Below are 101,517 nucleotides of genomic sequence, written 5' to 3'. Positions count from 1 at the left end.
AGGATACATTTAATTCCGGAGCTATTTTTGGCAGTAAAGTTTCCTTTTGGTAATCTTAATTTATTTCAGTGGTTCTGACAGTGACAACTGGAGTGAAAAGGACATCAAAATAGTGTTACTAAATTTAAGAATAAGTAATTGAATTAAAAGTTCATTTTATATCTAACTTTTTTGAAAAAGGAAGGCAAATGAGTGACTTCTACACCCGCCTTTCCGCAGTAAGAATGCTAAAATATTGAGTGCTTTTTAAAAAACGAAGCCTTTTCCCCTTTTGAGTGTGAAACTAGAGCACATTCCTTGTTGACTTATGTTTTTAGAGACAGTGTATGTCCATGCCCCGGAGCTTCTTCCTTCCTCAGGTGGACATTCTTTCTCCTGAGTTCTTGAGTGCAGCAGCAAGGTGGCATTCCGGCTGCAAAAGGGTACAGGGGATCCCCGTAAGACATGTTTAAAATTGTACCAACCGATGCCACGGTTCCCTGCCCCATGGGATTCAGGTGGACCAGAAGGCTGGATCCTGCTCCCCGACCTGACAAATTACCTGATTCACAGATGAGATCCTGATGTTAAAAGATTGCAGTACTGCTCTGGCTGGTGTGCCTCAGTGGATTAAGCACAGGCCTGTGAACCAAAGGGTCACTGGTTCAATTTCTCAGAGCAAATGCCTGGGTTTCAGGCCAGGTCCCCAGTAGGGGGCACAAGAGGCAACCACACATTGGTGTTTCACTCCCTCTCTTTCTCCTCTCTTCCCCTCTATCTAAAAATAAATAGATAAAATCTTAAAAAAAAAAGTCTAATTGAAGTTAAGAACAATCTAACAATAGCCAGGGGGGAGTGGGGTGGGGACAGTGGGAAGAGGGGATTACAGGAACTACTATAAAGGACACATGGACAAAATCAAGGGGGAGGGTTTAGGTGGGGGAGGGAGGTGGGTTCAGCTGGGGTGGGGTGGGGTGGAGGGATGGGGAGAAAAGGCATACAACTGTAATTGAATAACAATAAAATATTTTTTAAAAAAGTCTATTTAAAAAAAAAGTTTGCAGTGCTTAGCTCAGAAAGGAAGACCCCCGACAATGTGCTTTGAACAATCTTGGAAGTAAAAATATTGCTTGACATGTAAAAAAAAAAATTCAAAACGAAAAATGTAACAAAACCCAGAAACATGAATAATCCCATTCTAAGCTACTTGTCTCTGGGTGGATTTGGGTCAAGTTCATGGAGCCTGTGTGGCTGACAATCTGGGATGTTTGAATGGGAAGCTTCAGGGCTTTGCAAACAAGTCAGCATCGAGCTATGACTCAACGCACAGTGAATTCTCTGAAGCCTTTAGAACTGGAGACTAACTGCCAGGAAACTGGCCCATGTTTGCAAGAAAGTGGCCTGGCCATGCAAACAGCTCAGAAGCACCGCGCTTACCACCATGTGGGATGTTCCATTTAAAGAGCAGAGTCACTGCCCCTGGCCTGCTTTCCTTCCCAAGGTCCTAATTCAAACTTCCGCAGGTGAAGAAAATTCTGCGTCAGTATTTTATTTCAATTGAGACTTTTGCTTGGGTGTGCAGAGAGGAAGCCAAGACAGCACAAATGCTAAAGGCTGGTTGACAGAAGTGGGAGCACTTGGGACTTTGAAATAACAAAAACCATGGTTTCCTCTTTACATAGTAGGGCTGTGTCTGCTCTTCCAAACCAGCGCCCTCCCCAGGGGCACGTAGCCCTAGATGTTGTCCCCGGGCACAGAAAGCCCTCGGAGGCCCCCAGCTCAGGTCGTTTCCAGAACGCCCACCTACACTCTCCATTTCCATGTAGTTTACAAGATGAGCCCATTATTCTCTCCACCATGCAACTTGGAAGTCTGCACAATCCTTTTAAGGGTAGAAAAATAAACGTGAGCAAGCTAGAAAGAAGATGATGGGGATAAAGTAAAGAGTTGGTAAAGCCAGAAGCAGGAAAAGATGACAGATTCAGGTCTCAGCTCTACGTCTATACTGAGGCTGAGCCACATAAAATTGCCAACATTGACAGGTTTTGACCTACAAAAATGGCAGTTTCTCATGGTTCAACCTAACACACTGGGGTATAGAGAGAGAATGGTCACAATTGTCACAAACTGATCTTAACCAGTTTGGTTACTACAATGATTAACTTATTTATGGTAAATAGCATAATGAAGGTGGGGTCTTGGACTGTGGACCTAATCTGGCATGTTTTTGGTCCACCAGCTAAGAGGGATTTTTAAATTTTTTTAAGGGTCACAGGGAAAAAGAACATGTGACCAAGACCATATGTGGCCTACAAAGCCAAAAAATTTTATGATCTGATCTTTTACAGAAAAAGTTTGTGACCAGTAGAGTCCCCAGGAGCCACCAGCCCCCTCATGGCTTTATCTCATCTTGTTTTTTTGTCTTATCTTATTTTTTGCTTTTATCTTGATAATCAAGACCAAGTATTTATCGAGAATTTAACCATATGTCAGGCACCATCTGAAAAGCTTATTTTTAAAATTATTTTTTAAAAGATTTTATTTATTTTTAGAGAGAGGGGAAGGGAAGGAGAAAGAGAGGGAGAGAAACATCAATGTGTGGTTGCATCTCATGCCGCCCTTACTTGGGGACCTGGCCCACAACCCAGGCATGTGCCCTGACTGGGAATGGAACTGGCCACCCTTCAGTTCTCAGCCTGTTCAATCCACTGAGCTACACCATCCAGGGCTCAAAAAGCTTTTATGTTCTATCTAATTCTAAGAAAACGTTGTAAGTAGGTACCATTGTTATCATCTCCATTTTACACAACTGGGAAGAGCTGGAGTGGGGATTTGAACCCAAGGGCCTGACTCTGCCAATGTAAAATGTAAAGCAATTTCCTTCTGGTGTAATTTCACACTTTCATTACCAATTGCTTTGACAAACTGTATGCTAGTAATTTGTAAACTGAAAGAATTGAATTCTCTAAGGACATAAAGTATTTTGATTCATTCCAATTTCAGTTGTTATGCCAAAGTACTGTGAATGTTTAAGTCAGTGGTTGAACAAATATTTATTAGGTGATTGTTTTGTCTTAGGTAGCTGGGAGCTTTAGGTTGTGCTAATCATTATTGCATAAAAAGATAAAAATAATTAAAGGCAAAAAATAAAAAATCAAGACCCCAGCAAAGCAATTATCTTAGGTTAAGCTCTGACTCCCAGAGTGTGGTTGGGTGTCTTCTCATTAGGAATTCTGGTGATTAATGGCCCATTTACCACATTTAGGCAGCATTTACTTACATTTAGCCTACTTCTGTGCACAATTTCCAAAAAGGATGAAAGAATAAGCACAAGACCCACCCAAAGAGCCAGCCGTTTACTTTGATCCTGACTTAGGAAGGGCTTGTCTATTGAAGTTTCACCTTTCTGGGTTTCAACAGAAAATTCAAGATGTTTGCAAAGCCCTCTCACTTGGCAGACTTTGCAAGTACAGGGTAGCTGCTGAAACCTCTGTCAGCAATCGAGTCCCCTTCTGCTGCTTTCTGCTAGATTTCTTGGAGTTTGAGTCTACGCATAGCTTTCCATATATACCAACTATTGTATTTCAGGGGTATTTGTGTACAGACTTTGAGGCCCATGCTTTGTGAATCTCCTCTCTCCAGGACTAATTCCCAGCCACTACTCAAGCCATGAACTCTGAGTTCTGTCTCCTAAATTCAGTGTGACTGCTGCTTTCTGCCTGGGCTCGAGTTCCAGAACTGGAAAGCAGGAAATCTCCCTTAGGAGAAAAGCTGGATAAATATGGAGCTTGCCTAGTGTGTGTCCCTTCTTTCAGGGGTCATCTCCTATCAGTTGTTATATTCTTTGGCTATTCTCTATTTCCCTTGATTATTTCCTCCCAAGTTTTGTCGCTGTTTTCATCAGGAGGGTTACTCGAACATAAAGCTCCTTTGCCATGATGGGAATTGGCACACGCTTATGTGGGTTTAAGTTGTTCATTGCACTCGGAAGAGTAAGGCAGGACTTTAAAATTTGACATGATACATTATTTAGTGACTCATATAAATAAGGGAAATTGCAACATTTTGTGTTGGAATAAGCTTCAGATTCCAGGCTTGATGCCATGTTGAATATGTATGAAAGGCTGGAAAGCACATGGCGTAGTGGACTTTTGGTTCCCTTGGCAAGAAAGTTCACTATGGGGCAGCGACCTGTCCCCACTGTATAGACTACGTGTATTTGTAAGACATAATGTGGATACTTAAAAGCTGCCTTCGAGTCCGCAGGCATTACACTTTTGCAATCCTCATTCTGTTGGAATGCGTTTCCAGTCAGCACTTGCCAAGAACCTTGGGTCAGATTCTCAGAAGTCTGAGACATTTGATGCCACCCAGGTGGCTGGAAGTAGAAAGCTAGTACTTCCCTATTTATGCCGGGTCACTGAAGAGTGAGCTTCCAGAAGCATTGAGAGTCCACGGATATTTTTAAAATCAGACCAAAAGATGGCACCCTTTGAGAATTAGTTTGTCAAATGAAACGATACAGAAAGGTGCTTTTTAAAATGTTAATTGCAGAAATGTAATGCAGAGCTGGGAAAGGAACAGCATTTTATTAACGACCTTAAATGACATCTTAATGATGGTTTGAGGGATATTATTGTTAAATTGTTTTCAGTTTTAAAAAATTGGCAGAGGAATCTCATGTACTTTCTGGGAAAGTTGGAGACATTTTACAATGTTCTAAAGGAAGTTGCAAACAAAGGTTTTTTTGTTGATGTTAATAACAGATGAAGTTGAAGAGGTTTTTTTAAAAATATATTTATTGATTATGCTATTACAGTTGTCCCATTTCCCCCCTTTCACTCCACTCCATCCTGCCCACCCCCTGCCTCCCACATTCCCCTCCTTATAGTTCATGTCCATGGGTCATACTTGTAAGTTCTTTGGCTTCTACATTTCCTACACTATTCTTACCCTCCCCCTGTCTATTTTCTATCTACCATTTATGCTACTTATTCTCTGTACCTTTCCCCCCTCTCTCCCCCTCCCACTCCCCTGTTGATAACCCTCCATGTGATCTCCATTTCTGTGGTTCTGTACCTGTTCTAGTTGTTTGCTTAGTTTGCTTTTGTTTTTGTTCTAGATGTGGTTGTTAATAACTGTGAGTTTGCTGTCATTTTTACTGTTCCTATTTTTGATCATCTTTTTCTTAGATAAATCCCTTTAACATTTCATATAATAAGGGCTTGGTGATAATGAACTCCTTGAACTTGACCTTATCTGAGAGGAACTTTATCTGCCCTTCCATTCTAAATGATAGCTTTGTTGGATACAGTAATCTTGGATGTACGTCCTTGCCTTTCATGACTTGGAATACTTCTTTCCAGCCCATTCTTGCCTGTAAGGTCTCTTTGGAGAAATCAGCTGACAGTCTTATGGGAACTCCTTTGTAGGTAACTGTGTCCTTTTCTCTTGCGGCCTCTAATATTCTTTCCTTCTCTTTAATCCTGGGTAATGTAATGATGATGTGCCTTGGTGTGTTCCTCCTTGGGTCCAGCTTCTTTGGGACTCTGAGCTTCCTGGACTTCCTGGAAGTCTATTTCCTTTGTCAGATTAGGGAAGTTCTCCTTCATTATTTGTTGAAATAAATTTTCAATTTTTTGTTCTTCTTCTTCTCCTCCTTCTGGCACCCCTATAATTTGGATGTTGGAATATTTCAAGATGTCCTGGAGGTTCCTAAGCCTCTCCTCATTTTTCTGAATTCTTGTTTCTTTGTTCTTTTCTGGTTGGATGTTTCTTTCTTCCTTCTGGTCCACACCATTGATTTGAGTCCCAGTTTCCTTTCCATCACTATTGGTTCCCTGTACATTTTCCTTTGTTTCTGTTAGCATGACCTTCATTTTTTTCATCTAATTTGTGATCAAATTCAACCAATTCTGTGATCTTCCTGATTACCAGTGTTTTGAACTGTGCATCTGATAGGCTGGCTATCTTTTTGTTGCTTAGTTGTATTTTTTCTGGAGCTTTAATCTGTTCTTTCATTTGGGCCATTTTTTTGTCTTGGTGCACCTGTTATGTAAAGGGGCAGAGCCTTAGGTGTTCACCGGGGTGGGGTAACGCTGGTCGCTGCCCTGTGACACTCTTCATGGGGGAGGGGCCCAGAGGGAGCAATGGCACTTGCTCCACTCTCTGCTGGTTTTCAGTCACTCCTTCTACTACCCACAATCAAATTGGGCCCCTCTGGTGCTGGTTCCCGAGTGGGTGGGCTTTTGCATGCTCTAGGCCCCTGTGGGTCTCTCCAAGGAACTCTCCGGTGAGGCTGGGAGTTTCTCCTGCTGCTGCCTCAACCCCCATGGGTATTTTCAATCAGAGGTTTGAGGCTTTATTTTCCAGTGCTGGAGCCCTGGGTTGTGCAGTGTGCTTCGCTCCCCTGCTGTTCCTCCCAGTTTATCTATGCTTGAATGTGGGGTCTCAGGGTCTGCCAGTCACCACCTTGTAGGGTCTGCCAGATGCAGCCTGGCCTGACCCTCTCCACAATCCACCATCTCGCTGGGTCCGCCAGCCGCCGCCTTGCCATGAGTCCTTTCCGCCCCGGCTGCCGGCCCCTGCCCCGCCCCCCACTGGTCTGGATGAATGTTTCTACTTTATCTCCATGGTGGTTGGGCTTCCACACAGTTCGATTTTCTGTCAGTTCTGGTTGTTTTTGTTTTTAAATTGTTGTTGTCCTTCTTTTGGTTGTGCGAGGAGGCAGTGTGTCTACCTACACCTCCATCTTGGCCAGAAGAGGGTTTTTTTTTTTTTGTCCTTTCTTTACTAGTAAGAATAGCCACTGGCTAAAAAGGCAGGAAGTAAAATAAGGCTCTAAGCTCTGTGATGTTACATGTAGGTGTAACTGACTTTCTGCTACCTAACATTAAGTTTAATTAGTTCTTCCCACCATGCACCAAAAGTGCCCAGGATAAAAAATGTACTTAAAAGCCTGCTGTGTTTAGACGTTGTAAGACGTAGGAACAGCTTTTACTCTAACTCAGTTGGTATTCATACTCTGCATCTGTATTTTGGGATATTGGGCTTGACTTAAATTAAAAATTTTAATCTGCTGTTCCAAATTTTGGGAACTCACCATCTCAGTTTATAGTCCTCAGAACTCCTTCTCTGCTCTAGGAACGCCCTTGGCTTTGCCTAGAGTATTATCAGCATATCAGGAAAGAGAATTAGTTTCTCTGTTATTCCTTCTCTGAATAATTCCTACCCCTTCACCCATATACTACATTTGTTTGTTGCCAGGGAGCAAAGAGTTATTTGTTCATGGACTTCATGACGTGTTGTTGAGAGAGATGGGAGTAAATTCTTATGAAGAAACCAAAATAGGAAGCTGGATAGGTAGTCCAACTTGGTCATTGAGCCCAAAGGACAAGGAAGAGAAGGAAATGCAGTTATGAGACAGAAAACAGAGTTCAAAGTGGAAAGTAGAAGGCAGAGCTTGGAGGAGTTCTCTGGGCTGTAGGGATATTTTTCTAGGTTTTATAAATTGCTGGGAGCCTTCCATACGGGGAGGAAGTTGTTAAGGGCTCTTGTCTGGCTCAAGGTGTGATGACAAGGTCAGTTCATGGCCATTTTTTACCTTCTCTGAGCTAATGTCTCATCTCCAGCTACCGAGTTTTGTTAGTTACTGTCCCACAGCTACTCTCTTCTCCAAGAATTGCCTTTGGCCAAATTGGGCCCACCTCACCACCAAATGGGACAGCCAGCACTCCTTGACTAGCTCACATGGGGTACAAAAGACCAGCACACTTGTCTCAAATGGCGCTAACTCTGTGGAGCAATTTGGTGTCCAGAGCTCTTCCCAGAAGAGGCTGAATCTGTTTCCCAGTCTAGAACATTCCTGGACTCCTGGTTCAAAGAGCCAGCAGTGCCCTTAGCTGGAGGAGAGGGAGTCTCCTCCTCCCTGACCTCTGTGACCCTAGGGTTCCAGGTCCTAACCAATACGACAAAGGCGCCCTCACTGGGGAAGCCATGGCTCCTCCCAAAGGCCAGTGCAGCCTCGGCCTGCACCCCCTCTGTTACTGTGGACCTTGCTGCTGTCACATCTCCTCCCTGACCCTGGAAGATATGTAGAGCTCGCCCCTGCCATGTGCTGGCCTAAGATCTAATGGCTTCATAGAAACAGCTGAGGACCAAGTGCTGGTGCCGCCTAATACACCTGAAGAAGTTAGCAAGCTCCCTACTAAACAGAAAACACCCATAGGAACGGCCTGGGCACTGCTTGGCACGCTGGTGTACCCACACACAAAGGGCTGGTTCTAGGTTCTCAGGATTAAGGGCCAGCCCTGGGATCCTGCTGCCATTTTGTTAATGGAAGAGGGACCCCGATCCTAGTGAGGTAGATTGGGACACCCTGGAGAGGGAAGCAGCTGCTTAAGACCTGGCCAATGGGGACACCCCCCACAGATCTTTCTGGTAACAACTCATAAGCTCCAATGGGAGATAATAGAGAACTAGACACTGAAACTTGAAACTTCCCGTGTCTGGAGAGTCAACATATTTTCAAAGGATTTTGTACAGCAGGAGGGACGTTCATCTTGGCTCTGAGCTATAGAGGCAGCTACCCGGTATTTCCAAAGACTGCAAAATGCATAACCTTTTAAATACTTCCACAGTCTTAGGTCCAAATTCTTCAGAGACACAGGTGACCCCCTACCACGAGGGGCAGGCCCAGGACCCATTCCACTAAGTCAAGCAAAGACTGCTGCTGTGGATGTTCCCAAGGCCGTAATGGAGGCTTCCAATGATAAGGGACAGTCCAAACCCAAAGGCCCGTGAGCACACGCGTGTGTACACACACACACACACACACACGCAGCATGGTGTATTAGTTAAGCATCCAGGGCCAGGCGACCTGGGTCTCCTACACTTGACACTCTATCTTTGAGTCAGAACTTTGGATTACATTCAAAAGGCCCCCTTTTCACCAAACCACTGGCCCTGGTCCATCCTTCAAGCTCCTCCAGTCTCCTAACTTGTGACCTTTCTGCTCCTTCTATCAATTCCTTGGACTTAGATCCCATCTATCTTTTCCTTGTGACAAACCATAATGTAGAATTATTGATGTTCCTCAACTTATGATGGGTTGATGTCCCAATAAACCCATCATTAGTTGAAAATATGGTAAATTGAAAATATTGTAAGTTGAAAATGCATTTAATACATCTAATCCGCAGAACCCATAGCTTAGCCGAGGCAACCTTCAATGCGCTCAGGACATGTACACGATCCCATAGTTGGGCAGAATCATCTCACACAACGACTGCAGTGTGGAGCATCAGCGTTTTACCCTCCTGATCACATGGCCAGCAGGGAGCTGGTCACGGCCACTGCCCAGTGTCACAAGGGAGTGAGGCATATTGCTGGCAAAAAGTCAAAAAATTGTAAGTCAAGCCATCCTAAGCCAGGGACCATCTGTGTAAGTAAATATATATGTACATATATAAACTTGAAAAATTATTATTAATCATATCACATATAATTACATACATCTGCAGGCATGTATTACATTGTACATAAGATATAAATATATGATTTATAAATTATAATTATATATAATTATACTACTATTAAATATAAAAATGGATATGCAATTATATATACATTATGTAAAACATATTATATATAACATTATATTTATATAATTCTAAATTGTGGTTTATTACTAGGAAAAGAGAGATGGGTATTAAGTCCAGAGAATAAAATATAATATATATTACATGTAAATATATACTTAATCTTAACACAATATGCACAAAACAAGGATAAACTTTATATGCTTCTTATAAATTTGATGGAATTTATCCATGAATCTATCTGGACCTGGGGTTTTTTGGGTGGAAAGGATTTAATTATTATTTCAATATCATTAATGATTATTGTCCTATTCAATTTATTATTTGTTGTGAGTGTCAACTTTGGTATTTTAGATAATTTTCCAAAGATTTATTTATTTAGTTTTAATTAAAAAAAATAAATTTATTGGGCCCTGGCTGGTGAAGTTCAGTGGATTGAGCATGGGCTGTGAACCAAAGGGTCATGGGTTCGATTTCCTGTTAGGGCACATGCCTGGGTTGCAGGCCAGGTCCTCAGTGGGGGCCATGTGAGAGGCAACCACACATTGATGTTTCTCTCCTTCTCTTTCTCCCTCCCTTCCCCTCTCTCTAAAAGTAAATAAATAAAATCTTTAAAAAAATAAATGTATTGGGGTGACATTGGTTAATAGGATCATATACCGATTTATTTATTTAGTCTATGGTCTCATTCTCAATCACATTTAAGTGATTGTTCACTGTGTTGATTAGAGTTAACACAATAGGACTCATACATATACTTATTTTCTGCCATCAATTAAGCTTATCGTTTCTGTGTTCTCTCCTAAGAAAGATCAGTATCAAGGTTTACTCCCAGTTGTTTTCCCTCCCCCTGCCCCCCCTTGTTGGCATCCTGAGTTGAGTTCCACGATGTTATGAATAAACTTGTTGGGGTATTCCTGCTTACTGACACAAACAAACAAGAAAAGCACACTAAGTTACTGGGGGCTTCTTACTCTTCAATGGTTTTGGCTTCCTCCAGCACTATTTTTCTCTTCTGGCCTAACGCTTTTTCCAAGAACATTTCAAGGAAGTGTTGGGCAGATTTTGGAAGGTCTGAGAGGCTTGAGTGTGGAGAGCAGGCCCAACCAAACGGCATTGGTCAGATCAAGACAGCATGAAGTGTATAAAGCAAAGTGGAGTCACTCCTGTCAACCAAGATGGCTGCCAGTCATCCAGAACACTTTGCTTCAACAGGGAAACTACCTAAGTCAGAGCAGACACATCTGGCAAGGAGACACACCTAAGATATCTTCACAGGTGATCAGAACAGCCATATGCAGAGCAGGACCACCCACAGACAGGCTCCTGGGGAAATTCCACACTTGCCATCAGGGGTGCCAAGCAGAACAGCCATGTACATCCACAGGCTCCTGGGCAAATTCCACTCTTGCCAGCAGGGGTGCAAAGACACTTATCAAAAGACCCAGAAGGGTGGAGTACTCCACTTTCAAGGTATAACTGAGGCAGGTTCCAGGCCACTGCTGAGACAGAGGAGCTCCACACCCCAGAGTGCTGCTCCATGCCATGCTGATCTCCCTCGGCACCAGCCGCCGGAGGCTCTGCCCTGCTGGATTGCAGACTTCGTCCACCCTGCTGCCCACCTGGCTCTGGAGATCCTTCCTTGCAAGACGCTGACAACTCCCTTGCCCACGGTGGTGTCTCCCAGACCTGCAGACTGAGACTCTGGAACTCGGGTTCGTTACCCCCCCATTGATTGCTGTGTGTGTGTGATATTTCTCTTAGATTGTTAGAGTGTGAGTAGGACATTAATGTATGTTGATGTTCTACTTTGAGTGAACCTGCATTCAGTAAAAGCTGAGTGAACAACAGTTACTGTGTGTGACTCTTGTCTGTTCCTCAGTGCTGGGCTGCTCAGCAGGCAGCTAGCCAAGCAGTTGCCCCTCTGACTTATAGGAGAGACTGTATCACGAACCTTCGCTTGTGACACTGAGAAGATTTTAATTTCAGGGTCGCATTTAAGTGATGGTTCGGCCAGTATAAAAGTCTAGCTTCAGAGTTCTTTCGTTCAATGCAACAAAAATATCACGCCAATCTCATTTCGTGTGCAATATTCCTTGAAAAGATCCTGAAAAATATGATTTTTACATTCTTGTGGTTCATCTGCTTTTTTTTCACACTGCTCTAAAATTTCCTTTTTGTATTTGATGCTCTGGAACTCTGTGACAAAGTGGTTGGACGTGACTTCATTTCTCATACCTCCCTTGTTTAGCGCTTTATGTACTTTAATTTTGAAGCTTACACCTTCTTTAATTCTAGAAAGTTACCGTTCACAGTCTTCAGATATTTTCATTTCCTCCATTTATTTTGTTCTTCTTAGGAGGATCCTATGATATTATTTCGACACTTTTCATCTTACAGATCTCTCATTGCATTTTATTTATTTATATAAGTTTATTCTTTGCTGAGGTTTTGTGGGAGAGTTTCTTGACTGGACTCACTAGTTTGCACCCGAATCCCCTCTGGAGCTCTGGAGGCAGAAATCTGAGGCCGGGGTCCCAGCATGACCGGGCTTTGGTGAGAGTTCTCTTCCTGTCTTGCAGAAAGCCTCCTGCTCTCTGTGAGCTCACGTGGCCTTTCCTTGGTGCTTACGTGTGTGTGTGTGTGTGTGTGTGTGTGTGTGTGTGTGTGTGTGTGTGTGAGAGAGAGAGAGAGAGAGAGAGAGATCTCTGCTTATATGACCACTGGTCCTATCTGATTAGGACCCCACCCTTGTGACCTCATTTAACCCTAATTACCTCCTAAAAACTCTATCTCCAAATACAATCACCTTGAAGGTAAAGCTTCCACCTGTGAGTTTGGTGGGGACACAGTTCACGGGTAGCGCTATCTTTTATAACACACGAAAAAGTAGATAATATAATCACTCCAATGCCTTTTACAAAATCACACTATATTAATTCCATTAAGTGCTCTTAAACGGTCATATAGGTCTGCCAAGTGTTATTATTTTGAAATATGACATGTTTTGTATCAAGCTGTTTTTTTCCTTAAAGATCACAACTTCAGTTGTTCTTGAGGTTACTTCAGATTTGTAACAGTAAAACGATGTCGTTGTCCCAGAGAATAATGCTTATCTTTGTATTTGCTAGGGCAGAGTTCATGCTTTACAAATTGCAACATCTGTTCAACATCTGTGGATCCCAGGAAGTGTGAGGGGATTTGAAGTTAAACAATGTACAAGTGTGGCTCTGTCACTCAGCTTCTGACCACAGGAAAAACTTCAGTAAAAACTTGTTGAGCTGCGCCTTGGTTACTCATTTTTAAAGGAGAAATATTTACTCTTGCTTCTTGGGTGATGTTGGTAATCAAATCGCATATGATGCTCTCAAGAAAATATGAAATACTTTACATATCAATTGGTGGGGGTAGGGACCATATTTCCTGCATCAAGAGAAACTAAAGAAAGTGTTCTAGTGGTGTTTAATTCCTTCACCCTCCATAAGGTTTTTGTCGCTCTCCACATTCAAACACAGAGAATACACTACCCTTTCTTAGAGTTTTAGTTTAATGAGCTAGATTCTGGGAACGCAGCCAACATCTCATTATGGCCTATTGCATCATTTTAGCTTTCTCAGTATGCTCTCAATGCTTTAGAGGTGAAGAAAGACAGTTTAAATCAAATGTTTGTATAAAACAAAATGATTTTTCACTCACGTTGTGTCTCAGGGAATCTCCTCTCTACAGTAACTTCAAGAGAGTGAGTATCAAGATATGAGACAAGAGGCGGAAGGTGACTATCACAGATTGAGCACATTCCTGTATGTTCCAGATATTTTACATACTCAGTTAAAAAATTTAATTTGTTGCAAAATACACATAACATAAAACTTGCCATCTTAACCTTGTTTTTAAGGAGATAAAATTTTATAATTTAATTTTTTCTTTGTGATTTCTTTTGTATACACATTTTAAAATTTTTTATTGAATTTTTGGGGTGATATTGATTAATAAAATTGTATAGGTTTCAGGTATACAATTCTATAATCCATCATCTGTATATTGTATTGTGTTTGCCACCCCAAGTCAAGTCTCCTTCCATCACCATTGATCCCCCCCTTCCCTCTTCTACCTCCCTCCAACCCCCCCTTCACCTCTGCAGTGTTATTTACAATAGCCAAGGTTTGGAAGTAGCCCAAGGCCCATCAGTAGATGAGTGGATGAAAATGCTGCGTTATGTACGCAGTGGAATACTCCTTGGCCATTAGACAGAAGGAAATCTTACCTTTTGAGACAGCATGGATGGCCCTGGAGAGTATCATTTTATCTATTTTTAAGCATATAGTTCAGTAACATTAAGCTCGTCCCGGCGTTGTGCTGCCATCACACCATCCAACCCCAGAACTCTTTTCATCTTGCAAAACCCAAACCCACCACCTATTAAACACTAACTCCCCATGCCCCTTCCTCCGTCTTGAAGTCGTCTTGAAGTCAAGGGCATTTGGGATCCCATGCACCTTGGGACTGGCTTCTTTCTAGCTTTGTGATTGGGAGTAAGGCCCACACCCTTGCTAAGCCTTTTTCCTTCGTACTTCCTGCTCACCCACGGGGTTGCTATGGGACTCAGATAAAGAAGCGCTGTTGAAGCTCCTATGAATCTTAGTATTCTTTACACCGTGTTTATAGAGGCAGGAATGTAACCACACAGAAACTCCATTTCTTTTTATTTTATTATTTTATTTTTAAAATTTTTATTGTTGTTCAATTACAGTTGTCGCGTTTTCTCCCCACCCCTCCACCCCACACCAGCCTAACCCACCTCCCTCCCCCGCCTCCACTCTCCCCCTTGGTTTTGTCCATGTGTCCTTTATAGCAGTTCCTGAAAACCCCTCTTCCCACTGTCCCCTCCCCACTCCCCTCTGGCTATTGTTACATTGTTCTTAACTTCAATGTCTCTGGTTATATTTTGTATGCTTTTTTCTTTTGTTGATACTTCATTTCTTTAATAAGAACTTTCCTCCTTTCTTTCCCTTTGATTCAATGCGGCCTCATCCAGCACCCTGACTCATCAACCTCCCTTCTCCCTCGAAGGTCCACTCCCTCAGGGCAGTGAGGCCCTGGTCAGCACTGAGCAATTTCAGGAACAAAGCCTCTGATGACCACAGAGAGAGTCTCAGTCAAACTAAAGATAACATCTAGGCCTCAGCTGTTTTTCAGCTTCAGAACAAGAGTACCACATTCGTGGGAAACCAGAAGAGGCACCGCCATGGCTGGCATCACAACCAGATGCAATAATCAACCCACCCCTACCCTAGTGCTGACCAATCAGTAAGCCAATGACCCTGACCGTCACCCGAACTCAGTTCCCTATGTGATTACCCTAACTCTCAGTTCTCTATGTAATCCATCATCTAGAAACCTTCGGAGAGCCAGATTTAAATGTTTTTTATTTATTAAAATTTGAAAGGGAGAGATACATTGATTTGTTGCTCCACTTATTTATGCCTTCATTGGTTGATTTTTATATGTGCCCTGACTGGAGATTGAACCTGTAACCTTGGTGTATTAGGACGATGCTCTAACCAGCTGAGCTCCCTAGTCAGGGTTGGAAGCTGAGGTTTTTACCATTAGCTCATCCATGCCTCTGGGCATGGCGCTGTCTCCTTAACCCTTACTTTGTTGGCTGCAAAATCCTGCTCGTGGCTTACGGGGCTTTGATGTGCACAGGCAAATGGACCTCTTTAGCCCAGCAACAGGAAGCCATATGTAGCTGTGTGCAGTGCTCAAAATAAATGAACCAAAGGGCTTGTCTGATAGAAACTAAACTTCACTGTCAACAGGTCGCAGCTCGCTAAGCGTCTGTTCTATTCCTGCTGGTACAGAGGTTTCAGACACTGGTTGATTAATTGACTAACTGAATTTTCCAGAATAATAAATCACTGTTCAGAGAAGAGTAGTAACACAACCAAGATCGTAAAATTAACTAGTAATTGGCCCAGCTGGGATTAAAACCCAGGTGGGCCTAGGATCAAGTCCATGGTCTCCCCACCGCCCCACGCTGCTTGGACACCTACCAAACACTGAGTGAGGGGACAGGGGACCTAGAAAACCCAGTCTTTCTCCTCGATTGCCTCACAATTTTATCAGGAAGACAAATGATAAACCCTTAGTGCAAACCGAGGAAGAAAGCAGAACACACCATCAAATGTTTCCCTACCCAGTGTTAAAAACAAAAAAACAAAAAAACAGGCCCCAAATGGAGTCATTCGCTCCCCTGACAGCAATCAAAGACTTACTTGCAGTTTCCCTCCTCCCAGGAATGTCACTGTGAAACAATCGGCCTGAGGCTTCCTGAGAAGCACTAGTGAGGTAATTTGCAAGACAAAACCCCTGCCCCTGCCTTCTTCCCCAAACGATGATCAGGCCTGAAATAATCGCTTACTGTGCTTTCTTTCGCTAATGACCTCCCTGTGCCCCACCCTCCTGCCTATAGAAACCCTCTGCTTTGTACCACCCCTTGGAGCACCTCTGTGTTTGTTAGATGGGATGCTGCCTCACTGATGAATCACGCAATAAAGCCAACAAGATCTCAAATTTACCTAGCTGAATTTCTGATTTTTAACACTAGAACCACTAGAAGAAGTGTGCTGTCAGTGAGAATTTAAAGAAGAAAAATACACTGCAATCCAGACAGAGCTGACAAAGCTTTTTGATAATGAGATATTTGAGGTTGACTTTAAAGAAAACATATAACTTAGGTGGGGAAAAGAAAAAGATAATCTAGTTAAGGAGAAGCCAAAGAATATACGAGCCAATGGTAATTCTTCAGTAATATTAAGAAATATTTTCTCTAGGTGTTCTACAAAACTAAAGCAGGAAACAATTCTGATGTTAATGAGGTTTTAATCCAGGTAAAGTAAGAAAAAAATGGTGTTCAAAAAACAATTCAGGATCCCATCGCATTACTGAGTATTTTTCTTGGAGGAATGAAGTCTACTTCCTGGTGGACTACTCTGAGAAAAGGGGAATTCTGGTCCTAGAACAATTAAAAATGTTACAGAACAGACCTGGCAAGGGTGGGGTGGGGTTGGTGAACAATATACTATTATGGAAAGGACCCCCCCTTTTCTCTCTCTGGGGGTCCCACCCCACACCTACTGGGTCCACCTTGCCTGCCGCCAGAGGAAAGATGTCTCTCAATGCCAGAGAGTGGTGGAAAGGAAAGGAATTATTTACTTAAAAGTTATACAGACTTAGAGTAATGACTTAATGTCTTCATTAAAATGCTAAAGTCCTTTAGAATACCCACAGATGCACACAGTCCTTCCTTCTCCCCTTTGCCCAGTCTGGGGCACTGTATCTCAGGAAAAGAAGTAGAAGTCCGTGATTCAGGCTCCCAGCACCACCAGCTGTGTTGCCACCACGGGGTCCCCACTCTGCCGAAGCAATGTGGTTCTCTGCCCCTAGTCCGCCAAAGCCGCGTGGTCCTCCCTCAAGTATGGCTGCCACGCCTGGGTTTAAATCTCAGCGCCAGTCTTCCTCTGCAGCCCCATTTCCAACTCCTCCTACAATCAGTTACACCTGCCAGCATTCCCTATTCTTCCAGCTTTACTGGGCTGCCATAGTAAGTCTGGGCAGGTGTGACCCCATGGCATGGAGCCAATCATCTCCACGCTCTCACGCAGGCCCTGTAACCAGGGGGAGTTGCTTCCCAGTTACATCTTGGGTGGAAGTCACTCCCATCTCCTTGGCTCAAAGCATGGCCACAGCTATTTAACATATCTATGAAACCAGTTAAAAGTTACAGATATGTTAAATGACCATGCCAGGGGTTAGCTGCACAGCTGTTGCTATGCAAAACAGCTTGGAATGGCCCTGCTCCATGTGTCCCTTCCCCCAGCTCAGGCTTGTAGGGGTGAGGACATCCTATATATATTTTTCTAATATTTCCTGGACACCTTGAGTTCTGGACCCCATTACAAATCCCTATTTGGTGCCCTCCTCTTGGCTGCACCCTGTTACAAAAAGATGGCTCATATAATAATTATGGCAACAATATGGACTCATTTCCACTTTCCTATCTCCATTCTTGCACCACAGCCCCTGGGGTATACTTTATGAGTTTTAAATAAACCAGGAACTTCATGTCTCTGATTTGCTAACTAAGAAGCCCAAGAGGCTTGTTCTGCATAAGAAAGGGCAGCCTGAGCTCGAGCTCAAGTGTGAAGGGGGAGGCGGGGCAGGGACCTGAGATATGAGAGAGAGCCAGGAAGTGCATGGCTGTGGTGACGCGGTGGTTGAATGCGAATTGATCCTGTATAAGATCATTTTCAGTGCCCCTTTCGATCAATTCCTTCTTTTACCTGCGTGTTTTCCCAGTGCCCAGCCTTTGAGAGAGTGGTGACTGCACTGTCTGCTCAGCCTGGTGTCTTCTCCAGCCGTGTTTAATCTTCGTCAACATCTGCGCGAGGCACAAAGACAAACAAGCCACACCCTGGACCTCAGTTGGATCATATTTTGGTTGTACAAGTTGAAAGGAGCCAGTGAATAAAGATTATTACTGAAGAAATTCCTGATGGCCATATTTGGAAAAACACGTATGGTGTTTTGCCGTGTATAATGAGCACCCACGTTTTTGGCCCAAACTTTCAGGAAAAAAATCTTTCATTTTAATTTTTTAATTCATTTTTTAATTATATATAAAACCAATTATCGTATCCCAGGGCATCATTTTGCATATGGATATCGTTATTGCTTTCAAGAGTTACATTTTAAATTCATTAGCATAAATAAAAGAATTAAAAACATTTATGCAGTTATGGAATTAGTACTACCCTTGTACAATGTGCATCCTTATTTTACTCTCAAACATTTGGGCCCGAAAACTGCACATTCTACACAGCAAAATATGGTAACTGTCAAGGGTAGGGAAGTTCAGAGGATGCTATACCAGGAATATTGGTTGGAGACATTTTAGAACAAAGAGTAACAGCAAACGATAAATGCTTTCCCTAAGGAATGCTCCAGGAAGCCTTGGTCACATGACCTGAGGGCACCAATGTGCTCCTGATAGTGTTACTTCCTGTAGCGCCTCTTAATTTTGTTCTCACTTTCCCTAACTGTACAACAGGACAGGCCATATTTTCTCCTTCTCCCCAAAAAACTTTCTTCAAGTTAATTTTGAAGCAAAATGGGATGATCATTGTGTTCAACTTCCCTGTTGAATCAAAATGATATAAATTTGGATCTGCAAACTTTCAACGAGCCAAACTGGCTGAAGATGGAGATTTACTTATCACTTCTACGCAGCACTGAGAAGCAAAATAGGAACAGGAGGGCAAGACCTCTGATGTTTCCAGCCAGTGTGAATTAGAGATTTTTCAACAGCTGCAGGAAGTCAACAACTTAATAAGAAACATCACAAATACTTAATCCACCCAGGGTGACCACAACACTAAATTCCCAGATCAACAGAAAGACGAACAAAATGTTTTCTGACCCAAGCAGCATAAATCTAAGCAGATGCTAGCCTCTTCCTTTCAAAACAGAAACTTAGGGCTCAGTGCCAAGAAAAGGCTACTCTTGATTGTATATCTTCTTGGTCAGGTGCCAAAGGCTAAGTAGTTCATTCATTTCTTGCAAGATGGAGACAGCATCTAACCATAAATAATTTCTGAGTTCAGCGGGACTGCCACAGAATCTTGTGCTCTCCCTATCTCCTTTCCCTTGTTCATGTTCCAGGCCACCAATGTAAATGGATTCAATTTTAACAGTGAATATTAATTGTGGATCAAGTGAGTGCTGGGTATTTCCTGTGCGACGAAGTATCAGGTGGTATTAGCTTAGAGATACAAAAGAGAAAGAGTAAGTGAATAAGAAAGACTACATGAATAACAATAAGAAAATTTTATATATTGGGATTTTTCTATCCTGTGACAACTGGTGTAACTATATTTTATGGGAGCTACTGGGTAACTCATTAAGTGAAAACTAGAGATAAAACTTAAGAAGGGTCATGTCTGATAGTATAATTATTTTTACTACTGTCCCAAATGCTTTGGTGATTTGAGAATTATAAAATTGCATTTAATAAGACAGCATGTAAGAACATCCATACTCTCCTTTGATACTATGGCCAGTTAGGGGAGAGAGATGGAGGAGAGCAAAGAGGCAAGGGCTCCCAGGAAGAACTATTAGCCACTTCTTTGCTTTCCTACATACTAGACACATTAATTATAGCATCTAGTGTATATACATCTATGCTCACCTGGGGGTATGTTTTTATTGATTTTCAAGAGAGAGGAAGGGGATTGAGAGAGAGAGAGAGACAGAGAGAGACATCAGTGTGTATCACCCTGACTGGGGATCGAACCCACATCCTCGGTATTTGCACTGACCAGGGATTGAACTGGTGACGTTTCGCTTTGTGGAATGACACGGAACCCACTGAGCCACACAGGTCTAGGCATGTCAGTGTAATTTGATGTCATGATCCAGGCCCTTTTCCTATGAATAACACCATTTTGGTTAAAGGCCATTCAGGAAAGCAGAGGGGTATGGGTCCGCTGACTCTTGCTGCTCCCTGGCTCCCACTCCTGTGCCCTTTCATATTTAACCACTCCTGTGCCCTTTCTCCCCAGTAAGTGCATTTCCATATCCTAGAGGTTACAAATTCCTCTCTGTAGGGCGAGAACCCTGTCTTGCCGTGTTCTGTGTCTCCCTATTGACTATACTTTTCATGGGGACTGCTCATGACTATCCTAGCCACAGCTCTCGATGCTTAGCTATCTATGATTTACATATACGATTCTGTCCCTCATCGCCAGGTGCCCCAAAGCTACCCGAACACCAATGTCCTGCTAGTGCAGAGGGAGCAGTGAATCACAGGACAGGGGAAAACGGATGTGTAGACTCTTGCTGGCTTCTTAGGGTGCTCCTTCCAGTCTTTGCACTTTGGAGATCAGACGACGATTTGGGCCAAGGTTATGCTCTGGATCAGGGGTGTCAAACTCATTTTCATAGGGCGCCACATCAGTCTCGCGGTTGCCTTTAAAGGGCTGAATGTAATTTTAGGACTGTATGAATGTAGCTACTCCTTAACAGTTAAGCGACAGCTCGGTGCTGCGGCCGGGTAGAAACAAGGTGCCAGGCCAGATAAGACAAGGTGGAGGGCCGGATTCGGCCCGCGGGCCTCGTGCTTGCCGCCTGTGCTCTGGACACTCTGAGCCTGTAACACCAGCCCCCCACCCCCACCCCGCCGTCTCCGCTGTGTGAGCTGTGTGCAAGCTAAGGAATGCATTCAAAGTCTTCAGTAGGCTCTCAAGCCTCCCTTAGCTTTCACGTTGTTGCCAGGCTATCACGGCATTCGTAGGGTCCTGGACACTCCTGCACACGTAGTGAGTTTATTTTCTCCATCTTTCTATGGCCTGCCGACTTCTAGGATCTCTCCACTAAACTCTAGCTGCCCTGAATTGACTTCCCTGCTTTCAGTTGTAGAGCCGTGGGTCTTCGCTGCCGCCTCTGAGCTGAGTTCACCGTTTCCTTTCCCAGGCAAGGCTGCAGGTCCTGCTGCGTCAGCCTGTACAGAAGGCGTGGTGACCCCTCCAGGCAAACTCACCGCTGTCCTCCCATATATGGCAACACCTTTTTCAAGAGGATTATGCTCACAATTTGTTATCTTCTTTTGGTCATTTTTAGTACCCTGAAATGGTTGTTTTTAACCATTCTGTTCCGTGTTATACTTGTTTTCTATGAAGGAGAGTGATCTGATCGCTCCAGTACTGCTTTTACTGGAAGTAGTAGTCTTGCAATTGCTCTGTGGTCTACGAGAGACAAATGTATTATGTCAGTTCTTCTCATATACCAGTGTTTATGTTGTTTACAGGAAAAATGAAGTTTTTTCTGAATAGCACGTCGCCATTATGGAGTTATTTTCCCACCTAACTTCATGAACTATTTTTTCCTTCCCCTTTGTTTTGTGGAATGTTCCAGACTAATACAGCTTTCTCCCAGAGGTCTTTTGCAGCTGCAGTATTTTTAAATGTTCATTTATTGTGAAATCTGGCCAGTTAGATTAAATATTCCTTTGAGATACAGCTGCAGTCATTTTTAATGATAAAAAATCACTTAGTTCTCATTTGAAGCCATTTGTAGAAGTGGAATATCATTGCACATTAGCCTAATTTTTTATCCATCCCTTTTTTCCTCTCACTGAATGTTTTCTTGGTGTTGTCATTGTTTTAGTTTTCCTGTTCTTTTACCCTTGTGTTAATAGTTTGGTGGTATTTTATTTTTATTATTTGCTAACTCAACTCCATTAATCAATATGAGATGACATGGATAATTGATAACAAGCAAGAAAATTATATTCAATAAATCTATCATTTAAAACATCCTTGTACATTTAAGATAAAGGCACATTCCTTGCTAAAATTTATTGAATAACCCACATTATCTTTTCTGCATCTGACACGTTGACTAAGGAATAGATAAACCCTTCAATCCATGTGTCTCAATTTTTTAAAAATCCAAGTTCCCTTTCAATGTGCAAAATATTCTGTGTTTTTGATGTTAGGTGAAATGTAGGACAAACACAATACAATAATCTTGTCTAACTTACGGATATCTCAGTCTATCAGTTTTATATCTTTGACCCCCAAACTGAGGAGAAAGATTTCTAATATCCTCCATTAGAGCACTCCCCAACTTCATATTAATTCACAAATGTAGTTAGATGTTCCGAGAAAAACATGTTAGCTGACTTGACTTGGTAGCATCAAAGTCCTAAATGCAACAAGAATACACTGAGATGGGCAGGGAGCTCCGCCCACTGAAGTAACCTGTGACATTACTATTAACTCTATGATTACCTGTTATTGCACCAATATTACACGAAGCCCTTATAAAATACTTGCCCAGGAGCTTCTGGAGCTTACAATTAAGAAATGTGGCTTAATAAAAATAAAAACAAAAGCACTATTATTTTTGAAGTCCTGGTAAGCAGAAGTAACTTGCATGGTGTTTTTGAATGGGTCCTGAATTGGGATATTTATGCTAATTGCTCTTTCTCACTGGTCTTAAAGGCTCCAGCAGCTCCATGCAGTTTTCCTGACGCCTTTTCTTCAAACTTCTCAAACAGTCATCCTTCTTGAGTCCCGGCAGGTTTTTATTACCTCCCCAAATGGCAGCAGGGCAGCTCCGACCCTCTCCAGCTCAGGGTTGCTTGGCATCAACCCTCTCTTCCCAGAGCTCATTTCCTCCCACTCTGCGTTCTTTGCCAACACCTTTCTGCCCTGCCGGGATTTCGTAAAGAAGTCAGGCACCTCACTTTCTGAATCACAGAACATAGTTTCTTCCTAACTTCCCATTTTTGGAGTAAATATGTAGCGTAGAGTCTCAGAAATCTGTGTTCACATGGAAGTAGAATTTCCCTATATTTGTTTTGAAGCAACTCTGCTATTCATGATCCCTCTTCCGAGAATACAAAGGAAGTGGCTGTTCGTAACAGAACCCACAGGGTTGATGACAAGCACAAACGGGCTGTGTCACTGCTTTGACAGCTGCAACTAAATGTCCAGAAGCTGTGGTGTGCCTTTTGCCACAAGTCCACTAAGATATATTGAATGGCCACAAACCATGGCCATGTCCATTACATAGAAAATGATCACAGGGCACACAGGTCTGAAAAAAGTGGCCCTGGGAATGTTTCCGGTGTCCTCTTCCCAATACCCACTCCTTCAATTTTCTAAGCAGTTAAAATAATTATCTTACAGTTTATTGGTCTTGGTAGTCTCCACATTGCAGGGGGAACTGGATAAGCTGGTTCATGACTCCCTGCCATTTCACTTGCTTTTCATTCTTCCCCTTGATGACTTGCTATATTCCAACTCATCCTTTAGGACCTAAGTTTGGGGAAACCTATCCTGGAAGTTTTCTTTGCTTCAAACGTTACATACCCTCCCAAGAAGAGCCAAGAGTTAATTATACAATTCTGCTACCATTTTGGTTTTATGTAATCATTTGCATTGTATTTGTCATATTCTGTTTTCATTCTGGATACACTGAAATGATCATGGGGCTTTGGAACCAGATACATTTGCATTCAAACTTTAGCTCTGCCAACCATGTGATTATGAAAAGGGGTGCAGAGCCCCCGCAGTCCTTGGTTGGAAGATGGGGAGAGCAGACGATACAGCAGTTAAGATAATTTTCGTAATGACGGCAAGCTGAGGGCTGGCTAAGAGCTGTGTTATCACCACAGGGCAAAGTTGTGTACATGACTAGCAGAACGGATGGTGACTTGTGACACAACCAGGGGTTTGTCCGGCACCTGCACAAGAGGCAGGGAGGTGGCTCCACCTGCAACATTGAGTCACGCTTCCCCTGACAAAGGATGGCAGCCAAGAGAATGTAAACAATACAGAAAACTGGAAATGTAGCTCAGTGTGGGAGGATTCACATAGGGGATCACATAGGAATCTCTTTAAACTAAGAGAGGGCAGAGAGAGAGAGGCTGGTATGCTGTGAGGGCTGAGAGAGGAGATAGCAGCAGTGCTGGTCTGCAGCTAAAAACACAGCCAAGCGAGAGATTCACCTATGCTGCTAGTAGTGAGATAGGAGCCATGTGGGTATACGGGAGAAGAAGCCATGATGTAGCAGCTAGGCAGGTGGTACTCAGGATTCACCCATGCAGCCTGGTGTAGGCAGGGAGACTAGCACATGGTGCAGCTCTGATTGTGCTGTTATAGCAGACTGAGAAGCCATCAAGACTTGCAAAAGGCTGACACTTGGGATTTGGGACATATGTAAATATAGGGAATTATTCCACACAAAGAAAATGTAGCCCAGCTCCCATGGGGAAAAACCAGTGGGAATGAGGTCCAGCGGGCAGGATCCACTGCCACAGACAGGTTCTCCTGTGGGGAATCAGGCCCCCACTGCACCTAGGCTGCTATGAGACTTCCTTTTGCCCAAACTCCCTCGCCCGGCATTGAGGCAGAAAATGTTTACTGAGTATCTGCAACTTGCTAAAGTCTGTGCTAAAACCACCCAAGTCACCAGTCCACCCACCTGCCCCCTTGAGCTGTAACATCCTCCCCTTTGAAGGAATCAGCAGCATTCTGCCCTTGGTTGTCTGTAAAAGGCAATCACCTGCGATGAACCTGTGCATGGCAAATGAGGACCATCCCCGATGTAACGTGCCCAGAAAGACAATAAAAGCCTGTCACGGTGTGGGTCCGGCTTTCTTGGGGGCCCTCTCTCACTTAGAGAGTGGCCATGCTGTCCCTTTCTCTCCACAGGATTAGTGTAGTCCCTCTGAATTTGTCTATTGTTTCCACAGTACAGGATATGCTGGCCGGGATCCGCATCATGGAATGGCCACTGTGTTGGGACTTGTGTCTTTCCGCAGTCATCATGATCAAGTACGACACGGCAGTTGCTTTCCTGGACTATTACATGGAGGCAGGGGATAACATACCCCATATCCCGAAGGGGAGAGGTGCTGTGTGAGGATGGCGACTTTGAGGCCCATGAGTGTATTTTCCAGAGGGACTGAGAACTGTTTGTGCAGCCAGCTTAAGATGAGGAGATTGGGAATCATTGGGCTTGGCTTTGGCTTTAAGCATTGTGGGGAGCAAGGGGATTGCTGGTTCTTGGGGAAGAACAGAGCTGTGAGCAATAGTGCTCTCCGCCCCTCCAAGGTTGGAATCCTGTAAATAAAAACCTGTTTCTCTCAACACCGATTGTTGGGTCATGCACCAAGTCACCACAAGAACGGGTCCCTGTTTTCTCAGTTACAAATATAGGTGAAGTTACTCAAACTTTGAAACTGAGTTCCCTCACCTGTAAAGTGGTAATAATCAACCTTTTTAAAAAAATTATATTTATTGATTATGCTATTACAGTTGTCCCATTTCCCCCACTTCACTCCATTCCATCCTGCCCACCCCCTGCCTCCCACATTCCCCCCCTATAGTTCATGTCCATGGGTCATACATATACGTTCTTTGGCTTCTACATTTCCTATGCTATTCTTACCCTCCCCCTGCCTATTTTCTACCTACAATTTATGCTACTTATTCTCTGTACCTTTCCCCCCTCTTTCCCCTTCCCACTCCCCTGTTTATAACCCTCCATGTGATCTCCATTTCTGTGGTTCTCTTCCTGTTCTAGTTGTTTGCTTAGTTTGCTTTTGTTTTTGTTTTAGGTGTGGTTGTTAATGACTGTGAGTTTGCTGTCATTTTTACTGTTCCTATTTTTGATCTTCTTTTTCTTAGATAAATCCCTTTAACATTTCATATAATAAGGGCTTGGTGATGATGAACTCCTTGAACTTGACCTTATCTGAGAGGCACTTTATCTGCCCTTCCATTCTAAATGATAGCTTTGCTGGATACAGTAATCTTGGATGTATGTCCTTGCCTTTCATGACTTGGAATACTTCTTGCCAGCCCCTTCTTGCCTAGTGATCATCTAATGGAGAAAAAACTTTAGAGACAGGTGGTTATTTTTCATAGTAATAAGGGCTAAAACAGAGAGAGGCAGGGGTTGTATTTAGGTAGTTGATGAATATAGTAATTATTTAGTGGTTGCCTATTATGGGACAAGTACTGTTCCAGTCCATGGGATAACAACAGTTAATGAGACAGATAAGATCTCAGCACTCACAGAGGTTGTCTTTAACTGGGGAAGTGGGGGCAGGGCAGGGGAGAGAGACAGTTGATTCACAAATAAATAAATAAACTAGATAATTTAAGAAGAATAAAACAAAGCAAATAGCGAGAGTGACTGGGAGCGACTTTAGATCTGGTGGTCAGGGTGATGTTTTTAATGAGGAGACAACTGAGCCCAGTGAGACATGAGAAGTAATCAGGAGCCAGGCATGTAGATGTCCAGGAGAAGAAGGGTTTTGGCAGAAGGAAAAGCATGTGCAAGGTCCTGTGGGAGGAGAAATCTTGATGTTTTTAAGGAACAAATAAGAAGCCCATGTGGCTGGAGTCTCAGAGAAGTGGGCAGAAGCCACATCATAGAAGGATCTGTGAACTTGAATAGGGAGTCTGAATTTCATTTTAGTGCAGTGGGGGGTTTGAAAAAGGCTGTGTTGATGTAACCACAGAACCAGCTCAAAATGGTCCTATCCTGTCTAACAAGACACTGAGCTGCTTTTTGGAGACAACAGACCAAAACCGCATGATATACAGCTGAAGCATGTGCAGAGTAGAGAACTTTGATCTCCAGCTGCACCCAGAACCAACATCCCATATTCCCTCCCCTGCAAAAATAGCCCACGGGGGCCAAAGGACCAAGGCATAACTGGACCTTGAACACTGACACCCTTTCAGAAGTGCAGGGCCCTCTGTTGTCCAGGAAGATCTAGTACTGATGCCTTTAACCATAAATGGCCAGGTTCCAAGGTGCTCCATCCAATTAAAATGTATCCTATCACCACTTTTGTGTACCTGTTGCCCCTAACCCCTCCAAACCCCTTAACCTAATCCAGTGAGCATGATGGATTTGAGGTATCAGTAGGTCTCCCATCTTCTCAGTTGGGAATCAATAAACCTTTCCTTACTCCATGCTCTGATGTTTTGACGTTTGGCCTTCGAAGCATAGAGCATACAAACTTGGGTTCAGTAACAGTGACATGACATGATTTGTGGCCGCTGCATGGAAAATAAAGTACAGAGTGCAAGATTGGATGCAGGTACCATAGTGTGGAGGCCGATGCAGAAATCCTGATGACAACACCCAAACTATGGTGGTAACAGCAGATGCAAAGAGGTAGATGGATTTAGGGTGCAGTTTAGAGGAAGGTTCAGCTGAGGGGAAGGAGGGAAGGGAGAAATCAAGGATGGTTCCTAGGGTGGCAACTGGGTGTTGCTATTTACTGAGATGGAAAAGGCTAAGGGAAATATATTAAGATTTCTATTTTAGACATGTTTTGTTTGAGATGCAAACTAGTTATTCAACTGGAGAAATTAGGCCAGTGGTTGAATATATGAGCAGAGCTCAAGGGAGAAGCCAGGGTCGGAGATATTTGAAAGTTTGGAAGCATTTGAAAGATTAAATTCCAATGTTTATTCTGCCCTCCTTCCTTGAGTTTCCAGTATTGTAGAGGCTAGAAATGTAAAATGCTGGAGTCTCCTCTCTTCCCCTTCAGGACCACCCCAACAGTCCAGGAGTCAGACTACAAATAACAAAGATAATAAGAAGCACTAGCATGGTTTATGCTTTGTTTTCATGAGTTCTGTGATGATAGCAGAGCAGTTTCAGCCTACTTAGAACCTGGCTACAGGACACCTTTCAGTCTCTAAACCAAGACTTGAATCACTCAGGCTTCTAAAGGTTAAGATCTCAACTTCAGAATCTCTATTTAGCTTAAGTCTCATGTAACTTTTTCTTTGGATGTGAGAGTAGGAAGAAAATACATATTTTAAATTACCAGAAGAAAAGTAAGGAAATTCTGGACCTTGTAAAAAGAATATTAACCCTCCCCCCTTCTAAATGTTGCTCTTTCTTCTGTATTATGTGATGATGATAATTTCATCTCTCCCCTCAATACTTTCACAGTGAAACGGGGTACAGAGCAAGAGGTCCATGAAGCAGAGTTTTCCCTCACAGCCCATGGTTGGAGGAAAGGGAGAAGGAGATGATATGGTTTAAGATGCTTTTCATAACAATGGCAAGGTGATAGCCATGTCTTTCCTGAAGGGAAGCTGTGCTGCCGCCTGGGTAAAATGTCTACGTGACTTTCAGAATGTATAGTGCTGAGTATGAGATCATGTAGGAAGCTCTGGGTCAGCATTTAAAAATTAGGGTGGCCAGCCATGAGGGGGAGCCATGAAGCAGAGAGCCATGGGGTTTGAAAGGATCCCGCCTCCCCCCAACATCTGCCATGAGGCCTGGTGTGAAAGGAGGTGCCATGTGGTTTGGAGTAAGGAGGTGCCATGCAACTTTGGATTAAGAGCTGGAGTAAAAATGAAGAGGTTCACTGGGAAACCTGCCTGGAGAACACAGTGGCATGGCAACTAGAAATTGAGGGAAACTGCCTAACCAAGCACAGATTAGTGGGAGATGCCTGGAATGCTGAACTGTGACCGGGAATGCTGAGCTTTGGACTTCTGTTTTTCTGTTTTTCTGAATACGCCTCAGACTGGCGTATTCTTAAACTGGCCTGTTTTGGCAAAGAGGGGCAGGCCTACGTGTTTTGGGGTGTTTTAAAAGGAGTGGGACTTAATGACAGAAATCTGCCATTATTCTGAATCTGTATAACCTTTAAATAAACCCCTTTCCTTTTTCACCAAACTCTTGTATTTGGAGTCACGCTTCTTGGTGGTGGGCAATAAGATCCCACAGCTGTTCCAGCAGCATAGGCTGGGGTTCTGTAACAACAGCTGTGAATGGTCTTCTTGTTTGAAGTAGACAAAGGATGTCTCTTGAGACATTCAGCTCCCACCATCGTAAAGATATTTCCTATCTTCCCTGTTCCCTTTAGCATCTCTCGTTCAACATAACATATTATGTGGCTTCTCTGGGATCTTGGAAGACTGTTCACTTCTTTTTGTAATTGTGGAAAAAATCCTCCCCCATAGTTTTAATTCAACAAAATCTTGGAAAAGATTTTGGAAGTGTCACAGACTTAGCAAGGAGAGGAAGCAAACATATGAGCAGAAAAGGAATCAAAAGCACAGAAACTGGAATAAGAGGGAGCCTGGGACAAGGAGACAGAAGCCATGTTTCCTTGACATTCTGGTTGAAAATATCTGGTATATCTGGTTGAAAAATGAAGATGTTGGTCATTCACCAGATGTTTCTACCATGCCAACCAATTTATCTTAAACATTTCCCTTGAATATTAATTTTGTTTGGTCTCTATACAACCAGAGACAAAGCAAAACAAAGAAGGTTAAAAGAATATTATGTAATATAAGTGAGATGAGGATTTAAAAAATGGATGGATAGAGTAAGATGGACCATAAGGAGCAGAAAGAATGAAGTTTTGCACAGCAATATGTTTCTAGTTTTCTGTGGCGTATAAATATAAGTGGCTGTGACCTGTTGAAGGTAAAATCTGCGGAGTTAATCTGTGCTTCTAGTTCTAGGTTTTCTCACTGACCTCAGAAATGTCGACTTCTGCCATCTGGTCACCAAGCATTTCAAAGTTTATCATCCTCTATGCAATACCAGATTTGTGATAATGAATTTCCTTTGTAAATGAAGGGCACCCAAAGTTTTGCTTTTTGAGACACTGATCTTAAGGTGTTTATTAAGAAAACAAAGTCTAAGAGAGAAACTTTGACCCTCCCCCTTTCTTGGCCAAGAGATTCAGATGGTAAAACCTGCTTCAGGAAGGAAGTCTTAGGATGTTCGCCTTAACCTAAGTTGAATTAAGTATGCTCAATGGGGAGGCTTTAGGCAGGGGTCCTGTTAGCGAGAAACCCTGGCTCTCATTTTTTCTCATTCCCTAGCAAGAATTTGCTTGTCTTGTGTGTTCTGCTCTTCCTCAACTACCTGTAAGCCCCCTGTTCTCACTTCTGAAACCTAATAATCCATTCTCCCCCTTTTCTCCTTAGTCTAATACCATACATACCCAATGATGTTGCCTTGCTGTCTTTGCAATTGTCATGCTAATGTGAATTCCCCATATGCACATATTAAAATTATATTTTCTCCAGTTAATCTCTCTCTGCTAATCTGATTATTAGCCCAGCTAGAAGAATTTAGAAGGTGGGAGGAAAAGTATTAATTTTTTTTAGCCCCTACATAGATATATTGTCTGAAGCCAACACCAGGCTTTGGTCCCACATGGAACCACATAAAGCATTGGGCAGGCTTTTCCTTGCCAAAGAGCAGATGAAAATCCAAGGTCAGGTTTGACACAGTTGTCAGTTTCATTTTTTTCCAAAGATTTGGTTGTCTTTGACATTAATGCTGGGTCAATCCACAGGCTGAATAAAAAGCCACTTGAGAGCTAAAACTCTGTCTGTCCCAGGATATCACTCCCACTCACCAGCCAAAAAGCTTAAAAAAAAGAAAAACCTGAGCTAGTTTGTATTATTTCTTTCTTTGGGTTACAATGTAAAGTCCTCCATTAAAATAAGCCTGTTCAGTGTACTATTTACAGATATCTCCGCCGACAGTGGGGGAACGAGGTGAAAATGAATACATTTTGATGCGTCCTTGAGAAGTGAGGGGGTAGGAGAAAGAAGGGGGCTGGCCAGGGTATGACGGAGCCTCTTGGAGTCCCTAGCACTGCTGAGAGCCAGGCAGCAGTTGGGGCTGTTGTTGCCTTTGTCACTTATGGTTGTCACGGTAACCCTCTGCCATGGGTACTGAGACCTCCCTTTTACAGATGAAGAAACAAGGGCTGCACAGACAGTAAATTGTAGATCCCAGATCGAATTTAGGACATGAGCTAAACCACTTTGCCACACAGCTGCACTCACTGAAGGTGGGAACGGAGTTTGCTTCTTCTTTTCTTCCCTGCACAAGATGAATAAACAGACCTCCCAAGAGCCTGGCCAGTCAGTCAGGGGAGAGGAACCCTCCAGAGCAGAATTATTTAGGATGCTAAGAATTTTCTGAAAGGGATGAAAGGATATGCAAAGAAAGCACGGGTAAGAAAGCTCAGAGAGTCATCTCACCACTCAGAAAAGCTTACATCTTAGGCACGGTGAGCTCAGCCAGCAGTGTTAGGTGCTTTTTCTAGGAAACATTTCTTTGCTTGCCACTACTTTTTACTTCCTTCATCACGGTGTGGTGTTTTCTTCCTGTAGATTTTGGTAGCAGGTTGATTAAAGCAGCAGACTCTCTGTTATATTAAAAATCATTTTCAGTTGGATTACATACAATACACTTGTGAATTGGAGGCCAACGAGTTGAAGAAAAGGACACATGAAATAATTTAAAAAACATTTCTAAACTACATATATGAGATTTATTTGATCTTTTCTACCAACATGGTCATTTGACCTGTTATGATGTTTATTAACTTTCTGAGATGAAGTAAGTGGCAGATATACCCATAAAAGATCAGTTACAATATAAGCACCTTTAGCAAAGATTTAAAAATACAATGAAAATAGGGTTTGCTGGTTTATAGAAATAAAAGAAGTGTAATTAATTCCCAATAGCCAGTTTGTAGTCTTCCAGTCTGTGTTTATATGATTGATAGTGTTACCAGCAGATATATTATCAAATATATTGATATCAGATATTATGACCAATGGTGTTTTAATAGTTTTAGCCATAAGAAAATACCTTAAAATTTATTTCAATAAGTATGATACTTTTTGACACACAGTCACTTAAATTATTACTAAAATATCAGCTTTACAAAGTAAAGCCGAAAAGTAAATATATGGATTCCTCAGTCTATGTTAGAAAAAAAAGCTTTTACATTTTCAATAAAAAAAATTAAACGAAATTTGTATATCATATTCAGAGACTGAAACTATCTTATGGAAGTAAGTTTATTTATTCAGCATTAGGCAGAAAAATGGGGTGAGGGAGACCTGCAGAGACACAGAGGCCGGGCTGGGGAGGTGGGCGCAGCCAGGCCGTCTGTCCCTGCTGTCCCTGCTGTCCCTGCTGTCCCTGCACTCGCCCAGTGCTCACTCTTTGCCACCACACCGAAACCCTGCCAGTGTCTACCAGGTAGGTCCTAAAAGTAAACACTGATGCTATGAACAGAAATGTCTTAAAAAACAGCCACAGGCTTGAACAGTGACACAAGGTAGGTGGGGCTTCAAGGCTCTTCCTGCAGGAGGAGCTTCTGCCTCACAGAAGGGTGAAGTTCCTCATCAAAATTCTCCATCTCCTGCTCCTTGGAGAGCTCCAGGAAAACCTGACAGGGAGGGAAACAGCGAAGAGAGGAGTCACTCTGCTTCCTGGAGTTCCGAGTGAGCACAAAGACTATGCAGACAGTACACATTTATATCCATGGGGGATACAAGAATTTCTACAACTGACCCACCTGCTCCAGGGTGGACTGCGAGAGGCTGTACTCCTCCAGGTCGAAGCTCTGTTTAACTGCACAAGGATGGATGTGCATTAGGGGTTTATATATTTTTATACACAGGTGGTCTTAGAAGTCAACAAAGAATGCAAATAACAATTTTTAAATACGTTAAATGGAAAGATTAAGATAGTAATCGCCGATGGTTTAAGGACAGCATTCAGCTAAAAGAACTGCAATGCACTCAGGAAGGTTTGAGGAAAAGGTGCTGGTGTTACACCTGTATGTTGCACAGGTTTTGAGATCTCTGTTTAAGGGAGGAAGAGGTGCTGAGAAGGCTTCCTTCTCTGCAGGTGAGCCAGCATTTTGCACGTTCCGCACAGGGAGAGGTGGAAGACAGATACATTTTGAAAAGGGTCACATCAGAAGATTATAGAAAAAGATGTCTGTGGTTTTCTAGGGAGCAGGTCATCCTCAGTCAGCTTCTTTCCATCAGTGCAGCTTGAACCCAATCAGGTTGAAAACCCTTCTCCTTGACCAAAACGGACTGGAAAGAGTAGTTAGAGCCCCAGTAAGAGCCCGGCAGACTGGAAATATGCCACCAACAGTACCAGATGGGAAATATACCAAAGAAGGTGCTACGCTAGTACTGGCCCCCTGGTGCCTCTCCAGGGAGCACTCGCTCGCTCACCCGCTGGGCGCTCCGCTCAGGGAATGCAAAGCAGAGGTGTCACTGTGATCACAGATGCTATCGACAGGAGTAAGAAGAGTCTTCTAGAACCAAGAGACTCGAATCTCTTCCTCAGGGAAGGTGATAAGCAAGCAAAGATGTCACTGAGCAGTGGCAATGAAAGAAAGCAGGGAGGAAGTTCCAGCCAGCATAGACGAGAATAGCGGAGGTCAGGGGCCGGAGGGCAAGGACCATGTGAGCCTGGCGACAGACGCAGTGTGGTCAGTTTCAAAGTGCAGCAGACATAAGAAGATAATCTTAATGACCAGACAAGAGGTCCATTTCTTAATATAGAGCCTAAGACAAAAAAATGCAAGTCCACATAAAATTTAATTTTAAATATGTAAGCATCAATATTCCAAAAGAAAGTATTCTTCTTAAATGCACATATAACTGAGTTTTGGCTTAGCCTGTACCAGTATATATACAAAAAGTCATGGAAAAACCCCAGAAAGCAAGAATAAAAGTCACTCCCATTACCCCAGCCCCACAAACAGACATAATTCCTCCACTTCCTTGATATCGTGCTCCTAAAATTCCATTTGAGATTTTAACTTTTGAATTTAACACATTATATCACATTTAGCTTTTGTCACGAAGATGGATTATTTTATGCTTTGAAATGATCTGCTTTCAGGCTCTATTTCAAAGCGTATCGCTCTTACCCCTCTCTAATTTGAAGAAAGCATGGGCTAAAGGTCGCACGTCTTCCACCGGCAACTTATAGACCATCAGAGATGAGTACCTGGGAGAGGAGGGGAGACAGGCTGATACCACCTGTGACAGGTGTAAAGAGACTCAGACATCTCTCTGGTCTTTATTTCTTTTAAGCGTGATCTGGTGCAGGAGAAATACATAGGGTGAGTCCGTAGTAGTGAAAAAGAGGCAGCTCACAAAGAAGAACGAGGATGGGAGCCAGACTCAGTTTAGTGCTCGTGGTCCCTTGCGTGGAGATGAGCAGGTACGGGGCAAATTGCCCAAGTCACCTCCTACCTTACTTTCTAAGCTCCACTCTTACTCCTCAGCTTCGTCCTCCCACCAGGCCCTGACCCCATGAGTTTCTTAAAGTTTCCCAACTCGGGTGGAAATCCACGTCTATTCTCCAGAGAATTCATACCTCTCCCACCTTCCCCCCCCACCTCCTACTCAAAGTGCTTTCCTAATGCAGGGTAACATCATTGAGTCTCTGATTAGGAGAACAGAAATCTCTAGGAATTCAAGCCCCAAAGAATGTCCAACAACCATTTAAAAAATAATTTGTTTCTCAGATAAATTTTTCTTCTCATCAGGAAGATTTAGACTTCATTTCATAGGATACTATTTCATATATTTAAGGAGCAGTCATTCTCACGCATTCTGCTCATTCCTGTGCCTCTGTGACATATTTCTACTCAGTCTTGGGCTGCACATTGAGTTACAGCATCGCTTTTACAGTTATACTCCACTGTAGATTTATATTTTTTGACCTTGACATTGTGACTTGTTTCTCTTCACTGTTTTCTCCCCTAACTCCTAAATTATCTGTCTTCTGCAGTACATTGTAGGTGTTAAAAGTAACCCTACAGTTAATCTTTGCTTTTTTTTTAGTGTACTATTTTTATGGGGATTGTTCCATTATCAGACTCTACGTAAAATCGGAAATATTAATATATTTGAAATAATCAGTTTTACATCCCTGTTTTGCCACTTATTAGCTGTCATGTAATCTAACCTATCTACAAATTTCCTGTTTATAAGGGTAATAATTCCATTTATTAAGGTCCTTGTAAAGGCCAGACTATCACAATGTCCCCGTTTTAAAGAGATTTTTAAGATTGTTATTCTATTATAGCTGTCCCAATTTCCCCCCTTTGCCCTCCTCCACCCATCCTGCCCCCGACTTTCCCAGTCAATTCCCACACTGTTGTCCATGTCCATGGGTCATTCATACATCCTCTTTAGATGGTCCCTTCCCCTTTTTTCCACCATTATCTCCCTCTCCCCTCCCTTCTGGTCACTGTCAGCCTGTTCCTGTGTACAGGCATGGAAACATGGAACAGACTGACAATGCCCTTTTGAAATCATCTAATTTTCCACTGGAATACCAGAGTCTACTTTAGAAAGTCTTGGTGAGGATTGGACAAGATAACCAAAGACCAGAATAGTACCTGGCACACAGTAGGACCACAATATGAAACATAAGCTTTTACATCAGCTCTTCTCTAGTTTACTTTCTGCAATATCCAACAAATTATTTCTTTTTTTCAGACTCGAAAGTGTACAAATCAATGAGCCTGGCAAGGAAAAATTAACTTCTGATACCAGATCAAAGCCAGCCGCCATCTTTACCTTTCCTGCCGAGCAGCCTGGGGGAAAAGTCGCAGAATTTCCCTGTGGAGGGGCTCCACCTGCGTGGGAGTCTTCACCTTCATCTCTAGCAGGTAATCCTTGCCAAATTTGCTCTTCAGGTGCTGGATGGAACCAATACATCTGGAAGGAAGGAGGAGGTCATAATAGAAAGAGAAAAAAAGACATAGGATGCAGTGTTGGAGATTGATGACTCGTTGCTTGCACTGTCTGAGGGCTTCACTGGTAGACCCTGGTGCTGTGGTTCCCGGTATTCACAGTGACCTCTCTGCCCACAGACAAACTCTTGCAGCCGTGCACCTGGGGGCCAAGGGTGGGCTTGGGCGGACACCCACCTCAGCCTTCCGGACACCATGATGGCCACTCGGTCACACACGGCCTCAGCCTCTGCCATGTAATGGGTGGTCAGGAGGACGCCCCTCTCCGTGTTTTTAACGGTGGCCTGGATTGCCTGCCTAAATTGCCAAGAGAATATTTGCAGTTAAGGAAGTCATCAAATTAATCAGAGAAGAGAATTTTCAAGTGGCATGAATGTGAATCATTAGCAAAAAGAGATTAAGCGAGGGCAGGTGGGAGGAGGAATGGCAAGCCAGGTGAGAGCAGTTACACTGGAGGCAGGCATTAGAAGAGGGGAGTTCACCAAACACAGTATTTATTATGAAGTTGTGTTGAGGGAGAAATGCTGAGCAAGAGACTCTTTGTGAAGAGGCTGTGCAGAGGAGGACAGAGTTGTCATAACCTGATAGAAAAAAAGTGCACAAGGAACATACATGACAACATCCAGAACCTTCCTTCTGCCCCCACCTTTGCATCCTAATGAGAATTCCCATTCTCATGAGAACTATGGGACACTGTGTGATTGTGTCATAATGTGTCACAGAGATGCTCCAGAGCTACCTGAAAGATCAATCGAGCAATTACAATACTCAGGCTGAGCATGCTGGAGGCCTGACAATGATTATGTTTCCTTTAATGAGAAATGGTTACAAGTATTATCAGGGTAAGACTTTTTCTTTTTTGGCAAAGTATTGGTTATACTAACGATATTGAGGTTTTTTAAGAAACAGTTTAAGGGAGCGGTGGCCGCCTTGCTTCCTGGTAGAAGTGTGAAGTGGTGGCTGCAGCCTCTGGGCTCGGGTGACCCGCGCTCTTGGTGGAGGCAGGGGAGCCACGGCCAGCACAGGGTGAGCAGTTGGACCGACCATTGCTGCTGCAGGGTTTGCCGGCCGCTATGTTTTGCAATCCATGAAGCACATGGCGCTTCAAGCCAAAGCAGTTTTTCCAAAGTCTCCCAAAATCTGCCTTCAGTGGTGGCTGCTATAGAGGTGGGTCTGAACCCAAAATGACCAAATGGGAAGCAGCGTTAACACTAGGTCTAAGCTCTCCTGCCAATAAAGGAAAAATAAGAGATGCTCTTAGAGAAATTATGCTTTTAAATGCCCCAGACAAGGGAGGATCACCTTATATAGAAGCCAAAATCAACGAAGCTAAAGATTTACTAGAAGATCAAGCTGAAAAGTGAAGTAAACGTATGATGAATTTTAAATTCTTATTAGTTATGTATATGAGCACCAGCTTTTTATAATAAAATGTTTTGAAGCTACAAATTTTAAAGATGATGTTGCAGAAACTAAGTTAAAGCCTTGGTATAAGCTCCTTGTTTAAATTTGAGGATTTGAAATCAGATCATAGAGTATTTGAAGATTAATGCTTAATACTACAGATAAATACATGCTATCGAATAGAAATATTGTTCATTATTCAGTTGGCAAATAATCTGGCACTTACTTCAAGGCAAAGTGAACATGAAAGTCTTTCCTCTCAAGGAACCCCAATCTAATGGGAGCCTGATGAACTAACTGGTAATTAAAATACAATGTGATAAATATTATGATGGAATCAGCACGGGTTGTGATAGCAGACTCATCTCATTGGGAGGAAATGCCGCCGAGGTGCAGAGGGCTGGCTCAGCTGCTTGGAACTGTGAATTTAAAAGTGAATGTAGCCCCAACTTTGACCTAAGAAATGGATGTAATCAGTATGTGTATCATCGACAAAATTCAGATCCCATACATTAAAAACTCAATAGAAAAGAAACAATATAAGGGACAATCTTTACAGTAGTAAAACAATCCACAGATTTCTTGCAAGGCATCCACGCTGGCCCTAACTGGGTCAGGCTCCTCACCACATCTGCTGCTGCCCCTCGGGGTCCATGCCCGTGGACGGCTCGTCCAGCAGCAACACCGACGGGCTTCCCAGCATGCTCAGCGCGAAGCACAGCTGGAACGAGAGGAACAGCGTCTGGCTCCGACCAGCGGGCTGCGCAGAGTACCACCGAGCCCCCCCCCCCTACCTTTCTCTTGATTCCCTCGGATAAGGCCCTCACGGGCTGCTTCTGCTGGTCCTGCAGCTTGAGCGCACCCACCAACCTGCAGGGGACATAGTGGAGCCTTCTGGGCATCTTGACAATGAGGAAACTTGGGGGGAGACCCGCGGTCACGCAGGACCAGGATGGGGAGCAGAGCTCAGAAATGTGGTTTTGAAAACAGACGTTGGGCCACGTTAAAAATGACTGGTTTGATCCAACCCCCCCAAATTAGTTTTTCCTTTCAAAAAAAGAGTTTAGGCATTTTCATGATATCCGAGTAGCTGTCCTATGATATCTTATACTTAAATATTAGTATTTTTGATAAATTTACCCATGAATACTTTTTCCATATTTAATATGAGGAAATAAAATAACACTTTGAAATCGGGGAAACCAGATGCTAATTGCAAATCTGCCCAGTGTGGTCTGGGTCAGCGTTTACAGTCTCGGGCAAAGTCCTGGGTTTCCCGGAAGGCTGTCACTCCTAACTGTCTCCCTGGGCCCCTCAGGGAGAGAACAGGTGCGTCTCCCGCCACCTACCGTGTGATGGCGACTTTGGCATCCGCCTTCTTGAACCCTTTCACCGCAGCGAACACCTCCAGGTGTTGCCTCACGGTCAGGTTGGGCCACAGCGCGTCCTCCTGAGGGCAGTACCCCAGGAACTTGGGGGTGTCCCCTTCGCTGCCGCCTTTTAGTATCACCTGCAGAGAAAGGTTCACTCTCAGACTCTGACCCGCATTGCTTCTCTGAGCTTCCATGACACCTTTCCCCCTACAAACGGAGAAAACCTAGAGAAATCCTTGGGTGTCGCTGCGTTTAGTCACCTGCAGCCGTTTTGCATTGGAAGAAGGCTGTCAGCATGTACATATGTGAAAACAAGTGTACATATGTGAAAACAAGTATACATATGTGAAAACAAACGTGTGCACAACCTACTCTAAGCAGCAAATCAAATACCTCACAATTGTGGCGTCTGGCCATCATGGCCAACCATTCACATCCAATTTTTAAATCATACTCAGAAAAACGTTCGTCCATTTAATTGCTCACTATTGAGTTTCACTCCCTGTGGACGTAAGAACTCCTGCGCTGCCTGCTTTGGGTGCAGTGAGCAATGGAAGGGCCAGGGTCTCAATTACCTGGTGTTTTTTTTCTACTGAGCAGACCAGGCAGCACACAAGTAAAGAAACGAGTAAACAGAATACCGACAGATTGTAACTGGTGCAGTGATGGAAATATTCGGGAGGCCAGGGAGAACAACAAGGGAAGTGACTTTAGGGAGGGTGATTAGAGAAAGCCTGTCTGCTGAGGGACTATTTCAGCAGAAGGGTGAAAGGGCTCCTGCGGTGGGAAAGGCCAGGAATTTGGGGCAGGGCAAAGCCCTGTGGAGGGATGGTGCTCAATGTGTTCTTAGACCCCAGGCAAAGGGAGGGGACCTGGGGCAGAGTGGTCCAGGGGAGAAGAGAGAAACGTAGCAATGGGGACTTGGAAATCAGCTCCTGACCAGCAAGGGAGGTTTCCTTCCAGCCACAGTGCCAAGAGAGGTCACTGAGTGCTTAAGCAGGACAGTGACATTGTTTATAAAGATCACACTGACCCTGATTAAAGCTGATTTCACGACACCCAAATAGTTGTTGGCTTTGTAATTAAGATCTCACTCAACCTTTAAAAATGTTTCATTCCAATACATCGATGAATGGTTATCTCTTTTTATTTCTCTTAAGCCCATGCTTAAGGAGAAATAAAATACTGATTTAGGGTTCATGTGGTGATTGAATTAGAAGGTGGTCTCAACTGAACTAAAGAGTCCGGTTAGGGCCAGCTGAGCCACCAGCGTTACTGAGAGGCCCCCTTCAGGAACACCTGCTCTCACCTTGGCTTCAAGTGACCGGGAATATGTTTTCTCCTTCCTCTTTATTGGGGTACCTGTCAGTCATGTTCCTGGTGGTCTTTCCCTGTGTGGGCTTGACCACCATGCCCTTTCCCATGCTCTGGTTCCACAGACTTCTGCCTTAAGACTCTGTTCTTCACTTCCCTCAGACATACTTTCCAAGGGAGTTCTTAAGGTTATCTACCTTCTGCCATAGAATTTTGGGGAAAAAAGTTTATAACTCATGTTGTCTCTCTCTGGTAAACTGAGCTCTTTTTCTGTTTGCCCAGCCTCCTCATGCAGTTGAATTGCATGTCCAATTCTGTAGACTTCCTATCCCTGCTATTCAGCTTGAAGGCATTCCTTGAAGACGCTACCCCAAGATAGTGGATTTGTAACAAAATATGTGTTCTGGTAACTAAGAATTTTTTTAAAGACAATGAATATGATTGCTTAATAAAGTTTTTTTATATAAAAAAGCATTTTTATTCATATTGGGAGGGCAGTGCTCATTGAAAATGCAAATCCATGGGTTTGATGGTACGATAAATAGAATTTGTATGAATTCTGATATTGATTTCTGATCTGATACTGGACAATCCCACTAAATGCCTTTGAAAGCATGAATAATTATCCCCTTTCAGTGATTAATTTGTGTGTATTAATGTGATAATTTGTGATGTATTACTCTGCCATATTAATCACTTCATCCATCTGATGAGTAAATGGGATTTTGCTGTGTGTACTATTTTAACATCTTACACACTTTATTTTGAGCACCACTAGGTAACCAGTCTCCACAAAATTCACCTACCTGTCCAGCAGTTGGTTTTGAGTCTCCAGTTATCATCCTAATGGATGTACTTTTACCAGCTCCATTGTGTCCTAGTAATCCTAACACCTCACCTGAAAAACAAATGGTTACACTTAATATAAATTGATTTTAATAGTAAAATTAAGAATAAGACACAGTCTGAAGTTTCACTATGTGACAAGTGTTCTATGGGCTTTATACATAGTATTGCATTTAAATGTCACCACCCCCCTGACAGGTAGTTACCATAATCCTTTCTTTCATATTTGGGGACAACAGCTCATAGGGATGAGGTTAGTTGTCCGAAGTCACATTGATGGGAAGTGACAATACCACTCTCAGGAGCTAGGTGTATCAGACTGTGTCCCCTGTGATCCCAAGAACTGTGCAATAATATCACAAAGTGAGGTCATCTAACATCTGTGGGCACATACATCTGTTAGTTGTCTTGTGAAACATAGTGGACATTAGGCAATCCATCGTTTTCATTAAATAGAAATGTCAGGTTGCAATGGCTCATTTCAACAGAGTGCTTATGGTTTCCACGTAGATGTGATTAAGCCCCAGTCCACAGGTATGAGTTAATTAATTTCTTTAGAAACGAGCCACGTAACAGGAGCTGTGAGGGCCACCTGCTGATGGTTCTGTGTATGAACCAAGAGGTGGTGTACAGAATGATTCACCTCAAGAAACATAAAGCTGTAAGAAGAGCCTCCATGCCCAACCTTTTCTAACACAGAAAGAGACATTTCTTGTGGCGATTTTCTTCTTCCTCTTAGAAAAGCAGTGTTTTCTCTTCCCTACATACTCCTTGCGTAGACAGCTGGCAATAATGACTGGTTTCTGTAAATGACAGGAAACTGTGTCAGACCTGAATACTGTCTATCGACCTGGAAAAAGCTCTATCCTCCCAGTGGACCGGCCCCTCCCTGTATAAGCCACGCATCAAAGAAGACTTTCTACTAGGTGACGCGCTCATTGGCTATCCTCCTGTCTTAGCGCTTCTTTTTGGAGAGAAGAGACTGTGATTTTTTTCTCCTCGAAAGGCATTGACTCGGGAACACACTAAGTGGAACCTCAGTTCTCAAACTTAATTCTGGAAAATTGTTTGAAAAAGCGATTTGTTCGAAAACTGAATCTCTTTTGTTGGTTGTCTGAGAGACATGTGACTGATCACACAGGTGTTGGCATGAAAGGTCAAGGGTCAAGAATTAAGACCCAAAATTTTGTTAGACCACCAAGACATTTGTTCCCTTGAACAACTTTATTGAGAACTGAATTGTTCGAGAACCAAGACGTTTGAGAACTGAGGTTCGACTGTATTTTATGCAGCCAGCTCATCTCTCAGAAAATAAGCAAAGAGATTTGGAGAAGCACCAAATCACCCTCTAAGGACAAAGCAACACGCTGTGGACTGGACTTTGCCCTGAATTTTTGTACGGTGTGGTTTCTCCAAGTAGCAGGGATTTACATTACTTCGCTCAGTTTCTAAAATTCACAAGTTCTTTCTTGGCTTCTGTAATTCCAAATTCACTCCACCTTTTGTTTTTTGTTCTAAGAAAGACAAAGCAAGTTAAGATGACTTTTTTCTTGATCCTTACCGAAGGTTATGTTTACTGATCAGAGAGAGAGAGAGAGAGAGAGAGAGAGATCAGTTGCCTCTTGTACATGCCCCCCCAGCAATCAAACTCTTAACTTTTTGGTGTGTGGGATGACACTCCAACTGAGCCACCCATACATAGATGTAGAAATAATTAACAGTTGTTAAAATAAAGTTATGATACTCATTTTTATGAATTATCATTTATGAAAAATCATTTGAGAGTTGTAGACAGGCCACTTTACCTGACAAACATATGTATTATTTAATGAAATAACTACTTCGTATGTTTTTACCTCATCGAAGTTTGTGGAATTCAAGGCATTTGTCGTTCTCACTCTTTCCATCCGCACAGCTTCATCCTCCGCTCCTGGGTCTTCTGGGTTTGCGCGTCCATTGTTGCTTCCTGGAGAAATTCTGGAAGTCAAAACTATCCATTAATAATTGACTTGGGGTTTTTGTCCTGTATCAAGAACACTGCATTCTCTAAATCTTACTATATTTAATGACCAAAGCTTCCTACATAGATTTCATTCTACTTCCCTACGGAAACATTATTTTTAGAAATATCAATAGGTAACTTAGTACCTGGTATATGACAAAAAATGTTACTATCAAAGCTTAATGAAAAATTTTTTTCTGGGCAGCCTGGTTTTGACACCAACATGTCAGTATTATTATATTTTCATAGGGAGATAAGGTCAGAATATTTGAAGTCAGGATGTGCCCCCACCAAAAAAAAATATATATAAGATGCTTTATCTCCTATTAAGCTTGGCCACTTCTTTGGAATATGTGCTAGATTCACTCTTCTCCATTCTTACTCTGTGTCTCATACTTAGAATATAATCTCATTGTATACTGATATTAGAAGATTTCTATAAAGTCTTTTTTTATCTTGGAAATCTCCCATCCAACTGTCTATGATAGTTAACAATAAAATGGATGTAGTGTGGGAGACACAGAGGGAATAAGATGCTTATGGTTGTGTCTTTGAATGGTGCAAAAAAAGTCTCATGTTTTGAGTCCCATTGATAACTGAACCAGTCTATGGCCCACCGGTTGGACTTCTTACTACCACAAGAAAAGAGCACAGTTATTGCTGTCTTTGACTTATTGATCATTCTGCTCTTCCTTTATGGACCAACAGTGTTCCTTTGACTGCTGATCTATTCAAATTAACTGCTGTTTAAACTGAACTAGCCACACGTAACCTTCCCTAGTGTTCCACTGTGCAGTGTCAGAGAGAGTCCTTGATATTCAATGTTTCAGATCTGTTTGCTCCATTATTTATCATCTTTGATTAGGTACCCAGATCTCTATTATTTGTATTGACACACGGTTCCTACCCCAGCCTATTCTAGCACTTGGCACTTCTTTGTCAATGGATTAATTTATACATGAAAAAATATTTTAAAATGTTGATCACTGAAATGAAAGAATCCAAAATAATTTTTCCCAACCGAAAGAAGGGATCCTTTCTCATTGATTTCTTTCCAAACTTCCATTCCAGACATCGAAGAATAAAAAGTAAGATGATAAAATGAAGCAAAGGCTAGGAATAAAGAGAAGCACAATTAGAAACACTAAAAGAACATCATTTCACATTAGAAGTAAACCAGGAATAATTGAACTTCTGCAAAGATGCATTTGGCAAAATCATTACCAATTTCTAATGATCTATTCATCAAATTGTGAAACTATCAAATTCACTCTGTGTTGTTTACAGGTACATAGGCAACAAATACAATTATGTGGTACTATTACTTTAAGTCATTTCCTCTAATACTTGTACAGCGTTCTTAAAAATTGGGAAGCATATTATCTGGTTAGTTGGTATTTATAGAAAATGTTCCATTTTTGCACAATTTTATTTCTATGGGCTACAGATACCCATATATACACCTTCATAAAAACTTTCCTGTGTTTACAGGAATTAAGATGGTTTAGTTTAATAAAATACAGGATAAATTTTGAAGAAGAATGTGTTCTTACAATTAGGAATACCAGAAAGGGCTCTGCACCTGCTGATTCTTCTTGAATCACAGAAACCATTAGAAGCTGCAAAAAGAAAGACAACAGTTAGACAGGAAAAGGTTTGTTTTGTGAACTTTAGCCACATAAATGTGAATTGGCCCTTTGAACGGCCCTACTGGCATGTTCCCTGATTTCACCACGAGTACTGACTAAGTGTCCATTCCAAAACATGTGGTAAGAGGCTGTCTTCCTTCCTCCCAAGGCCTATGAGCCATTGTGCTTCAATTTGAAGCAGTAGAATATAGCAATTATTCATCATCTACTAAGAGAATCTTGGGGGTCTGTGCTAGCCTCCCCAAACACTGAGAGAGAAACAGGACTTATGTTCATCACACATATCTGTAACACCTTCCTGTGCCCACTGTGCCTTTCAGAAGGCCCCTATCTTCCCTTTCGCACAGGTACCTCTTCATTCACATACTATACCTTCCTTCCATTTGCAGAAGTCTGGGTATCAGTCAGAGAGGAAACAGGATTCTATTCATATTGAGAGCTTCTCTAGAATCCTGAAAACCCTAAGATTAGGAACATTTCATATGCCTCCTTCTAGAGCTGAACATGCCCAGGAGTCTAGAAAGCCCGGAGTGTGAAGGCTGCTCTATTTCTCACCATCCACTATCCTTCATCCCCGCCCATCAATTAGGGCCAACTCTTCTATTGCAGTTCAGCTGGAGCACATTGTCTTATCTGGGAGAAAGTCAGCTGGAATCCATGAAGGAGAAATCGTCAAATGTCATGCACATTTAACATGCTGCGGGGTCCCAACCCGGAGCCAAGCTTTCCCCACTGGTTGTGAGTTCCAGGTGGTGTTACTTACATGCCAAGATATCAATATACAGAGAAGTAGTGCGCTTTGTGGTACTAAAAAGGTGGCAATATATATTGTATGACGTCCCAATAAACTTATCATCGTTATAAACACACAGAAGTTGGTGATCTAAAGAAAATACAAATATGTGTGTTAACCACTCTGAACTTCAATAGATGCTCCAAATTAAGATGGCTCATCTTGGATCTGTTCCTAATCTACACTCCATCCTCAAAAAACAAGCTGGAATCAGCATATCCCACTGACATTTTCTTTTGGTGATTTAGCTGCATTCCTTTGGTGTGGAGTATCATGAATGAGACATCACTGGATAAATCTAGAATCTAATATATAGAGCTTCTTATTAAAGAAAAAGGTGGTGTATATTGTTTTTGGAGATAAAATTCAGAATGGTGGATAAACAATAATCATAGGTAAAAAATGAAATTAATATCTAATAGGAATAAAGCAACAACGAAAGGAAATTTTGTTAACTAAAGCAATGGAGAACTTGAAGCATTTAATTACCTGGAGTGGCTTAGAAACTACCAAATACAAAATTCAGGGATAACAGAAAGTTTTAAGTACCTCTGACGCTCTCAGACTTTTTCTTCTAAACTATTGTAATGCCTTCTTAAAAGTTTCGGCACTTCAAATTTCTGTCTGTTACAAACTATCATTTTTATGGCTTCCAGAATATTCTTCCTAAAAGTGTGTCTTTGATCATTCTTCTGCACTGTACACTACCCTGGCTTCCCACAGTCTGCAGAATAAATTCTTGAGCACATCACTTAAGGCCAGTCCTGGTTCCAACCATTATGTTCGCCATAACCAGGCGCGTGCACAGGCTGCAGCTTGCTTTCTGTGGATGCTCATTGTCAGGTTATTACCAGTAGCTGGGTCTTTCTCCCAGCCTGGGCCTTCTCCCCTTTGGGTTTCTGCTTATCCATTGTTTCCTGTTTGCATCATCATTCCTCTCCAGCTGTTGGAATTTTCCTCTTCTTCAGGGTTCACTTTCCAAAGGAAATCGCTGCTCTTATTTTTATGAACGACTCTCCCCTTTTCTCGTTTAATAGACCTCTTTGTTACGCAGTTGCTTTTAAAGATGGATGGCATCTCGATCATCTTTGCCTTATCTCTCTGTCTCAGTACGAGGCTGTTTACTCATCCATTTACCCTCTGAGCGCTCCTTCAGTGTTGAAACGGTCTCTTTTTCTCTGTCTTAGTTTGTGACATATCGTTGGAAGCCACCGATAGGTTTGTTGGGTTAACAATTTAATTTTTGGCATCCCCAAATGACAGGAAATTAGAAAAGATGCTTATAAAAACATGTGTTTTTCCTCCTAATTTATATAAAGTAATTGTTGCTTTATGGAATGAATTCTTAGTAGAAGGTTAGAGAACTTGTTTCTAGTTTTAACTATGCCAGTAACTTGTGTAACTTCACGGAGATCTTTGGAGTTCTTTCTTTTTCAGTAAAAGCAAAGTACAGATGGTTTCTAGGTTTCCTTTCATTAAATATTTTATGGTTAGGAAAAGTTTCGGCCACTTTGAAAGAAAGACAGGGTAGAAATAGGAAAAGAAATAGATGCAGATTTTGCAAATGATCCATACATAATGCAAACACAAAATATTTTAGCCTGTAATACTAATTTATCCTACCAAGGGCGAATTTTTAAAGTATTACCTCAGAATCCTATGTTAAATATATAAAACAAATGTCCAAAAAACATACTTACAATAAAGAAGCAAAGGGACCAAATGCCACTGTTCTTTCTCCCCTTGCGACAAATGAATGAAATTATGTATGTAAAGAAGATAAGGGACATGGCATAAGTAATAGCGCATGGGATCTGAAATGAACAGAAGTGTTACATTTAGTGAAAGGCAGATGCCATCTAGGAAAACATTTCAGATTCAAAACATTGTCATAGCACAGGGTTTTATAGTTATTAATAATTCCTGACGATGTGAGTATCAATGAAAAGTTTGCATCTTTAAAGTTTCTAATTAAATTGTACAATGACATTTGTTCTATGAATATTGTAACTTACTTGTACAATCTGACTTATACTGGAAAACATATACTCTTGAGAGCCTAAAATGAAGTCCATTAAATACATAAAAAGGAACATCAGCCAGTACAGAGGAACATCAACCAGCGCTTGACCAAACCAGTAAGCCGAAGGGAAGAGCCCCGAAATCCGTAGCTGGGACCAAGCTCTGCTCTGATTAGAAGACAGCAAAAAAACACAAACAAACAAAAAAACAAATGGTATTTAAATTTGAGGTTTAAGAAAATGTGGATTATGTAAGAAATATTCAAACAAAACATCCACGTGTAATAATTCTGCATCATGGCTACACATGTTATCTGGACCAAGGGATATGAGTTGTTCCCAGTGTAAGTGGTCAGTTTGCTGCTCTAATGAACAACATGGATGTTCACCAGACCCCTGACAGGACACATGGGAAAGAAGATCTCAGAATAACAAAGGCGTCAACACTTGGGTAAACAAACTGGTGGTTAGTGACTTACGGGTCAGGGTGGGACAGTTTTTCTAAGCAGCTTTTTATCAGTGATGCTTCTTTGACTCAGTATGAACTGTGCTCTTGGTCTCTTTTTCCTAGTATTGCATTTAAATATGTACATATATATATATATATATGCTTTTAAATATATGTGCATTTGCTTTATTCTTTTAATGCAAGTAAATGACATATTAGGGTAGTTTTGCCATAGCACACATTCAAATATTAATTGCCCATCCAAATATTTGTGTATGTGTACATAAATACAAATTCCTTCACAAATATAAAGGTATTTTATATTCCTTGTATTCCTTTTGTATTTATTTTCTGAATAAACTACCAAGTTACATATTTTAAAAATAACTTGTGTGGTGACGTGGTTTGGAGCACAAATTATACCTTAAACCTAATAATTTTGAACATATCTTTTCCTTTAAAAATATTTAAAGGAGTGACCATCTCCTTTAAATATGAATACGCTCCTGATCAGCGACCATCAACAAATGAATATTCCTAAATGACGCTCCTGTCTGAGATGAACTTGACCTAAGGATTCATATCAAAAGCTCCCCACACAGATCCACTCAGGTAGTACAACTGAAAAGGGTTTGGTGATCTACTCAGTATGCGGGTGAAGCTCCGAGAGAGACGAAAGATGCTTTCAGATGACTGACAAGATAACTGATGTGTTGTGCTGACACTTATGGGGACAGGAAACAGGAAGGGGAACACATTTAAGAATATCAAACATTTAGTTTGGGAAGGTGAAGTCTGAGCGTCAGTGAGGCCTCCAGTAGAAAAGCTGAGAAAGGAGGCTGGGTCAGCACTGAAGGTGAAATGACAAATTGGAGGTCTGAGCTAGAGTCCAGCTCATGAGTGACCAGGCAGTAGAGGGAGTTTGAAGCCCTAGCGTTAGATGAGCTTGCTGGGGAGAGAATGATGTCTAACATGATAGCCAGGGGTCGAGACCTGAGGATTTCCAAAATTTAGAGATGAGATGGAGAAATAAGAAACTTCAAAGGAGAGAGAGAGAGAGAGAGAGAGAGAGAGAGAGTGGCCGCAATGTTAGGAGAGGCATAGTAAAGTCAGGACATCGCACAGCCTTCAGAAAGAAAGTGTTCCTATTTTCCATGGGTGATGTTTCAAGTTTGGAGTATGTTAAGGCTAAAATGACTGGCCATTCCATCAGGCCAGTATATGGCCTTTCCCTAGATTCTTGGGTATTCTACACAAGAAAGGGAACATTACATGGATAATATTCTTTCCTTGGGCAACAGAATTATTCCGGGCAGGAAGTGACACTGATGGAGATGGTAGTGAGTAAACAGATGCTTACGCAAGGTTTCATGGATTTTGCCTAATAAAGTTACACAAATGGAGCTATTAAAGGATATCCTATTGAAATTTGTAAGTAAAGCTAGTGCAGATTGGCCTGTGTGGATTAGTCTTATAAGCTCACCACCCTATGATTACTACTCAAAATTTGTCTCCACTTCAGAACTACTGAATCGGAATCTTCATCTTAACAAGATGCTCTAGTAGTGTAATTTGTAGATGCATTAAAGGGTCATTTGGATTCATGAAAGAGTGTCTGTAAATGGAAAATTATAAATAGGTTGTCAATTAAAAATTGGGATTTTCCTTTTATTTCTCTGAGTTCTCAACATTTTCAAAATATTTTTTATTTCAACGATCTCGTTTTTATTAACTTTTTAAAAATGTAATTTTTGAACAATAAAAAGGACCCATATGAAGTACACAGCTGTGTGGAGTTTGATGAATGTATATGTTACTATATCACAATCATAATCAAAGTATAGAACATTTCTACTCCTCCCTCCCACCCAATTCCCCACGCTCCTTTGTAGTCAGTAGCCTTCATTGCTTCAAGGAACCACTGGTCTGCTCTCTGCCATTAAGGATCAGTTTACCTTTCTGAGTACTTCATATAGATGAAAAAATTTAGTGTTTACTCTTTTGTGTCTCATTTATGCTGGTAAATTTATGAGTTGCCCCTTCTTTTGTATGGCTGAGTGGCGGTCCCTTGTGTGACTATACCAGAATTTAGCCTTCGCGGCTTGATGGATGTTTGGATTACACAGGTTGTTAAGAATTCTTCATGTTGTTGACATAAATTTTTTATTTACATACGTATTATGAATATTTTTCTCTGATCCCACAGCTTTTTCTTTTCTTAATGGTGTTTTATAAAGAACCAAAGGTTTTAACTTGGATGAAGTACAAGGTATCATATTCTTGTGTGGTGTATACTTCCTTTGTCCCAGCTAAGAAATATTTTCCTACCCTCAGACCTACAATTCATTTCAAAATAATTTTGTGTATGGTGGGAGGCGCATATTGAGAACATTTTTTTTTTCCTAACAGTATCGGGTTGCTTCCATACAATTTGCTGAAAAGACTAACCTTACCTCATTTGAATTCCCTGACAGTTTTTATTGGAAATCAATTGATTATGTACGGATGGGTTTATATCTGAAATGTTGATTCCATTTTACATATTTATATGACTACCCTTAATTAATACAACACATTCTTAGTTACTTCAACTAGGGTAAGCCTTGAAGTCAGAAACATACATATTCCAACTTTGTGTTTTCTTCAAAGTTCTTTTGTTTTCGGTTCTTTGCATGCTCACATAAATTTTAGAATAATTCTGTGTAGTGTATTTATCTATACATTTATGTTTCCACTTATAACACTTCCCTTTATTTTTACAACTGAGGATTTATGTCTGAACTGGACGCTCAGTTAAACATGTATAAATAGCCTCTTGAGAACTCCTGGAATTATATGACGTTCGACATGTGCTCAAAGTAAGGAAAGTTGCAGTTACTCATTGTTACCTTATAATCGTCAATGCTGGTCATGGCAATATAAGGAGCGCAGCAGGATGACAAAAGCAACCAGAGCACGGAAGGTATCGGGAACCCCAATGAATGACCCAGTTCCTTTTGCAAAGACAAAGAGTATAATGAGCTGAATGAACGAGTTCAAAATTCATTTTATGAAATGCATTTAAAAAATACTAAATAGATTATGTATAACTCTGCCTTATGCCCCTTTTGTTACCAAACTCTTTCACTATCCGACCAGTTCTGAAGCTTGACTTTTGGCTCGATACCCATATTTAGGGTTAAAGAAAGTGATTCAAAGAAGGTGAATGAATTGCTAATATTACAGAGTTGGAGAGCAATGAGAGTAAGATCTTTCATTTTCTTGCTTTATGCTTTTAAATGGAGTCTGATGCTAAGTCATAAACAATGATAATTCACAGTTGAAACATTCAGTTTTCCAACTGATCTTTATAATTGTTTTAAATGTAATAGCTTGACTTAAAAATCATATTGCATATTTTATGGGCACAAGGATAGTAAGTTATCTTTTTAGGCACACTGTGAGACAAGGTTAGTTTTGGCTGAGGATTCAAAAGCAGAGGTGAGGTATTAGAAGGGAAGTAAAATCTCCAGGGAAAACTTATGTCCTTGGTTACACATATGGCCGCTCCTGTTTACAACCATCTTCAAGGACAGAATATTCACAAACCCTCTTGGAATCAGTCCTCATTGTCTCATGATTCACAGCGTTGAGTTTGAGCAAGCACATTACTGAAAAAACGTCATAACCAGAGCCTGGTCGTCTTTAGCCTGGACACCAGAGACACACTTGCTATGCACAGAAAGGTGGGATTTAAATTTATTGTCCCCAGAACACCTGCATGCTGGGTGGGTTTAGTGCTCTGTGGCAAATCCATTGCCTTTGGGCAGGACAGAAGCAAGGTCTGAAATTACTGGTGCAATGAGTGGGCAAATTTGAACAGAGTATAAAATGAATTGCTGGAGATGCTGGGCGCAGAAATATACGGTTAACTGAGCTGGTTGGTGTCATTGCACTCACCCTGGCTAAACAGGACGTTTTTACAGATGAACACCCAAGGCAATATCTCGGTTATTATATCCTCCCTCAGAAACCAGAACACTGAAAATACTTTCGTAGTTATGTAGGAGGGGGACTAAATAAAACATGCTATATACTCTAAGATTAATTAATAGTTGATGGGTGACTGAAACTTTTTGCCTTCATGATTATGTTTCTCACCTACCCTTACTGAAAGGAATTATTTCCTGGGCACACAGGGAGCCATGTGGTGAGGAAATAAGTTAAGGTCTTTCTGGAGCACATGAACATAGTGGTGGATAGATAATAGATACATGATCCATTTTATACACACATGGGTAGATGGCTGTCCGGCACAGACATTATCATAAAACCTTATAGTTGAGTGGGAAATGGATAATTTCCTGATCTCTGGTATTGATTTATGTATTTAACAAACAAGGAATTCAGGGCTTTTCACGTTCCAGTCCCTGTCCTGTGTACAGAGTATTATATGTGTTAAAAATACATGCCAAGAGAAAGCTTTCGAAGGAAGAACTATATTTAGCAAATAATCAAAAAAGAATAATTACAAAGTCTGATAGGTTTTCTGGTTTCCAAACCTCAAGGGTGCTGTACATTCCAATCACTTGGGCTTTTTTCAGAAACAGGATTTTTTTTTTTCCTTTATGAAAAAGCTGCTTTGGTCTAGAGTAGGCCTTGGGAATTAATACCTTTGACAAGGAACTGGGCTCATTCTAACGTAATCAGCCTTCAATTCTAGCCTGAATTCGTTCTAATTTTTTTTCTTTTGTAGCATTTATAAAAGTAATAATAAGGCTTCTATTTTGTCTCTCTCTTTTTCCTTTTTTCATTATTTTTATAGCTACAGAGCTGCATGATTTCACTTTATTTTCCTCACATTCTCTTCAAAACTGTATTTTGTTGGTTCTATTTTGCGTTAAAAAAAAAGAGGAGCTCTGAAAATCACATTGATTTCCCGAAGCATGAATCTAAGTGCTAATTTATCGTGCAGTCGTTTTCTCAATGAGAATCAAATTCCAGCACTTCAAAGCATGATCTGGGAGATTCCTGAGAGAGGAGAGTCCCTCAGATTATATACTCACCTCCCCAAATGTAGTTCTGTCCGTTTGGATATGTGCTGATGGCTTAACCATTGTAAGTAGCCCGTTGCTGACAATATGCACAAGAACTGGGAAGCAATTCAGTCTTTTGACATTGCAAGCTAATGAAAATCTGTAATTCTAAAATGTAAAAAGCAAGGTTACAAATTCTCAGACATCTTCATGTTTATTCTAAAGAAGTCAAAATTCAATATTTTATTTTAAACAGTCATGTTTTTAAATGGCGTTAAATAATCAGAACAAAAGCAAACACTGTGTAAATAAACCAGAACATGTATATAGGCTATATCTGACTTTCAGGACACCAGGTGTCTGTCTTATGGCTAGAATCAAATATTATTATTGTTTAAGAATAAAGCAGATGTTTCAGAATATATGTACTTGGCAGTGGGTATTGTATAGTATTTATTTTGCTAATGTACACAGTTTGTGTTGGTAGACAGTGCTTGAATTATTTATTGTACTAATGACTACAATTAACCAAGTAATAAATGAAATCAATACTTGCTTTTCATTGTGTTTCCTAAGTTAAAGGCCTGGCATATTGATAGTTTATTAGCTTTGCACACCCCTAGGAAAAATTACTAAGTAAAGACCAGCATACCTTTTTGTGACCAGACACTATAATGGCTCCATTATAAGATGGATCGTCTAGGCCATTTCCAGTTCCAGATACATCCACTTCTAAAGCTATGTTCTGATGCTCCACGGAATGTATAAAGTCATCAATGTTTGCCCCTAAATTGTAGTTAAATATATTAGGTATCACAGAAACGAAGAAAACCAATGTCAAGTTCTGCAGTAAAGTTAAAGTTAGTGACCTAATGGAACACTTACTGGAATATGGACTGTGAGGATATTTTTCCCCATGATATCATGCCTGCTACTGTGAATTTAAAAATCTACTCACTTCTTATGGAGGTCACTCTGTAATATGTTTGTTTGGTTATGATTCCTGCCATATGGTGCGTTAGGAATAGATTTTTTTCTAGAATATTTCAATGAGTAGCCATACCAATATGCTTTGCATGACACAGATACTCTCCACTAATTAACCACCAAATTTGTTAAACCTCACTTCACTACTGTGAGATTACTCATTGATTTTCAAAGTGTTTTCTGATACAGGAAGACAACTCGTTGAATGGACATTTTAAACAGCAAAATCATCAAGAAAAAGCACAAACACACGGAAAGTGTGGCACTACATAGATTACAGAAAGGACATTTGTTTCCAGTGTGAGATATTCACTAACAGTGTTAGAGCTGGAAGAGAGGGCAGAGTAACGCCTTGTTGGACCTCAGCTGGAAGAGTGTGTATCGGGTGACACGATATTTTTACCACTCTGAGCACATCTGTGAGTGACCCCTGGCATGCCATGAGTATTGGGTTTGAGTCCGGAAATAAATTTTAGGGTGTAGACAAGTTTGTAAAATACATAATTAGTAAATAAGGAGGACCTGTTGTATCTAATAAGACACTTGTGTCTAGAATATATAGAGAACTCTTAGAACTCAATAAAAAAACACATGAACCATTTTTAAATGTGAACAAAAGACATTTCCCCCCAAAAGATATTCAGCTGGTCAGAAAACACATGAAAGATGCTCCACATCATTAGCCATTAGAGAAATGCAAATCAAACCTCAAGATACTTCTCGACACACACTAGGATGGGCCTGAAAAACAACAAGTGTTGGCAAAAAACGTGTAGATACTAGAATACTCACAAAATGCTAGTGTAAATGCAAATGGGTGCAGTCACTTTAGAAAATAGTTTGGCAGTTCCTCAAAAAATTGAGCATAGTCACCATGTAACTCAGAACTTTTGCTCTTAGGTTTATATCTCAAATAAATGAAAAAAACCCTGCATTCATTAAAAACAAGTACCTGGATGTTTGTAGCAGTATTGTTCATATAGCTAATTATTGAAAAAAAAACCCCAAAATATCTACCCTCTGATGAATGTGATATATGTATTTGATAGAATATTATTCAATAATTAAAAACATAAAGTACTGACACATGCTACAATATAGGTGAACCTTGAAAACATCACGCTGAGTGAAAGAAGCCAGGCACAAAAGATCACATATCGTATGAATTTATTCATGTTAAAAGTCCAGAGTAGCAAATCCATAGAAATAGAAAATGAAGTCGTGATTGATCAGAGCTGGGGGGCAGAGTGAATGGGAATAATGACTAATGAGTATGGGATTTATTTTTGAGATGAGAATATTCTGAAATGAATTCTAGTGATTACACAATTATATGAATACACTAACAACTATTGAAGTGTACATTTTAAATGAATAAATATGGCATTTGAATTCTATCTCAAGCTGTTAAAATGTTTTTTGGGCTACAAACTCTTTTACTTTGCAAAATACCGTCATATAATTTATTTCTCCTTGGCAAATACTTTTTAAAAATTTTATTTATTTATTTTTGTGGCAAATACTTTCTTAATTCGTGCTCCATTTTGGGCTTGTATATTTGTCATCCCCCAGCCTCAAAAACTGTTTTGAACACACGCTAAAGAAGTAAAAAGTTCATTTTTTTTCATTCATGTTTGTTTTCTACGTAATACTCTGAACAGTGAATGTTTTGGAAATGAAGCATTCACCATATTATTACCTGTTTTATTGATGATTAATAATTGAGTGAGAGGATCATGTGGTTGTTGTCCAGGAGCAAGGAAGTATAAGTGAGGAGTAAGTTCCCAAGTATAACTGCTTGCATCTAATTTATAGATGATGAACTCCCAAAGAAGAGGTATAATTCCTATTCCGAGGATCGATAGACTACACAGAAGAAAAGTACCAATGTGAATGAGTGCACAGTCATTCTCTAACCTTTTAAAACTGTCTAGGCAGATTATAATTTAAAAATTATAGCTTAAGAAATCATGGAAATTAAACATATAGCTCTCTGACTCATTTATGGAGTATTTTGTTCTTCTTTTTTAACCTCTAAATTAGACACGATAAAATATAGATTTGTCTTTTTGTTCATTTCTTGTTCCTCTCTGGCCTTTAGCACAATTTCATGGGATATGTGTCCTTTAACTCTATGTTCAGATTCTGCTTCTTCCTGGAATTCCAGTACAGTGCTAGTTCATCAACACTTTATACCCAACTTCCTTCACGTTCAATCCTCTTCACACAGTCCCTATTTCTCTTAGGGATGACTGTATGATTTCTTGAATCTCTAGGCTTGAATTTTCAATTATTTTTTACTCTCTACATTTCTGTGTTCTCCATATAAATTGAAAAATTTTATTATACTTTTATTGTATCTTATTTTGGAATCTTTCCCGATTCCTAGTTTCTAATTTTACAATATTACATCATGTCTCAATTCTTGCTAATTGACTGGCATCTCTCAAGACACTTCTACAGTGTTGCCAGATCAATTGTAAAGATTTTTCTTAAATTATGCTAACCTCCCTGTCAAAGAATCTCAGGGAATTCTCATTACTTATTTATTTAGCAAGGACTTATTGAGATTCTATGATGTACCAAGTTTCCTATTTTTTTGATGTTTAATCAACGTATTCATAGACAAGGCACTGACGGGCAGCTAAAGTTCTGTGGACACCAGGGTACTAATGAGAAGTGCTATCATTCATTCTTAGGAGCAGGGATGGTGCCCATCATGCATGCAGTAGGTATGGAGAGTGAGCTATCAGCACTTAACAGTGCTGGAGGGAAGCCATGGCATCTAGGTTAGAGGTTAGAGCAAGTAGGATATAATGGGAGAGTCAGGACTTCCCGGGAAGCATCAGTAGCATGGTTAGATGACTGGGATATGAATACTGGGGAAAAAAGATCTATATTCCAATGTGTCCCTTGCCTGCCACAGAAAATCTAAAGGAGAGCCAATATTACGTTACTTTAACTTTTCTCCTAAAGTTGGCTCTGAGAAGTTATACATTCCACCTGCTACTCTGCTAGTAGATTAAAACTAGGACCATGAACTAGACAGTATTATACTTTATCTAGTTTTATAGATGCAGAAATTTATTTTTGTTTGTTTTCTCTTGGTTTTAGACCTTAATTTCTTTTAACGCATTGACTGAACAAAAGCTATGGCACTCTGGTACTCACAGTGATAAAAGGGCTTTTTTTTCATGCTTTAGCTTCAAGAAGCGGACCCTTGCAATTGCGAGGATTTGCTGTCCCCACAGAGCCATGCCACCTACTGTTTTCCTCATCTCACTAAGTGAAGAGAGAACATGTTCCATCTCAACAAGTCTTTCTGTGTCTCCAGCTCCTTCTGCTTGTACTTCTCCCAAAGTGGCAATATCTACAAAACACAAAATAAGTAATGCACAAAACCCCATTTCAGATCGAGCTTACTATAGGCATTTGTTTTACCAAAGACATCACAGGTAATGTCTTCCACATAACTGTAGGCACCGTTTGGTATTACTGGCTGTTGCCATGAACTGGATAAACAGTGGGAAGTTTCATTTCTTGAACAAAAGGACTGGAAAGGTCTTAGATAATTTAGATACAGATAATACATTAAAGAGGTTAAGATAAGTATACAAGATCATCACAGTGCCTAGGTGTGGCTTGGAAACTTGGTAATGGAAACAATTATCTTAGGTGTTCACCTGGAGAAACAAGCAATTGAGGGTTACCAACTGGGGGTTAACTATAAATTAAACTAGAGCAATAACCACATTAAAAATAAATGCACTAAACATACCACTATGAGAAGCATTGTAAATGTAATAAAAAGCAAAATTCAATGATATGCTGAATTTAAATAAAATGCATAAAAAAGTGCATTTTAAATTGAAAGTACAAGTGGGTTGAAAAAATTTTAAAGTGGCAAACACAGATTGCATTAAAATTAAAGCAGTTGCATTAAGACTAGACAAACTGGGCTTCAGGATAAATGCCATTACCAGAGTATAAAGGGACCTTTCATCATGATAATGAAGGCAATTAATCAGGAAGACACGGTAGTCCTACATGCATATGTGCTTAATGACAGATGGAAAGTCCACGGAGTAAACACTTACCTGACGGAAGGGAGAAGAAGACAAAAATAGACACATCTAGAACTATAGTTGGAGATTTTACCACCCCTCACTTGTGAATGATAGAAAATATAGGCAATAAAACATCAGTAAGGGCATAGACTATTTGAACAACATTATCATCCAATTAAACCAAATTGATATTTACACAACTCGCCATACAACCGAAGTTCTAAAAATATGTATATTTATAGCATGATGTCACCACATCGATCAAACTGAAAGCATCCATGCTGAGCGGCCCCGCCAGAGGGTATTCATGTAGCATGTATACATGTACTGTGTATATATAGCACATGCATACATTTGTATAAACACACACGTGTGTTTATATGTATGCGTGTATAAATGTTTTTAAATAGAAAAGAAGTATTCACCAAAATAGATGAAATACTGATTCAACAAGTCTCAATAAATTTAAAAGATTTTAAATCATAGGTTATGTTTTATGACTACACTAAAAGTTTCAATATCAATTATATTTAGAAAACTCACAATTTATTTTTACATTGAACACCACACCTGGGAATCTTCAAGTATGACAACAATGTTTCACTAAACAGGGCATGCCAATAGAGATGTAAAAATTATTGAAAATAACCAAATACAAATTTTATATTTGAAAAGTATAATAACTGAAAAAAATTGTTAGAAAATAAAAGCTCAACAGATTTCATCTGGTGGAAGAGATGATTACTAGACATGACAAAAGATAAATTGAGATTATTAAGTCTAAGGAACAGAAAGAAAAAAGAATGGAGAAAAGTGAAATTTCAAAGAAATATGAGACACTATCAAGCACACTAACATATACTACTGCATACAATAATGGGAATTCCAGAAGGACAGAAGAGAGAGAAATGGACAGAAAGCATATTTGAAGAATTAGTGGCTAAAATCTTCCAAATGTGATGAAAAACTCTAATCTGTACAAATAGGGAGCTTGACAGACACCACATAAGATAAATACAAGGGTGTCTAGCACTGAGGATATCACTGTTGAAATGTCAAAGACAGAAAGAGAATTTTGAGAGCAGTGGAGAAAAACAAGTAATCATACAAAGAAATCCTCAATAAGATGTAGAGCTGACTTTTCATCAGAAACCATGGAGACTAGCAGCCAGTGTGATGGCGTATTGAAAATGCTCAGAGAGGGAGATTTAGAGTAAGTGTTTTGTCTGAAATTGCCCTTGGAAAACGGGATACAATGAAGGTTATGAGCCTTGGGTAGAAGAAAATGGGCCATCTTTAATACTAAAGCAATTGGCAGTGGATGTAACAAATGTGACAGGTTTGCATTTCACCTTAATAAATTCTTGTCTAAGAATTGCCTTAATCATGGAACCCAACATTTTGTAATCATGTCTTTGGAATGGTCTCTTCTAGAAGTATATACTGCACTCAATCTTATGAACATATTTACATGATACTTTTCATGCATTTGCATTACCTGGTTCATCAATAGTTGATTCTCCTTCTAGTTTCAGGAACACCTCATTCAAAGTTGTCATAGAAACACCGTAACTCTCAATTCCCAGGTCAGGACGGAGATCAAGATTCTCATAAAGTTCTAAAAAACACATACGCAGTAGCAAATCAAAACAACAAAAATCACAAATGAACTGAGGACAAGTTTTCAAACTCAAAAGCACAAATAATATATGAAATTATGCTTGCGATATGTCAGACATTTTAAAAACTAACATTTTATGATAACATTTTCAAATCTATATTACTCTTTGTATTGTGTTACAGCTCATACATAAACTTCTTTTGATGAAATATTAATTTATATTTATTTGTATTTCTATTAAAATTTCATTTTTGTTTTTTTATGACTTGCTTTTAAAATTTAATACTGGAACTTCAGATTTTTCAACTCCAAGCCTAATTAATTGAAGAGTCTTTTTCAGAGAACAGGTACAAAAGAGAGCCAACAAAGGGATAGAACTAATTTTGTGAGAATTAGTTGGATTGTGTAAATCTTCTTCAGCTTGGAAAATATCTATCAAAGGAAGTATACAGGATATAAATCACTTTTAAAAACTTCTGCTTTTGACTCTAGAAGAAGAATTCACAGGATCTCATAGGTAGAGAATGAAGAAGCGACTCAGAATTTTCTTGGAAAACTAAGAAATTGTCATAGCATTCTTTCTAGTAACTCTGTATCCACTCATTCTTTAGCTCATTCACCAATGATACTTTTGCATCCATCATTGTTCTTAAATCAAGTAACAATGTCTCTGTCTGGATGAACTTGAATTCTAATTTTTAATTAAATGAAGTTTAAATAAAAGCCTAATTTAAAATCCTGGTATGATCACAGAACTCCTGTGGCTTTAATCTGGAGCTTATCCCTGGGCAAAAAGATATGTTGAAAAGCTTTTTTTTAAGTTAAATTTATTGGGATGACATTAGTTTATAAAATTATACAGGTTTCAAGTGCACAGTTCTGCAATACATCATCTGTATATTGTGTTGTGTGCCCAACACCCAGCGTGAAATCTGTTTAAAACTTTGTCTTAATTAGTGTCATATACAGAAACATGGAGAAGTAAGATTTAAACTGCTAATAAGTATTATGCGTCCTTCTTCCATTTCCCTAAAATTATACAAACCTCCTCTCAATGCTAACTATTATACAAGCACATTAACTAGGGCTCGATTAACGTTTTGCCTGATGGTTCTAAGGACTAACTTGCGTCGTCACCATGAAAAGTGTATTTGAATGACTCTGTGAGGGTAATTTATGTGTCCTTGTTTCCCACGCATGTGGTGAGGTTAGTTATTTCAGCCATTCAGTGCAGGCCCTTGTCGGACCACATTACCAGGGAGCAGACTTTCTGACTGATGAACATAAATAGTAGTTTTTAAAAATATTAAGCTCTTTGAGATAATTTTAGATTCACATGCAGTCATAAAAAATAATACAGAGAGGTCTGTCTACTCTCTTCAGTTTCCCCCAATGATAATGTCTTAAAAAGCCACAGTGCAATATCCCAGCCAGAGTACTGACATTAATATAATCAAGATCTGGGGCATCGGCCATCATCACCGTGACCATGCTAGCCAGTAAGAGCCACACGCCCCTGGCTCATCAAGGAGAGAACTGACAAAACCCACAGCTGCCTTCTTCTCCCTCAGAATCAAAGGAGTTAGTTAATAGAAGCCTTTGGACTCGCTGACCACGCTGATGGGTGGGGACCTTCTCCAGCACCAAGCCAGTCCGTGAAGACTGGGGGAGGTGCCTGCTTTATCTAATGCACACACATCAACCTAGACAGTCAAGGGAAATGAAAACTCATCAGGCAAAGATGTTCTAAACAAAGGAACAAGATAAATCTCCAGAAACGGACCCTAATGAAATGAAACTATTTACCTGATGGATAATTCAAAACAGCTCTCAAAAGTAAACTGTTATATATCGGCCTGAAAAACCCAGAGTTCTCACAAAAGTCTTGTCAAGAGAAGAGCAAGCCATATCATGGGGTTGTTTAACATAATAAGCCAGAGGTTTTCAACCACTTTTGTTTATGAGTGATTATAAATGCTAGAATGTTCTGCTGTACACTACAAAGGGAATGAAGACCTAAAAAAAGCACCTTAAAATGCCCAGGCCTAACGCAACCATTGGAATATAATATTTCCCATAGTAGATAAAATAATCTAGTTATTGTACATCATGCTTTAAAAACCTGAACACATTGTAAGCCCTCAATAAATGTTAGTTATAATAATTATCATGTTATTATGAATAATATTTATATATTTCATTTCATGATGCTCATGTACATTACCTGGAAATTTATTTGTTCTTTCCAAAGGCAATGTATAGACAAGTTTTCCTTCACTTTCTGCTGATAATTTGGCATCAGGAATGTGCTGGGTAACAAGGGATGTTATTTTTTCTTGAACACACATTTCATTCAACTGCAGACTGGTGTTCAAAAAAAAGATATATGTTATTTGACATCATCTCCATTTGCACGAATAAAATCATTAGTCTCTATGAGACAAAGAAAACTCAAATAAAATCTAATGCAAGAAATAGGTCATCCAAACACGAAAAATGAAGACAAAACAATCAGATTATATACATGGGATGGGGGAAATCAAAGAATGAGCTAACCAGAAGTACGGGTCAGGTTATGCAGAGATGATGCCCAGAGAAGGTAAATATTGACTTAGGTCATTAAGGGGAGAATAGTTACCAAGATACCAGGGATGCAACACAGCCAAGTCAGGACACTACCAGATGGAAAATGTTCAGGATGTTTCGAAGGGAGTTTAAGTTGGCTAAACAGGGTTGTGGGACTGGACAAGAACAAGGGGCTTTTGATAGGCAGGCCTAGGCACAAAACAGGTTCAGTTCAATTTAATCATCCAATGAAAGTTTGTGAAGTTCTTAGCATGTGATAGAAATTATCCTAAATGCTGAGGATACAATGGTGAATTAAATAACATTGGCCTCATTGTCCTGCTCTTGTGGAGTTTAATTTCTAATGCAAGTGACAGAAAAAAAAGAAGTAAACAAGTGGATAAGTAAAATAATTACCAATAGTGGTAAGTGTTATGAAGGGAACAGGGTTATATACAGAAACAAATTATGGATAAATGTGGGTTTGGGTTGGTGGGATAACTAATTTTTCGCTTTAGTGCTAACTTTAGAACTTTGATTAAGAACAAAGTATCATTGAGAAAATCAGTGTACCCATTTAAAAACACCAGTGTAAAACCCTGGCCAGCTGGTTCAGTTGGCTGGAGCATCATCCCAGCTACAGTAAGGTTGCAGGTTTGATTCCCAGTCAGGGCATATACCTAGGTTGTGAGTTTGACCCCTAGTTGGGGTGCATGCAGGAGGCAAACAATCGATTTTTCTATCTCACATGAATGTTTCTCTCTCTGTCTCTCCTCCTTCCTCTCTCTCTAAAATATCAATAAACATATCTTCCAGTGAGGATAAAAGAAAAATACCAATGTAGGAAAACAAAAAGAAAATTATTAATCAAGGTTATAAAATATACAGTAGATGAAATAAAGGCAGTAACTTGACTTCGAAACTTGGTTCTGACATTTGAAATGTGTTACTTAACCTATTTGAACAGTTTCCTCATTAGTAAAATGGAATAATGATTGCTAACATCTAGGGTTGTTCTAAGAAGTGGATATTAGTGATGTTTGCACTTAACAAGCCCTTCAAAATTGTAGCTATTTTATTTGATCAAATGCTTGAGTCAAAATTATTCTATTTACTCATAAGGTATTATAAACACATAAGAACAATAGCCATTTTTAGAAGCAGTGAAATCCATTGATGGAATGAAACAAAAAATATTACAGTTGTTCTCCATGATGATGCTATCAACTCATGAAATATTTCCTGGCCACTTAGAAGAACTTGTGCTGGGCACTAGAGAGGCCTGCATGAACAGTACAAGTTTATGGCTCAGAAGAGCGGGTCAGCAAACTTTTTCTCTAAATAGCTAGATAGTGGGTATTCTAGATTTTGCAGGCCAGTACATCTCTGTTGCAACTATTCATCACTGCACTGCCCTTGTAACATGGAAGCAGCCCTGCCCAATATCTAAACACGTAGGCATGGCTGTGCTCTAAATTTCATTCACAAAAACAGGAAGTGGGCTGGATTTGGCTCATGGGCCATAGTTTGCTGATCCAGATTTAGAAGAAGAAATAAGGCAATTATACAAATTATTGTCCAGGAGACTCATGACTTGGCCAGAGATCCCGGCCAGCATTTTTTAGTTTGAGAACACGGTATGTTGCCAAGCAGTGTGCTGGTCGCCATCTCATTGATTTTTCTATAACCTGTATTTGCAACTAAGAATTTTTCCTCCCACTTTAAGTGAGAATACTGAGATTCAGAGAGTTTATTTAATTTCCCAGGAGAGATTAAAACAGAATGAATGCCTTAAGAAATCAAAGTATTGGGACAATACACAGAGAGGGAAGATTAATAAAGGCTACATGAGGTGGCAATCAAATAACTCTTTAGGACTTGAATAGGTTGAAATGGACCCAAGAAAACGCCAGATTCGGGAAATATTTTCCAACACTGAGAAATGTAGGCCACGCTCTGGCATGTGCAAGGAAGGACTATTTCATTTTAACGAGAGGGTATGGAATTGAGCAAGGGCGAAGGATTTGGAGTTAGGATGGTGAGCCACACCAACAACAGCATTTGGTTATGTAGTTTGGACCCTGGTCAGTAAAGCTGAACCACTGGAGATTTTTGTTTGCTTTGTCTTGTTGTTGTCATATGTTTGGTTTGTTTTAGTTCTTAAAGTGTAGATGGTATAAATCAGAGCTGTGTTTTAGACCAACTGGCCACTTCACGTATAAATTAAAAAGTAATTTAAAATATGGATTTGGATACTAAATGTGAAATTAAAACCATGCAGGTTCTATTCCTGATTCTTGCACTTATTTACCTAGGGAACCTATAGTTTCACCTGCAGAGTAAAAGTAACAACAGTTCCTACCTCACAAAGTAAAAGATTTAAGTATCTTATCTTTGAATCAATCAATCAAAAATAGCTAGAATATGCTACTATTTAAAAATAATGATCAAAATGAAATGAGGAAGATGGAAAGGAGAGAAAGAGCAAGAAAGAAGAGGAGGAGTGAGGAGAAGAAGAAACAAGGGCCTGCTTGAGAGATAATGTTGAAACCCTGATTGACAGATGATGAGGCTGTAAAATACAATGCCAGTTGAAAAAGTTCCCTCAACACATCTCTTCCTTCCCAAGTAATGTTTGGAGGATACATTTTCTATCACATTCATCTAAGCTTTTTTGTTAGGTTATCTTATATTCTTGATCTCTAAAACCTACCCATCAATAGCTCTCACATACACATAGTAACTCCATATATCTGTATCTCTCTATATATCTATATCTGGATATATATCTCCATATACATATTGGTGTAAATGTGTATATGTCTATACAAACACCTGTGTATAATAAGAAAAGGTTTCCTTGTGTGTTGTAATGTGTTGCTTCGAGCATCATGCTTTGATTTACCCATTTCTCATCCTTCACCCTTCTCAAGTGGCTGTACCTTAAGTGATATCCAATCCCCCATTTCTTCTTTAGAAACAGGGACGAGCCTGCACACTTCAGCTTCCCTTTGGAAAGAAACACTTTCCTATCTGAAAAGGAAGAGCGGAGAAGAAAGTTTGTCGAAAAGGTGCCCATTCTGTCCCAAGATAAGACAAGTCACAGTCTGTGGTGACCCAGCTGTAATTCAGGAACTTCCACATTTTCAAACGTGGGCTTCATAAAGACTCATTGAAGTAGACATATTTCAATCTTATTTATATACTTCTGGCAGTTTTTCCTTCCAGCCAGTCAGGGAGGTTATGTGTATAACCTCTAACACCGAATATAGAGCATCATCACATGATACATATTAATGGACCAAACATCAAAATCATTTTAGCATGTCAAGTTGATTTACTTCAACTGTGAGTAAAAGGATTAATGAATCCTTTGAATATAGACTCTAACTTACTTCGAAAGAAGTGGGTTTCCTGGCAGATCATGCCCCTATATATTCAAATGACTCAAAATTCTAGGAGACACACAGAAGTGGTTGAAAGTAAGAGTCTTGGGCCCAGTTTGTATCATTACCAGCTTTTCCAGTAGCCTCACATAACTAGATGACCAGCCTACAAAATACAGCTGCTCAGCAATAATCCATGTTTTTCAAATCTCATAAAGTCTTCATCATGATACTAAAGGGAAACCGGCAATTACCAGCCAGGATGTCAGCCTCATCCATGAACTGAGTACTGAAGAGGATCACATGGTCTATCTTCCGCTCCTTCAGCAAGTTCCACACTTGATGCCTTGAAAAGGGATCTAATCCAGCAGTTGGTTCATCTAAGAGCAAAACCTGCAGAAGAGAGGTGTATATAAACAGGTTTTCCAATAAGGTATATAGTGCTCCCAGAAAACATGTTGAAATCATACTGTTTATATTTTAAAGGACATTGTGTTTAGGATTTTGTTTTTATATTTAATGTCCCATCATAAATATTTTATCACAGATGTCCTCTGCAAATAAAAGGTTTGGACTACTACCCAACCCAAAAGTTTCATTTTTAAAAATTTGAATTCATTGCTAAATTTCCTCTGACTTACCTGGGGATCTCCTAAAATGGTAATCCCAATGGTGAGTTTCCTTTTCTGTCCGCCACTTAAGTTTTGAGCAAGGACATTCTGAATATTTTTCATTTCCAGTTCCATCAAAACTCTTTGTATCTAACCAAATGAAAACATTTGTATCACAAACCAAAATTTTCTTTTTTTAATTTTTAAAATTTGTAAATACAAGAGTGTAAAGTGTAACAGTTAAAAGTGTGGATTCTGAGCCAAACTGACTAGGTTTGAATGCCATTCCACATGAACTAGCTGCAGAGTCTTGGTCAAGTTACCTGTTCTCTTGGACCTCAGTTTCCACACATGTAAAATGGGAATAATAATAGCACTTACCTCATAGAGTTGTTGTGAGGATCAAATGAATTATTATATTTAAAGTTAAGAAGAATGCTTAGCATATTGTGAATTATATGTAAATGCTAGATGTTATCTAATTATATTTCTTTGTCCAAATTTCATGCAATGATTTTGCTCAAAGATAATTTAATAACAGCATAAAAATTCAGTGGAAACAGAGTTAACAATTTCATTTTGACCAATGTACTAGTTCTAACATATTTATGTACCTCTTCTTCCACTCTCTGTGGCTGAATTCCTTTTATTTTAGCAAAGAGCCTGAGATTTTCTCTCACAGTAAGGAAGTCAAATTGCACATTGAATTGGGGGCAAATTCCAGTGAGCTTGCTGATATTTTCTAGGTCAGCCGTTTCTGAAAGTTTATTGTTGTACATTGTGACTAAACCTATAACAAAGATTAAAAGTTAATATCAGATTACATTTAAGATTTTTCTAAATGAAAATTCACTATATAGTTATTAACTACATTCTAGATATATGATTTTTTTCTTCAAGGTTTAGACAATACAATTCAGGCTATATATTATAAACTTCCATTTTAGTTGTGTGGTATATAGGGGGGAGACAGGTCCTTTCTGCATCTTTTTTCCATTAAGATATAGGCTGTTTATCCACCCCTCACAGTTAGATGTAGCTCTATAGTAAATGGTTTTAGTAAATGTAATATAAGCAGAGGTGCCTCTACCCTGGGATTGCTGTCTTTTTGCTTCTGGGATCATGGATGTCAATCACAGGGTGAAGAATCCCAGCTAGCTTCCTGGAGGATGAAAGGCCATGTAGGAAGAGAGGTGCTGTGGTCCTAACTAGAGCTCCATGTACGTGAGTGAGGCTATGCTAACATGTCCAGCCCCAGCCACTTTAGGCCAGGCAGAAAAACTGCCAGGCAACCCACAGAATCCTGAGAAATAAGCAAATATTTTTATTTTAAGCCATTCGTTTCAGGGATGCTTGTCTTGCCACAAAAGCTAACAGATACAATGGTAATGAATGGTAAAAATTGCATGCCTTTATAGCAAAGTACTATCAGTTAACTTCCATTTTTCCCTGGTAATCTGTGTTTGTGATTAATGATCAAAAGCACTTTATGTTAACAGCTGATTTATTTGTCAACGTGACTTTGGAGAAAAACCTCCTACCTTTGGTGGGAACAGATAACCCACTAAGGATGTTTAACAGGGTCGATTTTCCAGCTCCACTGTGACCAAGTATTGCAGTGATTTGGCCTTCATATATGTCAAATGTCAGATCTAGGAAGGAAAAAGTAAAGGAAAGAAGGATGGGAGAAAGCAGAGAAGGAAAACAGGTAGGTAGGAAAGAAAATAATTCAAATTACAAGTTGATTGTGGAGGTAAATTCATTATTTTTGTTCCCTTGAATGGCTATATTTTCTAAATATGAATATACTAGGTTATTAAACTCAAAATTAAAAATATACCCTTTAACAAATTTGTATGTTGATCCTGTTTTGAAATTTTGAAATTACCTGGTTTAAAGTCAGAAAACATGTCTCATACTTCTAGGTTCACTAACATTGCCTGGTTTATGGTAGGTGGACGTTAATTTTTATTTTTTTTTAAAGAGAGGGAGAGAAACATCAATGTGTGGTTGCCTCTCACATGTGCCCAACTGGGGACCCGGCCTGTAACCCAGGCATGTGCCCTGACTGGGAATCAAACCGGTGACCCTTTGGTTTACAGGCCAGCACTCAATCCACTGAGCCACACCAGCCAGGGCTGGATGTTAATATTTATTGACTTAAAGGATAGATTAATAGTTCAGTAAATTGTTATGTGGATGAAAATCCTTTGATGTATATGACTTTTTTTGTACAAAGTACAAATAGCAATATCAACAATAGCTCTGGAATTACAGAAGAAAATTTAAGTTTGTAGGAAACAACCTAGAATAGCCTTAGACTGCCTCAGTATTACACAGTATATCTTTCAAATTATATATGTATAGCTAAAACATACTCCAATTTTTCTAACTTTTATGCAGCAGGAATAATGTGTTGGAAAGGAAATTTTGTCATATGGCTAAATAATTTCAAACTGAAATACCACCAGTAATTTCTCACCATGAGCAAAATCAATCGATCAGTCAACCAATCAATCAGAAAATTAAGATCAATATAATAACTAAATATTTTTTTTACCTTTTAAGGCTTCTATTTTATCAGGCTTTCCTTTATATTCTTTTGTAACATTTCTGATTCTAAAATAAAGAAAAGAGACTTCAAGTTATGACCATGTTCTTCAGTTTGTAACTCTAGGTTGGGATTTAATTCGAGGTTTGGATGGACCTTCTCTTCATGGTGTAGGAAGATCTGGGATTTTACTCGTGCGAAGTCATGCTTGTGTGAGAGAATACCAGCTAGAGTATTTCTTCCTGGCCTTGGCTGCACATTGCCTTCACCTGTGAAGGTTTTAAAATTTACCTATCCTTGGAACCCATCACCAAATCTTATGATTCCAATGATTGAGATGTAACCTGACATTATTATTGAGAACCAGAAAGCTAGACCAAGAGATAATGTGGGCTTCAGATACTGACTAACTCATTGTGAACTACTGACTCGGGGTGGGGATATCTTTGGTTATACTGAATCAAGGTCAGGGTGGGTAAGGGAGAGAGGCTGAGGTCATAATATGAGAGCATAGGTTTTACAGTTCTACCTAACTGAGCTCATCGCATCTATACCCCTTAGTAGCTCTGTTACCTTAACCAGTGTACTTATTCTAGGTAAATTTCAGCTTCTGCAACCTGAAAATTTGGAGTGCTTCAGGGTTATGTTAAAGGGTGAGTGAAATATTTCATCTTGCATGCATAGTACTTGGTTCTTGGTAAATATTCAAAGATGATTATGGCAATAGGAAAGAATGGAATTAACATGTTAGGTGCTATTATGGATCTGGAATCCTAGGCATTTTATGTATTTTGTTTTATTGGGTAAATATATAATCCATAAACTGAATCAAATGTATGTATCTTATTTTATCATCTATTTATCAGACAATTCAGGTTCCGTTCATACGAACTGTTTAGATTTTCTCACCTCTGTTTTAATCCCACTTTACCATCATTCTATAGTATTTATAGTTAGGTGCGGTGCTAAAGAGACAGAAAAACTTATAACCACATCAAGTAAAGCCATTGCTTTGCTCCAAGCTGATCTGCTGGAGGTTAAACCTACCTTTGGTCACAGGATGAATATAAGCATGAAAGATAAATATGGGACAGATTAAAACAAAAAATACGAAATGGTTCTAGAAGCTCAGTAGGGTGGGGTAACTTGAGACAGTTCACAGAGGACTGACTGACATACGCTGGCCACAGATGGATAAATACGATTTGAATAGTCTGGGATGTTGAGAAATTTCTTCTTCTTCTTTATTAATTTGGAAATAAAATCACGAGGCTCAAATAAAACATATTCTAAAAGGCACATCTCCCTCCATTCACTTTGTGATTATCTCTGGGACCTTTTTCCTTCCTCTTCCCTACTCTTTCATCCTCTTTGAAAAGGCAATAAATAGAAGAGAAAAGAGAAATTAAAAAATTGAGATAAAAAAGTAGGAAGTATGATAAATGAGGTGGAAGAGAAGTATCAGTAAATGAATCCAGGCAAGAAACGAGTGAGGCCGAGGCTAAGGTTGGAGAAGCCAACAGATAAAAGATTGAGAATTTAGACAAGGGTTTTGTCAAAGTATCTTCATGGGCGAAATCTCAGTTTGTATTTATGTAAGTGTCAACAACATAACACAACCAAGGACAAAGGGGTATTTCTTTAAACTTGACCTGGGAAGTGATGGACTAGCATGGATGAGGTTAGGTGCGAGCCATCTACAGGGCTCTAAAGAGAGCTTTGCTTGTTTCAGGTGCGAACTAGTAGCTCCTCAGCCTTTGGCCTGTTTTCCACTTGTACCCTTGTTACCTGATGGCTTCTTTCCCATGGAATTCTGGAGACACTGGTTCAAAAGAGTCGTTAGACGAAGGATCACAATACATTTCATCTTCAAGGGTCACATGGCCAGCGTTATGCTGTCGTGACCAAAATGAGGACTTCAGGAAAAACAAGGGCGAATACTGACGTCCGTGTTCATCTACATAGCCAGGAAACAAACACTGGGTCAATCACCACGTTAAGGGAGAGCGTCACCTCAATGCAGCATAGCAGTGTAAGCATAGCAATGTAAACTTTTGCCAGTAAACCTGAACACATGGCTGACACAAGGAAATACACGTTTTGATATGTATAGCCCTCTAAGGGAAAAAAATAATCATTAAGATATCTCTCTATGGTGATAATTGCTCCCAAAGAAAGAAGCTGAAGCTGTGACTTTAAATAATTCCAGAGGAACTTAAATAAATATTAAGACTCTTCTCAACCCCAAGAAAGCCAGATGTTGTGATATAAGGCTCAAGATATGCTGGGCGTGCTGAGTTCTACCTAGGAGTCCGTGTGTTACTACACGGGCAAAGGAGGAAGAAACCGCGAAGTGACTATTGGATACATAAAACCAATATTCCGAGAGAAGGTAAACTAGGATCTAACAAAAAGAAGTGACACACTGTAAGAAAGGGAGAGAATGGGGCAAAAGAATTTATTGACATTTAACACAGAGTGGAATTTTACAAAGCTAATTTGTATTTACGCTTTATCTCATCTCTAAACTATAAATTCCCTCTGATGCAAATTGGTGATCTGCTTGTAGAACATGTTGTCCATGAACTTTTTTTTGGAAACTAATCCACAGTATATTTGCACTTAATTATCACCTCTGTTTTCCTGCATGTTAAGAGACGTTATGAAATGGAAGAACTGTATTTCTGTAATATTCTATAAGTGACCTCCACTGTAAAGATTGGTAGGTTTCAAACTTCTGCTTACTTTTTATTTGCTCAGTCTTTCATTCATGCAGTAAGTATATACTGAGCACTCTCTCAATACCTGGCATATGGTATATTATCAGTAACTGTCTTTTCCCCTGGATTAGGGAGCCTAGCAAATAAAAGCATATACAAGCAAATAAAAGCTGTAATTGGATACATGCTGTCACGAATTTTATTAATACATGATCTTATCATTTTATATAGTTAATTTTCCTTTCTATCATTCATACTTCTTATCTTTAAAAGAATTTTTTAATGAAGTCACCTTGCTCAAATTCAGGCTTAATTAAGTACAGGCTTAATGAATGGATGATACAAATAATTCCAATGGTATAATAAATGCATGAGCCCAAAATTGTAGATCTGACATCTATTTTCCTGGACTCTTCTCAAAGGCAGAGGTACTGTTCCTAAGGGACAATAACTACCTAAGGGACTGTCTAAAAAAGATAACATGAGCCAGTCGCTGTTCCAAGACCTCGCTGTGCGTCTTCATTCTCCCTCTTTCCCCTTCTTCCCTTCCTACAAGTGTTTGTCAGTGATGACTTTTTGACCTGCTCACTGTGTTTATTTCATTAGTGATTGTCATAATTTTTTCCAGCTTTATTGAAGTATGATTGACAAAAAATTGTATATGCATTTAAGGTGTACAATCTGATGTTTTGTGAAATAATTACCACCAATAAGCTAATTAACCTATCCATCACCTCACATAATTTCCATTTTTCTGTGTGTGTGTGTGTGTGTGTGTGTGTGTGAGGTAAGAACACATGAGGTCTATATTAGCCAATTTCAGGCATACAGTATATTAACTATAGTTACCATGTTGTACATTAGATCTTCAGATCTTCATCTTATAATATTTGTGACCTTTGACCAGCATCTCTTATGTCTCCACCCACCCCTACCCCCACCATTTGACTCTCCGTGACTGTGAGTTTGACCTTCTTAGATTCCGTCTATAAGTGAGGTGCCACGTTTATCTTTCTATGTCTGGCTTATTTCACTTAGCAGAATGTCCTTTAGGTTCATTCATGTTGTTGCAAATGACAGAATTTCCTTCTTTTTTAAGGCCGAATAATATTCTACTATAGGTAGGTAGGTAGATAGACAGACAGACAGATAGATAGATAGGTACATAGGTAGATAGGTAGATAGGTAGATAGGTAGATAGACAGGTAGACGACACATTTTCTTTACCTATTCACCCACTGAGGAACACTTAGGTTGTTTCTATGTCTTGGCTGCTGTGAATAATGCTGCAATAAACATGGGAATATAGATGTGTCTTCGAGATAGTGATTTTATTTTCTTTGAATATATACCAGAAGTGGGATTTCTGGATTATTTGGTATTATAAAGGTTCTTGGTGTTCTGTTTTGAATAGGAAATGCGGAAGTAAAAGATACAGACTCTGCCTTTGATTATAAAAGGAGCGAGAAAAAAAATAAACCAACATTTCAGCCACAAGTATTTCCTGAGTCCCTAGCATGCACCAGGCACTTAGGTGCTTGGGGTCCATCTGTGAACAAAACCGATCCCTGCTTTTATGGAATTCATATTCTTTTATGTTGTAAGGTGATAAAAATGGAAATTTATCACCTATTGACTTTCCTATTGTGACACCACACAGAGACTTATAAAAACATAGATTTCCTGGTCCCACTGCTAATTAAATAAGCCAGAATCTGTTGGAGTTGAGCTGGGACTGGAAGTTTTTTAAAGTTCCCCAGGTGGTTCCAATGTATAGCCAGGGCTCAGAACCACTGGGAAAAATAGACAAAGCAGCTATAAATTTCCATAAGTATCAAGGCAAACCCACTCAGGAACTAGCTTTCTAAGCATCTCTTCAAAAAGAAACAAGCCATACACTTAGAGGAGAGTGAAGTGCAAACAAAAGTTAGGGATTCTATAAGCAAAATTCAGCCTTTACTTCTGTCCAGTCTAAATAGCAAGAGAGAAATAAAGAACTAATTTGTTCAGTGGCAGCGAACTTGCTCATGTCAACGCTCTTGATGCACAAAGTAGGTCTTAAAATATATAAACCACACATGTGTCAGGAAATTCAGTTTAGGAAATAAAATTGTTGAGATGGCGCTCGATTTTAATTGTATCACTACTCACTTGGCAAAATTTTTTCAAAATAAATCATCAGTGCCAGATAGAGGACAGTATCAAAAGCCAACATAAAATTTGTTGCTATTATTTGACTTGAGTAGTCCGATGAATCAGGAAGTGCATTAGAATTCAAATCATAGTCCATACGTAGGAGCTGAAAGTTAAAAAGTAATTCATTAAAGGAAGTTTGGTTTATGATACATTTTAAATAGGTTTAGCATAAAAATAAAATAGCTACTCTTTGCCCCATACCGGCCATGCAAAGTTGAATAAGACCGCCTCCTTTACAATTCTCAAATCCATTGGAAAGCATGTGCATGCCAGCAACTACAATGCATTTTAGTAACTGTGATGGTTTAAAATACGTTCCAAATGAAAGGGGAGCATTAGGAAGAGGTGGGGAAGCATGGGGAAAGATGACATTTGAGCTCAGCCTTAGATAAATTTTTACCAAATAGAACAAGGGGAAAAAGCGTGATGCTCCTTGATAATGGCTCATAGAGAGAATTCATCTTCTTGGAAAGACCACTGGTGTGATTAAGAAGAACGAGTTGCATGCTTTACCTATTCACCCACCGGCAAAAGGGGGCAGGCCTATAATGCTCAGGCTAAGGAGTACTTTATAATTGACAGTCCTTCTGTGAAGCACTAAATAATGGATATGCAATGGTTGGCATCACTGCTTAATTGGAGGGATGGCAAAGTAAGGTCAGTGAGAGTCAGATGAAGAAAGATGGCATTTTATGAACAGGTATGTAATTTACAAGTCAATGCATTTTCAAGGTGTTCTTAATTTTGAATTTTCTTTTCTTTTACTTTATGGTTTTTATAATCATGTGTGCTGGTCAATGACTCAGTCAAAATATGAACTGGAAGACTTGTTTAGTATTAGATTTGTAACATCATGTCTATATTTAATTAGTAGCCAAAGAAAACAACACTGTAAAGAATTATATATCAGCCTTCTTTTTTTTCCCCACTCACTCCATGGCTTATTTTGCTGAGGTAAATACTTCCAAAACTTTATTGGTGTTTCATTTTAGTAAAGTAAATAATGTAATACAAAAAAATTCCAGAGAGGAAAGATGGTTCAGGAATGTCATTAGTAAACAATTAGGTGGCTTCTCACCTGGACCATTCCAAGCATGAAGGCAAACGGGCTGAAACAACCTAACAGCCACTCCAAGGGTGCAGGAAGATGTCTGTATAACACCGTGAATCCTAGACTCCCCCAAAAGACAGTGAGGAGGAACACGACCAGGCCCGTGAGAAAAGATTTCTTTATCAAGACGCTCATTAGAAAAGCCAAAGCTATCTAAAATGAGAGAAGACACAGTTGGTTTATGTTTTTCCATGAATTATTCCTAGCATAATAAAATAGGAAATTGAATATACAAAATCAGAGTTATATGCTATAATTAGCCTATGTATGAAATACAAAACAATGATCTGAAATGGGCACTACCAGTCGGCATTACAAAACACTACGGATCAAATGGCCGTCTACAGACTTTCTCTTGTGCAAACACAGCAGGCAGAGAAGAAAAGGGATATGGAGAATAATAACCGACTTGAAAGCCAACACTTGATCCTTAGGGTAAGAGTTAGATGGGAAAAAAATATTTCATTCACCAACTCACCAAAGACAATCCATAGAGGAAAAAGTGGGTGAAGACCACCATGAAGCCAGCCCAAAGTAAAAACTGGGTAGATTTTACAATAAGCGCCAAGAAAAGGCTAGTAATGAAGATGAAGCCAGCATAGAGCAAACCCCAGGAGAGCCTGAAGTGGGAACAGAATGTTATTTTAGTATTTCATGTTCAGTTGGAAAGAACCTACCATGGATTCTATCATAATTGATTCATTCACTCTAAGCATACATTCAGTTATCCAGCACATATTTATTGAGAGTTTAGGATAGTAAATACTAGGTAAATGTTTCAGGAAAAATTCCTAAGAAATTAAGAATATTCTTTTTTCCTAAAATTAATTCCAGAAACGCACAGATACATACATGCACATTACTGTGAGAAAAGGAAAGAACAGGCTTCTAGTCTGATAGATTTTGGTTCTACATTTTCTCTGCTGCATCCTTACTCTGTGACCTTGAATACACTCTGTAACACCTCTAAGTCCTTTTATTGTTCTGGACACTTGGAATAACACTACAATGAGGACTCAAAGAGGTCATGTCCATGTAGGACCCTGTCTGAGTAAGCGGTAGCCTCTCAGTGAATCTCAGATCCTTTTCTCTACTCTGGGGGTGAGAAGATTCCTGAATTTCCTTGGAGATAAAAAATTTCTTCCTTATGTGTAATTCTATCACTTCTTTTTTCCAAAAGCTGTTTTGTCTTTTCTCTGAGTGTGTACACCAAAGAGTCTACATATTTGCCTGTAACTTTATTCACTTTCTGTTAAGCTAGGATAGTTTACTTTCCTTTATTCAATTACTTTGACTTGTTTATTAATATCCTTTGAAGAGCATAATGAAATGATATTAAAAACAAAAACAAAACAGCAGTTGAACCAACAAAATAATAGCTGACACATTTAGCAATTATTCTGTGCTGGATAATGTTTTAGGAACCTAGTGAATATTACATCACTTATTCTCACAGTTCAATGCAGAAATACCATTATTTTTCTCATTTTATAGACAAAGAGCCAGCTGGACAAGGATGCTAACTATGTTTCCAGTCCAGGCATTTTGGCCCTAGAGTCCTTAGATTTCATTGTTTCACTATACTTCCCTTTATCAACTATTAACTTGATAAAGAGGTCAATTTTGCTTTGTAGGTTTTTCTTACAGCCTCTGGATTTGTTCCCACCTGCATAATTCACCTGGCTCTCTTACCTCTCTGTTATTTCACTTCCTCCTCACTTTCAACATCACTTCACTCCCTTTCAGTCAATTATTCACAAGTCCTCCCACAGGACCTTGTCCATACCTAGAATTACTAAACTTCTGACATTTTACATTCAAGTTACCCGGCCCCTATTTACCATCCTGTTCTGTCAGTTTGCTCCCTCAAATATATCCATTATCCCTGATCTCCAAAAAAGAGTTTCTCATCCTTGATCTCTTCTTTTTTTTGCCTTTGAATCTCATCCTGGCTTAAATCCCACTTCCGGCTTACACACCAATGGCTATCATTTCTCCTACACTCTCACCTGTGGGCTCACTGGCCATCCCCCATTACCCTTGCTTTGCAATCATCCAGAAAACACAAGCCTGATGTTCTTTCTTCAGTCAGAGATATATAATCACCCCCAGCCTTAGCTTGGTAAGCATTATAGTAAGGACAATTTATTCCAATCATAGGAAAAAGGTAGAAAATCATTGTTTCCATAATGATGCTTTAAAGAAGTCCATTTTCCCTGAATTCCTACATGTACTTACGTGTGCTACACTTTACTCACCAGAATGCTGCATTTCGAAGACCCATCATTGTCATCAAGCCCTTCATCCTTTTCCTCTCTCTTGTAACATTAATAGAGGCATAATAAACAAATGGGGAAAAGGAAACAATGCAGAAGAAAATGAAGAAATCAGTCAGTAACCCATTTTGACCAACATGGGGATGTATCTTCATATTTCTTCCAGTGACTGACATCAATTCCTCCATCACTGAGTGATTCGTTGTGACCTGAAGAAAGACATTGATACCCACGTTTGTATATTCATGGGTGACAGGCTCTGTCTTCTTTCATCATCTCTTTTCCTGTGACCACATAATGAATGGGCCCATGTGCATCTGGGGCCAGCCCACCTTTTCACTTCTGTGTTCTACCACTGGCCCACATGGAGCCTCCACTCCAGGCATCCTGAGCTACACACTGTTCCCATTATTTGCTCCGTGTTTCACCACTTCCCTACCTAACATTGCCTAATGGTTTGCTTGACGTGTCTGTGCCATTAGATATTCAGCAAACTGTTACCTCAAGCTTCAGTTTGAAATGTCATTTTAATTAGGAATGCTTAGCTTATTTACATATAAGGACATTATTAACACCTCTGTGATAACCTACTCTCCTCTTCTAATAATTTTCTCATTATAGGCCTGGCTTCTAGGCAAGGATTTCTTCTTTGAGGAGAAAATTTCTCTTCTATTTATGTATATCCTTTGTGGCACACAGAACTTAAGTAAACTCTATTGTAAAGAAACCATTGAGTAAAATGAAAAAACCAAGGCAATCAATTTATATCTTCTTTGATGAAGCTTTTGATGCCGTCAGTCCACATAGAACATGAGTTTGCATTGGACATTTTGTACTCACTTCTATAACAGCAGCATTAATGGCAGCCTGAAGAGTCACTATACCACTGTTCCAGAGTTTTGTAATTGCACACTGAATATCTCCATAGGATTCATAACAAGGAGCTTTAAGGGAAAAGAAAGCATAAGTATATGGATTGGTTCAATCCTCATTATAGGAAACAGTGGACTTTACAAGGGCCCTAAATTCCAACTGTTCTTATTTTGACTCAGGACTTGTGAAAACATAAACTGTAGTAATGAGTCTCACAGAGGGGCAGGGAGAGAACTCCTAGGAAATGCTATGCATCAAGTTATAATACACAAGCTAACTTGCTCACATTCTCTTTGTGCTTCTTCGCCAGTCAAGAATTCTGCCGAGTTCTTCTTTGATTTCGTATTGTGAAAAAAGTATTGTTATATTTTTCAAAGTTAGCAGGGTCTAATATGGAGTGAGAAAACACTACCCTAAAGTTTTTGTCTAACATTGGTTATAATGCAGGAATAATGAGCAAATGTAAGTTTGGATGAGATAATTTAGTATGCTTAAATCATGTCAATCAGAACACCTTTTGAAGATATACTTATAAAAAATAGGCCTACCAGCCCATTGAATGTTAAACCACATTAAAGAGATATCACTTAATATCATTTAATAAATGATACATGACAATATAATGAACATATATGCACCTACAATCATTATAAACACAGCTGGAATCCCCTGTGTACTGTTTGATCTTCCTGGTCCCAAGTCCCTTACCAGCTGCTTCTGTGAACTTTGTGTTCATATATATGCCTTTCAATTTTTACTGTGTATCCTTAATCTACATGTATAGTTGTTAAAAATTTTAAGCTTTATCTAAATCTGATAACTCATTATATTCATTATCCTTACTCTGCTTGTTATGTTCTATGTTATGATTTTGAAAATTTTATAAATGGCTTGTTTTTATTCTTCTTATGATTGCATAGAATCGCATTACAGGAATGTAATTCAATCTATACATTCTCCTGTTGATGAAAATTTGGTTAGTTCCCTTTTTCTTTTTACTATTACAAAAAGATAGGTGTTTCCATGAAGATCCTTATCTGTGTCTTCTTGTGAATATGTGTGTATCAGTTAGGACAGTCTACTGTATGCTTCAGTGACAAACAAGCCCCAAATCTCAATGGCTTATCACAGAAATGGTCCATTGCTCACTCAGGCTACAAAGTAAAAATAGATCTTGGGAAGAAGAGGCAGGGGTTCTCTATTCCACATCAAACTAAGGATCCCAAGATGATGGTGTGTCATCCAAGCAGTAGTTGCATCTACTGTTAGGCATAACTACCTAACTTGGTACCTAAGCTTGGCTACCTAGCTTGCAGAAGCCAGTGAAAAAAAGTGATAGAGAACTCACATCTGCTTTTCAATGTCTCGAGTCTAGGTATCTGGTACAAAACTTAATTATTCCATACCCTCAGGAAGGAGAAGAGAATAGGCTGCAAGTATTTTTTTTAAAAATCATTAATATAAGGGAAAGTTTACTTAGAAAGTTCACAGAGGTAAAAGAAGTAAGCCATAGAAGAAACAGGCTCAGAAAACAACTTACAACCAAAACAGGGGCCCTGGAGATTAGGGGTCAGGGGAGAGAGAGACAGAGAGATGGAGAGATGGAGAGACTAGAAGGCAGAGATAGAGAGAGAAACATTGACTTGTTGTTCACTTATTTATGCTTTCAATGGTTGACTCTTGTATGTGCCCTGACCGGAGATTGAACCTGCAACCTTGGTGTATCAGGATGATGCTCCAACCAGCTGAGCTACACAGCCAGGGCTCTGTGGTGTCTTTTGATAAAGAGAATTCCTTAATTTGGGTCTAGTTAAATTTATCAGTCTTTTCATTTATTGATCACATATTTTTTGTTTTGTTTAAGAAATGATTTTCTATCTCACGGTTTAAAGATATTGTCCTATACTGGCTTCCAAAAGGTTTATAGGCTTGTTTTTTTCTCATTTAATTCTTTACCTGGATTGGTTGTTTCATGTGAGATAATTTCATTTTGTTCTTTATGGAGAGACAATTTTCCTAGCACTGACCTGCAATGTCTTCTCAGTCATATGTTCATTTTCATGTTTACGTCAAAGCTTTCTTCTGCTTTATTGATCTATATGTCTATTGCTATGGCAGTAGCACACTGTCTTAATTCTTAACTTCATTCTTTTTAAAGAACATCTGGGGTATTCTGTGCCCCTTTAAGAGGTGTATTTTAGAATAACTACATCAATTTATAGGAAAAGATCTATTATGATTTTGATTGAAAGTAGAATAGGTTCCTGAAGAAGTCTGGGCAGAATTCACATCTGCAGCAGTAGGCAGAATTCTAAAAATAACCGCTTGCCCTTATATAATACCCTTTCCTTTGTGTGCGGGTACAACCTGTGAGTATGAGGGTACACCAGCCCCATGGTTAGAGTACAAGGCACAATTGACCTTAGGGAGATTATTTAAGTGGGTTAGTCTAATCACACAAGATCTTTTCTTTTTCGTTGTATTGTATTTTTTCCATTACCATTTAACTCCTTTATACCCCTTCCCCCTGCAATCACCACACTATTGTCCACTTCTGAGTCCTTTATCCTTTCCACTTGATCCCTCTACCCACTCCAACCAATAGCTCTGTATCTAGGAGTCTGTCTCTATTTCGCTTGTTAGTTTAGTTTGTTCATTTGATCTTTAAAATCAGTTTTCTCTAGCTGGTGGCAGAGGGGAAGTCAGAAAGATTTGAAGGAAGAAAGATTCAAAGCCCTTGCTGGCTTTGAAGATGGAGTAGTTCACATGCAAAAACCAGAATGTGGTCTATAATTACTGAGAAGGACCCCCACCTGGCAATCAGGAAAGACAGGAGCAACTCAGTCCCACAGTTGCAAGGAACTGAATTCTGTCAATGGCATGAATGAGCTTTGAAGTGGGTTCTTCCCAAGAGCCCTAAGATAAGAATTAGGCCTGGTCAATACTTTTATTTTAGCCTGGGAGAATGTAAGCAGAGACCCAGTCAGGCCTACCCACCTACAGAACTGTGAGCTAACCAATGAGTATTGTCGGTGATGATTTGTTACACACCAGTGGAAAACTAATACAACATCTTTGAGAGATGTCTCTAGGAGCATGGTAGATCCTTCCGTTTACTTGGGTCTGTTAAAATGAAGTTTTATACTTTTATCGTAATTCTTAGAATTTATTTCCTCCCAGGAAAATTTTAGTTGCTATTAGCACTGCTTCTTAAGGTTTCTTTTCCCTTTCTTGTGTTTTTGAGTCTATCATTTATTTTTTAACATTTTAGATATGCTTATTTTATATTCTTAGTTTTATGATTCCACTGGGAAAGATGTATCCTGCTTTGTTGGTTCTCCTGACTCTCGCTTGTGGTACTTTAACTTTTCATATTGGACTGTACATTAATATTCAAAGGTATTTGGCCTTAGTTGAGATTGTGGTTTTCTTTAGAAAATTTATAACCTCTTCTGCTAGGCACCCCACTGCCTGAGCAACCCAGGTTCACTTCCTTTGTATTTGTTGTTGGGATTTCTCAGAACAGGCAGTTGAGGTGGGTAAGAATCCCAACCTCAAGGGAAGGTGGACTGAGAGCTACAGGTTCTCCTGGGGGAGTGCGTTTTGTCATCCAAAGGCCATGATAAAACAAACAAGCTTCCTTTGCCAATAGGTATTTTCTTTCTAGTCTACTCTTTCTCCAAGTATATATATAGCCTCTCCAGGTTCTAGATTCATACAGGAATCTTCACCTCATGTAACCTCACTTGTCCTCATGTAACTATTGAAACCTAAACTTCTGGTTAGTGAGATTGGCAAAATCATAGGGCATTAATAATGAATCCTTCCGAATTTGATACCCTCTTCATGTGGGCCCCTTGGGCATTTTCTTTACTTTCATGCACATTTGCTCAAACATTTAAAGAGAAGTTTGTTCTATTTTATTCATAAACAACTTTATCTTCCTTTAACAATAATATTTTACATGTACTCCTATGTATACATGTATATGTATCTATACACATATATGTAAATATAAACACACATATATGAAACCACTATATAATATAGCATTGTATACCCCAAAATCAATGCACATTTTTGAAATGTGTTGATTGGCCTTTTGACATCACCATCACAGATAAAGATTTTAAAATTCACTGTACTAACATCTATTCCCACGAATGGCTTATGACATAGCTGAAATAGAAAGTGGTGGAATTGTATATCTAGAAAGTTACCTATATGCTCCTCATGTTCCTTCCTTGTTGAAACTCTATATCCCTGTGTGAATTTCAAGTGATATGAGAATGTACTGGTAAAGATGACTCTTACTACTGACACAAAAGAATTTTCTGTGAATTCTTCAATACTTTCTTCATCAGACAGTCCAAAGATTTCTTTACCTGCCATTACAAGAAGGATTATTATTAGTAAATTACTAGGAGACTATCTTCAGGTTTCATGTTCGATTGCTTTCACTAAAGTTCTTTATGGAAATAGAATGAATCAAATATTGACTTGGAGTAAGTCAGGCACAATAAAAGTTAAGGAGAGACATTTCTAAAATTTTATCCGGATAGTGTATAATCAGGAAGCATACATGCAAATTAGTTATTTTCATATGTTGAAATTGTTGAACCCATTTCAATTACATATAATATACCATATTAGTTTAACTATTCACAGAAGAATTAGCATAACAGTAAATCTAAAATGGTAGCATATATGTATATATTTAAATCCCAATTAAGTACTGGTTTATATTAGGTGGAAATAACTATATAATTTCATTTTTCTTTAACAACCCTCACAGTATGGTTAATATACTGGGAAAAAAGAGTAAAACCTTAAAAAATATGTCAAGTGAATATGTTGATATCACTAAAATAATCCCTCTTTTTCTTTTTCCTTTTTATCCTTTGTTTTTATTAATCCCTCTTTTTTGTTAATATCATGTTCAATGCCACACAGGTGCTTTATTAAGACTGAAAAATGAGTAGGAATACATGAAAATTTGTAGATTGGGGTGGGAATGTCAAAGATAGAAGGGGAGGGAGTGCCAGCATGTATTTTGATATAATTAACTTTTCTTTTCCCCTCAAGTCTATTCCTTAAATATGTACAATCATGAGCAAGTCACTTAATCTTTGTTATTCAATTTCCATACTTGTAAAATAAACATAACAATATCAATTATTATTAGTAAAGAATATTGATACATAATACAGATATAAATACAAAATAATACTATTATTACTACAGAATAATACTCTATTATTATAAAGTCTCTAAAAATCTAGCATATAGTAACATTTAATGAATATTTATTACCATAATTGCAATTACCTTACTTATAAAATAAAGATAACAACACATTCATTGTAAAGACAAACTCTGTGTAAAGATCTTGCACACAGTAATCATTTAATGAATATTTATCATTATAATTACATGTGGCTTTTAATGGAGGAAGTTGAGAAGCACAAGTTCATGGCATTGGGACCCTGAGGAAGACACTGTGAAACAGGGTGAGAGCAAACACATCCCAGGAGAGACTGAGTGACTAGGCCTTAGGTGGGCAGTCGGATCAGGTTAAGATCTTGAATCAGGGGTGGAACAAGTGTTTGCAGGCAAGATGCACACTGCAGACACTCAGATTTGAGTGCAAGTAGTGGTGTGAATTTTGGTGAGGTACCATGGTAAAGCTTGGGATGTCTACATCCATCCACCTGGCCTATGTGCAGGGAAGTAAGGACAGGAAGGAAAAGTCCCACATAATCTGGAACTGTGGTCACTGAAACTCTAAATGGCAAGAGCCTGAATGCAGACTATGGAGTGGGTGGACTTTTGGATACTGGATTCAGATAAGGGGTCAGAGTCCAAATGCAACATTAATGGTTACCTAGGCTAGAGTGGAATCGTGGGCAGACGTTGGCCAAAAAAAAAAAAGACACATATAACTCCCAGTGACTGGGTGGAGCAAGAGTCACAGGTTCCCCTGACAATAATACTCTTGGGTAGGGGATTATGGTGCCTAATGGTAATACTGAGTACCTTCTAGACTGTGTTTTTAAATTCGTTTTAAAAATTGAGATTTAATTTCATGAACTTCACCCTTGCACCCTGTGCAGTTTCATGGTTTTCAGCATATTCACAAAGTTGCGCAAGCAGTCGCCACTTTTAAATTATAACTCAGCTCACATTTATGGGGCAATCACCATAGATGGCCCTTTGAAGTGTGCATTTGTATTTGTAAACAACCAAAACCTGTTGTTTTATTTGCCTGACAGCCAGTCTTCCTTCTAGTAGACACTCTAAGATTCTTCCAGGATACTGCCCCTCTTCCATTCAGAAACCATGTGGTTTGGATGTAATTCCCAGAGTGACCTGGGAACCCAACCACTGAGCAATGACAATTCTTCACCCCCCTATCCAATGAGATTAATTCTTGAAGGACCAAGATGAAGACTAATCTAAAGTAGACCATTTGTTTCAATGGTATTATCTCTGAGATTATTTTGAACTGTTGGGAAAGATCTGTATTCCTTTCACTGGAGTTGTTTGTGTGGCAGAGCTTAAAACTAGAGATTCTGGAGACCAACTCTGCATCAGTTTGGGGAGAGCCAATCTGTGCGTGAAGGCAGCATGCATCACTATAGACCTGAGAAGTACAGGCATTTCTTCCTTCCTTCTTGACACTCCTTTGCCCAGCTGTGCACTGATAATTGTTTTCTTTAAGCTATACAAAAGATGTCCCTTTTCCTTAAGATAAGATGACTTGGGATTCTTTCACTCTCAACTGAAATACTCATGAAAAATATAGTATCGATAACCTTATTTTGAATACGGTGGTAGTGAGACTCAGACAAGTTGATGCCTTGTAAAACGTACTGCAGACCTAACACAGAGCTACGTTAGCCAAGGGTTCTCCGACTCTCCATCCAGTTCTCTTGCCTCCGCACTAGGCTGCTTCTCCTCAGATTTCAGGAAATTGTCACAGACATGATCTTGACAGTAAGATGCCCGTCTTAGTTTTCACTGGTAAGGACTGTAACACTGAAGGGTGAAAACTTGAAACATAAAGTTCTTTAATAGAATCTTCAACTATACTGAGACTATCTTTTTGTTAGTAATAGGTGAGGATAAAATTCCTATATTCAGATTTAAGAAGCAAAAACACTGGTTGTGTTTTGTAGAGAATAATAAGCAAATACTAGAGTCACAGTCTCATTCTAGTAACAAGGCTTCCACAGCTACAAGTCAACAAATCGTAACAGGGTGCAGCCAAGGTGGGGTGGCAAGTAGGGATTTGTAATGGGGTCCAGAACTCAGGGTGTCCAGGAAATATTTAAAATATATATGTAGGATGTCCTCACCCCACAAGTCTGAGCTGGGGGATGAGACACATGGAGCAGGGCCATTGAGAGCTGTTTTGCATAGCAATAGCTTTGCAGCTACCCCTTGGCATGGTCATTAAACATATCTATAACCTTTAACTGGTTTCATGGATATGTTAAATAGCTGTCACCAGGCTTTGAGCCAGGGGGATGGAAGTGACTTCTACCCAAGAGGTAACTGGGAGGCAACTCCCCCTGGTTACAGCATCTGTGTGAGAGCTTGGAGATGATTGGCTCCACGCCATGGGGGACCATAGGACTTTGGCAAGAGTCAGGACCACTGCAGCTTTGGGGTGCTCCCTTTTGCCACGTGGCTTAGGAAGCAGGAGAGACTTTGCCTGGAAGAAAAGGGGTGAAAGGACTGTTGCTGGTGGACCATGGGAAGGTGCCACATGGTTTTGAATTAACTGGAGATCACAGTGGTGACACAGCTGATGGTGCCGGAAACCTGAGTCATGGACTTCTACTACTTTTCCTGAGATACGGTACCCTGGACTGGGCAGAGGGAGAAGGAATAACTGTGTGCATCTGTGGGTATTCTAAAGGACTTCAGTATTTTAATGAAGACATTAAGTCATTACTCTAAGTCTGTATAACTTTTAAAAAAATAATTCCTTTCCTTTTCACCAATCTCTGGCATTGAGAGACATCTTTCCCCTGGCAGCGGGCAAGGCAAACCTAGTACAGGGTGGGGGAGGATCCCCAGAGCAAAAGATGGGGTCCTTTCAGTAATAGTATATCGTTCACCCACCCTGGGTCTGTTCTGTGACAAAATCACTAAACACCCCTACTCTTCAATGTCTCCCGGTTTGTGTACTCCATGCATCCCCAGACCCTACACAAGATCAGCAGATTTCTTTTTTGAAAGACTGTGTACTTCAAGTGGTAATCCCTTGCTTGGCAAGAAATACATTCAGTTTTGACTTCAATATTGAGTGATAGCTTCTTACTTTCAACAAAGGAAAAATATACCCACATTACATATAATCTAGAAATTGTGACAATTGACAAGGTTTATCAACTGAAATGTAAATTAAATGCATGGTTCTGCAGTCAAATGAACCAAATATTGACATCAGAGATTCCTCTTAGGTTGCTAGAAAACTCACCATTTACAAAGGAGGCTGAGGCAACTTTATTCATTATCTGTTGGGTTGTGTTGGTCATAGGTGAGTATGCAATAGCGAAATCAGATAGGTTAAATGAATCTAACCGTCCCAGGTCTATGGCAGGCCGTGAAGAAAAGTCATTAACTTCATGATTAGTAGGATATAGGTACAAAGAAAGTAGTAGGAGCAATGAGCACAACCATTCCTACACAATGCAAGAGAAAGAAAAGAAAAAGAAAACAATGGTTTCAAATGAGTCATCCACAATTTGGTCATACATTTGTTGGGTTCACTTTTCTATTTTCAATTTCAATATATCCTACATGATAAACCATTCAACATATGGACAGCACAAATTTCAGCAGTCTCTGCAACTCCAAGGAACTATTAAGAGGAATTTAAGGTTTTTGATCCACAGCACCAGTCTAAAGCATGCAACTGATCATGACAATAGGAGAGGCAACAGTGGCAAGCCGTTATAAATTATTATCAGCTGCTATCACTGTGGTGACTGCCTCAGGCTGTCCAGGAAAACCTCGTTTTATTGTGCTCTGCTTTACTGAACTTCACAGACGACACTTTTTTTTTTTTAAACAAATTGAAGGCAAGGCCTTCCACCAGCAGAAAGATTATGACTAGCTTTATTGCGATACTCACTTTATCACAGAGGTCTGGACCTGAACCTGCAGTGCCTCCAAGGTCTGCTGTATTTGATTGGATTCTGCTGAACGCGTATGTGTGACAAGAGACAGTTTCAAGGCCTTGTTCAATTAGTGGTGATATATTGGTTTTGGGCCAAGATTCTAGTATTGGAAACTCAACAGCATTGAGAAACACTGTCTTGGTTGGTTATCAATACTAGTCTCTTAAAAACTTCCAATAAGAAATCATTCTATTCCCTAAATGCATGATGGTAGGAAAAAATTCACAGTAGATATACAATAAAATTCTGACTTAGTTAAAAATGCTACTTACCTCTACCTACATGATTTGAAAAGACACCAAATTTAACCCATATTTATGTTATTTGGAATGATTAGAAGGTCTAATACTAATTTTCTTCTTGGCATTAATCACATTTCCAAATTATCTACTATTCTTAAAGAGAATGATGTACTTTTTTAAAAAGAGAAAGGTTCAAAAGAGGAAATGCCAGTTACCTATTTCAATGGGTTGATTTATTTACCATATCTTCAGAATACCAGTATCTTAACCTAAGTATCTTTGTGTGGGAACGCTAGTAAGAAGTGTGACCGTAGACTTATGAAGCGTTTATTGGATTTTCTGTTGCTGACCAGCTTCAGCGCTGTCAGACCTCAAATTACCAGTCTGTGTTCATCAAAATATCTTGAGAAAGATATGTGATGTGAGGAACAGCATTTTCTAGTGTATAAAGGTTTTTTTTTTTTTTTTGAGAGGAAATAAACAAAGCAGAGATACTTCCCAAAGAATGTACACTTCCTTATCACAAATACAAAGGGACACAGATATTGGATCCATACCATTAAGGAGTCTCTTTTCATTCTCCATTTTTTGAGAAAGTTCTTGCATAATAAGGCCCAAGTTTGTTGACACACACTTATATTTCTCTTATTCATTTTGCCCTGCTTAATAAGAAAAAAAGGGAGAAGTTTAAGTAAATGCAAAGGTCTTAATGAGAAGAAACGTTCTGCAAACACAAAAACGAGTAGCCTGGTAACCTCAGTGTTCTGAATAAGTGCTTAGCCTCTGAGTATTCCACAGTTAGCATTTCACTACTAGTGTCTGCTTCCCTTTCCCCTCCACTGTACCCCACCAGTTTTTTTTGTTGTTGTTGTTACACACGGTGCCAGTTACCATTGGCTCTCAGCTCCAAATTCTCCCTTGAATTCGGAGCCTGCTCTACGAAGATGGATCTGGGTCCTGTAGATATTTTACTTCGCCAGCTGGCACGATGTAAATTTGTCAGGAGAGGGAACTGGGAGACGTCAGGAAGGAGATATCTCCTTACTGGTATCAGAGTGGGTCCTTTGCCTGGTACCTAGAGAATGTATTTTTCCCCTTGCTGCTCAGACTAAATGATTCTCTTCAGTGCAAAGTGCCTGGAGAGTGCAGGTTTCACTGTGTGTTTTCTCTAGCTTTTGAGTCAAGGAGAAGTCACCTTTTCTGACCATAATGGCATGAAACTATAAGTCAACAACAGGAAGAAAGCTGGAAGATTTACAAATATGTGGAAACTAAAAAACACACTTCTGAACAACCAGTGGGTCAAAGAAGACCTCAAAAAGGCAATCAAGTGGCATCTTGAAACAAATGAAAATGCAAACACAGCACACCAAACCTACGGATGCTGCGAAAGGAAGTATAAAAAGGAAGTGCAGTGATAAGTGTTTATGTTAAAAAAAATTGTCAAATAAATAACCTAACTTTATACCTTGAGAAACTAGAAAAGAAAAAAATAAGGCCAAAGTTAGTAGAAGAAAGGAAATAACAAATATTAGAATGAAATAAATGAAATGAAGACCAGAAAAGCAACAGAAAATATCAAGAAAACTAAGAGCTGTTTTTTTTTAAAAGGACAAACAAGGTTGACAAACCTTTAACTAGACTAAAAAAAAAGAGAGAAAAGACACAAATATCGGTACATAAAATGAGAAATGAGAGAGGAGACATTACCACTGGTATCAGAAATATGATCGTAAGGGGTTATTATGAACAACCATATGCTAACAAATTGTACAACCTGGAAGAAAGGGATAAATTTCTAGGAACATACAACCTACTAAGACTGAATCATGAAAAAATAGAAAATACAAACAGACCAATAATGAATGAAGTGATTGAATTAATAACCAAAAACCTCCCAACAAAGAAAAACCCAGGACCAGGTGGCTTCACACTGGTGAATTCTACCAAAAACTGAAAGAAGAATTAATGCCAGTCTTTCTCAAACTCTTCTAAAAAAATCAAGGGGAGGAGACACTCTCAGACTTATTCTATGAGGTCAGCATTACCCTTATGCCAAAGCCAGATAACAACCCTGCAAGAAGAGGAAACTACAAACCAATATCCCTGATGAATATATATGCAACATTACCAACAAAATATTAGCCAACTGAATTCAATCACACATTAAAAGGATTATACACTATGATCAAGTGGGATTTACCCCTGAGATGCAAGGATGGTTGGTTCAACATAACGAAAATCAGTGTTATATACCATGTGAATAATAAAAATCATATGATCACGTGATCATATGATCAAATGCAGAAAAAGCATTTGACAAAATACAACCCTTTCATGATAGAAAATCCTCAAGAAGTTAAGTATAGAAGGAACATACATCAACATAATAAAGACTATATACAACAAACCCACAGCGACCATCATGGTCAATGGTGAAAGGTTGCAAGCTTTTTCTCTAAGATCAGGAGCAAAACAAGGGTGCCCACTTCTGACCATCCTTATTCAACACAGTGGCCCCAACTGGTCACCTCGACTTGTGTCCCACACCCTTTGTCTGGTAACTTTGGAGTTCCTTCCATAAAGGTGGAAGGCAACTTTGACCAGTGGAAAGAGGTAGGCGTGAGGATGTTCCATCTCTGAGCCTAGACCTTATGAGGTTTTGAGTGTGCCTGCTTCTTTCTGTGGCTCTTCCACTGCTATGAGAGCTCACTGGGCTCTGGAGGATGAAAGGTACATGAAATAGCTGTGTCATCCCAGTCACCCCAGGGTAGTGTCATCCACATCAGAGGACAGAGAGCCAAGCCCACAGGGGGAGGGCAAGCCTGTGCAAGATCAGCAGAACCCCTTTCAAATCACCCCAGGCATCCCAGCTATAGATGCTCGTTGTTGTATGTTATTTACTGCTTTTATTTTTACACAATGCAACATAAATGTCACTATAGACCACAAGTATGGATAGACTCAGGATTGCCTATTGATGTTTCTTTGGTTTTAATAACTGTTTACTTTCAAATTCTAACTTAATCATGTTGTGGTCAGAGGAACGATATACTACTCTGTGAGACAGAAATTCCTTGAGACGTTCTTGGTAGTACAGCCCATTTTAATATTTGGAAATAGTCCATGTGTGCTTGAAAATGTATATCACCTTGTAGGTTGTTTTGTATGAGCTATTCCATTATTTAAATTTTTTTCTTCACATCTTCAGCACCCTTTTCTTATGTTATATTTATGAGAGCAATCATTTCATAACAGAATTCTATTAAATTTTCCATTCTGGTATAGGTCTGCCAATTTCATATTCTACCTCTGTTAGGTTTTAGATTGTGCATTTAAAAGCTAAGTTGTGAATAAAACATTGTTTTATTGCAGGGACATGAGGTTTCTTCAGCTTAAAATGCCCTAATGTAGCACTATTCATTCTTTTATTTTTAACTTTCTGCTGAATTTTTAAATGATTAATGTATAGAAAATTCATAGTTACTATAGTTTTAGAAATTCAAACTGATAGATACTATGTTTTTAGAAGTGAGTTTAATCATGTACAAATTCTGTTTTTGAGCATCTTTCACTGTGTTTCAGTCTCATGTTAAACCTGCTTTTTCTTTGCTTCTAGGTTTGTCTACATTCTTACCTTCTATTGAACTTTATCAAGTTTTCTTCCCCTGTCCTTTTTTTCCTTCCTGTCCCAAAGATATAGCAATATTTATATTTATATTAAAAAATTTTAATCGTGACTCTTAAATTCAGGACTTTCCTAGGGAACTACCTTTTCTTTTTAACAAAAACTTACCCATTCATAAAAACAAAGACTTTCTAGATATTTTACTTCTGCTGAAATTTAATCCTGAGCATCCTTGTTATTACTGAAATTTGGTTCAATCTTTAATTTAAAGGATACATAAATTGCATATTTTTTACCATGTATGTAGTTAATTAAATTTGCCAATAGATTATGTAGGCTCCTATGGGGAGGTTGTCATGTATTTAAGCTTGGGCTTGAGATGGAGGGTGGCCTTGGATAGCCTTTAGCTGGATTAAACACCCAGGGCCCTGCCTTGTGTGAAAGCTAGTTCATTGTAAGAACATTCCATGCACTCTACCTGAAATTGTCTGTGGAGGGCAGTGTTATTCCTCTGTAACCACTAAAAGAATATACATATTTTTTTATACCAGGAGTACAGTGGCAGACCACAACCTGGTACAAGCAGCAAGTCACACAGTTTTAGCATATTCGACCTTAAGCAAATGTCATATACATGTGTGTCTCTGTGTGTTGGAGGAGTTGTGGTGGTGAGGATTAGGTAGGGGAATTTGTACACACATTTTTTCTATGCCAAGGGCACAAAACACCTCCCTAAAAGATGTCTTAGTGCATACCAACAATACCACATCTTTCCATAGCCGTAATCAAGCACTATTACACAATATGATTTGCTGAGCCTGTTCTGAAAACTGTGGGACTTGTGTGCTTGCAAAGATCTTCACTGCAAGAGGAAACACTGCATCTAAGTTGACCTATAGAAAATAAAGAGATTCTGGAATGATCACAAGTTTTCTGGGAGGCATGCCAGGTGACTTGGAAGAATGGGTCAGGACTTTTGAGCAGGGAGCAGCCTCTCCACTCTGAATCTGGCTCTTCAGTTCTGAATTTGGAACAAGCAGTCTCCCCCGTCTATGTGCATACCATGTGAGCCAGGGATAGAAACCACGTGGTTGCTGTGAATTCCTCCTTCATGGTAATGAGTGGGTGTGCCCCTGCCTGAAGCTCTCCTTCCATTCATGAACAAGATGATGCTCATATTTCCTAGAGACAAAGCTCAGGAAATGGGTAGGTCCAGAAGCCAGTTCCAATGGGAAGCATATTAGCCAGGACAGCCTCAAAGAGCACTGTCTGAGGAAGAACCCACACACAGCTGCTTCATGAGGCCAAGAGTGAAGTCTAGCAGAAGCAGACTGAGGAAAGAGCTTAGGAAGCTCATGGAAAGACAACTGGAGGGAGGAAGAGTTTCCAAGAAAAAAAAAAAACTCTTAGGTTAGGGTGTCTAGTAAGAGGGGGCTGAGGATCCCCATAGATTGCTCCTAGTGCAGAGAATTCAGAGTAGTCACTTTTAAGGGGACTGTGGAGGGCTGTGCAGGTGCGTACACTGATCAAGCAGATGATCTCCTGTCTGTAAAGTCAGCCACAGCCCAGGGTAGCATGAAAATGTCCATCGGGCTCCACCCCCTTAGGTTTTCCATTGGGAATCAGCATTGCCTACTCTGCTTTCCCTGAATTCACAGGACGTTCTGTAGTTTATCAAAAGGCTAACAACCACATGAATTCCTTTTTATAACTGTAATGACTCTGATTATTATCCTGCCATATGGCTGTTAAATTCAGAACAAAATGTTTATACTGTAGGAGCATGAATGTTCTGTTTACTGGGAAGCAAGGTGTATCTCAAATAACATTGTGATAAGGAAAAGCAACATATTTACATTCTGACTCAATACATGATGTGAAGAGTTAAAAAAAAAAAACCCTGAGGACTTTCGGTCAAGATGGCAGCATAGGCAGACATGGCTCACTTCTTCATAAACCACATTAAAATTACAACTAAAATATAGAACAACCATCAGAACTCAGAACTGTCAGAAATTGAGCTGAATGGAAGACTGACAACTACGGAATTAAAGAGATCACATCTATCCAGACTGAGCCAGCAAGCTGGTGCCATATCCGAGGCTCCATTATCCTGGCTAACATGGGTTCATCCACCATGAAGATCCCCAGAGACTCTGCTCCACACAGCTTAGGGGCCCCCCCAACTGCTTTTCCATATGAATGGCTGGTCTTGGCTTATGCTTCACAACCTCCTAAATCCTATCAAACAACCAACAACTAGCTGCAGCCAGCCTAGTTCACAACTTGTATTTGTCTGGGAATCTCCAAGCCCAGCACAAGTAGCAGCCATCTCAGATGGCTTTATAGCTCATGCAAGGCGCCCCAGGCAAAACACAGGTGGGGCTGACTTAGGCCTGCACCACCTGGGAAACCCCAGGACCAGTGGACCCAGCGGACAGCTGTAGACCATGTTGGAGAACCACCACCCAGACCCTGCAGAGCTGATCCTCCACAGAGGGCAGAGAGTGGTGGTCAGTGGTCACAGTCAGTCCTTACAGCTGACTGACCTGGGTAAATCCCTCCCATTGATCTGCCAACAGCAACCAAGGCTCAACTACAAGACGAGGGTATACTAAGCTCACACAAAGGGCACACCTCGAGTACCCAGCTTGAGTGATAGAAGAAGCTGTGCCACTGGACCCTACAGGACACCTACTACATTAGGTTACACTACCAAGACAGGGAGACATAGCAGCTCTACCTAATACATAGAAACAAACACAGGAAGACTACCAAAATGAGGAAACAAAGAAATATGGTCCAAATGAAAGAAGAGATCAAAACTCCAGAAAAAGCCGTAAATGAAAGGGAGGTAAGTAACCTATCAGATGCAGAGTTCAAAACACTGGTTATAAGGATGCTCAAGAAACTTAGTGAGAACTTCAACAGCATAAAAAAGATCCAGTCAGAAACAAAGGACACACTAATTGAAATAAAGAATAATTTACAGGAAAACAATAGCAGAGTGAATGAAGCTGAGAACCAAATCAATGATTTGGAAAACAAGGAAGCAAAAAAAGCAATCAGAACAACAAGAAGAAAAAAGAATTAAAAAAAAACAAGAATAGTAGACGCGACCTCTGGGATAACTTCAAGCATTCTGACATTCACACCATAGGGGTGTCAGAAGAAGAAGAGAAAGAGCAAGAAGTTGGAAATCTATTTGAAAAATAGTGAAAGAAAACTTCCCTAGTTTCATGAAGGAAATAGACATGTAAATCCAGGAAGCACAGAGATCTCAAACAATACTTATATAAAGAGGCCCACTCCAAGACACATCAAAATTAAAATGACAAAGGTTAAAGATAAAGAGAGAATCTTAAGAGCAGCAAGAGAAAGGAAGTTAGTTACCTACAGGGGAGTTCCCATAGGAGTGTCAGCTGATTTCTCAAAAGAAACTTTGCAAGCTAGAGGAAATTGGCAAGAAATATTGAAAGTCACAAAAAGCAGGGAACTACTCCAAGAGTGCACTATCCAGTAAAACTATCATTTAGAATCGAAGGGCAGATAAAGAGCTTCCCAGACAAGAAAAAACTAAAGGAGTTCATCATCACCAAACCATTATTATATGAAATATTAAAGGGACTTATTTAAGAAAAAGAAGAAGATCAAAACTATGAAGAATAAAATGGCAAAATATACCTATCAGCAATTGTATCTAAAAATCAAACTAAGCAAACGAGAAGAACAGAGACAGAATTGTGGATGCAGAGAACTTTTTGATGGTTGCCAGACGGGAGTGCAGTGGGGGAGAATGGGTGAGGAGCTGGGGAGATAAAGTACAAATAGGTAGTTACAGAATAGCCATGGGGATGTACAGTATGGTATAAGAACTAGAGCAGCCAAAGAACTTATATGCATGACCCATGGACAGGGACAATGGTGTGGAGATTGCCTGAGGGAGTGGGGGGTGCTGGGTAGAGGGGGGCAAATAGGGAAAAATCAGGACAACTATAATGATATAATCAGTAAAATATTAATTTTTAAAAAATCCTGAAAAGCATCTTTCATTTCTAAAATTCTTAGAGGCTGAGAGTCAGAGATGGGGACAATAAACACATGTATTTCTATAAGTGATTTTGGTAAACAGTCTCAAAGTTAGAAAAATTTTATCCAGAATGCCCCCAAGTTGTTGTGCAAAAAAGTAAAGGACTCCAAAGCAATGCAGGTTTGGAAGTTCATTCTCAACATTCTTAGTTCTTTGCAACCTACTAGCAAATTTCAGCTTATTCCTACACTCAGTTTCTGGCTTAAAACTGCATAACAGTTGCATAATTTTTTAAACTTATGTTTTAAATCAATGCTTTCATCTTTATAATATTAAATACCAGATGTCCAAAAAATACCCAAATAGTCCATTAATTTGCAAATTAGTTTTTCCACAGATGGTTGGCATTCAATTCCTAAAAGTTTATTCCTAATTTCGTGGTAGGAAAAAGGAAAAAGAAAAAGAAACTCCAACCCAAACAAAACAGAAAAAGTCAATGAACTTACCTTGAAAAAATTTGAAGCATGTAACCTAGAAACACATTTTATCCACTGGTCCCCTTATTTAGAAGAAAACGCTTCCCGTTTTTTCCTGGTCTCTACTGCATCTCTAGAATTTGCTTTAACTGTTTTGACTTCTGCTTTCAGAAGAGTTTATGATCTCAATTCTGTACACCATGCCAAAAAATCACATTCACGTGATTACCCTTGGACTATTTGTCTCCTTCTTTTTTTTAATTGAATAATCATATTTACTAATAAATCTAGGAATCCAAAACTTCTATCTTCATTGTCATCGTTTCAGCTGAGCTAATACAAGCATGAGAGTTTCAGAATAAACATATTTTTACTAAGTTGCAGACCAAAGAAAAAGTTAAAAACATTTTGAAAGTGTATGTTCCCAACAGAGTATCCTACTTAAAAATCAACACTATCTCACAGGTAATATTCATTCTATGTGCTCAGAAAGCAATAATTTTATGTCACTTTTTTGTTAGAACTCGCCTCTGTCTTTGATAGTGATCTCTTGTTAGACAATTCTGATTGCACAATAACTCCCCTTTGTTCCACTTTCCATGAGCTACTGACCCCACAGAAGAGATAGGAAGCATGCTTCTTATTTGAGCTCAATTTAACACTTTAAGATCTAATGAAGGATTTTGAACAAAACCAAAAATCCAGCAAATTACTTAGTTAAGTATGCAATCACTTCGAGACAGAAATGGCATCATGGAATAGTTAATTAAAAACCAGACAAACTATTTCATGCTTGTACAGAGATTAAAGGTTCATCTGCCCTGGCTGGCATGGCTCAGTGGGTTGAGTGCCAGCTTGGGAACTGAAAGGTCGCTGGTTCAATTCCCAGTCTGGCCACATGCCTGGGTTGCGGGCCAGGTGCCCAGTTGGGGGCGTGTGACAGGCAATTGATTGATGTTTCTCTCAAACATTGATGTTTCTCTTTCTTCCCCCTTTCTCCCCTCTCTAAAAAAATTAATAATACCTTTCAAAAAGGTAATAATCTATTCTGTAATTAATACTTTGTTTTATTAATTTTTTTCAACATGGCTTTAAAATCATTTTGCTAATGAAAACTGGTATATCCACTGTATAGTAGGAAGTGACATGAAGGGGAACTGACCCAGAATTGCAGTCCTACCCCTTCTACGCTCACTCATGGACCAAGTGGCCCAACAGTGCCTCGTCACCATCTCAAATTCCCCACACCCACCCCTTGCAACAGCAAACTGCCAGCCACCACCCGGGAATGGATTTTCAGTTTTGTCGCTTAAATCCATTATCTTGTTTCCTGACTATCTTGCCAAACTGGTTTCCCTCCACGTACATTTCTGAGACGCAGGCAACAGGTCTATACTGTTTGTATAAATAGACAGTTGGGTCTTACAGTGGAAGAGGAGGACCAAAAGCCAATAGTCTCCTTTCTTTATTTTTATTTTTTTCTGTTCAGTGTATTGCCTAAACTCTCTGTAATCCCCAGGAGGTTGTCTCACCCCACCGCGGTTCTTTGCAGTTCAAAGAGTGCCCATGTGGTGGCATCGTACAGCAGCTGGCCAGCAATTGCAAGGCAAAAGACTAGCAGTTTGGGAAAGAAAATGAGAGCGCAGCACGTTCAATGGAAAGTTTGACCTTTGCCTACCTTGCCAATCAGAAAACACAGTAACAGTTAACATCGTCTCTAGAGTGTATCCACAGGTACTATGAGGGCTGGGCTCTGGGAGTTGATATTTCGAGTGAGAGTGGGTGGTGGGTGGGTGAAGCCCTGTAGTTCAGTTTCGGAAGACTTCCATCAGTCTAACCAGAGTTGTGGAAATAGGAAAGTCTCCACCCATGCCTCAAATTATCTGTCTACCCATAAAGTCCAGAACTTCATGTTTAAATGTGAGTCATTTGGTCACTGGTTTACTGGGTAAGGTTAATCTAGAAATAACTGTTCAGACAAGCGTGGTGAGTAGCCAGGGATAAAAGGCGCGTGTGTCTTTTCATTGATATGGAGCCAGTTCCTGCGGAGTGGTGGCATTTATACCTGGTTCCCTGCCCGTAACATCGTATAAAGAGCAACTGTATCAAAATTTGAAGCACTGCCTTTAAACCATGAGAAAGGAAAGAGTTTTATCACAGAAAAGCTCTTCTCTATACAGAGCTCCAAACTGCCTTATTGATATCATCACCTTGGGGAATCAGGGTTTTTCATTCCTGTTTCTCATTTTCATTCAGTTTCAAACATTTTCTAACCTCCCTCGAGACTTACTCTTTGACCCAGTCATTGTGTAGAAACATGTTGCTTCATTTCTAAGTGCCTGGAAATTTTCCTGTTATCTGTAGGTTATCGATTTTTACTTTAATTCTATTATGGTCAGAACATTTATTTTGTTTGTCAAATTTGTTAGGACTTGTGTTATGACCCAAGATAGGATCTATTCTGGTGAATATTCCAAATGCACTTGAAAAGGGATACATTCTGCTATTGAGTGAGGGGAGTATTATATTAATGTCTGTTAGATCTAGTTGGCTGATGTTCAGTTTTACTGTGTTTTTGTTGTTTTTTCTGTCTACTAGTTCTATTGATTACTGAGAGAGGAATATTGAAGATTTTAACAAAAATTAGAGGTTTTTCTTTTTCCTTTCAGATCTAACAGATTTTGTTTCATGTAATTGGAAGCTATGGTATTGGGCACATACACAGTTAGGACTGAAATGTCTCCTTGGCGAATTGGCCTTTTTGTCATTATGTAATGTCCATCTTTATTCCTGGTAACTTTCTGTGCTCTGAAGTCTATTTTGTCTGGTGTTAATATAAGGGTAGACCCTAAAAAACAGAATTATCATTTGAAGGTGAATCCCTTGTAGTACAGGCTTCCCCCATTAGGTGAGTATTCTAGGAACCCATCTGTACCAGTGTACCAGCTGGCATGGTTGTGAGAGGTTGTGCTCGGCTTCAGTGGATTTTTTTTGAAGACTCTTTCAACCCGTTTGCCCATTTCATGATGGGTGGTTTACAAGTGCACCTGCCCACACTGCGCGGAGTGTTCAGCAGTTTTTGACCAAAAACGGCATGACCCCTACGTCCCACCTTCCTTACTCACCTGATCTCACCCTGAGCAACTTTGTTTGGTTTGAAAGAAGTCCTCAAAGGGAAACATTTTGCTGATGTGAAAGAGGTGGAACAAAAACAGCAGAAGCACTAAAAGACATCAAAACTGATGAGTTCAGAAACTGTTCTGAGCAGTGGAGAAAAGGTCTCGATAGGGGTATTGCATCAGAGGGAGAGCACTTTGAAGGTGACCGAAGTTTAACCATGCAAGAATAAATACACAAATTTTTATAAATTAATTCCATTTTTTGGGTCCCCCCTTGTATATCCGTTCCCCACTAGCTTTGATCAACTCACCAGATGACTTGTCTGTCATTTCAATATTCTTTGCTATAATCAAATTTCCAGTGGTCCCGTTAATCAGAACGTGCTATAGTTCCTTTGCTTCGATTCTTTGTTTTCATATGCATAAATGATTTACAGATGGTTGAGCCACTTAGTTCTTAGTACCGTGTCCTTTTGCAAATATTCACAGACCCATGAACTTCAAACGGAAGTTGGTTTCTGACTTGGGATAGATGTAGCAGATTATATCGGATCAATGTTTCTACCACAACAACTACAAAAAAGCCAGGTAAATTTCTCATTAAAAACCATGGAAGCCAATGGAGCTACATCTCTACAGTAAAGAAATTAGTTCATTTTGATTTCTAATCAAGAAACTATCTACCAAAAATTGAAGACAAAATAAACACTTTTCAGAAAAACAAAAACTGGCTGAGAGAATTTGGCACATTGCAAAATATAAATTGTTAAGGATACATAATGTCAGCCCTAGAGTAGCAGTAAAAATAATAAATACACACATAGAGAAGTACATAAATAAATAAAACTAATATGCCAATAGTATAAAGTGGAATACCAAAGGTATAAAATGGAACCTTTAATCCAACCATTTTGATAATTAAACAAAATACGCAATAATCAAAACACTGCAACTATAAGAGATTCTCAGACTTAATTTTAAAAGTGTGACATAAACATATGCTGTCAACAAAAAGAAAGCCTACTTTATTTATTTTATTTTATGTTTATTTATTTTGTTTGTTGATTTTAAGAGAAGAAGGGAGGGAGGCTAGGGGGAGGGGCAGAGAGAGAGAGAGAGAAATTTGTTTCTCACCATTTACACCTTCATTGGTTGATTCTTGTATGTGCCCTGACCAGTGATCGAACCTGCACCCTTGGTGTATCTGGATGGGGTTCCAACCAACTGAGCTACCTGACTGACCAGGGCAAAAGAAAGCCCACTTTAAATTTAAAGATTGAAAGATGAAAACTAAAGCAATGGGAAAAGATATACCATGGAAACGGGAAAGCTGGAGGGCTAAATTAATATGATACAAACTATGACAGGAATTGTTGCCAGAGATAAGGAAGAATATTCCTTGATAACATAGGGATTAATTCATTAAAAGACGTAAAAAGACATAATTCATTAAAAAGACGCAAAAGACATAAAAACTTGTTTCTACCCAGTGGCCATGCTGAGCTCTCGCTTAACTGTTAAGGAGTAGTTACATTTACACAGTCCTAAAAATTACATTCAGCCTTTGAAGGCAACTGAGAGGCTGATGTGGCCCCCGTTGAAAATGAGTTTGACACCCCTGGTCTATGGAGTTGCCTGCTTCAGTCTGAAGCTACATTCTCCTTCTGGGGGTCATTAACCTTTGCCCCACCTTAGGTTGTGTGTGTATTATGGTTGAACTCTTTCTCTGCTTTGAAAATTCACATTAAGACTTCTATCTGGAGGGAAGTTGTGATTGCAATTCTCTTGGCTGGAGAACGCCGAATGCAAAATTAGCTTTTGAAAATGTTCCAGTGCTGATTAGGTTACCTAAAAACCACGTCAATCCAGAGGCCCAGAACCCCGAGTAGAGGTAACAGGTTTTCCTCTGACTAAGCTGTTTACTTCCACACTATGCAAAGACAGGAGGGGTTTGTTGTTGTTGTTGTTTGTTTTTGTGGCAGTTTTTTTGTAAAGATACTGTTTTATATTTTGAAACCAGCCACTTTTTTCAGCGGCCTAGAAGACAACATGTTAAAATATTAGAATCCTTCTGTAAGACGCCTCTTTATAATATGATAGAGTCAGCCCACCAAGCACAGCTGGGGGGCAATAAAAAGGCAATTTGGCCAAGAGTAATCCACGTTGAAATGCTGATTCAGGTCAGCTAATCAGGGTAAGAACATTTTGAAAGGCAAAGTCTGGATTCCTTTCTGCTTCCCATGTTACATTATCCTTCCCTATTTTTTAAAAAAAAATTCTCAGGATAATGCTCAAGATAAAATACAGGAAATCCCTTTGCCTAGCTTTCCCTTCCTCCCCCAACATCACCCTGACACCCTGCTTGGCCTCAGGGTAGTAAGATTACCAAGCCATTGGTTTAAAGACACATTGTTCTAACCCAACAGGGGTGATTCAGACAATGTGGGAGATGTTTTCCATTGTCACACTCAGGTGCAATTGCTACTACACTGCTGAAAGTCTACTACACACAGGACAGCTCCTCCTTCTTCCTCCCACCCCCAACAAGAAATTATCCAACACGAAATACCAATTGTGCCAATGTTGAGAAACTCATATCCATTATAAGAGTAAATAAACCTAGTATCATTAAAATTACATATTCATAATCACTGCCATGTTTTCATTCATCTAGCCCTTTGAATAAATTATTCTTACCTTCTACTTTAAACACTGCCAGCATGTACTCAATGTACATTTTGTATATCCAAATTAGGCCATCTTTGGAAGCTGAAGTTCCAGAGGGATATTTCAGCTCCCGGTGGGTAAGGGGTAGGGAGGGTTACCCCTGAGACATGTGGGATCTAAACCCCGAGCTTAGCTACCCAGCCTACAGCAACAGAGCCTGAAAGGAACCCAGGTAATATCCGGCTGTGAAAAGCAGCAGGGTTTCTTTCTACCACGGAGAAACAGCTGGAGACACAGAGAGTTTCTTAAAGGGCCAACACTCAAAATTTCGTTGGTAGCTGGTAGAGGAAGGGCTCTGGTAGAGGGGAAGCAGAGTGAACTAGAGACCTTTGAGGAGAGTCTGGGCTGGTGGCTTAGAGGGGAGAACTGAAGGAACAGCTACAAGGATCCCTGTGCTGAGTCAGCCACCATAATGCAGAAGCCATCTTTCTCAGGCAGAGTACATCTCTCCAAATGGCAGCAGCCTGCGGGGAAGCCCCACCTGCAGGAATTACTCTGCCCCACCCTGTGTAGTGCTTAAACCTGGT

The 101,517-nt window shown here is 39.7% G+C and overlaps 1 protein-coding gene and 1 pseudogene across 6 annotated transcripts; one reads left to right on the top strand and one right to left on the bottom strand.

The window, feature by feature from the left end:
- Positions 1-31,971: 31,971 nt before the first annotated feature.
- ABCA8 (ATP binding cassette subfamily A member 8) lies at positions 31,972-101,195 on the bottom strand. 6 transcript variants are annotated; one of them, XM_053910424.2, is made up of 41 exons: positions 100,961-101,195; positions 98,575-98,836; positions 98,270-98,367; positions 87,568-87,672; positions 86,066-86,270; positions 81,798-81,962; positions 77,545-77,648; positions 76,687-76,913; positions 74,907-75,048; positions 74,396-74,581; positions 73,273-73,420; positions 70,190-70,358; positions 68,411-68,469; positions 67,392-67,502; positions 66,465-66,640; positions 65,881-66,000; positions 65,494-65,632; positions 64,796-64,886; positions 61,513-61,652; positions 59,166-59,285; positions 56,772-56,970; positions 55,300-55,466; positions 53,266-53,399; positions 52,644-52,781; positions 50,487-50,591; positions 47,145-47,318; positions 46,830-46,943; positions 45,100-45,219; positions 44,241-44,306; positions 43,709-43,800; positions 42,542-42,662; positions 41,371-41,488; positions 40,646-40,737; positions 38,502-38,662; positions 37,947-38,022; positions 37,779-37,873; positions 35,926-36,045; positions 35,573-35,713; positions 33,910-33,989; positions 32,533-32,588; positions 31,972-32,403 (listed from the first exon to the last, which is right to left on the bottom strand). In XM_053910424.2, the coding sequence occupies exons 4-41, from the start codon at positions 87,661-87,663 to the stop codon at positions 32,305-32,307; spliced, it is 4,866 nt and encodes a 1,621-aa protein (XP_053766399.1). In that variant the 5' UTR covers positions 87,664-87,672; positions 98,270-98,367; positions 98,575-98,836; positions 100,961-101,195; the 3' UTR covers positions 31,972-32,304. The 6 variants fall into 6 exon arrangements, with proteins under 6 accessions (XP_053766399.1, XP_053766398.1, XP_045038158.2 ...); XM_053910423.2 differs by having other exon boundaries at positions 87,568-87,669; XM_045182223.3 differs by lacking the exon at positions 98,270-98,367.
- On the top strand, positions 36,781-37,308 carry LOC128779180 (mitochondrial import inner membrane translocase subunit TIM14 pseudogene; annotated as a pseudogene).
- Positions 101,196-101,517: the final 322 nt, after the last annotated feature.

Source organism: Desmodus rotundus, chromosome 9 (assembly GCF_022682495.2).
Source record: "Desmodus rotundus isolate HL8 chromosome 9, HLdesRot8A.1, whole genome shotgun sequence".
NCBI lineage: Eukaryota > Metazoa > Chordata > Mammalia > Chiroptera > Phyllostomidae > Desmodus > Desmodus rotundus.
This window is presented reverse-complemented; position numbering and strand designations above follow the sequence as displayed.

What these genes read in the sequence shown, in the direction of transcription:
- ABCA8 (XM_053910424.2), bottom strand. Translation starts at nt 87,663, where the DNA reads ATGAATAAGAGAAATATAAGTGTGTGTCAACAAACTTGGGCCTTATTA. An exon ending in TGAAAAGAGACTCCTTAATG is followed by an intron (nt 86,271 to 87,567) that starts GTATGGATCCAA and finishes TGCATTGTGTAG; the next exon opens with GAATGGTTGTGCTCATTGCT. An exon ending in CTCTTTCTGTGTTAGAAAAG is followed by an intron (nt 40,738 to 41,370) that starts GTTGGGCATGGA and finishes TTTGTTTTTCAG; the next exon opens with GTGAGGTGTTAGGATTACTA.